At 38.0% G+C, this 114,899-nt stretch overlaps 2 protein-coding genes across 10 annotated transcripts; one reads left to right on the forward strand and one right to left on the reverse strand.

Moving 5' to 3' along the window:
• Window positions 1-13,326: 13,326 nt before the first annotated feature.
• LOC140519184 (uncharacterized) lies at window positions 13,327-81,048 on the forward strand. Of its 3 annotated transcripts, none has more exons than XM_072631992.1 (6): window positions 13,327-14,022; window positions 25,425-25,546; window positions 26,092-26,210; window positions 31,146-31,272; window positions 31,852-31,947; window positions 66,143-81,048. In XM_072631992.1, the coding sequence occupies exons 3-6, from the start codon at window positions 26,196-26,198 to the stop codon at window positions 67,606-67,608; spliced, it is 1,704 nt and encodes a 567-aa protein (XP_072488093.1). In that variant the 5' UTR covers window positions 13,327-14,022; window positions 25,425-25,546; window positions 26,092-26,195; the 3' UTR covers window positions 67,609-81,048. The 3 variants fall into 3 exon arrangements, with proteins under 3 accessions (XP_072488093.1, XP_072488094.1, XP_072488095.1); XM_072631993.1 differs by lacking the exon at window positions 13,327-14,022 and adding an exon at window positions 16,050-22,434; XM_072631994.1 differs by lacking the exons at window positions 13,327-14,022; window positions 25,425-25,546; window positions 26,092-26,210; window positions 31,146-31,272; window positions 31,852-31,947 and adding an exon at window positions 62,139-62,261.
• On the reverse strand, window positions 80,443-87,988 carry LOC140519190 (EKC/KEOPS complex subunit LAGE3-like). Of its 7 annotated transcripts, none has more exons than XM_072632005.1 (3): window positions 87,247-87,988; window positions 86,175-86,401; window positions 80,443-81,881 (listed from the first exon to the last, which is right to left on the reverse strand). In XM_072632005.1, exon 3 carries the CDS (start codon window positions 81,840-81,842, stop codon window positions 81,507-81,509), a length of 336 nt encoding a protein of 111 aa, XP_072488106.1. In that variant the 5' UTR covers window positions 81,843-81,881; window positions 86,175-86,401; window positions 87,247-87,988; the 3' UTR covers window positions 80,443-81,506. The 7 variants fall into 7 exon arrangements, with proteins under 7 accessions (XP_072488106.1, XP_072488108.1, XP_072488103.1 ...); XM_072632007.1 differs by having other exon boundaries at window positions 80,443-81,844; window positions 86,175-86,407; window positions 87,247-87,379; XM_072632002.1 differs by having other exon boundaries at window positions 86,175-86,407; window positions 87,247-87,376.
• Between the last annotated feature and the right edge of the window lie 26,911 nt (window positions 87,989-114,899).

Consider the following 114,899-nt stretch of genomic DNA (forward strand, 5'->3'; position numbering starts at 1 on the left):
TTTAGGTCTGTCTCAGAATGACAGTGACACACTTTTTTCCTTTTTTTTTTTTTTAACCCCTGATGACAATGTAGTTAATTGTTGAGAGCTGTTAAGTGGGAAAGAGATTCTAGGGCTTATTAAACGTGAGTGTCACATATAAGCTTCTGATTATTGATTATTCTTGAGTATTCCTTTCATAATGAAAGAGTCCAGAGAGGAGGAAATAGAAGGGCATGCACAAGCTAAATCTCAGAACCAGGTTTAGCCACAATCCCATTGGAAAGGAATGGGTGAGGTTTTTTTTTTTGTGGGGGGGATTAGTACTCCTTATTGATTCGCTTTAGCTTTTGGGGGGCCTTTATTGGTATTTCCTGTATTTAAAAATTAAACTCCCACAATTTAATCCAACAATTTCATTCAACAGAATGCTTAACATGTGTGACTAGGGAAACATTTTTAATCTTGCTGTGCTGTCTCATGTAAAATGATCATCACCTTATTGCATCTGATATCAGAACTAATGGTACTAAATAGTCTTCCTTTTTCCAAATTCTCAAAGAACTATTTATACCTCTGGTTTTGCTAGACAGGAGAGGGTCCAAGCCTTAGTCTCCTAAGCCAATCAAATATCAAACACAGATTCAGTGTCTTAAGGAAAAACTATCTTGACTTGCATAAGAGATGAGGGTTGGGAGCTTTAGGATATTGTTGTCCCTGCAACACCTACTGTTAGGGAAAATTTAGCATGAAACAAGACTATAAATTCAGTAAATATCATGAAGTAAAATGCATTTCTTTAAGAACCTCCCATAAATGATGATATATACCCTCAAAACTAGTTAGGAATACTTAAGTTGGCCACACTAAGAGGAGATACAGAATGGGTGGCTTCCTGAATTTGTGTTTTGGTGGAGTTGGTTTTTGGTTAGGCACACCCAGGGAAAGCTTGATTGTCCTCAGTCATCCGTGATTTCCTTAGCCCTGGCTTATGATCAGCCCCCAGAAGAAAGAGTAACCTTATGCCATACTAGGCATCTCTGGGAACTTATAATACTTACCCCCATTTTCATGATTTTCTCAGAAGGATAATCTTTCATTTCAAAGGTCTGTCCTTGGCTCTGTCTGTTCAACATACTTTTTAGTGGTTTGAATGAAAATATAGATTCATTCAATAAGCATTTATTGAGTGCCAATATATGCTAGGAACTATAATAAATACTGAGGATAGAAAAAGAAAAATGAAGCTGCTCTCTTCAAGTTTGCATTCTGTTACATTTTGCTGATAGTATATATGGAAACTCCTTAGGGGAAGGGACTCACACAGGGTGTCCTGGAACTCTTAGTGCAGTTTAAACTGTTTTAAGCTTAAACTGCACTAAGACTTGGGATATCCTGTACAGTATTTATATACCAAGCACATCCTGTGTGTTTTTAAAATGCTTGTTAATTTGGAATTCGATCACATTCATCTCATATTAAGACATTAGAGTAGGACTTTTAAAAAAATGGGTGAAATTCACATTTAGGCTATGTTGGTAATAATAATAACTGACATTTCTGTAGCACTTTTAAGATTTGCACAGTGCTTTACAAATATGCAGTATTTCATTAGAAATATGGTGTCCAGGTCTAGGGTGCATCACTTGATTTTCCTATGTCTTCACTCATCATCACCGACTTCACTCTTTCCTAACCACCTCTTCCCAATGCTGTGATATTTCTCTCTACTTGAATGTAAACTCCTTGAGCATAGGGGCTATTTCTTGTATTTGTAATTCCAGCACTTTGCACTGTGCCAGGCACGGTGCTTAATAAATACTTTCTCATTCATTCTAGTGTACTCTGCTCTTAGGCTGCATCAGGAGTGTTGTGTTCCAAACCAGGGCCCAGTTTTAGTCAAAACATTGATGAATTGGAGTTCTTCCAGAAGAGGGTAACCAGGGTGGAGAAAAGAGTAGAGATGATGCATAAGAGGACTGGCTGAAGGAACTGGCATCTTTTTTTTTTTTTTTTAATATTTTATTTTGGAACTGGAGTCTTTAGCCTAAGACCAAAGATCTTAGAGGCTGTAACCCTGAAGGGGAATTGAACTTGCTTTGATTGTCCCCAGAGGACAAGGATGGGTACAATAGGTAGAATTTCCAAGTTGACTAATTTTTTTTTGATACGAGTTCCTAATCCTTAGAGCTGTCCCAAAGAGGAAGGGCCTGTTTCATGAAGTAGTCTGGAAATCTCCAAGCGGAAATTGGCTGACCATGTTGAGTATATGAGAAGCGATTGCTTCATCAGCTCTAGGTAATCCCTGAGGTCCCTTCAGACACTTGAATTCCTCAACTCTTAATCTCAGGGATTTCTGGATTATAATTTCTAGAGCTAGAAAAGATCTTACAACCCTCTCATTTTACACTTGTGGAAACTGGGGCTCAGATTGTGATTTGCACAAAGGTCATCCAGAGAGTAAATAGCTGAGGCTAAGATTTTGAAATAGGGTTGGTTTTTTTTTTTTTTTTTTTTGTTTTTTACTCCAAAGATTACTTTTTGAGCTATGTTACCTCTTTATAGGATTGACTTTTTAAAGTTCCATTGAAATTGTGCACCTGAATCACCTTAGATCAGTATTTACAGGGAAAGACTCCTGTTTCATTTTGTTTCTCCCCATAGGAGCCTGATTTCCTCCTCATAAAGTTGCTACTGAACAAGGTAGGGACTTCATTATATTTGCATGTATTTCAGTAACTTGGGACTCTACAAAGATTGCTGTGGATCTTCAGTTATTTTTTTATACAGCCCAGTTACGTAAAGTTGGTCCTAGAACAGAACTCAGCCTATGGCATATGCACCAAAATTGACCTGGAAGATAACTTTCATTGTTGGCATCAGAGTAAAGGCAAAATTGCAACTTGAGTCTGTCCCTGTCCCACCTCCCCATTGGATGTTAAAATCTGATATGGAAAATAAGTGAGAAGTAAGTGGTTTTCAGTATTCTGGTCATCTGTTTTGTAATTGCTAATTTCATGGCTGTTGTTTGCTCAAAGGCACACCAAAGCCCTAGGACTTGGCATACTGGCATCCCCTACATTTTTCATTGTTATTGCCACTTCCTTTTCTCTGAACTGAATTCCCTACCGTCCAGAGTAGGATTTGAGAGAGAAGGTGGTCATTTTTTCCCTTTCACCTTTACCCTGTTTCTGGAAGTAGCACTCAAACCTTTTGTAATACATTTTTTAAAAAGGATTTCTTATTAGTACGCCTATGTACTGAAGATACACAGTAATAAAAGAGAGGTTTACAGAAGTCCTAGAAACAAATATCATTTTTAAAATGCCTAGGGACCTAGGTAATATTCTTATTTTTTCTTTCTAGTAAGGCTTTCTTCTAGGTCTTTTATCCATTTTCTATTTCACTTCTTGTTCTATCTACATGGACTGATATTGGGTACCTTTCTGGCCCTCAGTTTCTTTTGTAAAGTTATAAAGCTGCATTAGATAATTTTTGAAGTTTCTTCTGTCTCTAAATCTTGTGATCCTATAATCTTGTTTGGCAAAACTGTTTAGGTTACAGCCCCCTAAAATCTGTCCCTACCTCTCAGGTCTGTGTGTGGGAACTTAGTGTCCAGGACTGGCACTTCTCTCATATAGTTTCCTGTATGAAACTCTTAAGTCCCTTTGAGTTCATGACTTCCTCACCCAAGACTCACTGTCTAGGAACTTGGAGACATTCTCCTTTGCTTTTCCTTAGGTCCCAAAGAAAAAACTGATTTCCCTCTTATCAGGACTGGAGAAGATGGGAAGTTGGAGGGGTGGTGTTGAGATCCTTGCTACATCTCCTTATCCCCAGAGTAAGGGCTTTAGAGGATGTAGCATGGTGAAATGGATGGTTCCCAGAAGGCTTTCATTTATTAATAGGCACACTATTCTTTCCCATTAGATATCCTAGTAGTCACAGGATACATAGGCCTTTCTTAAGTTGCAGTTTTGGTCTCTCCTTTTATTGACATGTATATTGGTCCTGGACCTTTCCTCCTCCGCTCTGGGGATGGGGATAAAATAACATACCTAGATATCTCTGATCTATGGGCTCACATACCTAGAAGAAATGAGGAACAAGGGAAAAAGCATAAAACAATTAAATATTCCCCTTCTGTCAAGAGAAGTATCAGACTGGAATTACAGCCATCAACCACTCATCAAATATTTGTAGTCTAGGGGAGTGATAGGTTGAAGATACTTTCCCTGATCATGAATAGCTAGTAAACTTCTTCAACAAAATAAGCTGTAAAAGTAAAATAGTAAGTCAAATTGTTGTTCAGTATTTTTTCAGTCACATCTGACTATTTTTAACCCCATTTAGGTTTGGTTGTTGTTTTTTGTTTTTTTTTTTTTTGGCAAGGATATTAGAATGGTTTGCCATTTCCTTCTCCTGCCCATTTTACGGATGAGGAAACTGAGGCAAACAGGTTAAGTGACTTGCCCAGGGTAACAAAGCTAGTAAATATCTGCGGTCAGATTTGAACTCAGGAAGATGAGTCTTTTCTGATTCCAGGCTGGGCATTGTATCCACTGCCCCACCTACCTACCTGTTTGGCTGGGATTAAGATTAGATCTCCACTCCCCCCAAGGAAAGAGAATTATCTCACTAAGGGAGTCCACTTAGGAATTCTCTAGGGCTTCAGGAACTGAGAATTTAAGGACATAGTGAGAGCTAGCTCACCCCCTAACTGATGGCTCAGGGGTGATTGATCTGCATTTCAAAAGTCTGTGCTTGCCTCTCCTTCCTGCCTGTCAAACTGCTTCCCTAAAATGCCTGTCCTTTGTGCAGGCTCTTTCGTCTCAGCCATTCAGTAGTCATGCCATCTTTCTGTATACTCTGTCACTAGGCTGTCACTAAGGAAAACTGATCAGGCTTTCCAAAAAAAAAGAAGTTTGGAGTCTGCAAAGTATAGGCCAGTGAGTTTTGCATCAATTCCTAGCATGATACCAGAAACTATTATTAAAATGGGATAGCTAATGAAATCTTAAAAAGGAAGTTGTGATCAAAGAAAGCCAGGAAACAGATTATGTTGTTAGTAATGTTATTTCCTTTTTTGTTGTTGGGGGAGGGAGGGTCAGGTTTCTAAACTTGTAGATCAAAGGAATGTTGTAGATATAATTTAGCTAGATTTAAGTAAAACATTTGAGAAATTCTCATGTTATTTTTGTGGACTAAAGAATGGCACAGTTAGGTTGATTTGCCCAGATGCAGAGACTAATCATTAATGATTTGATGTCATCTTGGAAGGATGTCTCAAGTGGAGTACCTCAGGGAATGCATTTATTTTGGTTCTCTTTTGTATTTTTATCATTGATTTGGAGAAAAGTGACTAGATTGCATGCTTATCAAATTCGTAGATGACACAAAGCTGGGGGCTAACAGACCAGATGACAGAGTCCGGATCCAAAAATATTTTTGACAGGCTAGAATATTAGGCTGAATCTAATAAGATGAAATTTAATGTGGCTGAATATAAAATTTATTTTTATGCCCCCCAAAATCAACTTTATACAAAGAGGAAGCGGTACAGCTATTTGGCTTCCAGTGAGAACTCACTTTTCATTTACCCTGTTGAGAGGTCTTCCAGACCCCTTCTTGGGGTACCTGGAAGACTAGTTCCCAGAAAGGCCTACTTCCCTCAGTCCCTACCCCAAAGCTCATCCCAATCTACCTAACAATGACTTCTTCCCCTTTTCCCCTCCTGGTCGTACACTAAATCCCTATCCCCATCCCTGTCGGAACCTAGAATCCCTTCTCTAACCTGTAGACTTCATTTTCCCTTTCCCAGAGATGATAGGCTGCTCCTGGAGGCCAAACACATCATTTCATTCTAGGGTCCTCTGGGCCTTCTCAAAAGCCCTGCAGCTACACGTTTGGGACCTCCAGGCCTTTTTATCCACCTTGAAGCTGAATTCTCTCACATGTGTTACCTTACCAGAGTTTCTTGAGGACAAAGACTATGTTGTTTTTCTCTTTATGTCCCTAGTACTTAATAGAGTGCTTGATACAGCTCTTAATAAATGCTTGTTCAGTCATTCATTCAAGTGAAGTCTAGCTGGTCACTTGTCAGGCATGTTGTAGAGTAGATTCACCATTAGGTACAAGTTGTACCAAACGAAGTCTGAGGTCTTTTTTAGTTCTGTCTGAGACCCAGTGATTCTGTAAATATAAAAGCTCTCCACTAGGAGGTTAGGCATGTGAAAAATTTTTTGACTGCCATAACATAGGAACGTCATTTACTAAGGCATTGGATGAGTTGTGAAGGTATTATCTGTGTCAATGGAGAGAATACCTATACTGATAAAATCATCAGTTCTTGAAGTAAGCAGCTAGGTGGCATAGTAGATGGAGCTCTAGACCCAGAAGTAGGGGGACCTGAGTTTAAATTGAATCTCAAACACATACTAACTGTGTGACCCTGAAGAAGTCACAACCTCTATCAGCCTTAGTTTCTACAGAATATACATGAGCCCATGAGAGGCAATGAATTCATCAAGTAAGAAAAGTGTAGAGAGAAAAGAGAAGGCCCAGGAAAGAGCCTTAGGGTATGCCCAAATTAGTGTTTGTGATGTAGATGATGATGAAGCAAAGGAGACTCTAAAGGGGGATGGGAGGGGAAAAAAGAAGTTTCTAAGAATGTAAAGATTATAGGACTGGAAAAGACCCTTAATACAATGAGCTCTTTGTTTCATTCCTGATGGGTATACTTAGGAGTTTTTTGTAGATAGAGGTCTCTTTACCAGGTATATAATAAAGCAACAAATTAGATTTGTATATTGTTTCACAGAAACCTTATGTGACATGGAGTATAGGGACTATTTCCTCTGTTTGAGAGATGAAGAAAATCTGTATGGCTATTATCCCAGGAGAAAAGCACAGCATCCTAAACCAAAGAGTAGCCAGTCACTCTGAACATGGAGAGCCTCCCAGAAAGCCAATAGTGGCTGAGTCTAGCAGTAGTTTATTGAAACTCCCAAATAGAAACAAGCTGACAGCTGGGTCAGGAATTTGCATAACACAAAACAGGAGGGCAGTGACCAGACCTTCCTCTAAATCACAGCACTTTGGGAGCACTGAAAACTTGCAGGACCCCAGCCAGAGCTGTGATAGGAACAGAAGGATCAAAGAGAACAGAAGTTCAGACCAGACATCCCCCTTTCCCAGAAGCTTGCAGAACCCAGCACTACCATAAAGTCCAAAGTTAAGAAATAGCAGAATGAGCAAACAGACAAAATGAAAGGACCAAACCATAAAGAATTATGGTGATGGGGAAATTCAAGACACAAACAGAAAAGGAGAATAACAACAACAACAAAATTCTGTGAGCAAAGCCTCAAAGATAAATGCAGCTTGGATCCAAATCCAATAAGAATTCCTAGAACAGTTAAAGTAAGAGTTAAAGAAGGAGCTAAAAATCATTTTAAAAACCAAATGAAAGCAGTAAAAGGAAGAATGGGAAAGGATTCAAGACAAGCATAAAAAGGCAAATATGAGTAAGAAATCATAAACAAAGTTTAAATTCATATACAGGAAGATGACACATGCAACCCCTCAGAATTTTATCATCACCATGGGTCATAGAGAGACTAATTAGATAGAAAACTCGAGTGTGATTCTATTGTATTTGGTTGATCTTAAGAATGGAATGAGTGGGAATAGGAATGCACTAGTAGAGAGGAGGAGGGAGAAAAAGAATGGGGAAAATTAGCTCACATAAATGGGGTGTGTAAAGAGCATTTTATACAGGGGATAGTGTGGTTGAGAGTTAAATGACACTTGAACTTCACTCTTATCTGATTCAGAAGCAAAATAGACCCTTAAAGAGGGTCTTTTTAAAAGAGAAGGATAAGTATAAGAGAATAGGATGGGGGGAAATATACAATTAGCAATCATAACTGAATGAATTCACACATTAAAATGGAAATGGATAGCAAACATTAGAAACCAGAACCCAACAATATGTTGTTTGCAAGAAATATACTTGCAACAGAAAGATATACATAGTTAAAATAAAGGGCTGGAGCAGAATCTATTATGTTTCTGTTGAAGTAGGGGGAAAAAAGACAGAGGTAATAATTATGATCTCAGATAAACTAAAAGCAAAAAATAGATCTAATTAAAGGAGATAAGCAGGGAAACTACATTTTGCTAAAAGGTACCATAGACAATGACAACATCAATTCTGAAGACATCTGTACCAAATGTAATAACATTTAAATTCTTAAGAGAAAAGTTAAATGGGTTATAGGAAAACATGAAAACTATAATACAGAAGGACTTCAATTTACCCCCCTCAGATCTAAATACATAGAACAAAACAACAACAAAACCCCCTTCAATTAGAGCTCTTCAGTTCCTTCCTTGAACATTTCTCTCAACGATTGAGAGACTCAACTCTATGATTAATATCCCTGAAATCTTTTTTGAATAAAATAAGAGGGTTTCTGAATGGAAAAGATATTTCTCATGGGTGGTTTATAGGCCAATTACTTCAGGGGATGGAGAAAGCAAAGATTTAAAAATACAAGAACTATTCTTTGTTCAAAGTCTCATCTCCCACCTTAATCCATTTCCTGGAACCTTAGTCTTGTTCTTGACTTTTACACACTTTGCTAAAAGGAAAAAAAAATCTGGAAAGGGTTTTCAAACCAGAGAAATATTTATTTCTTAATATTTTCAGTTGAACTAAAAAGGAAAATGATCACTTGTACCTAGAATTTGTTCTATAGAAGGATAGGAAATCCTGGCATAATCTGAAATGCTTTCATAATCAGCTGCCTTCCCTGTCTTCTAAGAATCTGTAGATTCTTTCAAATCTCCCTTTCTATATAATATTTTTCATGATCTTCCTAGCTGCGGGTGCCCCACTCCAGATTACTTTGTATTTTCTTTGTGTATAGTTTGTATTCGCTTACATGAATACATGTTGCTTCCTCAACATACATTCCTTAAAGGAAGGGATTGTTCTGTTTTCATCCTTGTATTCTCAGAAATTGGTATGTGCCTGATACATAGTAGGAACTGAATAAATGCTTGTTTATTTATTGGGATTGACACACCCTAGATTTTGGGAGAAGGAATTTCAGAGTAAGGGTAGTTAGTATTTCCTATACTAAAATCCTTCACAGGAAATCATCCAAGGAGGGATGTGAAACTCAAGAATGTGTAACCAGGCACCATAGTGCTTATCTTCTTTAGTTATTATTTTCCTCTGGCCCCAAAATGATGATGACACAGGCAGAGAGACAGAGACAGAAACAAAGAGGAGAGAGATAGAAAGAGAAAGAGAGGGAAAGGAGAGAGACAGTAAGAGAGAGGGAGAGAGAGAGAGACATGGAGAGAGACGGGGGAGGGAGGGGGAGAGAAAGAGAGAGAGAGGGAGAAACAAAATCAGTTTTTCCCCCTTATAACATAGTCACTTCCTCCTCCTTCTCCCAAGCTAACTCTTCCTTGACACAAACAAAAGCAATCATGCAAAAACATCTGATATAGGCTATTGTTACCAATATATACAATATTTAGTTCTTACAATTTCCTCACTTCTGAGCCATGAGAGAGAAGGTATGTTTCACTTATCTCTTTTCTATCACCTTTGCTGGTTTTTTCTTTACTCGGTTACATTTCCTTTTAGTAGTGATCTTTTTATTTACAACATTCCAATTGCTGTGTATATTGTCCTCTTGGATCTTTTTTTTTCACTCTCAATCAGTTCATGCAAATTTTTTTTTCTTTTGTGTCTGAATTCCTTGGCATCATTAATAGTTAAGGTATCCTCCCTTAGGTTGAGTTGAAATGTGCCTCCTTGGATCATTGGGTTAATTAATCCTAAATTTGGGAAAATAAATTCTGATGACCTTGGCATAAGTAAGAAGATGGTTGCCCTTTCCCCCTCACTGAGAGTCTTAGAGAATACATGTTCACAGTGGACATAATAGGATTGAAGGGTACAAGATCTGTAAGATCTAAGATTGGCTACCGCTTCTTTCTTTAACTATCCTTAAAAGACAGACTGGTTGTTATTTTTTTGAAGCAATCTGGCTTGCCAGAGTTATAAGCTATTAATTGTCTAAGGCTGGATTTGAACTCTGGTCCTCCTGACTCCAGAGCCAGTGCTGCTATATCCATTGTGCCACCTTGTTGCCCCTAAGACTTCTTAATCACTGAGTATATGATAAAAGTAGCCACGACCTGGACTTCTGTGAGATAGGAGGACCCAGAATGTGACTGCTTGAGATCAGCACTGTGAATGGAGGTGATCTTACTACTGGAACAGAGTTGGAGAGGAGTGTGGAAAGAAGATCTTTAGTCCTGAGACTAGCAGGCATTGGTGATTCCCATCTGGCTTATGAGCTGCAGGAGAAAACACTTTTCCCTGTTATAATCTGTAATCTGGAGATGGGATTCTGGACACACTCCCTTCTGTTGTTCATTTTCCATGAGTTGTGGGTGCATGGTTTAGGGATTTCCTCTCCCCACCCAAACCTGAATATCTAGGAGAACAAATGGGAGTCAGTTTAGGGGATGGCTATAGGCAAATGGCTCTGTATAGGAGAGTTTGACCTTTTCCTTTCTATTGTCTACATAGAACACAGAAACATATCTGTTTGTAGATAACATATAAATATATCTCTTTACATGTTTATATATTCTCTGTGACCATTGTCCAGTTGTTTCAGTTGTGTCTGACTCTCTGTGACCCCATCTGGGGATTTTCTTGGCAAAGATACTGGAGTGGTTTGCCATTTCCTTTTTCACATTTTACAGATGAGGAGACTGAGGTAAACAGGGTTAAATGACAGCTAATAAGTATCTGAGGCTGGATTTGAACTCATGAAGATGAGCCTTTCTGATTCCAAGTCAAGTGCTATATTCACTGTGCCACCTAGTTGCTCTTTCTGTGATCACAGTATGTTTAAAATCTGAGTCCTATGTTGAAGGGAACGGGAAGAGAGTTATGACCAGAGATAATAGAGCCCAACACAAGGTGGGGACTCTAGAACTGTGCATGTGTTGTAATTTTATTTTTTGAATAGTATTTTATTTCATCCACTGGATTAATTCCAGACCCAGGCAGAAGTCTCTGAGTCTATGGCCTGGCAGTGAGATAGCAATTTAGACTTTTGCAGGTTGAGCCACCTCTGGTGGCCAATAAAGATACTGCATCCATTAATAAAATTCATTCTAAAATATTTTTTCTGCTACATCACATTCATTTCCAAAATATTGCTTTCCCGTACCTAATAATCTATCCCTCCTAAAGATTTAAAGAGAGAGAAAAAAGTTAACCAAAACTAACCACACCTATGACTGTTTTATGCAGTATCTTGTATCCATGATTAACCCCACATATTTTATAAAAGAAGGGGTGTGTTTCCTCATTTCTTTTTTAGAGCCACAGTTGGTCATTAAAATTATATGACATTCAGTTTCAGATACTTAAAATTTGATTTACATTGTGATACCCACTTTGTGTATTGTATTCACATTGTATCAATTTTTATATATGTGTGTATGCATGTATATAGATATATAGTACATATGTACACAAACATGTATGTATATGTGTGTGTGTGCACGCACATATCCCCTGAATTCATATTTACTGTTTCTTAAAGCACAGGAACAACATTCAGTTGTGTTTATGTATCACAGTTTGTATAGCCATTCTCAGTCAATGGACAATAACTTTGTTTCCTGTTGTATGCTCTTACAGAAAGTATTGATGTAAATGCTTTAGTGTTTTAGGAATCTTTCTGTCTTTGACTTCCTTGGGATTTGTGCCTAACAGTAGGATCTGCATGCCAAAAGATATGGGCATTTAGTCACTTTTTAAAAATAGCATAATTCTGAATTGCTTTTTAGAATGACTGGACCAATTCACAGTTCTACTTGATAGGGTATTAGGGTGCCCATTTCCTTATGCTATTGGCTATTTACATTTTTTTCTGACATCTTTGCCAGTTTGGTAGGCATCAGGTAAAACCTTATTTTTTATTTATATTTTTTGTTTCCGTGATTTGTTATAATAAATCCTGAGGATTTGTAATTCTTTTGAGAACTGTTCTCCTTTGACCATTTATCCACTGGGGAATAGCTCCTGTGCTTTAATATATGATAATTATGGTGATTTTGGAGAAGCCTAGCAACATTTATGAGTTGATGCAAAGTGAAGTAAATTAATATATACAATGACTGCATCAATTTAAATTTAACAAATTAGATTTAAACAACAAAAATAACAAAGCTGAAAATTGTATATAATGGCCAAGCTTAGTTCTAAGGAAGAGATAAGAAAATGAACTTCCTTCCCTTCTTTGCAAGGCTGAAGGGCTATGGGCATGAAACATTACTTATATGTTCAGGCTACATTGATATGTTGGTTAGTTTTGCTTAACTGCTTTTTTCTCTGTGTTTCATTCTTTGTTGCAAAGGATGTCTTTCCGGGTAGGGTAGGGGAGAATAAAGAGGAATGGCAAAGGAAACAAACATTTATTAAACATGTACTGTGTGCCAGGTACTGTGCTAAGTACTTTTTACAAATATCTCATTTGATTGGCATAACAAACCTAGGAGGCAGGTGCTATTGTTATCTCCATTCTACAGCTGAGAAAACTAAGGAAAATGGAGTAGTTAAATGACTCGCCCAGGTTCATACAGCGTTTGATCTCAGATTTGAACACAGGTCTTTCTTACCTCATGCCCAGCTCTCTATTCATTGAACCACCTCGTTGCTCTTGGGGAGATTACGTATTCATACATACTTGCTATATATATATATATATATATATATATATATATATATATATATATATATATACACATATATATTTACACATCCATATATACATATCTCAATGCAACTCATGCATTAAGAAATCTCTATTTCATGTTTTATTAATTTCAGCATGTTATATTTCTTTAGGTCATTCTTCATATATTTAAATTTTCAGTTTTGCTGGCAGCTAATTGTGTATAATATGCTGCATCCTGTAATAGTATGTTCCTAATGCTCTTTATTTTTTTTGTTTCTTGATGTTTCACTTTGTTGTTTATTTTGAAGTTGATATTGTTCCCTCTTTTTAACTATTCAGTTAAAATTTTAACAATTTTGTAAGTATTTTCAAAGAACTAGCTTTTAGATTTGCTTATCATTTTATAGTCCTTCCCTGTTTGGTGCTTATTTTGGGTTTTTATTTTGGTTTTCTAGATTTTGTTAACCCATTCTATTTATCTCCTTATATTTTTTGAATATGTTTTCAGAGGTATAACTTTCCTCAGGAGACTACTTTAGCTTCATCTCTGAACTTTTCCTCTTGTCTCATTTGGATGTGAACTCAGGGGGAGGGAGGAGGGGAACAATGTTATGTAGAAACAGTGTTTGGACTGAGCCCACTTGCCTCAGAGACAAATAGGGAAGAATGTAATCCTGAGGTGGTAGGGGAAAATATTTATATTTTTATTTTCACTATATTTTCAAAGTAAGTATCTTGTATAAGTATATTGACGTTCATTGGTTAAATGGAGCTGAGGAACTATTGGCTAATAGTTGAGAGAAACCACCCAGAAGGAAGTGGGAGTCAACAGAATTGGAGAATAAGCACCTGGAACCACTCAGGGGTAATCCTAGAACCCTGAGGGGGAGAAGTAAATTGCTTTGCTCTTGGGAGAGAAGCCAGAAAAGACAAGATGGAGAAGCTAAGGAATTGTTTTCATGGCCTTTTAGGCAACGGGGGAGTGGCTTAACAAATTGTGGCTTCAGAATGTAATGGAATATATTCTGTAATGTGTAAGAAATGGAGAGACGATTTCAGAGAATTCTAGGAAATATGACTTGGCAAAAGGAAATGAGCAGAATTAAGAGAACAATTTATACAAGGACCAAACGTTGTAAAGAAAAACAACTTTGAAGGACAAGTATTCTCGTCAAAGTACTGTCATATAATGACTCATGCAAACAACATCCTGACAGAGAGGAATTGGACACAAGATATAGAAAGAGACATGGCTTCTGTGAGTTTTATTTTGCTTGATTATGCTTATTTATTACAAGAGTTTTATTTCTTTCATTTTTTAAATTGAAGTGGGATAGGGAGGAAAAGTTGGCAATCATAATGCTAAAAAGAAGGCAGTTCTTTTAGCGTTTTTTTAAAATGTAAAAAGAAGTTATTGTTACATTTTTTTAAAATGCAGAGGAGAATAAAAGCAAGTTCAGAAAGAAGTACAGACAAGAGGCGTGGTTCTGAAACTAATATATAAAATTTGTTATATACTATTTTTTAAAAAAGCAAGCAATAATGAAATAGAGATTCACAGTTTAATATGGAGTCCTCTTATTTGGGTTCCTTAATGTATATAAAAATGCTATTTTCTGTTGGTAAAATTCAGAATAAAAAAGAATTAAGAAATATGAAAAAATTTAAAGGATATTTTAAGTTATACCTTATAGTTCACTGAGTTTTGGAACATCACAAGTAAGCCTTTTTTTTTTTTTTTTTACTTTAGTGATCTATAAATTCAATATATCAGAGCTTTGTGATCTAAATTCAAAAGTTCCTGGAAAATTTTCTTTTATTTTTCTGTACTGTGGTATTCAGCTTTAGAAAAAATTGTGGCAAGAGGAGGGGGGAAAAGAACAAAGTGAAAAGTGCACAGCAGAGAACAAAAGAAAACTTACAAGAAATCAAAGTTGGATAGCTCTCAGTATAATATGTATTTATCATACAGCTTTTCTTGAAAGGAAAATTTAATGCTATGTATTCTGAATGCTCTCTTATGTTCCACTATGTACATGATGTGCTTTTTTCCCTTTTCTTACTTTGTATTTAAATTTCAATATTTAAGTTTATGATATGTTTCTTTTTCTTTTCTCTATTCTGTAGATGAGTTCTGGAGTTTGGGTCCAAAATTTAAAAAAATTATCATGTTCTTTTTTGGAAAACTATAATCCTTAAATTACTCCTGTACATCCTCTCTTCAAAGCAGTTGCTTTGACCTACACAGAATTCATGTTCTTTTAATGTTGCTGTTTTTCCTCGTTACGTAGGCTCATGATTTAGGTATCATCCTCTAATCTTCACTGCCTCTCACTCCCCAAATCCAATCTGCTACCAAAGTCTGTCGATTTTATCTTCATAATGTCATTCATATCCTCCCCTTTCTTTCCTCTGACACTGCCTCTACCTTGGTGCAGGCCTTTGTGTCTGGATTATTGCAGTAAGCCTCCTTGTTGCTCTCCCTTCACCAAGACTCTCCCCACTTCAGTCCATCCTCCACTCAGCTGTCAGTGATCTTCCTAAAGCATAGGTCTGACCATATCACTAACACCCCTCCCCACTCCCTCCACACTCAATAAACTCCAGTGGCTTCCTGTATCCTCCAGGATCAAATACAAAATCCTCCCTTTGCTATTAAAAACCTTCAATTCCCTCCCCACACACATACACCTTTCCAGTCTTCCTACACTTTAACGATATCCCTCTCCTCACTCCTGTACTCGGTGATCCACTGATCTATTCCTCAAACGAGACACTCCATCTCCAGAATCCAGGCATTTTCACTGGCTATCTTTCATGACTGGAATTCTCTCCCTTCTCATCTTTACCTTTTGACTGTCTTCAAGTTCCAGCTAAACCCCAGCCTTCTACAGGAAGTCTTTCCCAATCCCCCTTAATTCTAGTGCCTTTCTGTGTACATATAGCTTGTTTGTGTGTTGTCTCCATTATACTGTGAGTTCTTAAGAGCAAAACCTGTTATTTTTCTTTGTATCTTCAGCACTTAGCACTGTGACTGGCACATAGTAGGCATTTACTAAAAGTTTATTGACTGACTCTTCTGCCAAATTTTCTCCCACTTTTATGTTTTTGTGTTCTACATCTGTTATTCTCTCTCAGAGCTTCAACTATTTTGTAATTACTCATTTGCTTTTCCATTGCATATTCAAATTTTTTCTAACTGATTTTTTTAAAAAAAGTTTTTAGTTCTACATTGAGAGCTCTGATTTCTGATCTAATTTATTCTTCTTTTAACATTTTTGTTTTTCATGTGGATCATCCATCCTGGAATTTCTTGCTGTTATTTTATGATTTCTGTGACATCCACGGGATGCTCACTAGGAAATTTTGGTTCACTTTCTTTTGTGGCATAATGTGCATTTGTAGTATTATGGCTTCTGTTTTAGTTCTTGTGTATTGTTAATTCTATTTTATAAGCTTATATGTTGGTTTGCTGGGTGAGGCTTTTGCCCAGGTATTTTCCTTTATTCTTTTGGTATTTTGGCCTTTCACTTGTATTTGTAGACACCTGTCTCTAGTTTCCCTCTTTTTTTTTTTCCATCTTCTCCTTCCAGTGCTGCTTAGACCTTCATCTAGTAGGTGTAGGACATTCTTTACCTTTGACTTGGATAGGTATTGTGGGGGCCTAGCTGCTGTTCTTGGCTAGAGTAAACTTTGGAGGACAAGGAATGTTGCCATCTGAGATCCCAGCTCCCTTTCTCTCTAGCATAGTGACTCTTTCCTCCAGCTGACTACTTCCTATCTAGCTGATTCTACCACAGTGCTGTGCTATCCATGTCTACTGCTTTACCTTCCTGTTGTTTTCTCTTTACTGGACAGAATCAATGTCTGCTTCTTCTTTTGGGGTGTAGGAGGTCAAGCTTATTCATTGCTGTCAGAGACCTGACTGGTACATCTACCACCAGACCCAGAACCCCAGTCTTTTGAAGTTGGTTGTACCTACTACGCCTAGCATATGGAGAGGTTTGAAGAGTATGGCCTCTTAAACTGGAAATATTTAAATTCTTCTATGTTATTTCACTTTGTGTAATGTTTCAGTCTTCATATTCTATGAATTCAGCTTTAATTATTCTGTATCCAATACATAATTCTTTTTTCTGAGGTTTGTTGGCTTTGAGAGATTTATGGAAAAATACTACTTCACCATCTTGCTAACAATATGATATCTTTTGGTTTTTAAAATATTTCGTGGATAACACTTTAGTGCTTGGACCATCCATCTATAATACTTTATTTTCACTACTTGACTGACTCACATATTTTTACCAATCATTTATATCCTTCATAATGTCTTTTATATTATTTCTGACATGCAAGTTATCAGTTAATATTTTGCCATTCATTTTCAGCCATTATATCTCTTTCCATTGCTCTTTGGGTCACCTGCAATTTTGATTTTTCTAAGGTAGTGATATGCCATGATTCATAGCCATATAACATCACAATGATTTGGGATTTTGTTACTGTGTATTGTCTTTTAATCAGTTCATTTGTTCATTCATTTGCTTTAAAAAGTATTAGTTAAGTGCCTATTGAGTATGAGGCACTAAGGATATAAATAAAACTTTCCCTGCCCTCAATGAGCTTATATTCTATTGGCAGGAGATGACATGCATATAGCTAAATACATATAAAATATATACAAAATAATTTCTGGGCCTCATTTTTCTCATCTATAAATAATAGGATTGGGCCACTTGAATTCTAAGGTTCCTTCCATCAGAAAATATGGTCCTATGATCCTTTGGACATATACAAAAAATGGAAGCACCACATATGAAGTTAAAGGGGGGTAGGTCATTACTGACATAGGAGTCAGGAAATCTTCTTGGAGGAAATGGTAGTTAAATTGGGCTTTAAAGGATGTATTAGAATCTACCACAAGAAGAAGTGGAAAGAGTGAATTCCAGGTACAGAAACGAACTTGAACAAAGGCAAGGATGTATGAGAGTTCACAGAGGGTTTGGGGACACAGAGTTGTCTGATTTGGCTGGACTGTAGCATACATAGAACTGAGTATCATAAGAAAAGCTTGGAAAGGTAGTATAGAACCAGGTTGTAGAGGCAGTGCCTAGCACATAATAGGCACTTCATAGAAGTTTGCTGATTGATTGAAGTACTTGAGTGACAAGTACATGAATTTAAAATTTACTCAGTAGTTGATATAGAACCACTGAAGGGTTTTGAGCAGAGGAGTGCCATGACCAGATCTTTGGGAGGTTATTTAGGCACCATGAGAAGTAGGAATGATAGGCATTGTTATCCTACTTTAAACATGAGGAAATTGAAGGTCAGAGAGGGGAATGGACAAGCTCAAAATCCCATGGATGGTAACTGACAGACTTTGGAATCAATTCCAATGTTCTTTCTTCAGGTTGCAAGATGACAATCAGTACAATTTATCAAGCATTTATATATAAAGCACTGTGCTAGGTACTGGGGTGGAGGTGGGAGCTGGGAATATAAAGCCAAAAATAAAACAATCCCTGTTCCCCAATAGCTCACATTGTAAGACAATACAATATGCACATAGATGAGTAAAATGCAAGGTAATTTGAATAGTGATTCACCTAGGCAGTTATGTCAAACTGAAATAGAAACAGATCCCTGGAGGCAGCACTTTGACTTAGAAAATCATAAAGTAACATTATGCTGTATTGTTCTTGTTGAGGTGTTTCAGTTATGTCTGACTCTTTATGACCCTATTTGGGATTTTCTTGGCAAGGGTACTGGAGTGGTTTGCAATTTCCTTCTCAAGCTTATTTTATAGATGAGGAACTGAGGTAGACAAGCTTAAGTGACTTGGCCAGGGTTACACAGCTAGTTAAGTGTCTGAAGCTGTGTTTGAACTCATAAAGATGAGTGATTCTGGTTCCAAGCCCAGTGCTCTATCCACTTCACTACCTAGTTGCCCCATGCTGTATTGTATTTTTGTTTATTTTGTTACACATTTCCCATTTGCCTTTTAATCTGGTTTGGGTTGCACTGGGAGTTTTGTAGGCCCCTGGCAAGCACAGTTTGACACTTCTGATGTAGAAGATGATGCTTGAATGAACTTTTAAGGGCACTAGGATTTCCGAAAGGCAGAGGTGAGTAGGGAGTGCATCCTCTGTATGGTGGACAGTGTGTAAAGGCACAGACTTGTAGAGACCAAAAGCAGGAGGACAAATTAGGAAGTTCTTAATTGATGACAGGTGTGTTTGAGTGGAGAGAAGATCGAAGGAGACATGGAGAAAGAGATGACAATAATTAGATTGATAAATTAAAGTACTTACTACATATCAGGCACCATGCTAAGTGCTAGGGATACAAATATAAGCAAATAAGATAGTCCCCTCTTAAAGACTTACATCCTAATGGGGAAAGATAACACAAAAGAGAGGCCATGAGGAAAGGTACCCAGGTAGGAGCAAGGTGTTTCTTGAGGAGGTGGAGAAATCTCAAGAGTAAATAAAGCCAGAGTTAAGTGAGCATAGTTTGAGTCCCTCCAGAAATGGCAATCTGAAAAAAAAGGGATTAGCCAGTCAGAATGGTAGAGTCTCAGAGTGTCCATGAGGATGGAGTAGAGGGTGAAGGGGAAGTCAAGGAGGAGTCTAGATTATGATCCTGAGTTACTGGGATGATAGAAATAGGAATTTCAATAGAAATAGAAAAGTTTAAGGGAGGGACAAATGGATTTTGATGGAAAAATCATTCTTTTCTTCTCCTCCTCCTCCTTTTTCTTCATTTCACTGGTGTAGGCAGCTGCTTGTGAGAAATTGCTATAGACTTGGAGTTGACTGCAATACCGAGAGGTTGTGTCTTGCCCAAAATCATACAGCCAGTATGTGTCAGGGGTAGGATTTAAACCCAGGTCTTCCTGACTCCAGTATTCTTTATCTGTCACACCATGCTGTTTGTATAAACCTCATTTTAATATGATATCATAATATCATATTATCATATCATAACACATATGACTCTCTGGATAACATGCCTTTAAATAATCTTCAGGTACCTGTTGCATTTCTTTGATAAATTTTGTTTTTTATTCCCATCTCTTTCCCTGTCAACAACAATCTCACCTTCTGAAGAGGTCAGAGCCAGCCTACTGTGGCAGAGATTTTCTGCAAACTACAACTGGGTCAGGATCTAAGCAAAATTCCAGTTCTTAAGCCTCTATTGGTCGGGCCTAGCCTTTGTGTGTTTTCCCAGGTCCCCCACCCTCTCCATGCCTCCACCTCTCTCTTGGACCAGTCCCTAGACTTGGTATGATCTGAATTACACAACAAAAGGGTTGTTTCTGGTACCCATTCTGGTGGAGGAAATTGGAGTTAGGGTTTATAAGGTTTCCATGGAGACAAGCTGGAGCTGTTATGTCTTTATGGAGATGTGAAGGGCAAAGGTTATGGCCTGTGACTAAGGGAGAAGATCAGATTATCTTCTCAGTCTTTCCCCCTCTCACCCAGGGTTGTCTGTGAACTTAGCCAGGGGTTTAGGCTTGTTTAGAAGCTTGGGAACTTTATTACTAGACTTGGTCAGGGAAGAGTTACTAATAATGATCAGGTCTTTGGGGAAATGAATGGCTGGAACCTCTGGGGAGGAGGAACACTCAGCTATTAATCATTGGGTTCTAGCTTTGACTGCTTCTTTCTCAATGTTCAATGTTGTGAATGTTACTTTCCCTGTCTGGGGCTCAGTTTCCACATATGTAAAATGAAGAGGTTAGATTAGATGGCTTTTATTGTATTTACACTACTACGTTAAGCTCTTCTGCATACCCTGAACTGCCAGTGTCTTTCTTTTCAAGCTACTTTGTATTTAATTACTTTATATTTATTCGCTTTAGATAGGGTGTCCCAAAAGTCTTAGTGCAGTTTAAACCTTTACTAACTTGAGAAGCATAAATGCCAAAAACTTGCAGAAATATCATTTTTAAAACTCAATTATTTAAATTATTTTTACACTTATTTAGTTTTACTAATTTGGGAAAATAAGCTAAAATTTTCAATTTTAAGAAGGTGGAAAACCCTGTCATTATACATTGCCCGTGAAACAGCTTCCAGGTGATACTGTTTTCATAACCATGGATCCATAGAAGACCTCCTCTTGCTTGGTCACTTCAGTCACTTGATTTATATCCATTAGAAATAGATCTAATACTTTTCTTGTAGGGTCACATCAAAACTTGATCTTTGGTTGTATGTACTAAAACTTGTTCTTTGAATGACCTTATGTCTAGAGTTATAAATGAAACCCTTTTAGTCACTAAGCAGCAACTGCTAAAAGTTTATTTATTACAAAATTCAAGCATCATCTAGAGCACATGACAGTGGCTATGTGGAATTTTAATAAGAAACATTACTATTTTTAAATTGTACATAGTTAACCTTTCAAATGACTTTTTACACGTTTATAGCACCGATATTTTTTAATTCAATTTTTTTTAAATTTATGGAATACAACAAGCATTTCCATAACATAGCACAATAAAAAAGATGACCACACATGAAACTGCACATTCACTATGTATAACTTGTTATTTCTTTTAAATACACAACAAAGTTATCATGTAAATTTCCTTCCTCCTCTTTTTCCTCCCTTCCCCCTCCTCAGAGATGGCTACCGTTAGACCAATTAGGTATATATGTAAAATTACCCTATACCTACTTCCATTTATCAGTTTTTTCTCTGATTACAGATAGTATCCTTTTTCATGTCCTTTATAGTTACATCGAGTATAACAGTCGAAATGACTTACTTGCTCAAAATCATTTTTAAAACAATGTTGCTGTTACTATATACAATGTTCTCTTATTTTACTCGTCATTATTTAGTGCAAGTCTTTCCATGTTTTTCTAAGATCATTGATATTTCTAAATTTTTTTAGAGGAAGACTTTTCTAATCCCTTTCAATTCCAATGTTAAAATAATGACCTACCCCTTTGTCAAATATTTCCTGTTTATCCTAGATACAGCTTATTTGTACATGTTTGTTTACTCTATGCTTCTTTGTAAGCACCTTGAGGGCAGTGACTGTCTTTGGCATCTTTTTTCTACCCAAAGCTTAGCACAGGATCTGGTACACAGCAGGCTCTTAAATGTGCATAACTTGAATGAACTTATTAAAGCTTAAAACCACACTGACTTGTGAGACACCTTACGTTTATTCTATGAATACTATATAGACACATACATGACCTTGCTCCCTGCAAAGAGGGACTGTTTCACTTGTTACATTGTATCCCAGCTCCCAGCACAGCCTGGCACACAGTAGGCATTTAATACTTGTCCACTGTGACACGCTATGTCCTGGCAGGCACTCAGTAAACGTTTATTGAACCAGTTCTGATACTGAATGCTATGCTTTAAGGCTCTTACAGCATCAGCATTCTATCGTTCTGAAGCTCCTTCCAGCTCTTACATTCTAATAGTTTAAAAAAAATCAGCCCCCTCCTCCCCTCTCCGCCCCCAGCCCCGTCTTTCCGTGACTCGGTGAAGGATTTGGCGGCTCCCCAAGGATGATTCTGGCAGGTAGCTCAAGGCTTGGATTGTGTCTGCGCAGGCGCGGTGCCTGTCTGGCTGGGATTGCGCGCGCAGCCCCGATGCGGTTTGTAGGGACTTCTCTTCGGAGGCGCCTCCTTTGTCTGTGGTGAGTTTGTCCCCGGGGACCCCAAACACCAGGTATTTAGTGGTCCGGGCATCTGACCTGCTTTTGCGCTGCTCGGTCAGTCAGCGAGCCCACAGCTGCCCACGCTGAGGGCGGGGCCAGAGCCCAGGGGTGCAAGCAAAGCAGTGCATTGAAGGGACCTTGGGGGCGCCTGACAAGCTTTCCCTTCTGCGTATGTGCCAAAGGCCAGTCCCGCCCACTCCCCGCCCCTCCTTTCTTTTCCCTTCCCCTCGGAGTGAGTTTGACTCCGCCCACCTGTCACTGGCTTAGCCCCTTTACCAAGAAGGGTGAGGATGACCGTCCTTATGGACAGGCTGGAAGGAGGGATGGGTTGGGGAAGGCGGAAGGAAAAGTGGTCTTAGAAGCTTTTTAAAAGTCCTGTGTTTTGTTCCAGCCATTCCACAGCATTCAGAACTGGAGGCCATCCAGTGTCATTTGGTAGTCCCCTTTGTTAGAGTCCTCCCTGCAGGCAAGGACTGCCTTTTTGCCTCTTTTTATATCCCCAGTGCTTAGCACAGTGCCTGGCGCATGGCAGGGGCTTCATCAGTGTTTACTGATTGATAGAAGAAATTAAAACCCAGAAAGTGATTTAAGCCAAGTCACACAGTAAATCAGTGACAGAGTGAAGATTCATTCATTCAACAAATATTTATTAAACCTTTACCGTGTTCCTGGAGACTGTGCTAGGCACTGAGGAATCCTAAGATAAAAAAGAGATACCCTGACCTGGATTTTACCTATATCTTTATATGCAAAGATGAATAAATCAAGAATAATGGAGGACAGGACACTAAACACTGGGAAGAAGCAGATCAGGAAGATTCTTTTGTAAGGTGTAATGTTTGAACTGGACATGCAGGAAGGGAGAGAGGCTGAGGTGAGGGACTAAGATCCAGTGTACCAATAATACTGAGCGCCTAGGATGCACCGGGCACTGTGCTGGGCGCTGGGGTACAAAGACAAAAGTGATTCTCTCTTTTTTCTGCTGGGAAGAAAGCCTTTGCAAAAATAAGATGACAGGAACTGAAACAGCATTTATGGTTACGGGAAACTGAAGAAGTAGATTGACTAGAAGGTAGAGTTTGTAAATATGAGCAGTGTGTAATAAACTTGGAAAGATAGGTTGTGGCCAGATTGTCAATGGCATTAAGTGCCAAACAGAGTGCTTCATGTTTTATCCTAGAGGCAAAAGAAATAGCTAGAGATTGCTGAGCTGGAAAGTGATAGTATTGGAACCACAAAGCCTGATGACTATACTATATCACAGCTTGAAATAACTGAATTCTGGCTTAGTCAACAACTAATGTGCTGCTATTATTGATGTCCTGGAGATCTGTTTTTTCTGTGCTTTTTTTCCTGGGTGACTTTAAGCTTCAGAATATAAAAGGCAGTTGTGTCACTTAAAAAAACCAAACTATTAACTTTGTAGGAAAAAACCCCACTCTTAGTTATTTGCTTTCTGGTATAATCTTAAATATGCATTTCTACGCAGTTAGAATCGATCCTACAGATATTAATATACTACAATGATTATTATTGTTGCTACCCATTATTATCAGTGGTAGCATGGAGTAGTCCTTAGAGTGACAGCCTTGGAGTCAGGAAGACTTAGGTTCAAGTCCTGCTTCTGACTCATGTTAGCTAGGTCAGCCTGGGAAAGCCATTTAAGTTCTCAGAGTAGTAGACTCTGAGTATAAACATTGACAAACTTCCAAATTAAAAAGGCTAGCTGAGAACTGACCCAACTAATGTTGTAGAAACTCATTATCACCATGTAATTAATTATTCTGTATGTAACAAATACAAAATACTACAACTTTGGAGTCACAGATTCCAGAATGGCAATAGCACTCATTTATATACCAATAGCCCTTTCAGGTAGCTAGGTATTATTGCTTTTGTTTTACAGATAAAGAAACTAAGCCCCTAAAAGGTGAAATAACTTATGCAGGTTGTAAATAGCACAATCAAAATTTAAGCTCAGGTGTTTTCATTACAAAGCCAGTATTCTTAACACTGCACTATGCTATGAGTTATCTGATGTCTGTTAACTGGAGGCATAGTCAGGACTCAAACCCAGGACTTAGATTCATAGTCTGGTGCCCTTTCCTTTATTCTATGTTGCTTATGTATGATATAATGCTTCTATTTGTCATTTTTCATAGCCATGAAATAAAATGCAGTTAACTTGGTTATTTCCATCCTATTGCTAGTTTTTTCTTTTTTTTTATCATTATAAAAATAGCTTCTCTGTGACTATTCTTGTATAAATTAATTGCTTCTAGCATAAAGACTTACACAATCCTACAATTCTTTGTAAATCATTTATCTCTTGATATATCAACATTCACTAGGAAATGTTGGTAAAGCCTCTACTTTTAGCAAAGGAAGCCAATTCCCTTAGACTGTGTACCTGTTGACTTAGGACTTAAAAATGTTTGTAGTTTGTCTCAGCTAAAGGAGTATTATTTTCCAGATAGTGACTTTATTAATTGTAATTAAGAAAAATTTCACATAATCACAGTCTCTATAACATACACAATTTCTTAGTGAGACAACACACAAACACACACATATGTTTAAATAAAATACATATCTATCTATTTAGCTAGGGAAGGGGTGTGGGGTGCGGCAGGAGAAAATTCTGTATGACATTCAGAGTCCTGTGCTCAAAATTGTACCAGATACCTTTATGAATAATAAAAATGGTCTCTGCCTTCATTGACCTTACAGTCTAGTAGGGGGATACAACATATAATGAATAGAATATGATAATGCATAAAAGAAGTTGAAACTAAATACTGTGATTGGATATGACTTCATGTGCAGTCCATTTGGCCCTAGGAACCTGTATTTGATGGAAGTAATAATAATGACAGCTGACATTTCTATAGCATTGTAAGGTTTATAAACCACTTTCCCTCAAAAAACATATGTTAGGTAATGAAAATATTGCTATCTTAACTTTGCAGATGAAGAAAATAAGGCTCTAAGAAGACGTCATACAACTAATAAGTGTCAGCATTAGGATCTGAACCAATGTCTCCTGACTCCAGATCTGGTGTGATTGCCTGTGCATCATGTTCCCTCTCAGGTATTTATTGAACAAATTATCCGACTTTTATTCTCTGTAGACCTCTTGGTCTGATAAGGGAAGTGACCTAATAGCCTAGAGAGGAGCCAGAGCCTCCTTTTGTGTGACTGGGGCTGTTATGTCACCTGTTAATTTGGGGGGTAGGGTGGTATTAGATTTTAAAGGGCCTTGAGTGTCAAGATATTAGGAGTTTGGACTTTATCCTTTAAATGGTATAGAACAGAGGAGTAACCTGATCAGATCTACATGAATAAGAATAATCTGGCAGTGGTCTGAAGAATGCATTGGATGGGGAGAGTATGAAAGTGGCGAAATCTGTTAGGAGGCTATTTCAGTAAACCAGATAGGTGGGTAGTTGTAAGGGCCTGTATGAAGGCGATCAAAATAGGAATAGACAGGATAGAATATAGAAAAGGGAATATGATGATGAAATTGACAGAATTTGGTAACTGATTAGATATGGGTGATGAGGATGAGGTTGAGTTTATGTGTCTGAGGCTATTGAGTTCTTCCTGTTGTCTCTAACTGATATCTTTGACCCACAGGGTTTCTCAGCAGAATGTTCAAGCTTACAGTCTGAGTGATTGAGACCAGCTTTTTGCTAGGGATGCAGCTTTGAATTGCAAAGTGAAGGTCCCATCTGGAGAGGATGCCCCTGAACAAGGTAAATGGGATTGCTCATGAGTTTAATGTGCAAGATGCAAAAATAGATACTAACGTCTTCTTAAAGAGAGAATAGGGAAAATAAAGGATATTTAAATCCTCAGTATGTTCCTTGTGTATTACATTGTTATTGTAGTTACTACTAATAGTGGTAGCAATAATTATAGTTAAAAAGCAAAATTACAGAGTTCAAAGGGACTTTAGAAATAATCTAATCCACCCTGTGCTGGAATAGAATTACCTCTAGAACATCCCTAATGAATGGTCATCCGTCTTGTTGAAAGACCTCCAGTGAAGGAGAGTCCATTAATTCTCAAGGCTTCCCATTCCACTTTTGGATACTTCTGGGTGTTAGGAAATTCTTCTTTACATTGACCCAAAGTTTCTCTTCTTTCGACTTCTACCCCTTCCTTCTAGTTTTCGTTTTGAGACCAAACATAACAAGTCAAATCTGTCTTCCCCATAACATCTCTTCACATATTTGAAGATAACTTTCATATCCCCAACTCTTCTCTCTTTCAGATTATAGGGTTGGGCAGCTAGGTGGTACAGTGAATAGAGCACCAGTCCAGGAGTCAAGAGGACCTGAGTTCAAATCTCACCTCAGACACTTGATACTCACTAGCTGTGTGACTTTGGGCAAGTCACTTAACCCCAATTGCCTCATCCTGGGCCTTCTCTAGTCATCCTGATGAATATCTGATCACTGGATTCAGATGGCTCTGGAGGAGAAGTGAGGCTGGTGACCTACACAGCCCTCCCTCACTCAAAACAAAGTCAAGTGCAAGTCATGTCATTATTTCTCTGATGGCATAGTCTTCTTTGGCAACGAAGGACAAACATGCGCATCTCTCAAGTCCTCATATGGCATGATGTCCAGTCTCCTTCTTCTTATGAGCATTCTTTTATGGATATTCCACCTTGTCAATATGGTCACGTTGTTAAAAGCAAAAAGTTAACTTGCAGCAGGACCAAGAATAGATTTCTAGGGAAACTTTACTAGAGATCTTCACCTAAGTTGATAGGGAGTCATTAATGACTACTCCATTTTGGTGATTCAACCAGTTCTGAATGCACCTAACTGTAGTATTGTGTAGCTCATATTGATCCATCTTGTCTTCAAGGATAGTATGAGAAATTTTGTCAAATACTTTGCTGAAATCTATGACTGTGGTATTTCCATGATCTACCAGTTTAATAACTCTGTTAAATAAGAGAGTAGTAAGGGTAGTCTGTCTTGATCTATTTTTTAAAGTCATAATACCTCTTAGTTGTTACTGCTTCCATTTAAAAATGCTCAGAAACCATCCCTTTAGTAAGAGATATATCATTTTATATATCCCTTCACTGGCTACTCTTTACTCCCTTTTCTGTATAAACTCTTTGGTGAACCAACACAACTCTGCACTAGCTTCTGTTCTGGAATACCCCCTTGTCCTAACGCTAATCATGCCTTGAGAAACCCAACTCTAGATTAAAGAAAAATTTTTTTAATGAGCCAATATCCTTCTCTTCAGTCTCCCCCTGCAACTCCAATTGAGAGCACAAGAAAAGCAGAACCCAATACAAGTATTTATAACCAGTCAAAACTGATGTCTACATTGGTCATGTCCTAAAAATATTTGTCTCATTCTACGTTCTGCATCCTTCACCTTTCTATCAGGAGATGGGTAGCATGTTTCCTCATTAGTCCTCTGGAATCCTGGTTAGTCATTTTGCTGATAAGAGTTCAGCACAGTAGTATTCCGTCACATTTATATACATAACTTGTTTATCCATTCTGTAGTTTATGAACACTCTCTCAAATTCCCATCTTTTGCCACCTCAAAAAGAGTTAGAAATATTTTCTTATCTGTAGAGTGAGTTTTACTTCAGACTATTCCTTCTCATTATCTATACTCCCTCTAATTCCCTCCCTTCATTTCTCCACTTTTCCTCCTATTTCCTTGTTAAGTGAAATATTTTTTTTCTGTACCCAGTTTTGTCTGTCTGTCTGTCTGTCTGTCTCTGTCTCTCTGTGTGTGTGTGTGTGTGTGTATTCCATCTTTTGACCAATTCAGATGGAGGTGTCAGCTGATCCTCTCCACCCCTTCCTTGTACAAATTGATTATGTGAGATAATTTTCTTTTACGTTCCCCTACCTTCCCCCATCCCTAATGTAGTCATCTTCCCCTCCCTTTCCATTATTTTCTTATAATTTTCAAGACATAATAGAACCATTCCCAGGCCTGGTCTAATTAGATTCTCTCTGTGGATTTTGAAGATGATAAGTTTAAAAGGATACACGTGTCATTTCTCCACATTTAAATGTAAACAGTTTAACCTTATTTAGTCTTTTATCATCGTTCTCAGGTTTGCCTTTTTATGTTTCTCTTCTCTCCTGTGTTTGAACCTCAGAGTTTCTCTGCAGCTCTGCTCTTTGCATCAGAAATACTTGGAAGTATTCTATTCACTAAAAGTCCACTTTCCCCTCTGTGACATCATGCTCATGATACATGTTCTGTATAAGCTCGTGGTTGTGAGCCCCTATCTTCTGCTTTCTGGAATATCATATTCTAAGTTGTTCTCTCCTCCTGCCAAATTGTGTATAATCCTGATTCTTACTGTGACTCCTTGGTACTTGAATTCTTTCTTTCTGGCGGCTTTCAGTATTTTTCTTTTACTTAGAAGCTTTGGATTTTGGCTATGATGTTCTAGAGAGTTCTAATTTTGAAGTTTTTTTTCAAGAGATGACCGGGGGATCTCAGTAGTTTTCTTTCAAGATATCTTGAAATAGGTCCTATTAATTGGATGTCTAGGCTCTTTTTTTGGTCGTGATGTTCAGGTAGTCCAGTGTTTCTTAAATTTTTTTCTCCCAAATCTGTTTTCCAGATCAGTTGTTTTTGCTATGAAATAACTTATATTTTCTTCTAATTTTTTTCACCCTTTTGACATTGTTTTAACATTGCTTGTTATCTCTGTTTAACCTGTATTGAATTTCTTGCCTTCTCAATAAGAGATATAGGGAGGGAGAGAGGGAGAGAATTTGGAACTCAACATTTTAAAAAGTGAATGTCTAAAATGGTTTTTGCACATGATTGGAAAAAATCAAAATACTAAATAAATAAAAATGAACAAATAGATTGCTTGTTGTCTAATGGAATCGTTGGCTTCTATTTAGTTCATCCTAACTTTCAGGAATGGGCCCTTATACCTCTTACATTTTTTATGACAAACTGTTAATTCCCTTTCCATTCTTTCTTCCATAGCTCTCATTTCTCTTCTAATTTTTTTCCTCAAATCCTCTCATTTCATGTATAAAAACAGTTTTTAATTCTTGCTTCATTTTTTTCTAGGTAGTCTAGTTGAATTGTGCTCAAGCTTTATTTTTCTTTGTGATTTTACTTATAGATGTTTTGGCATCATTTTCTTATTCTGTGTTTGTGTAATGTGCTTCCCAGCCACCATAATAACTCACTATAGTGGAGTTCTTTTTTGTTTGCATTTCTTCAGCCTATTTACTGACTTCGGACTTGATATTAGGACTGGGCTCTGGCACTTCTGGTAAAAGGGTCTGGGCTGAGTTATTGAGTGTTGTGTTGTTCAAGAATCTTAGGGACAGGTTGGTGATATGCAAGCTTTCAGTGCAACCAAAATTATCTGATCAAGGGCAAAGTCTAATTGGTGCTTCACTGGTTTGACCTTGGCAGATTTCTGAACCTCAGTTTGGTTTTGTGTAAGAGTAGATTGCTTCTGGACTTCCTCCCATTAACCATCTAGAAAGCTCTGTTGGCTCAAAGTGGCAGAATTATAGGTTCTGTTTTGTCTAGTCCTGCCCTGATTATTTCTCTGCATACTGGGCTATATGCTGAAAGTACTCTGAGCTTAGGGTATGAGCTACATTGCTGCTGCTGGTGTTGACTTCCTCTTCTCTTGGTACGCTGTCCAGGGATTCCTTAATGAGGAATACCACCCCTTTGTACAGATTCCATTCTCAGTCTGCCCTGGATCTCTGACTCGGAAGTAGGTAGTAGGAGACAAAATTGCTGTTTCCCATTGAAGTACCCCGTTATGAATTCAGTAGTGTCCTAGTAGGAGTTTAAGACTTCCTCTTTCCTTAGTGCACAGGCTCTTTCTGGCTATTGGAGGGCTGTGTATATAGCATGCTCCTGGCCAACCTGGTTTCCAGTGTCCAGAGAACTCTCTCTCTGTACCCCTATGCTAAGCTGGACTGTCCAGATGACTCATTGTTATTTTTCCTGACTTTTCCCATCAGGATTTGGTCTGGTACATTTTCTAGATATGTTTGGAAAACTTTGTGGAATGGAGCTCACCACATTGCCCCCTACCACCCTGCTATCTTGGGTCCATCTCCCCACAGTCCTTCCAGTTGGGAGCAGAAACCATACTGTGACTTCTCTTTGACTTGGTAGATTTGACCTGGAGTAGCTGTATTTATTATTATTTTATTCTGAATTTAACTCTCACCAGATAATATGAGCATTCTGTTTTATCAGTCTTGTTCTCAGGCAAAAGTAAAAATGGAAGAGATTAAAAGAGACAAGAAAGGAAACTATTGTATGCTTGAAGATATCAGAAATGATGAAATGATATCATTATGAACTATATATGTTCTGAATGGTATAGAAGTACTTAGAGGAAAAACCAACTGACATTACATAAAACCTAGGTAGTAAGACAGTAATTATATGAGATTTCAATGTGCCTCTCTCCAATGTAGAAAAATATAATAAAAAAACAAAAACAAGCTAAGACTCAGAATAGAATATTAGAAAAATTAGATATGATAACTTATGAGAATTATTGAAAACAATCTAAAGGAGTAAAACTAACTTTTTAGTTTTACTAAAAGAACTCATAAATAAATATGGACAGACAGAAAAAGTAATTAAATTTTACATACTGTTATTCAATAAAATTGACTTTGATATTTCAGGAGTCTTTAACATTCAAAGATGTGGCAGTGGACTTCACCCAGGAGGAGTGGGGACAACTGGATCCTGCTCAGAGGAACCTGTATAGGGAGGTGATGCTGGAGAACTACAGGAACCTGGTTTTTCTAGGTAAGAGCAGTTTCTTCCCATGACATTGAACTTTTCTATTTGTATTTCTTTGATTTCTCCATTGTTAAAAAGTGTGGATCTTCTGATTTGATTAGCTGAGTTTTGTTGCATTTTTTTTTGGTACAGAAACTAAAGATTTGTGATCAATATGCAATTAAGAATCTAGAAGTTTCTGCTCCCTGTTCATAAATGAAAGGGCTTTGTTTTATGGAACTGGGTATGATTGATTCATTGTGCTGTACATAAACACTTTACTGTACATATACATTTTTCCAGTCACCTACGTAGGTGAAGAATTCTCCCCAAAAGTCTCACTAAAAACATCTACAAATGTGGGAGGCTCCCATTCTTTTAACAAGGAGAGAGAATTATGAGCCAAATTACATTTCTGAGTTAAAATCATCTCCTCTCTTTTTCTAGCAACATGATGATGAGTACTTTTGATTGGTCCTTTTGCATTACTCTGGGGCTTCCTAATATCATTACTTTTCTTTCCTGAAGAAGAAAAGGCCAGTATTGAATTCTAAGATGATTTTATCCTTCCACAAATGACTGTTTTCCATTTCTTTTCCCTTTCAGGGTATCCCTTTTCCAAACCCAATATGATCTCCCAGTTGGAGCAAGGAGAGGAGCCATGGATCCTGGAAAGAGAAATCTCAAGGTGCACCTATGCAGGTGAGTGAGTAAAAAATAGCGCAGAGAGTCACTCAGGGGAAATGTATACTAAGAAACCCTATTCAGAGTACCCTCTTCCTCCCCCTAAATCCCTGAAGCCAGTGGAAAAGGGCTGCTATCCAAACATCTGTCCTCTCTGAATCCCATCCTTTTCTACCTCTTCAGGAACACTGATCCCATGAATATCTTTTCTTCTTTAGCATCCTCATTCTCTTCCTCTTCATTGGCTCTGTTCCTTCTCTCTTCAAATTTAGATAAATCTGCCCTATGTCTTAAGAAAACAGAACAAAAAAACTCCTGCTTTGTCCCAATGCCCTTTACCCCTCTTTAGATTTCTCATTTTTACTCATATTTCTCAAATTTATCTCCCATATCTACTGCTTCTTACTAAAATCTTTACTATATCCACCTATCCTTACTAAAATCCTAACACCCATCCACACTACTGTGTGAAATCTGTTCTGGAAGGTTAACACTCACAGTCTTTTTTTTCAGTATTAATGATTCTTAACATCAGTGCCTCATTTGCAGGAACATTCCTTACTGAAAGTACATCCTTCTTAGATTTTTTAAACCTTGTCCAGTCAAGATTTTCTCTTCTTATTGTTTTCATGTCCCAAACTATGAAGTCCCTCAGTGCTCTGTCCCCTGCTCCTTACTCTTCTCTTCCTGGAGCTTGTCAGCTGTCAAGGCTTTAACTATCCCTTCTATGATGATGGTTCACAAAGCCATGTTGCATCATCTCTGATAAGTTACCTTTATTTCAGTTTCACATTTATGTCTGCCTATAGGACTTTTCCAAGTGGATTACCTGCTGTAGTATCAGACCTGGTCCCTCCCAAACCAGCCTATTATTTCTGTCTCCAAACTAGCCCTTCTTTACAACTTGCCCATTTCTATTGGTGGGAACATTATTCTGTCTATCTAGAAACTAGCTTAATACTCAATATTCAGTCAATCAATGAGGCATTCTTTCTGTGAAATCTTTCTTGACTCCCCCAACCTTATTCTCCATTCCCACTGCTACCATCCAGGATAGATCCTCCTTTCGTTATACCTGAGTTATTTCAAATCTCTTGGTTTTCTTGATTGTAGTCACTCATCACTCCAAACCAGCTTGTCAGACAGTAATGCCTGACACATTCCTTTCCTCATTTAATTTCTTTGCTTAAGAACTCCTGTTAGAATTTTAAAGTCTTTTGCCTACCTTTTAAGCCTCACTCTCTCTAACCGAACTAACTTGCCTGTAATCCCTGGAAGGTGTCCTCTCTCTGTTTCAGTCCAGACAGTTTCTTTTATGTTCCCCACTTAGTGCACATGTTGTCCCCTTCTGTATGTCCTCCTTTCTTCATATCCTACCCATCTTTGAAAGCCCAGTCCTATGTTCCCCTGCAAAACATTTTGTGATTTCTCTGCCCTATATAAACCTCTCTCAGCTTTCTACCACTTAGAGCCTATAGATCTTATTCTGTAATTGTTTTATATTTATTCATCTTGTTTGGCCAACAAGATTTCAAAGCTCATGAGGAAAGGCATTTTGTTTTTGACCCTTAAAAATTGCCTGCATTGAAACATTGTTGGCATTGAGCCTTTCATTGATTGATTGATGTATTGCTTTTGAGTTAGTCATTATTGTTTGAGGGTCACATTTTCCTTAGCTGTAATTTTCCTGCCTCATCTTCTCTGGCTCATTGATAAGTATATGTCATTATACTAGTTCTTGAGAGAAACACCATGCAAGAAAAGTAAAAGACTTTGTCACTGCACTCTGGGACTTTAAAATTTAGTTGAAAGAAACAAGACCTAGAGAGTCTCACATTTTTGCTGGCTGTTCCCATGCCTGAAATGCTCTCCCTCTTCACATCCACTTCCTGGATTCCCTGTTTTGCCTCAAGTCTCAGCTAAAATCCCACCTTATGTAAGAAACCTTTCCTAGTCCTCCATAATGTTATGACCTTCCATCCTCCTAAGATTATATCCAGTTTATCCTATATTTAGCTTACTTGTACATAGCTGCTTGCATGTTTTCTCCCCCTATTAGTTTGTGAGTGCCTTAAGTTTAGGGACTGTTTTAGTATTATCTCTATTTTACAGATGAGGAAACTGAGGCAAGCAGAGGTTACGTGACTTGCCCAGGGTTGCACAGCTAGTAAATGTCTGAGGTCACATTTGAACTTAGGTCTTTCTGACTCCCGATCCGGTGCTCTATTTTACTTTGCCACCCAACTACCTCAACATTGAATACTGAAGCAACACAACCCCATTTATGTGTATAGAGGATCAGTCTGGAAGGAGTATGAAGGATAATTTGGAGGAGAGAAAAGATAAAGGTGGGAAGACCTGGAAGATTTTGTAATAGTCCAAGTTGTGGTCAGACAGGCCTGTGCCAGAATGGCGGCAATGGAAATAGATAAAAGAGGATGAATATGGAAGATATTCTAGAGATGGGATTTACAAGACTTGTTAACAAATTAGAAATGATAATTAAGGGAGAGCTCCATCTAGCATAGGGCTCCTGGGGATTTGCCTGATGATGATGACATGAGGGGGTGCACTTCCTCTCTGGGCTGTCACACCAGGTCGCAGAGGGCAGATATAGAACTCTGAGGTGGAAAGAACCACATTATGGAGGAAGCATGCCCCTCTGGAGGTCATTGCCTTGGAAAAGTGAAGCCTGTTATTCTACCCTTAACTCCTTATCCCAGGCCAGGCCACCAGTCCCCAAGGGTTCTGTTGCCGTTGTGCCTCTTTACCATTCAGGCCTTCTCTCACCATTAATCAGCATAACTGCACCTCACCAGGTGACCTGTGTGCTTCCTGAGCTGGGGACTTTACACCACATAGCTCAGCCCCACAGTGGAGCACACACCATTGCTCCAGGATACCCAAAGGCGAAACTTTACTTCCCTAGTGCCCTGAAGACTTACTTGGGTCTATTCTCTTTAATAATAATACCATTTTCCCCAAAGGCAGCAGGGCTGCAGGCAATAGTTATTACACTTCTCCTTAAATATTCCTAGCAAAACACCTCCGCACAGTTACTCATAAATGCAGATCTAATCCCTTTGTTCCCTTGGTTTCCCTTAGTTACATGTGTTAACATCTGTGGGGAGGTGTATATGATTCAACCAGATCTGGTCTCCAAGTTCTAAAAAGTAGAAATTTTATAAATTGTTGCTTTATCCTGTGCCTGTCTCCATGGTTGTGAAATATCTCAGATTCCCATCTGCAGGTATTGCTACCAGTTCACCAAGATTGCTTTATCTACCGGGCAAACAATTCAATTCAAACAAATATTTATTAAGCACCTATTTGTTCAAGGCATTGTGCTAAGCTGGGCATACAGAGACAAATATGACACAGTTCCTGCCCTCAAGAAGCTTTCATTTTGCAGGGCAGTGCAATATGTACACAGATAAGTAAACACAAAATAATTTTGGGGGTAGGGAAGCAATAACAACTGGGGTATCAGGAAAAGCCTTAAATCAGAGATGGCATCTGAGCTGCACTGCAGAGCAAGCTGGGATTCCAAAAAGACAAAGTAAGGAGGTGAGCCTTTGAAAGAGGGGGAATTGGAAAATGAAATAGCATGTATGGTAAGAAGTCCAGTTTTGCTAGACTGTAATGAGGCTGCAATTTATGAGGTAGAATGGTATGAAATCAGTCTGGAAACAGAGATCAGAGCCCTGCTGTGAAAGCCTCTAAATGCTGTAAGAGTTTGTATTTTATTCTTCGGGCAGCTGGGACCCACTGAAGCTTGCTGAACAGAAGTGTGACATGACCGCACCTTTGCCAGAATAATATCAACCATGGAAACTTTGGAGGATAAATAGGAAAGGGGAGAGACTAGAAACAGGGAAGTCTAGTAATGATAACAGCTGATACGCACACGCATACATGCTGCTTTTAGGTCTATGATTTTATTCTTGTTGCTGTGTCATTTCAGTCATCGGGGTTTTCTTGCAAAGGTACTGAAGTGCTTTACCTTTTCCTTCTCCAGTTCATTTTATAGATGAGGAGCTAAGGCAAAGAGGGTTGAGTGACTTGCCCAGGGGCCCACAGCTAGTAAGTATCTGAGGCCAGATTTGAACTCATGAAGATGAGTCTTCATGATTCCAAGCCCAGTGCTCTATCCCATTTTGCCACCTAGCTATAATTACGTTATCTCTTTTGATTTTTACAACCTAATTAAGAGGCTATTGCAATAGTCCAGGTTAAAAAACCATCCATGTGAGATGTCATGAAGGCATAAACTAGAGCTGTGACCATGTGAGTAGGATGAAAAGGACAGATGTGAGAGATGATGTGGTGGTAGAATCACAAGATTTGGCAACTGCATATGAGGAGTGAAGGAGAATAAGATGACTCTAAGTTAGCGATGAATCTGGGAAACTAGAAACATGGTGAAGCTTTTGACAAAATAAGAAAATGAGGAATGGGTTTGTGGGGAAAGATAATGAGTTCTCTCTTGGACATGTTGAGTTTGAGATGTGGATGGGACATCCAGCAGAGATGCCCAGCAGGTGGTTGGTGTTACAGAACTGGAGCTTAAAAGAGAGATGAGGACTAGATATGTGTATTCTGCACAGAAATAACTGTACAAGTAGGAACTTAGGATATCACCAAGAAATGGATTATAGAGAGAAAAGAGAAGAGGCTCAGGACAGAGCCATGAGGTAAACCCATGTAGAGAGTGGCATGGATGATGATCCTATAAATAGGCTACCTGAAAAGATGAGCTAAGAAGAGGGCATATAGCTTTGTTTTTGTTTTTAGCAAGTTCTCCTATTGGAAGGAACTGCTACCCAGTCTTTGTGTGTGCATGGGTGAGTGTGTGTGTGTGTGTGTGTGTGTGTGTGTGTGTGTGTGTGTGTGTGTGTGTGTGTTGGTGCTGCAAAGAATAAATATTCAAATACTTGTTAATACTTATTTTAAAATTTTGATTTGCATGGCTCTGTGATCACTAGCTTAGGGTTGCAATGCTGAGGTAAACAATGGTTGAGCCTCTAATCATTTTTGTAGACTCTTCTGATGTTTGTTGGTCAACCATGGACCCTCATCTAGATGATCTGTACTGGAAGCCAATGCAAGGGAATGATGCTGCTTACCATACTATCTTTGTACTATAACAGAGTCGATGACATATTCTAGAGATAATCTGCTATGAGAAGAACACTCATTGATATTTAGTGTCATTTTAAGTTTTAGGAAGTGCTTGCCCCACAACAAACCTGTTGAAATAGGGGGTATCAGTGTTTTATAGATGAGGAAATAAGGCTGAGAGAAAGTGACTAACTAGCCCATGGTCATTCAGCTAGTAAATGTCAGAGCCAGTATTTGAACCCAGGTATTCAGATTCTAAGTTCAGAGATCTTTCTAGTGTGCTGTGTTTATGATGATGAAAGATCAGGTGTCATTCCCCACCCAGTATTATAGTAAACTTACTGCCAATGGCTGTAGGAGCCCTCCTGGTTTTTTGGAGAAGTGCTTTTGAGGCCCTGGCACTCGTTTTATGTTGGAATTTAGCCTATAGAATTGGATGTCCAGGCCTAGTCTGGCCACCCTTTCTGCCCACAGATTGAGCTCTTGATTCTCCCTCTTTCGCTCAGAGATGTCTGGCTTACTGAGCAACATGGTGAACAAGCAGTCCCCTTCCTGGTAGTGTGGTGTTGCTAGGACCCTCTTCTGAAAGGTCACAACCAGGCACACCTTGAGGCAAATAGCAGCTGCATTTGGGCCTCTCCTCAAGTTACACACTTGAAGGTAGCACATTTGCTACCTTACTCCACCACATGTGGTGTACGTGGTGAAAAACTCACAAAAATAAGAGAGTCAGCCACGAGTGGCAAGCAGATAAGATCCAGTTGTCATTGAGATTAAATTTTAGTGGTCAGGAATATGACTGGATGGCAAGTTTTCTCCAAGTGACACCATCATGTTTCCAGGGCAAATTTAATGGGTGTTAGTTACTAGTACGTAAGGATGTTTGTAGTTCCTTCTCAACTCCATCCCCTTTTTTCTGCCCACATATTCACTTCTCCAATTCAAGCCTTTATTATCTCTCACCTGGACTTTGCAACAACTTCCTAGCTGGTCTCCTTAACTCAAGTTTCTTCCCTCTCTAATGCATCCTCCACCTAGATGTCAAAGCTATTTCTCTAAAGGGCAACCCCTGCCATGTCACTGCCTTACTCAGTAAATTCCTCTGTTTCACCGTTAACTCTGGGAGCAAATATAAACTCTGTTTGGCATTTTACACCCTTCAAAACTTGGACCTAACCTACCTTTCCAACATCGTTACACTCCATATTCCTTTAATTTACTGTTTGATTCTCTGTGCCTTCATACAGGCTTTCCCCTGTGTGGAATTCCCTTCATTCTCACCTCCACCTCTCAGAATCCCTGGTTCCGTTTAAGACTTATCCCAGACACTGTCTTTGGTATGAGTCTTTTCCTGATTCCCTGAGCTGCTAGTGGCCCCACCATTAACTTGTGTTTATCTTGTCTATATTGTGAATAAATATTTTGTTCACATGCTTGTCTCTCTCCCCAGCTAGAACGTAAGCTCCTTGAAGGCAGGACCTATTTTACTTTTGCCTTGTTATCCCTAGCATCAAGCACAGTACCTGGTTCATAGTAGGTATTTTTTATTTTTAAATTTTTATTTAAATAAGGAGAATTCTTTCATATGGAAAGAGCTAATACAATCATATATTTGAAAGGAGAAACAATAGGTACTGTAATGGAGGGAAAGGACAAGAGAGTGCCACCACTGGCCTGGTGATTCCGTGATTCTAGTTTCCCATCCAAGTTAAAATAGTTTCCAAAAAATAATACAGAAGTAATAAAGATAAAAGACTATTCATATGCTCACACAAGCTCCAAGGCATAAGGGAAAAGAAGGAAAAGTAGATGATGTATGCATGGGGCCGACCAATACTGGTTCAATCCAACAATAAGGTATTTCTTGGAGAATAGTCTCCTGGGATAAGGCTGTTGGGAAAGAGAGAAAATAAGTTAAGCTGGTATAAGTAAGGTCTAAGAGAGGCAGGTTGGTGAACACATTCGCTATAAAACCTTGGAGGACCTAAGTCTTATAACACCAGCTGACAGGCCTACAATGCCTTCCTCATACAAAAAAATCTTCTTTGCAACCACCAGTAGATAGACACCAAGCCATATTCATTCCTGTAAGCAGATGATTGGTTGGTCATTGGAAGAATGTGGGAAAAATTTAAACTTCCTCTCCCTAATCTGTGAGTGCCAGAATCACAATTTGTTGTTATCGTTGCTGTTGTTGCCGTGAAAAAGAACATAGCTTGCATAGACATTTAGCTAGAGGAGTTCAGTTGACTTAAGACACGGTCCATTTTCTAGAGAAAATAGTGATCTTTGAGACACCTGCTGTAGAGTCCAGGTTTCATATGATCCAGGAGTAGCCTAGGTCTGCTTTGCTGAGGGAAGAAAAAGACTTTAAAAAGTGCCTTACAGACCATACATTTTTGCTAAAAGTTGAAAAAAATTTGTGCACCATTACTGCTATGCAGATCAATTTCCATTATTTCTTAGTAATGAGCTCTGCAGAGAAGACAGGAAAACATAGCCTATCGACCTTCCAGGTTGTCTTGGGCTGGAAATTTGTTTCACTCTGTCATTTTGTGGGTTCTGCTGCTCCAGAATTTGTTTAAAATCATTTTCACAGGTATTTGGAGGGGTTTGGGGGAGTGATCAAGCAAATCCCTGCCTTTACTCCCCTATCTTGGCTCTGCCCCAACACAGTAGACGTTTAATAACTACTTGTCAATTTATTGATTCAGCTGACAGGAGTAATAAAAGTCCCAGCAAGCCAACTGGGGTTTTTGCAAATCTTCCTTTTCTGAAAAGTTTTGTGTCATCATTTACCACATAAAGCCACTTGAAAGGAATCTGTCCCCACTCACACACACAAAAGATAACTAAGTTTTCCATTTTACAGCAAAAATATAACAATAGATTTTCTCTTTAGGCCTAAAAATTATTCCTTACATCTGAACTCCTCATTTATTCAGTGTCCTTTAACTGCTATCAGTTTTGAGTAACCTAGAATGAACTGACTATAAAAATTTCCCATTTCCAGAAAAATCTGCAAGGGCTTGAATCTGGCTTATAGAACTTGATTTTGCATAGCATATACATTTATTGTATCCTTTTGTTGTCTTTCTGGACCTGTCACAGGCTCCAAGAAAGTCACCTGATTCTGATTAAAAATGCCCTTCTTGGTTTTGCAACAGAAACTCTAGCAAAGGGACTGGATAAGCAAGTCACAGAGCAAATGGCGTGCCTAGACTGGATGAAAGAAAATCAGGGCATTACTTAGATGTGCCATGATATATTGGATCAGTAGATTCGAACTGATCAATTTTGGGAATGATGCAGGTACATTATATTACTCAAAGAACATGACCAGGTATACATATTGCATAGTAGATCAGAAAGGCTGTCTTCCACTTATCCTCAAGCCTAATTCTAAGAAGGTAATGGGGCGATTCAAGACAAGCACCATGACACCCCTGCTATGCCTCCCTTCCTATTTGGTCCCTCTTGTATTCACTCTTCTCTCATTTCAACATTTCTTACAACAAAAGAATTTCTTGCAATGTTAGACTGCTCCTAGGCTGACTTCATATCCACCACCTTTCCATATATGCTGGCGTTCTGTTTACTTTCTTTCCTGGATAATTTATATGGGTAAGTTCACAAGTATATATTTTGTTCATAATCTATTTCTCATTTGCTAACAGCCCCCTCCTCCGTGTTCCTCCTCATCCCTAAATACATATATACTAGTTTAGAGACATGATAAGAGCTGTAAGAATATATTCTTCTTGTACAACTTATCTGAACAGAAGACAGTGCCCTATATGTGGTCTGACCAGGGGAGAGATCAGCTAGAATATCACTTCCCTTGTTCTGTAAGATCCTGTGAACATCATTTCATTCCATTTATATCTCTAGTTACTAGCACAGTGCCTGGCATATAATAGACACTTAATAAATATTGTTGGTTGAGTGATTGATTTTGAGTGTTACACATTTCTTAATGCATCTTCTTCTCACCATAGCTTTTCTGGCTGCCATATCATACTGTTGATTCATTTTGATCTGGGAGTCTATGCAAGCACCTACTTCTTTCTTTTTGTTTTCTTAATTAAATTTTATTTTAACAAAGATCAGCCTTCTCTCCCTCCTACTTCCCTCCCTTGCCTCATAGCAAGAAAAACAATATCTCTCTTACAATCATATATAGTCAAGCAAAACAAATTTTGGCATGGGCCATGTCTGTATCTCAGCATTCAGTCTTTCTCTTCACTCTTGTGTTTGAACATCAGAGTTTCTCCACATCTGTTTTTTTCATCAAGAATGCTTGAAATTCTATTTCACTAAAAGTCCATTTTCCCTCCTCTAGCATTATTCTCAGTTTTTCTGGGTAAGTTATTCTTGATAGGGAGCACATATCTTTTGCCTTCTGGAATATCATATTCCAAGTTCTCTTTTTCTTTATAATGGTAGCTACTAAATTGTGTGTGATCTTGACAGTGGTTTCTTGGTACTTGAATTCATTCTTTCTGACTGCTTACAGTATTTTTTCTTTGACTTGGAAGCTGTGGATTTTAGCTATGATGTTGCTGAAAATTTTCATTTTGTAGTTTCTTTGAGGGAGTGACCAGACGATTATTTTTGTTTCCACTTTGCCCTCTGATTCTAAGAAATCTGGGTAATTTTCTTTTAATAATTTCTTAATTAATGGGTACCCATCTTGTTTACAGTTTTTTGCTACCAAAAAAAGGTCCTGCTGTGAATATTTAGTCATATATGAACTTTGTACATGCCCATTAATGGGATCACTGGATCAAAAGGTATGAATAATATAGTAACTTTTCTTATAAAATTTCCAGATTTTTGGAGATTGCTTGGCCCAGTGTATAGAGCCACCGAACAACCGTATTTATTAGTAGTTCTGTAGTTCTGACTTTCTGTAGTTCTTCCACCTATTTCCATTATTTATGATCATTTATTGATGGGAGTGAAGTGAAGCCTTAGAGTTCTTTTGTTTTTTGGGTTTTTTTTGCATTTCCATGATTATTAGTGATTTGGAACATTTCTCCATATGTTTATTGATAGTTTTATTTCTTCTGTTGAAAACTATACATATCCTTTTCCTCAGTACTTATTTTTTAGGGAATAGCTCTTGGTCTTATGTATTTGTGACAATTTCCTATATATTCTAAATGTCATATGTTTCTCAGAGATATTTGATACAATGAATTTTTCTCACTAGACAGTTTTTCTTGTTTTATCTCCATTGATAGTTTGTATTTCTTCCTTAAAAATAAAAGTTTGATTTTTTTTTTAAAAAAAGTGCTTTTTATTGATGTCTTTTTGTCTTAATGTCATAGTCATTTCAGCCCCTCTTCTCATATTCCCCTAAATGAACCTTCCTTTGAGACAAAGAAAAACAATTAAGCAAAATCATCTAATACAGTGATTGTATCTGACAGTGTATACACTATTGTGTCCTAATAGTCCTCTGTCTCTGCCATGAGATGGGAGGTATTATTTGTCCTTTGAGGCCTTTGTTGGTTTTTCCTTCATCAGAGTTCACTTTTCTTTTTAAGAATATTTCATTTGTTCCACATAATTTCATATAAATCTTACCATGTTTCTGTGAATTCCTTATAGTCACCATTTCTTAGTGCATATTTCATTACATTCATAAACAGTTCATTTATATTAGCCATTTCTTTGATGCCCTCTTTTACAACACTCACTTTCTAGTGAGTCTTCACCCAAATAGAACTCTCGCTTACATCAAAAAAATATAGTTAAGCAAAATAAAATCAACAAAATAGTCATGTCCAAAAAGTCATTTCTCCTTCCATATTCATAGTCAGCCTTTAAAACTCTCTGCTGAACAACACAAGGATCTAAGACAATTCCAAAAGACTCATGATGGAAAATGCTGTCCACATTCAGAGAAAGAACTCTGGAGTCTGAATACAGGTGGAAGCATACTATTTGCTCTCCTTTTCTTTTTTGTTTTGTTTTGTCTTTCTCTTGGTTCCTTCCATTAGTTCTAATTCTTCTTTATGTCATGACTAATGTGAAAATATATTTAATATGAATGTAGAGCTTTAATATAAGTAGAGCTTATATCAGCTTGCATGCCATCTTGGAGAGGGTAGGGAGGAGGAGAAAATTTTAAATTCAAAATCTTAACGTATTTTGTAAAATGACTACAATAACATTAGAGAAAAGTACTTTAAAAGACTTAAGAAATCTGAAAAATACAACTGCCAATCATAACTTTAGAAGACTAACGATGAAGTATGCCTCCCATCTTTTGACCAAGAGGTAAAGGACTAGAGATATAGAATAAAGCACACATTTTTCAAGCACAGTCTCTTTCTACATATCCAATCTGTTTCCAAACCTTATCATTTTTATCTTCACAACATCTCTGCTCTATATCCTCTTCTCTCCACTCACACAGCCACCACACAGGGGCAGGATGTCATCACCCACCTCAGTTTAGACAATTACAATAGTCTTATGGTTCATTCCCTTTCTTCAAGTCTCCCCCCCTTCCAAGCTATCTTTCCCTCAGCTGCTAAAGTGATTTTGCTAAAGCGCAAATCTGACCATGTCATCACAGTACCCAATAAACTTCACTCATTCTCTATGACCTACAAGAGCAAATGTAAAATACTCTGTTTGGCATGAAAGTCCTTTATATATTTGCTACATCTTTCCTCCCTTTCCAGATTTCTTACACTTTTTGCTTACCTCCATCATCTCTATCTCCAGGATTCCTTGGCTTTTTTATTACAAAAATTGTTGGGAAAATGGATAGCAGTTCAATCAGTGAGTCAGACAACATTTATTAAGCACCTACTGTGTGTCAGTCACTGTGTTAATTCCTGGTGACACAAAGAAAGACAAAAGACATTTTGTGCCCTTGAGGAGCTCATAATCTAATGAGGTAAATCACAAAAAAAACAAAACAAAACAAAACCCAACAACAACAAATAGCTATCTACAGGTTGTTTTTATTACATATAATTTTTTATTACATATAAATCTTGCATGTAAGGAATTGTTTGCATGTTGTATCTCTCATTAGAATGTGAGCTTCTTGAATACATGGATGATATTTTTGTCTTTCTTTATATCTCAGATCTGAGATCTTAGAATAGTAAGTACTTAATAAATGCTTAACTGACTAAATGACTGCATGTACTAATACAAAATAAGGTAAGCAGAATCAAGATAAAAATTTACATGATAATCACAGTAATGTTAAAGAAAACAAAATTAAATGACATAAAAACTTAAATCAATGTAGTCATGGCTAATCACAATGTCAATGACATTTTGGTGAAGCATGCCTCTCTTCTCTCAGCAGACACACACACACGTGTGTGTATGTACATATATATATGTATATAAAATTTATTTATTTTTAGTTTTCAGCATTCACTTCCATAAGATTTTGAATTTAAAATTTTCTCCTCCTCCCTACCCTCTCCAAGATGGCATGCAAGCTGATATAAGCTCTACTTATATTAAAGCTCTACATTCATATTAAATATATTTTCACATTAGTCATGACATAAAGAAGAATTAGAACTAATGGAAGGAACCAAGAGAAAGACAAAACAAAACAAAAAAGAAAAGGAGAGCAAATAGTATGCTTCCACCTGTATTCAGACTCCAGAGTTCTTTCTCTGAATGTGGACAGCATTTTCCATCATGAGTCTTTTGGAATTGTCTTAGATCCTTGTGTTGTTCAGCAGAGAGTTTTAAAGGCTGACTATGAATATGGAAGGAGAAATGACTTTTTGGACATGACTATTTTGTTGATTTTATTTTGCTTAACTGGCTTTGCTCACTTAAATCTTCATCAGTTCATACGGATCTTCTCCGGGTTCTCAGGTTCTTCATTTTGTTTCTAGTTCTTTGCTTCACCAAAAAGTACTGGTATAGACATTTATGTATAGGAGTCCTTTTCTCTGTCTTCATTTTTTTTAACTTAATTTTTCAATGAACAAGACTAATCCCATTTGAAAAAAGGAAAACAAAAACAAAATTTTATAACAAATATACATAACCAAGCAAAACTAATTCTTGTATTCATGTACAAACACACAAATATATACACACATACATATATATCAGTCTGTACCCTGAGTTCACTTCTTTGTCAGGGGGAAGGTAGTATACTTCATCACTGATCCTCTGGTATGATGGTTGGTCATTGTATTGATCAGATTCTTAAATCTTCCACAATTATTTGTTTTTGTAATATTATTATTATATAAATTGTTCTTTTGACTTTGCTTACTCACTTAACTCCATATCAGTTCACACAGTTCTTTCCAGGTTTTTCTGAAACTGTATCTTTTATAATTTACTATATCATAATGGCATTGCATTTCATTCCTATATGATAATTTGTTCAGCCATTCTCCAATTCATTGGTACCCCTTTAGTTTCCAGTTCTTTACTAATACAGAAAAATTGTTGCAAATATTTTGTATATAGGAGTTCTTTCCTACTTACATCAATCTTTTTTTGGATAGACCTAATAGTGGTGTCACTATGTCAAAGGGAATGTACAATTTAATGACTCTTGAGGTATAGTTCCAAATTATTTTCCTGAATAACTGAATCAAATCACATCTGTAGCAACTGTGCATTAGTGTGCCTGTCCTCCAACAATTTCTCCAACAATTGTCCTTTTGCTTTTTTGTCATCTTTGCCAACCTGATTTCTTTGAAGTAGAACCTTAGAGTGGTTTTGTTTTACATCTCTTATAATCAATGATTTGAACCCTTTTTTATATGGTTGTTGATAGGTTGAAGAAAAATAGACAAAATGGCTATAAAATAATGATACCCACCTTATACTTGTTTTCCTGATACATCTATTATATAACATGAATTTATCACTGTTATTGCATTTAGTTACATGGTTGTAGTCAATATGTATGTTATTCTTTTAACTCTGCCTTCTTCATTCTGCATCAGATCATGTGTTTTCCCATATTTCTTTTAATACTTCATATCCATAATTTTCACCCTAATATTTCCTTTCATTCCAATAATATTGTTTAATCATGCCCATATGCCATAATTTGCTCAGCCATTTACCAACCAATGAATACCTAATTTGTTTCCAGTTTTTTGCTATAGATAGTATAGATAGAACTTTCTTTTTTTCTCTGTTCGAAACCTACTTGGGAAGAATGAACAAAATGGAGCCGAAAGAAAAAATACATAATTACTATAACTTTGTAAATGAACACAAGGTAACAAAGTCCAGATAAATACCATCGGATAATGTTTGTACTAACTTATGAAGCACACACCTATCCTTTCTTTTAACAAATAGAGAATTACAAAAGTGTAAAATTAGTACTTGCAATCATTCTTTTACATTTTACATTTTTTATTTAACTATTTTTAGGAATTGCATATGGTAGGTGATTCAATTTAAATTTCATGAGTGGCTTGTTTATATGAACAATTAGAAGAAAATTAGAACATTAAGATTAAAAAAAGCAGCAGTCTTTGAGATCTAATCCTCTTACTGGGACTACTTTTTTTTAAAGCCATTATTTACTGGGGTTTTTTTCTCTAAAAGTTTGAACCAACTCTCCCAGCAGTATAATATTGTATCTCTTATACCGCAGCTGACCCAGCAGTAAGGTAGTAGTAGAGAGGGAGAGAAATAAACATTTGAAAAGGTAGAGGAAAATCTTACAGAATCAGTTGGATCCATTGAAGAAGTGGGCATTATAGATGTTTATAATTAGACAAAAAAAAATTCAAATAGAAGAAAAAATAGTCAAGAATATTAAGCAACATTATGAATTAACAAAAAAGAGAAGAGGAACTTTTACTTCTAGAATTCAGGTTATACCATGCAATAGTAATTATCAAAATTTTCTGGTTCTGGATTTTTAAAAGTAGATCAGTTTAATAGGTTAGACAACGATGAGCTCCCTAGCTGCATACAGTTGTCTAGTTTTCAATAAACGTAGGATAAAACACTATGGAAAATAATAATTGTAAAAGGAATTGTTGGGAAAATGGATAGCAGTTCAGTCAGTGAGTCAGACAGCATTTATTAAGCACCTACTGTGTGCCAGTCACTGTGTTAATTCCTGGTGATACAAAGAAAGACATAAGACAGTTTATGCCCTTGAGGAGCTCACAATCTAATGGGGTAAATCACAAAAAAACAAATAACTATCTACAGATTGTTGTACAAACAAGCTATATACAGGATAAATAGGAAATCATAGAGGAAAGGCACTAGGGTTAAGAGGTATTGAAAAAGGCTTTCTTTGGAAGATGGAATTTTAGTAGACTTGAAGGAACAAAGCCAGAGTTGGAGATGAGGAGGGAGAGCATTCCAGGCATGAGGGAACAGCCAGAGAAAAGTACCTGGAGCTGAGAGATAGAGTGTCTTGTGCATGGAGTGTCAAGGAGGTCAGAGTCACTGAGTATGTGTATGTCAGGGGAAATAAGTGAAGAGTATGTGGGAAGAGAGATGAGGTTTAAAGTATAAGAAGACTAGAGAGAGGTGGGTGGGGAGACTAAGAGTTTTGAAAGGGTTTCAGTGCCAAATAGAGGATTTTATATTTGATTCTGGAGGTGATGGGAGCCACTGGAGTTTGTTGAGTATGAGGCTGACATGGTCAGACCTGAGCTTTAGGAAATCACTTTGGTGGTTTAGTGGAGGATGGATAGAAGGAGGAAAAGACATGATCCAAGAGACCAAATACAAGGCTTTTGCAAATAGTCCAGGTGAAGTAATGAGGGCCTGCATGAGGATGGTGGCAGTAAGTATCAGAGGAAAGAAGGGCATATTTGAGAGAAGTTACAGAAGTGGAATCAACAGGCTTTGGCAATAGAGTAGGGAGAGGAGGGGAGGGTAAGAGACTGTGAAGAGTCAAGGAGTAACACCCAGGTTGTGAACTCAGGGGATTGGGAGGATGGTGGTAACAGGATAACAGTAACGGAAGTTTGGAAGGGAGGAGGATTTTGGGGAAGGTTGACAAATTTTGTTCTGGATATTGCTTTTTGTTGACAAGCATTTGCTCTGATGGGGCCTTTGAAATTAGAACGTCTTTGAGTGTGGGACTAGTAATGGATTTTATTTCTTTAGTCCAAGGACTAATTTAGCCAAATTGAGAGGCACATTTCCAAATTATCTGCAAAATGATACTTTTTTTTTCAACCACAGTAAAAGTAGAAGGACTGTAGAGGCATAGAGGATTGCAGAGGTGGAGAAAGTGTCACCACAGTGAAGAAATTATGTGTCTTTAAATATGCCCTTCCTTATCCATTTTCCAGGCATGAGCCCCCTCTCACCAAGTCTCAGTGATTCAAAGAGATAAATTTTTATTCCTAGGAATCAATGAAACTTGGTGGGATTGGATTTATGATTGGGTTATGGATAATAAAATCCAGGGTTTCAGATTATGTGGAACTTTAAAATGCCTAATTGAGGACTTAGGACTTTATCCTCAGGACAAGTGGAGGGAAAAGAATAAGGATTAGAGTTTTTAAAGCCAGAAAAGACATGATGAAATTAATACTGTAGGAAGATTAAGTTGTTAGCTGTATTCAGGATGTTATAGCAGAAGGGTAGAGGTTTATTATAACAATTCAGACATAAATAACCTTTATGTACTCTGGGAATTCTTTAACTAGCTCTTAATCATATGCTAGCAGGTTAGGTTTCCAAGAGCAAGGTTGGCTTCCCTTCATGGTTCTAGGGCTACCCTCATGGGATTAAAGATATTTTTCCAGAGCAATAAGCTAAGTCTCCCATTCTTGTGTGCTCTCCAATTTCAATTGCCAGATATAATTAGTGTGTCCCTTTTATCATCAGTAACTTCCAGTGATTAGCACTGCAGTATCATTTACCAGTTAAAATCAGTTACCTTTTAGAGAGGGATGTTTACTGAGAAGATATGTTCAAATCAAGTTAACAATCTGTCTTATACATACAAGATATTTACTAAGTAAATTGAAGTTAATCTCAAAAGGAAGGCATTAGCACTGAGGAGAGATTGAGAAAGGCCTTCTGCAGAAGGTGGGATTGGAGCCATGGAAGCCAGGAGGCAGAAGTAATCAGAGAGCATTCCAGGAATAGAAGATGGCCAGTGAAAAAATACAGTCAGAAGATAAAGTGCCATGTGCAAGAAGCAGCAAGAGAGCAATGTTGTTGGATTATACAGTATACAGAGAGGAATAAAGTATAAGAATACTAGAAAGATAGGAAAGGATCATATTTGGAAGGATTTTAAAAGTCAAACATAGTATTTTATATTTGATGCTATGGTACCAAGGAGCCACTGGAGTTCATTGAATAGGTAGATAGCATGGTCCCACCTACATTTTAGAAAAATCATTTTGATAGCTGAGTGGAGAATGAGTGGAGTGGAATGGGGAGAGATTTGATTAAGGGAGACCAACTAAAAGGCTATTGCAATAGTCCAGCATGAGATGGTGAGGGCCTGCACCATGGTAGAGGCTGTGTCAAAGGTAGAACCAACAATTTTGGCTACAGATTACATATGGAAGGTGAGTGAAGGTGAAGGAGTTGAGAATGACATCCAAGTTGTGAGCTTGTGTGACTATAAGTACACTAGTACCCTTGATGACAATAGAGAAGATTGAAAGAGAGGAAGATTTTTAGAGAAACATAACGAATTTGGTTTTATAGGCATAAAAGAATTGCCTTGCTGCTATGAGTGCCCAGTTTAAGTTGTGCAACACATTTATAGTGGACCTATTCTTCACAGTTTCACTATTTTCTCCAGTTTTGTTCAACAGCATATGAAAAGAGTGAAGGCAGCAGATGGTGAAAATGCTCCAAGGATGAATCTTGGCAAGGTATGATCAGTAATGGGATGTGGGAGCAAGGGACTTAAGTGTAGAGGATAGTATAGAGTTGGACTGGTTCAACAAGAGGTCACGATAGGAAAGAGAGAACAGAAATGCACAGCATTTTCCCCAACAATAAGAGCACCTTGCCCCTTTTATGATTATGCTCCTTGGGGAGAATAGGCTCAAATTTAAAGGGACTATGAACATTCAACCCACAAATTCATTTTTTGAATTCAGCAAGGCCACTGGATAAATTACTGTCTTCCATTAAGACAAGGCACAATGTCTCTTGGTCATTCATCCCACTCCTGGACAGGGACCCACAGATTGCTCTTAAGAGCTTCACAGGAATTTCTCCAAGCTTAGCTGTTTGCAAAATCTGGCACACATTCCAGCTCCTAGACATGTGGCAGCTCTCTCTCCTGACCCTTTGAAGCTCACAGGGTTGTAGCTTAGTCTAATTTTCCTTCATCTAAAGGAACAAGAAAGAAAAAACCCAAAGACATCCAGAGAACCATACTCATATTCCAAAAGTCTCCCAAGCCTCTTCCTCACTTGAGTTAGCCAGGCAGGAAAGAGCTGAGTTGCTGTCATACATTATTACATTGTATGTAAATGCAGTTCCAGCTCTGCCAACAGTCAAAAAAGCTTGCAGTAAAGTGCACTAGAAATAGTCAGAGAACTAATGCTCTAAAGAGAAGAGGGGCCACTTCATTTTGTATCATCAGCCACTTCCAGAAGCAGGCTTACCAACCAGGTGTGATTCCATGACTCATTGGCCAGGCCCTATTACAAAAGGACAAGGGCTTAGAGTTTGATGACCACCTGCCTCTATGAATCTCTGTATATCTTTTCATATTTTCTCTTGTCCTTTTCCTCTTTCCTTAGTTAACTTCCCTAGTAATTTTTTTGTTGTTTGTTTCTTTACCATGGTAGATAAATTCTTCAGTTCCTTTGTATTCCCTTTTCCTCCACATCCTCTTTCCAGATTATAAGATTGTATTTGAGAGCTCTCAAAGTGATGTACACTTTTCAGCTGCGGTTTTTAATTTCCTTATTTAAGTCACCATTACAATATTCTCTCAATATTTGTCATCTTAATGTTTGCCATTTTGCTGTTGTGTTTCAAAATAAAGCCTTAATGCATATCCCTTTTAATGTGCCATCTGTCAGTAGAATGTAAGTTTCTTGAGGGAAGAGATAATTTTGGTTTTGCATTCATATGTCAGGCACTTCATGTAGTATGTAGTTAATAAATATTTGTTGAATTGTGCCCTTCCATGCCATCTATTGAATTATCTAACATAGACATATAATACTGGGATCCTCCATAGGGCAGCAGAGAACACATTAGAGCCATGAGAATAGACAAGTCTCTGAGAAGATGAAAGCCATAAAGGAGGCTTAAGGAACTGTTGCTTTCTTACTACACTCTCCAGATAGTGATAAGAGCTCCTTTTCTTCTTTTCTTGCCATCAGAATTCCCATTTAGCAAGTTGTTGGTGTTGGGGCAGGGGGTAGGGGGGAGTACTCAGCCCTTCCAGTAGGTAGAAGAAAGAGTAGTCTAGAGATTAATAGCATATAGAGCCCCTAGGGAAGGAGAGACTTATTCTTTCTCAATATTGTTCTTTATTTAGTTTTTGTAATCCAGAAGATATATCCTCAGTGAATGAGGACTTGCCATCACAGAATTATGCCTATGGAAGAACATAGACAAGAACTGTATGGGATCAAAAGGCATAGATGGGCTGTGATGTGTATTAGTATAGAACACAGCCACATCACTGAGATAACAGATTCATAAAAGTATTGAAGTAGAATCATAGGAGGGCAGCTGTATGGTACAGTGGTTAGAGTACTGGGCCTGGAGTCAGGAAAACATCTTCCTGAGTTCAAATCTGGCCTGTCACTTACTAGCTGCATGACCCTGGACATGTCACTTAACCCTATCACCTCCATTTCCTCATCTATAAAATGAGCTGGAGAAGCAATGGCAAACCACTCCAGTATCTTTGCCAAGAAAACCCCAAGTGAGGTCACAAAGAGTCAGACGTAACTGAAAAACAACTGAACAACAAAGAATCAGAATCTTAGATCTAAAACTCTTGCTCAATGCATTCAGTAGGCATTGATGAGAGTGGAAGCAAGATAGGAAGTTGTACAAATATGATAATGATATGGATGAGTCTGTAACCTGTAGACTACAGGAAGGCTAAGTATGGTAGCAGAAACATGAGTTTCTGAGTTGGTGGGAGTTTGAGAGAATTGGAAGAACCAAAAGTGTATGTGCCTGTGTAGTGGTGTAAATCTACAAATTACTAGCCTACACTTTCCAGTTATTTCTCAGAACCAAACTTTACAAGCAGAAACTCAGACACCTACACCCTTTTGATATCCCTTTCTCAGACCTTACGGATGTCTGGTCATACCCCCTTTCCCTTATATCATGAATTTGTCTTTTCTAGTGTCTTGGCTGCTGGTTTTGGGGAAAGGCCAGTATAGAGTATAGAATGTTCTTGTGGGTGTCAATTTGGTCTATTTGTAGTGGAATGCCCTGAGATGGCAGAATTATGGGGGTATTAAGGTGTCAGCTACTAATAAGAATTCATTTCAAATGAGTACAATAAACTCTTGTATGAGAGTCATTCTAATCTCCCATCACTATCTAGCAATAATGGAAGCAATTTGAGATATAGGACAATCATAGATCTCATGGAAGACTATAATGTACTGATTGAAATCCTGATATAATACATAAAGTTTTTGCAAAAACATAAAAAGAAGACACCTTGACAAGCTTCTTCTGTGAGACAAATATGGTCCTGACATCCAAACCTAGGAGATAATGCAGAAAAAGAAAATTATAGATCATTATCATTAATAAATATTCATACAAAAATGTTAAAATAATAACAAAGAAGCTTCAGCAACATATTTAAAATATTCACTTTGATCAGCTTTTCATTATACCAAGAGTGTGTAAATGATTCAACGTTAGAAAGATAGCAGGCATAGTTACCTTGATAAAAATAATGTAGATCATATAATTATATCAAAAGATGCATACAAGATTTGACACAATACAACACTCACTTATAATAATAACACTAAAAATATAATAAAAATACCTTTCCTTAATATGATCAAAAGTGTTCTTCTCAAAGAAGACACTTCTCAGGGTAAGGTAGAGTTGTTTGATAGACAACTATTACTTCATTTAGAATGAAAATCTAATTACAGTAATAAAACAAAAAAGAAATTAAGGAGATAAATACAGACAAAGATGAGGTAAAATCATCTTTCCTTCAAGTGGTAAGACACTTTACTTATAGAACCCTAGAGATTCAATGAAAAAATTAAAATAATAGCTTTAATAAGCTCTGTAAGCATAAATTACAGAAAGCAGTTTTCTATTATTAAAAGCTTAAAACTACACCAAGATTTTCCCAACACTATATAGAATAAATCCACAAAACACCCTTTTTGTTTATTATTATTAATAGCAAAATTGAAAAGGAAGCAATAAAGAAATTCCATTCAAAATAACTACATAATGCATGACATTTCTGATACCAGAATACACTCAGGATTTAAATAAGTAAAATTAGAAAAAATTCTTTATGGAAATAAAGGAAGACATAACAATTGGAGATAGTCATTATTCATGCTTGGACCATGACATTACAATAAAATGGCAATATTACATAAATTACTTTATAAACATAATGATGTTTTAAACTCTTAAGGGGATAGTTTATTGACCTGGACAAGATAATAAAAATTTGAGGAACAAAAGGTCTTAACCTTTTATGTCCATGTCCTTCCATGTCCATGGAAAGAATGAAAAAAAAAAGTAAGAATGAAGGAGGCCTAACATTAGCTTCTTTCTACTTCCAACCTCTGAAGGTGAAAGTTTGTATGGCAGAAGAGTCAAAAGAAAGACTTGAGTTAAATAAGAGGGAGAAGGACCTTGTAGAGCTGACTTAGAGTTATTCATCTGGTGAAGCAGGTTAGAGATTGAATTTGGAGAGGAGAAATTTAGAAGAAGTTGAGGAAAAGTTAAGAAAAGCATGAACTAAAGGAGAAGGGCTTGATAAAAAAAAAGATTCAATATAAAGAGGGAAAAGGACTAAGGAGGATTAAGGATTAAGACAGACTAAAGGAGAAAAAAATAGTTGATAGGGGAAAGGTAAGTAAGAAAAGGTAAGTTAAAACAGCATTTAGAGAAATGAAAGGTATTTGGGAGGGTGCACTGTCAGGTTTTTAGAAAGTAATTTCAAAGGCAGAGAAGTAAAAGAGATTAAATGTGTTAACAAGGGGTTTAGAAGGTGAGTACAAACACCCATAAGCAGTTTAAAAAACATTGCTCTGGATCAAGCACTGTGGAAAATATAAAAGATTTTTTACTTTCCACTTGGAACAACAACTAAAAAATTGAGGCTCTTCTCAAAGAGAAGGGGACTGGAAATCTTTAAGAAGGAAATAGTTAATGTCAGATAAATCATTTAGTAAAGATAGAGCAGGAAGAAAAAGTAACGATGGTTGGTTACTTCCTCCGCTAGCACTGGGGCAGCTATTTATCAGTTTGATAATAGTCACAAAGAATTCTATTGCTTTGGGCTTATATCTAATCCATAAGAGAAAAGCTTCCAACATTTATCAAAGTGGATGACTACTACTCACTACCAGTGATTCATGTGAGCACAAATGATACTTCCAGAAGCAACCTTGGAAGCATTACCAAAGATTACAGTCTTGGGCAATAAACTGAAGACCACAGAGGCATAAATGGTGTTTTTATCACCATTGTCCATTGAAAGCAAGGGATTCAGAAGAGGAAGGCAATTTAGGAATCAGCTAAAACAAGGAGAAAAAAAAGATCTTGGAAAGAATTTTATTCATCAAATGGAGAGAGAGGCAACACTAGCAGAAGAAATTTTGTAAAAAAACAAATGAAATCTTATAGCTGGATCAAAAAACCTCCATCTCACACCTACAAGGTGAATGAGGCATAACTAGACAGTAGTTCATCTGAGAAATATCTGAGGATTTTAGTAGACTTGAAAGCTCAATATCAGCCAACAGTATGATATGGAAGCCAAGAAAGCTAATGTGTGTGGGGCTGCATTAAGAAAGAGATACTATCTAGCACAATGGATGTGACAGTATCATTGTATTGTGCTATGATCAGACCACATCTAGAGTATTGTATTCAGTTCCAGGTGCAACATTTTCAGAAGGAAACAAAAAGGGCAACAAGAATATTAAAGGACATTGCTGTTATTCCATATGAGGATCACTTGAAGGAACTGAGTATATTTAACTTGGAGGAGAGAAGACTTGAAGAAAGGCATGATAACCCCCACCTGGAAAAGGAAATAGACTTGTTCTGGTTGGCCTTACAGAGTAAGAACTAGGATTGATGGATAGAAGTTCCAAAGAGGCAAGTTTAGACTTGATGTCAAGAGAAACTTCCTAATAATTAGAACTCTCCCCAAAGTGGAATAGGCTATGTTGGGTGAGGGGTTTAATCAGTACCCTCCCACTGCTGGTCTTCAAGCAAAGTGTACATGACAACTTTTGGTATATGTTGTAGAAAGAATTTTTGTTCCGGTGTGGGTTGTATTATATATCTTCTCAGGCCCTTTCCAATTCTGAGATTTTGTTTCTGTGATTGTAAGTACATGTGAGGAAATATAAGAACCAAAGTAAGAAAGTATGACAGAATGTATGAGAGAAAGGAGAAAAAAACAATTTTGTCACTAGAGTATACCACAGAACACTTAGATGGAAAGACGTGTGTGAAAAGTACAGGAAACATCAGAGGCATGAGATAGTAGTTATGGAAAACTTTCTTAAGAATATATTTATTTATTAAAGTTAAATTTTTGAAATTTTTTAGTTTTGAATTCTCTCCCTCCCTCCAATCTGTCTCCCACTCCCTGAAATGGAAAGTAATATGATACCAATTATACTATGAAATCATATAAAGCACATGTCCATTTTAGACATATTGCAAAAAAAAAAAGAAAAATAAGGAAAGTGAAAAATTATATTTATATCTGCACTCATCATCCATCAGTTCTTTCTATGGAGGTGGATAGCCTTTTTCATCATGAATCTTTCAGAATTCTCTTATATCAGAGTAGCTAAGTCTTTCACAGTTGATCATCATTGCAATGTCGCTGTTACTCTGTACAATATTATCTTGATTCTGCTCCCTTCACTTTGTATCAGTTCGCATAAATTTTCCCATGTTTTTTCTGAAACTATTCTCATTCATTTCTTATAGCACAATAGTATTCAGTGATGGAAAACTTGAATTATCTAGACACTTGATGGAATTCTCTACCAAAACAAAAAAAACTAAAAACTTCTTGACTTGCCTTAATGATTATTTCATCCTTCAAAAGATAGAGGGTCCAGCAAAAGGGAAATTCTGAATCTGATTTTCTGTAATAAAAAGGGATTGATTTCTGTAGTGGGATTGACTCTGACTTCTTAGAATTTATGATGGAGAAAGAAGGGCAGCACAGTTTGTTGGAAAGAGTCCTACTTCTGCTAACTTCATTCTGCATCAATTCATTCTTACCAGGTTTTTCTGAAATATACCTGCTAATCATTTCTTATAGCACAATAGTATTTCATTACATTCATATACCATAACTTAATTAGTCATTCCCCAATTAATGGGCATCCCCTTAATTTCCAATTCTTCGCCACTACAAAAAGCTGCTAGAAATATTTTTGTACATATATATCTTTTTCCTTTGATCTCTTTGAGTTACTGTCCTAATGGTGGTATTGCTATGCAAAGGGTATACCCGGTTTTATAGCCCTTTGGGCATTGTTCCAAATTGTTTTCCAGAATGATTGGACCAGTTCACAACTCTACCAACAGTGCATTAGTGTCCCTGATTTTCCACATCAGTTATTTTAATTTGCATTTCTCTGATCGGTAGTATTTTAAAGTAATTTTTATATGACTATAGATAGCCATGATTTCTTCTTCTGAAAGCTGCCTATTCATCTCCTTTGACCACTTATCAATTGGGTAATGGCTCTTATTTTTACAAATTTGATTTAGTTTATTATATATTTAAGAAAAGAGGCCTTTTCATTTCTAAAATATATATGGAACTGAGTCAAATTTACAAGAATATAAGCCATTCCCCAAATGATAAATGGTCAAAAGATATGAACAGGCAGTTTTCAGAGGAAGAAACTAAAGCTATCCATAGTTATTTTAAAAATGCTCTAAGTCACTATTGATTAGAGAGATGCAAATCAAAACAATTCTGAGGTACCACATCACATCTGTCAGGTTGGCTAACATGACAAAACAGGAAAATAATAAATGTTAGAGATATGGGACAGTTGGAACACTAATTCATTGTTGGAGCTGTGAGCTGATCCAACCATTCTGGAGAGCAGTTTGGAACTATGCCCAAAGAACTTTAAATATGCGCATACCTTTTGACCCAGCAATACTGCTTCTAGGGCTGTATCCCAAAGAGATCATAAAAATGGGAAAAGGACCCACATGCACAAAAATATTTGTAGCAGATCTTTTTTGTGGTGGCTAAGAACTGGAAATTGAGGGGATGCCCCTCCATTGGGAAATGGCTGACCAAATTGTGGTATATGAATGTAATGAAATACTATTGTGTTATAAGAAATGATGGAACCAGTGGACTTCAGAAAAACCTGGAAAGACTTATGTCAACTGATGCTGAGTGAAGTGAGCAGAGCCAGGAGAACATTATACACAGTAACAGCCACAGTGTACAAAGACTGTTTTTGATAGACTTTGTCCTCCACAGCAATGTAAGGACCTAAAACATTTCCAAAGGACTCATGATGCAAAATGCCTTCCACATCCAGAGAAAGAACTATGGAATTGGAACGCAGAATGAAACAGACTAGTTTTTCCTTTGTTATGTCTTGTTTTGTTTTTCTCATGGTTTCTCTCATTCATTTTAATTCTTCAATGCAATGTGACTAATGTAAAAATGTGTTTAATAGGAATGTACAGGACCCTTACTTGGCATGGATGGAACATTGATAACTAACAAGAGAAGGCAAAACTTCTATACTGTTATTTTGCCTTTTTCCCCTAAGGAGAGTGACCTTTGGACTGGAAAGTACAGAACAAAAATGACTAACAGAAAGTTGATATTCATTGTTGAAAAAAAGTTAGTAAGAAGGCACCTAGCTGTCCTTAATAAATTCAGGTCACCTGACCTAGATGAACTACAGTATCTCCACTACAGTGTATTATTTGTACACTGCATTATGTGTACAATCCCAAAAGAACTGGGAAATATTATTGTTAATTCACTGTCAGTGATATCTTAAAGATATTTAAAAATAGGAGAAGTGTTATCGGACTTAAAAGGCAAATGTCCTGATTTTGTTTCCAAACAAAAAAGAAAGGAAATGGAGTCTGCAAACTATAGACTGAGTGTGAAACTTCAACTCCTGGAAAAATTGTAGAATCTGTGATTAAAGGTGTGGCTAGTGCACACCTAGTGAAGAAAGTGGTGGTTGCAAAGGGCCAGCCTGGTTTTAGCACAAATGAAGTATCTCATGATGTTACTGTGGAAGAGGTAGAGAGATGTGGGCTAGCTGATAGTATCATTCATCAGAATTGGCTGGATGGCCAAACTCAGAAAGTGTTCCTTGGAATACTTGGAAGGAAGTGTTCCTTGAAGACCCCCAGGGATCTATGCTTAGCTCTGTGCTCTTTAACATTTCTCTTTATGACTTTAATAAAGGCATATAGATGACGTGCTTATCAAATTTGCAGATTACATAAAATTGAGAAAATTAACAGTATCAGGAATGAAAAAAAGATTTTGACAGGCTAGAACACTGGGCTGAATCTAGTATGATGAAATTTGAAAGTGATAAATATAAGGTCTAACATTAGATTTTTAAAAATTGGTTTTATACGTAAAGATTGGTTGAGGATTTAACAATACTTTGTCATTTAAAAAAAATCTGGATTACAGCTCTATATGAGCCAGTCTTGTGATATGACTGCCAAGAAAGATAGTGTGATTTTAGACTGCATTAAGAGACTTCTTAGAAAAAGAAGAGATGGTCCCACTGTATTTGCCCTGGTTACTCCACTTCTGGAATATTGTGTTCATTTCTGAGTGTCACAATTTCTGAAGATCATTGATAAACTGGAAAATGTCCAGACAAGGGCAACCACAATGATGAGTTCCCTTGAGTCCATATCATTAGATAATTAATTGAAATAACGGAAGATATGTTCACCCTGGACAAGAGAAGACTCTTGGACATGATAGCTGTCTTCAAATATTTGAAAGAGTACTGTTATATGGAAGAGAGAGAGAGTAAATTTGATTTGCTTGGTCCCAGAATGCATAATTAGGAACAATGAATAGAAGTGAGAAAGAGGCAAATTTAGGCTTGATGTCAGGAAGAAAACTTCCTAACAATTAGACTTATCTAAAAGTGAAACTAGGTCAGCTAGATGGTGCAGTGAATAGAACACCAGGCATGGAGTCAGGATGACTCATCTTGCTCAGTTCAAATCTAGTCTCAGACACTTTCTAGCTTTATGATCCTGGGCAAGTCACTTAACCCTGTTTGCCTCAGTTTTTTCATCTGTAAAATGATCTAAAGAAGAAAATGGCAAACCACTCCAGTGTCTTTGCCAAGAAAACCCCAAATTAGGTCACAAAGAGTCAGACACAACCAAAAAATGACTAAAAAAAAAGGGTAACTGGTTCTTTGGAAAGTAGTAGGTTCCCTCTCTTTTGAGGGGCTTCCAGCAGAGACTGGTGTGACTATTTGTTACATTATAGTGGGGATTTCAGTATGGATTAGACGAAATGGTTACTGAGATCCTTTCTAACTCTTATGTGTCAACCTATATTACCATCAAAAATATTTGGAATTTGTTTTGAACAGTAAGTCAGTGAAACAGAGTAGATAATGAGTGTGGTATTCCAGTGTTTGCTAAAACCAAGAAACTATTGGGGAAATTAAATAAAAACTATTAATTAAGAACTTTTGGGAAAACTGGAAGACTTTGGCAGAAAACAAGTTTAGACTAGCTCTTTATGCCATAATAAACTCCAAATGAATACTTGACCTGTACATAAAAATTGTTTATAAAATTAGAAAAGAACAACAGGTGGTACATTTCACAACTGTTGTTTACAAACAAAGGATAGAGAAGAGGATAAAAAATAAAATAGGTAATTTCAATTACATGAAATTTAAGTTTTTGAATTTAAAAAAATCATTGCACCTAAAATAAGAAGAAATCAGCTAATGAGTTTTTTAAAAGTCTTTGCATGAAACATTTTAAATAAAAATCTAATACCAAGATATGTGGAGAATTTATCCAAAACATATAAAACCAAAACCCATTCTTCAATAGGTAAGTGGTCAAAAGATATCAACAGATTTCAAAAACTGCAAATGGTCAACTACCATATGGAAAAATGCACAATTTTCAGCCAAGATGAACTTCCTGAATATTAGAATAGACTAAATGGAAATCAATGATTCCATGAGGTATCAAGAAATATTAGGAAAAAAATTAAAAGATTGGGAAAATAGAAGAAAACAGTAACCATTCCAGTAAAAAATAAAATAAGTAGTATGAAATAGGAAAAAAAAATAATTGTTTAATACTTTATAATTACATTGATATATTTTTGAAAAAAGGGGAAAAATTATACCTATATAGAGGATGGCTTGTTCAGTAATAGTCTGGTTTTGAGCCTTAGTTTCTTTAAATTTGTCAGTGACTGTCAAAATTGATCTTCTTTGAGTATTCATGTTCAACAGACAGTGTAGTTACTTTAAATTCCTCTACAAAATTCAAAATAATCATGAACTAGTTGCTGGTTTTACAACAATATTGCAAATGACTATCAATTTGTTCCTCAAAAGTTCTTCCAACTTCCTGCAAGACAAAAAATTTTAACGTCTACCTAACAATTTTGGTTATAGTCTGATGTAATAATATTTTATGTAAATAATTGTCCTGTAACTAATAAATGAATTTTAACAAAGCAAAATATCTGTAGAAGGTACAATTTAGTCAACTATTAAATCATGCCACTGATATAATATTTTATTTTCTTCATTTATTCTTTAGTTTCAAAACAAAAAGATAGCAACTTAAAAAACATATGCTTTTAAAGATATTAAATTTTAATATATTTAATAAAAATAAAAAATTTAAAGATATTAAATTCAGTAAAATATTTCATGTATAAACAAATTTGTGCTTACCAAACAAAAATCTTACAAACCTTGCAAGTTACACTTTCACTATTTGAATTTTAAACACAAATTAAAAACTCCAAGTAATCACAGAGAATGACAGAATTGAAGTTGCTCCAGTTGTTTCTTTGTCTTTACTAATTCTATGCTAGTATTGTTTATTTTAAAAAACACTTTTTTTTTAATGTAGGAAAATATAGTGCCACAGGAGCTGGAGACACAAATTGCCCTCAAAGTGAACTCAAACAATTCTAAACCATTAAGGAACTTTTAAAGAGAATCCAGAAAACTTTTTTAGTCATTTAAGAGGGAAAATGGTGCCTATCTGATGAAACATAAATATTCAAAATAAGTCACAGAATGCCAATATGGTGTTGAAATAGAAAAAAACTACATAAGACCAGAACGTGCCCTTAGAAATGGGCATATTCTACTCCATGGAGGTTTTATTTTAATCCATGGTAGTTTCTTTTCTAAAGAAAATAAATCCTTTTAGAAATCTAAGCTTTGAATCATTTACAAGCTTATTCTTGAAATAAATGCTTGTATCTGAATCAGTGTGTGTCAAGGGCCAACGATAGAACTGAAGTTTTCTTAATTAACATCTATGTAGGATACAATATTTATTAAAGGATAAGTAATAAAAATCTGCTAATGTGAAGCTTATATATGTTTCTTAAAATTCAAGCAACTGACCATAGCATTGTTTACAATTTAGACAAACAAAAGATTTTTTTCAGGGATGAGTATTTTATCACTAAAATTGCTTAGAATTGTCAGTTCATGGTTCTAATAAAAAGTAGACCAACTTTTAGTTGATTTTATTGTTGTTTTTACATTCTCTACAGATGATGCACCCTCTTATTGCTTGTACCTGGGGCAAACCATTCCTACCCACCTACCCTTGGTATGGCAGAGGTCCCACAGAAGATCCAGTAATGTTATAGCCAAAACCCAGAGCTCCTACATCAAATAAAAAATACTTGAGTAACCCTAAAGAAAGAGTTCAGATACCAAGGAACCACATTCAGGATCACATAAGACCTGGCAGCTTTTACTGTAAATAAGAAGACATCTTAGAATACTATATTCCAAAAGGTAAAAAGATTTGGCCTATACCCAAGAGTAACTTACCCTATAAAGCTGAGTATAATACTATAGGAGAAAAATAGACCATTAATCAAATAAATGACTTTCAAGCACTTTCTTTTGATAAAAATATCAGAGCTAAGTAGGAACTTTGAAATGAAAACATGAATAAATAAAAATGCAAATGTATTTGTACAATTGGAAATAGCATATAATGGTGAAAGGCTAACATTCTAATGGGAAGAGAAAAAGCAAATGTCACCTCAGAACCTTAAGGTCTTCCAAAGGTATTGAGGGAGTTAAGTAAAAAAGATGTGAGGCTGGATTGGTTCTTTTCTGAAGGTTTTTGAAGGGAAAAGAGAAAGTATCACGAATGGGATACACTAGTGTGGAAGGGAAGAAGGGAGTGAAGCTATTTCTTATAATTGAAGTGTATGAAAAGAATAGTATACAAGCATGGAGGAAGGGCGAGGGGGGAATAGGCAGCAGATGAAGAAGGAATGTGGAGGCCTGCCACTCCTCTACCCCTCCCCCCGACATGCATGTGCCTGTGCTTACAAAAAGAGTCTGATGGAGCAGTATATCAAATCCAATGAGGACACAGGAGGGGATAGGAAAGATAGGAGTAAAGAAGGAGGATAATACCAGGAGGAAACAGTCTTAATCAAAGTGAACTTCCTAATCCTAAAGTGGAGATTACAACAAAACAGCAAAGAACTGGAAATTAAGGGAGTGCCCATCAATTGGGAAATGGTTGAATAAATTATGGTTTATGAATATACTGGGTTAATCTTGCATTGTAAGAAATGATGATACAATTCCAGAGAATCCTAGAGAATATAAATTGATACATAATGAAGTGAGCAGCACCAGTAGAACTACTGAAACAATGACAGTGTTCAAAGCAACAACCAATCACTTTTCCAGGGGACTTTCGAAGCATAGTACCCCTCTCCTGTCAGAGAGGTGTTGGACTGAAAGTACAGAAAAAGACATACTTTTTTTTTTTTGCACATGGCCACTGTGGGGATTTGTTTTGCTTGGTAATGTTTATTTGTAACAAGAGGGTTTGTTTTTTTTCTGTTTTTCATGGCAAGAGGGCTAGAGGGAGAGAGAAGGAATGTCAATGGTGATATTTCCTAAAAAAAAAAAAAAAAAAAAAAGGAAAAAAAGGAAGAAAAAAGGAAAAAGAGAAGGGCCTTTGAAACATTTTTTAAATGTAGAGGCGTACAGAAGAAATTTAGAATACAGATAAACAGAACAGTTTTGAGAGTTAGCAGATTGAATTTATTATGTATATATTTTTAAAAGTAAGTAATACAGAATAGAGACTTATAGTTTAGCATATAATTCCCTTTGTGTTTTACTTTATATGAAAATATAAATTTCTATACAAAGTGCAAACATGGTAATGCTCAATTTTGGGTGGTTGTTAAGTTCATTTTTTTAATTTAAAAGAGAAATGCAAATTAATACAACTTTGAGGTTTTCCTTCATACCCATCAAATTGGAAAATCTGATAAAAACAATCGTCAACATCTAAAGGATTATGGGAACTAGACATACTACAAACACTTGGTAAATTTGTGAGTTTGGTCTTACTATTCTGGAAAACAATTTGGAATTACATAGTTAAAGTTAAGAAACTATTCATACCCTTTGATGTATCATATATCAATGAGGTCAGTAGTAGAAAGAAAGAGCCCATTATGTACCCAAATATTCACAGAAGTACTTTTTGTAGTAGCAAAAAACTGAAAGCAAACTGGGTGCCCACCAACTGATGAATGACTAAAGAAACTATAAATATACACATGAAGAAATAAGAGAAAAATAGGAAGATTTACAAACTTATACAGAGGAAATTAATCAAAATCAATTGTACATATATGCCAATAACAATATAAATGAAAATAAGAATTGAAGACATAATTAAGATTGAACATAATGACCAGTCTATGTTTTAAAGGACTGATGATACAATATACTGCCCTCCTCTTGGAAAGAATGTGTTGAACTATGAGTACAGATTATTGAATATTTGTAAAGTTAAATTTGCTGAGTTGGTTTTGAGGGGTTTTTTTGTTTGTTTAACTTTCTTTATTATAAGAGAAGAATCTGTAGGATAGGTTGTTGGAAAGTGATAGTGGTGTGAATACCAAAAAACAGAATGTTAGATTTTCAGAATCTAGCATTCTTCATATCTTACAGTTTTATTAATAAAGCAAGTGAGATTATTCTGAACAGAATTATTCTGCATGACTCTTTACTGGCTCTATGAATTCACTTCATTTTCTAAGTTTTTACAAATCATGTATTTAATAACCTGTTCTAAAATTGTTCTGTGAGAAACTCTGAGGCTACAACTTCAAGTATCCTCCTTAATTCCATTTAGAAAAGCAGAATATCTTCCTATTTCAAGTTTTCTTCACCTCTCTCATTCTGCATGATTTCCCAAAGATTATGTGTAGAGGTTCTTAGTTACCTCTACAAGTTCTTTTTGTATTTTGACTTATTACTTGTTTGGTTTTATATATGTACTTTATTTAAATTGGCTTTGTGTTCTATTGTCTACTGTCTTTCATTTCATCTTAATGACTTTTGAGAGGCAATATTCTAGTGGAAATAGTGCTGGACTAAGAGTCAGAAACCCTGGGTTCTAGTACTTGCTCAGCAACCTATAAGTCATGTGAGATTGGCTAAGTCATTTGCTCTCTTAAGACTCAGTTTTTATTATTAAAATGATGGTATTACCTGCCCTATGTACTTCTTAGACTATTTGTATTAAAGGTGGATGAATGTGAAAGCTCTTTGTAAACTGTGTATTGCTATGACCATGTAAGGAATTATACTGTAATACTCCAGAAGATCCATTACCTGGTGGCCAACCTTTTGATGATGAACCTCTGCAAATGTAGCTATGTTGCTGATAGAGAACAGACACATTAAAAGTTATCCCCATAACTGAAGACTTTCCAGCTGGGTAGGACCTACCACAGTTTGTGTCCTAGTGGCAGGCATCTTCTTCAAGAACATAAGCTAGCCACCTGGCTAAATGAGGCATTGGACATCTCGCATAAAAGAGTCAAGAAAGCGAGGGGAAAAGGAGGGAGGTGAGAGGGAATAAGTAAGCCTTACTCTCATAGGATTTGGCTTAAGGAGGGAATAACACACATTCAATTGGGTATGGAAATCTATTTTACCCTGCAGGAAGGCAGGAGGGAAGGGAATAGGAGAGGGAAGATAATAGAATAGAGGCAGATTGGGGGAAGGGGTAATCAGAAACAAACACTATTGTGGAAGGACAGGTCAAGGGAGAGAATGGAATAAATGGAGGACAGGACAGGATAGAGGGAAATATGGTTAGTCTTTTGCAACATGACTGTTATGGAAGTGTTTTGCATGGCTACACATGTATAACCTATATTGAATTGCTTGCTTTCTCACTGAGGGTGGGTGGAGAGGGAGGAAGGGAGAGAATGTGGAACTCAAAGCTTTAAAAATGAATGTTAAAATTTGGTTTTGCATGCAACTGGGAAATAAGTTGTACAGGCAATGGGGTATATAAATCTTTCATGCCCTACAGAAAAATAGAGGGGAAGGGGATGGGAGAAGGAGAAGTGATAGAAGGGAGAGCAGATTAGGGAAAGGGGTGATTGGGGTGCATGTTGTCATGGGGTGGGGGAGGGGAGAGATGGGGATAAAATCTGGAATTCAAAATCTTGTGGAAGTAAATGTTGAAAACTGAAAATAAATAAATTATACTAAAAAAAAGGAAAAAAATAAATTAGGCATTTGGAGTAGGATTTCCCAGGGCAAAGATTGTTTTCCTTGATGTTTTATTTTCCCAGCACAGAAAAGAGGATAAATTTGCATTTTTTTTCTTTCAGACTGGGAAACTAGGCCTGAAAAAGTGAAGTCAACTACAAAGAAGGTCATTTCTACAGAATTATCCCAGAAAAAATGTAAAAGGGATGGTTGCCAGGACTTCAAGTTGGGAAAAACTCAGGAATATGAAGTCATGTTAGAGAAACAACAGGGCAACCAGGAGAGACCTTCCAGGCAAATGGCAACTCATATGAAAACTAACAAGGTGACCAACCATGAAAGTAATAAATTTGTGAGAAAATTCAGACTGGGATCAGTATTTGCTTTACAACAAAGAATTCCTATAGAAAAGAATCTCCATAAATTTGATAAGCATGGGAAAAGTTTCAAACAAAACTCAAACCTGATTAAATGTAATAGGATCTCCTCAGGAAAGAAATTTTATAATTACAGTGAATGTGGAAACTCATTCAGGTACCACTTAGACTTTATTCAATATCATATTGGGAAAAAATCCTATAAATGCAATGAATGTTCAAAAGTTTTCACTAAAGAATCATCTCTCAGCAGGCACTGGAGAATTCACATTGGAGAGAAAACCTATGAATGTAATGAATGTGGGAAAAATTTCAGTGAGAGGTCATGCTTAAATAAACACCAGAGAATCCATACAGGCGAGAAACCCTACAAATGTAATGAATGTGGAAAAGCCTTCACTGGCAGGTCATCCCTTAGTAGACATCAAAGAATCCACACTGGGGAAAAACCCTATGAATGTAATGAGTGTGGGAAAGCCTTCATTCAGAGTATACACCTTACTCGACATCACAGAATTCATACAGGAGAGAAACCCTATAAATGTAATAAGTGTGGTAAACCATTTAGATGGAATACACAACTTATTCTACATCAGAGGATCCATACAGGAGAGAAACCCTATGAATGTAATGAATGTGGAAAAGCCTTTAGCCGCAGCACACACCTTAATCAACATCAGCTAATTCATACTGGAAAGAAACCCTACGAATGTATTGTATGTGGGAAGGCCTTTAATGACAGGTCATCTGTCACTAAGCATCAGCGAATTCATACTGGAGAGAAACCCTATGAATGCAGTGTATGTGGGAAAGCCTTTCCTCACAGGTCCTCCCTTACTGAACATCACAGAGTTCATACTAGAGAGAAACCCTATGCATGTGATGCATGTGGAAAAGCTTTCAGCCGTAACACATACCTTACTCAACATCAGAGAATTCATACAGGAGAGAAACCCTTTGAATGTAATGAATGTGGGAAAGCCTTTGGCCGGAGCACAAACCTTGCTCAGCATAAGAGAATTCATACTGGATTAAAACCCCATGAATGTAATGCATGTGGGAAAGCTTTCATTGATAGGTCATCCCTTTCTAAACATCAGAGAGTTCATACTGGGGAGAAACCCTACGAATGCAATGAATGTAGGAAATCTTTTAGCCACATATCTTCCCTTACTAAACACCAGAGAATTCATAATGGAGAGAAATTTTAATTCTTGTGGAAAATTCCTTATAAATTCAACCCATACTCAACATTAAAGAATTCTTCCTAGAGAAGATTGAGGTAGTGTGGTGCAGTAAAAGAGTTGGATTTAGAATCAGATGACCTGGCTCAAATCCTAGCTCTTTCAGCTTACCTCTGTAACCTAGGCAAAAATCATTTAAACTTTCTGCGTCTCAATTCCCTCATCTCTAAAGTAAGAAAGCTGAGCAAAATGAACTCTAATATTATTTCCAGTTCCAAACCTATGTTCTTTCAAACAGAATTCATCCTTTATCCATGAAAGGAATCATATTGGTGAGCAGTAATATATATACCAAGAATGTAGGAAAACTTCATGCAAAATATATTAAATTATTCAACATCACAGTCAGTAGTAGAGAGTAACCATATGGATGTGACATGTAAGAAAGTCTTCAGATGTACTTCAGCTCACATCAAACATAAGACATTTTAATGGATCTATGATCTCATTAACGTGGATACTCTCTCCAATGATGCTCATTCTGAGCAGTTTTTGTCTTCTCATAAATCTTCCACAGGGTAGTCTACCCAACATGTTAGAAGTCTTCCTGTGATTCTTTTGAATCCTATGCATGCCTACAGATGAAGCATGTAGCCTGTCAATCAGTTACCACTCATCTTCACCACATGAACAGCCTAACTTCTTCTCTGATTATATAGCACTTTGGTGACATCCTGTATGCCACTTCTCTGTGTATTTATTGGTTGGGAAGTGTGTTACACAGCTCACTCAGGTCCGCCACTTGAATTCTTTGTAGACTGTGGTATTTCATGATTCATAGCCCTATGGCATCATTGAAATAATATTATTTTTTAAAAAGATGGACCTTTGTTTCAGGAAGAAGCTTGGAGTCATTAAAAAGACTACACAGTTTCTCAAATTCAATACAGCCTTGAGATTGCTGCCCTCCTATTCAATTCCTAGCTCTTTGTTAATGTGAAGTCTTTCTAAGATAAATATATTGATAAACCAACTTTATAGATTATCCATCTAACTATGTATCATACTCTGGACAATATTTATTATTATTATTAAGCCACTTTCCCCCACTCTGATGTGAATAGCTAGGCAAACTAATATTAATTGGAATTCATATTAGAGAGTAACTATATGAATGTGTCACATAGGAAAGTCTTTAAATTCAGGTCAACCCACATAGAAAATCAGAGACTTTATTTTGATTCTCTGATGGATCTGTACCTTTATTGATAAGAGTATTTCCTCAGTGGAGTGGATCACAAATCATCCATGCTCCCTCATTCTGAGCAAATCTTGTCCACATATCTTCCATAAATCTTCCTCAGGTGTTCCAGGGTTTAATACAGTTCACACAATGTCAGCCACAAACAGAAACATCTGGAGAACCACATAGTATTAATAAGAAATCTTCCATTTGGATTCTTTGCTAAACATCCTCCATGATGGTAGCAAATGACTTTGGCAAGTACACCTCTTCTTTTACACCTCACTAAACATTAATCTTGAGAGGGTTGTTGATTGAAGTTAATCTCATATTTTTTTTCAAAGGATCTTGTATTATTCCAATATGTTTGGGAGTAACCTTAAGAACATAATGAGTTAAGAGAAAATTTCTTTGACACTGATCCCATAGATATTGGCTTTCCCCATGTGTTGCCTTTTAGTAGAGGATTTCAACTTAGCCTTCTTTCCCGCTCACCCTCTCCACCATTTTATTAGCCATTTGATACAGTTAAATATGCAGTGGAACTAATGTATCCAAATGAGAAAATTCATTTTAAGAATAGGTCTGCTCTTTGCTACCTTGCCTTGTATGTAACTTTAGTTTGATTATAAGGAAAGAAAATTTCGTCTTTCCATTCACCCTGAGTTGAACATAATCTTAGAACCTCAGCAGCTTATTTTTTTTTAAAATTTCTATGTATTCTCTATTCTCTGCCAAGTTCTCATTAAAATAATGTAGGAAACCATTCCCTGACTTTTGTTCCTGCCACCTAATTTACTGGTTTTTCTCACCCTGTGAGCTTCTTACTGGTACAGGAACTGTTGCAGATGGCAGGCATTTAATAGATGCTGATTGAATTGCGTGAGTAACTACAAGGTATATTGAGGAGGGAGAAAGCATCAACATGACAATTTCATAAAATTCAAACTGACAAAATTGGGAGAATATCCAGTAAGCCTATATAGTCAGAACTATTTATGTTTTACAATTCTGTTCCATTGATGTATTTTTCTATTTCTTAAATCTAGAAAGATAGTTTTGATTATTGCTGTTTTAGAAGTGCAATATAGTAATATATGCTTCATTAACCTTTTTTTCAAGGTTCCTCTTGATAACCCTCTTTCTTTTTGTGCTTTCATGTAAATTTTTTACTGTTTTTACCTCTTTCTAAAAAGTGACTAATTTATATTTAGTATTAGCAGTATTGTTAGTATATTAGTGAGGGAATACCCTCTTCAATTGCAGATCTGTGACAACCATCTATAATTTGCAGTCCTAGCAACTTACCTGGGATTCAGGGAAGGTAAGTGACTTTCCCATGATCACAGAGCTAGGAAAATATCAGAGGTGGGTTTTTATTCCAGTTCTTTCTGATTCCAAGTGCAGCACTCTATCCATTATGCCATACTACCTTTCTTGATAGTGTGTTACATATTATATATTAGAAATAGTGACATTTTTGCTATACTATATCATTCTAACCATTTCAGAGGTCATCTCTCCAGTTATTATTTTTCTTTCTTTATTTCTGTCATACAGCTTGGAAATTCTCTTTATATAGGTCTTGTGTCTTAGTAGTTTAATGCCCAATAGTTGATTTTTTATTATTATGAAGAGCATTTTCCTTCCTGTAATTTTTCTTTCATTTTCTTAGTGATATATAAAAATGCAGATGATTTTTGTTGGTTTATCTTTTATCCCCCTACTTAATAAAGTCATGTATATCTTAATACTTTCTGAGACTAATTAATTAGTCCCAATTCTTATTAACTTTTAAAATCAGATGAGATCAGGTACATTTCATTTTCTTGGATTTACTAAATATATAACCATATTATTTGGAAATAAAGATAGCTTATTCATTACAAAGATATTTCTTTAATTTGTTTTCATGTTTTATTGCTATAACTTGCATTTTTAAAACTATGATGAATATAATGTTGAAATTGAACAAACCTGTTTTGAGTGGAAATGTTTATAATGTTTCTCTATTGCATATAATGTGGCTTTAAATAAATGCTATATAAAATCATATTTTGATACTCCAATGGATCCATGATCTCATCATTCCACAAGCATAATTTAAGTAAGTACCTACAATGTGCAAAGTACTGAGGAGATACAAAGTTTAGGTAAGACAGTAATAGGTTTCCATGGACATTCCAGTGTAATAAAGGGTTGACACATATAAATAAGTATAAAATATAACATTACATGATGAATACTTTTTAAAATTGCAAATAAAGTTCTATGTGAGGTCTGAGATGTCAGTAGTTGGGGAATATAAAAAAAATCCAAGGAAACCTTTGAGTTGAGTTTTAGAGGATGAGTGGGAGTTCAGCAGGTAAACAGAACAATGACATTGAAGGCGTAGAAACACAGTGAACAAAGGCAGGGAAGTAGGATGTATTTGTGACATTCTGAAGACAGAATATCTCAGTTTTACTAGAACATAGAGAAGGCTGGAAAAATAGAGTCATTAAGAGTCAAATAGGATTATAAAGTGGTATTGAAGGTCCAGTTGCAGTTAATTTAAATTAGTAGTGGATAAAGTAAAATCTGGGGCAGCTAGGTGGCACAGCAGATAGAGTATGGGGACTGCAGTTAGGAAGACTCATCTTCTTGAGTTAAAATATGACCTCAGGCACTAGCTGTGTGACTGTGGGCAAATCACTTAACCCCATTTACCTCAGTTTCTTCACCTGTAAAATAAACTGGAGAAGGAAATGGCAAAACACTACAGTATCTTTGCCAAGAAAACATTAAATGTTAAACATGAGTGAAAAATGACTGAACCACAAGAGCATCAATAAAATCCATTTCATGTCTTTTACCCTGATGGTCAGCAGGCAGGAAATTGAGCACTGGATTTAATGAGGGACTAGATATCTTAGACAAGAAAAGGCAGAATATTGCAGAGACAAGAGATTATAAAGAAGTAAAGGCTGGGTAATGTAAGAGAAGCCAGAGATCTTTCCTATGAGAAAGGGATCCTTTATTCTCCTTCTGATAAGTTGTCTAACCTCCTTACAGTCTGTTGGCTTAGAGTTCTAGAATCTGCCACTAATTTAGTAACATCTAACTGGCTTACTGGGGTGCAGCCTGCACTGGACTGACTGGGTTCCACTCTCATCCTAGTGCAACAGACCTTTTCTGCTGACCTTCTAAGTTGACTTGGGCTAGAAAATTGTTTCACCTCATCCTTCTGTGGGGTTCTGCAGTTCCAGAATTTATTTTGAAGCTTTATTTTAAATTTGCCCAGAGAATTTTGGGGGATTGCTCAGCTGAGTCCTTGCTTTTTCTCTTCCCTCTTGGCTCTCCATTTCTAATTTTTAAGGAATTATTTTCTTCAGTGAGTTTTTGTACTTCTTCCGTTTGTCCAATTCTGTTTTTTAAGATGTTATTTTCGTCAATATTTTTTGTGCTTCTTTTACCAAACTTTTAGTTTTCTTTTCATAATTTTATTGCATCACTCTGATTTCTTTTCCCAAGTTTTCCTCTGCAACACTTATTTCTTTCTTTAACTCTTTCAGGAATTCTTGTTGGGTTTGTGTCCAATTAGCATTTTTCTTTCTGGCTTTTATTGTACCTGTTTTCAGGTTATTATCTTCTTCTGAGTTTAGTTTTGGTCTTCCTGTAGTAGCTTTTCACAGTAGTTCCCTTTTTGTTGTTTGCTCATTTTTACAGCCTTTTTCTTGACTTTGAACTTAAAGTTGAACTCTACTCACGTAGGGGTGGGGAGGCATTTTCCCAAGCTTTAGACTTTTTCATGCAGCTATTTTCTGAGCTAGTCTAAAAGCTCTTGATGTTTTCAAGGTGGTGTGATCCAAGGAGAGGTGTGGTCACTGCTTTCCTGGTCTGGTCTGCACTCTTGTCTTTACCTAAGAAGGGTCCTTAGCACTAGCATTCCTCTCTGCCTTGGAATTGTGACCCAGAACTGTTTATGGACAATAGAGTTGCCAATCAGCCCAAGCTGTATCTGGTGCCAGCAATGGGTCCCCTATAATCTCTTTCTGAGCAGTTGTTTGACCCCCTTACTATCTCTAGGCTGAGACCTCTTGAAGCTACTGCTGTTGCAGTGGCTGTTATTACTGCTGGTACATGTGTGCACTCTGGAAAGGCCTCCACCCCCAAATCAGAGAACTCTCCTGCAGACCTAAGTTTTCTTAAGCCAGAAAAATGTCTTAATTCTTTAGTTGGCAAAATTTGATTTGAGGTGTTATTTTAAAGTTTAAGGGAAATGTTATTAGAGAGTTCAGCTGGATTGCTGCCTCTAATCTACCATCTTGACTCTGCCCCTATGCTTTAGAAACTTACTGGCTATATGATCCTAGGCAAATCACTTATCCTTTCTCATCCTTGGTTTTTTCATCTGTAAAATGGAGATAATAATAGAATATTCCTCCCAAGGTTGTTATGAGGATTATAAGTAACAAAACATGCTTTGCAAACCTCAAACTGCTAAGTAAATGTTATGGACAATAGGTGATGTTATGTTGTTTCCATTTTATACTTGGTTTCCTTCATTCTGAGGGTGAAAAGGAAACAGATACTCAGAACAGGAGCATGACATTGATGGGCCTTCTTGCTATTGAAGAGGAGATCTACCTTCCAGAGGACTTTATGAATCCCACGGAAGTCCACTTAAATAGCATCCTGAGACAAGGGCAAGTGTACAGTCAAGTTAACTCCCACCTGACTGTAAGGCTCCAGAGAGAGCAGGAAAAATGCTGAAGAAGCAGGCCTGTAACTTTGTCCTCAATGTATGACCATCCTCCTTTCCCTTCCACCTTGTCTAAGGCTTCTAGGGGCATATCCTGATGGAGCTGGGAGTGGAGTGAAGACCCATTTCTGCAGAGCTGACCCTGGAGCTGAGCTTATTCTAAGTATAGGCAGGGCACCCAGCCCCTTGAGCTCTGAATTGCAGCCATTGGCCATTTGTATTCCACTAGCTACCTAGTGTTGCCCTTCCGTTGCCTTGCACCACCTTCACTATGGAATCTTGTACAACTGGTTGGCTTTATTTGGGTGCACTCAGAGGTTCACAAATCCCTTAGAATATATCCCATACAAAGAAAGTTACTTTGGCTTGGTCATACAGGTTATTCACAACCACTTTGTTGTATTATGCATGTTTCATTTATATCTTAATAATGTTTTGAACCTATGATGAGCAGGGTCTTCCAAAGAGCAAGACCATCTGAGGCATGTGACCAGGGGCAGGGGCCCCATCTGGAAGAAATTAGGCTTACATCAAAGCCTTATACTGTATTCCATAATATATGCTAAATGGATAGATACCATAAAAATTAGAAGAAAAGTAGATCATTATAGTTCTTAGAGCTCTGAATAAGAGATATATTCTTAACAAAACAAGGGATAGAGGCAATTACAAAAGATAAAATAGATAACTTTGATTACATGAAATTGAAAAGCTCTTGTACAAACAAAATTAATGTGCCTAGTATAAGAAAGTCAGTGGTCAAATGGGGGAAACATTGAGTCAAATTTCTCTGATAAGGATTTAACATCCAAAATATATGAATAATTAACATATGTGCAGACATAGATAAAAAAGATGGGAATACTTGATGCTGATGAAATTGTGGGAAGACAGATGTGCAAATGCATTGTTGGTTAAGTTGGGAATCAGTATAACCATTTTGGAAAGCAAATTGAAATTATGCAAATAAAGTAACCAGAATATCCAAATACTTTGATCCTATACTTATTCCTTGAGGAGGCCATTGATAAGAAGAAAGTCCTCGTATAACTGAAATGTTTTTATCCGTACTTTTTATGATAACAGAGAACTCAAAACAAAGTAGATACTCATAGCCTGGAAAATGTCTAAATAAACTGTGGTGTATGAAATGTAATAGAATATTACTAAGCTAAAAGAAATGACGAATGTAATGAATATAGAGAATCATGTAAAGATCTACATGAACTGATGCAGAGTGAAGTAAGCAGAGCCATGTTAATGAAGAGAACCCAAAAATAAAGTGAATATGGCAAAATTATAAAGAACAAGCATGGCTAAAAAGAAAAGTATGAGATAACAATCCACATCATCTCTTTGCAGAGGTGGGAGATCTACAAGTGTTCATATTTACGTATTTTGGGAATTTTTGATGTCTTGAACAGTTCTGATTTTTTCTTTTTCTTTTCTGTCTTTAAAAATATCATTTGTCAAGTGAGATGGGGAGGAATAGTGAGAGAAATTGTGGTGATGTAACAAAAAAAATTCTTTGTTATAAGGAATAGGTCTTTGCAAAGGGAAGAGAGTACAGGGAGAAATCTAGGAAATATAAAAAAGATCAATAAAATTTATTTTTAAATAAGTTTTTATTGATATTTTCTGTTTCCTTCATCACCACAGTATCTATGTAACCCTCCATCTTCCTTTCTCCCTCACCATCCCATATGACAAATAGTATTTTTAAGAGAAAAAAAGTTCAGCATATCTGATTGTTACATTGAAAAAGTCTGAAAGCATGTGTGATGTATAACACCTATGGACCTCCCACATCTGCAAAGGAGTAGATTGGGGGTCTCTTCTCATATCTCCACATTTGAGTCCTTACTTGATCTTTATAATTTTGTTTAAATTACATTGATTTTCGGTGTGTTGCTATTTTTTTCCATTTACATTGTTACTGTGTATATTGTGTTCTAGGCTCTGCTTACTTTATTTCGTATCATTTCACGTAGATCTTTCCTATATTCTCTATATTCATCATACTCATCATTTCTTATTGTTGTTGTTTGTTTTTGGTCATGTCTGATTGTGATGCTATTTGGGGTTTTCTTGGCAAAGATAATGGAGTGTTTTGCCATTTTCTTCTCCAGCTCATTTTACAGATGAGGAACTGGGGCAAATAGGGTTAACTGACTTGCCCAGAGTCACACAGCTAGTAAGTGGCCAGATTTGAAACGAAGTCTTTTTGACCCTAGGCCCAGTGCTGTATCCACTGTGACACCTAGCTACTTGCTCATCATTTCTTAGAACACATTAATATTTCACTATATTCATGTACCACAATTTGTTTAGTCATTCCCCAATAACAGGAATCTACTTTGTTTCCAATTCTTAGCTATCACAAAAAATGTTGCTATAAATATTTTAGAGTATATGGGGACTTTTTCTTTTTCTTATTGATGGCTTCCTTGGAGTATAAACACAGTAATGGAGTCTCTGGTTCAAAGGATATTGGGCATTTTAGTCACTTTGTTTTCAAACTTCTGAATTTTTTTCCAAAGTGGCATAACTATGTCACAGTTTCATCAACAATGTATTAATGTGCCTATCTTCCCACAACCCCTCCAACACTGAGTGTTCCCTTTGTCATTTTTGTTCATTTGCAGGGTGTGAGGTGAAACCTCAGAGTTGTTTCGATTTACGTTTTTCTTATGAGTCATTTGGAACATTTTTTCATGTGGTTGTGAATACTTTGCAGTTCTTTTCAGAATTGATTATTCATGTCTTTTGACATTATCTATTGGTGGATAGCTATTAGTTATATATAGAGATTAATTAGTTATGTATTTTGAATACTAAACATTTATCAGAAAAATTTGATACAAAGATTTATTTTCCCATTCCACTTCTTCCCTTCTTGTCCTAGATGCACTAATGTTGTCTCTACAGAATCAAAGTTATCTGTTTACTCTTTTGTAATTGCCTTTTTGTCTTTTTTGGTTAAGAATACATATTAATCATAGCTATAAGAGGTATGTTATCTGTTTCTCTTCTAAATTTTTAATAGTGTGATCTTTAATATTAAGGTTACATTCATTTAAAATGTATTGTGGTATGTGCTATAAGGTGTTGGTCTAAGTCTAATTTCTGTCAGACTGCTTTTCAGTTTTCCAGAGTTTTATCAACTAGGGAGTTTTTCTCTAGGTAATTTATGTTTCCATTTTATCAAATACTGGGTTGTTGAGTCTTATTGTTCTGAATCTCCCTTGTCTAGTCTGTTCCATCAATCTATTTCTTTATTCTTTAACAAATACCAGGTAGTTTTGATGACTGCTGCTTCATAATTTAGTTTTTGAGGTCTGGAAAAACTATTCTGCTTTTGTCCTTGCTTCTTTTCCTCATTTCCCTTGATATTTTAGATCTTTTGTTTTTCCAAATGAATTTTGCTATTATTTTATCAAGTTCTGTAGAGTATCCTGTTGGTAATTTGATTATTAAAGCACTATAATGTAACTTAATTTGGGGAGTAGTCATTTTTACTTTATTGGCATGACCTAGCTATGAGCACTGAATATTCCTGCATATATTTAGGTTGTTCTTTATTTCTTTAAGGAGCACTTTGTAATTAAACCCATACAAGTCTTTTGTGTGGTTTGGAAGGTTTTTCCTCAGAAATTTTGTGTGTTGTGTATTTATTTGGAATGGCATTTCCATTCCTATTATTTCTTTTGTGTTTATACAGAAATGCAACTTTGCTGAAGTTATTTCCTCAATTAGTATCTTTATGGATTCCCTGGAGTATATCAAGTAAACCATCATATCATGAACAAATAGGAATGGTTTTATCTCCTCTTTACCTATCTTTATTTCTTCAATTACTTTCTCGTGTTATTGCTATTGCTAGCATTTTCAGAATTATGTTAAATAATAGTAGACATCCTTGCTTCACTTGCATATTTATTAGAAAAGGTTCTAGTATATTCCAATTGCATGTGACAATCATTGAGCTACTACTAGGTAGCCTATATGACTTAGATGACTCTCTAGCTATATATGGAAGGATTGTCCTTAAGTTTTAACTAGTTCCCTTATAAAGAATTTAATTTCATATAAAAAGGACACCTAAATCAATCATCGTTTGTTGAGTACCTACTCTGTGCCAGGCACTGTGCTAAGCACTAGGGATACAAAAATAGGCAAAAGACAATCCTTTCTCTCAAGGAGCTTACATCTAATAAGTCCTCTAGAAAACTAACAGATCAAGTCATGTGGCACATCCAAGTGAGAAGTCCTATGGCTATGGGCTGGAAGTCTTAATTTAAATATGAATTCACCAGGTCTTCCCCCTGGTACAACTATGCCAAGCACACAGAGATCCAGACTTGCATTCCCCTTCTCCCCCCACTCCAAGTCCTTGCTTGCTATATTATATGGAGTCCTCATCTGTAAAAGAATCTTGAAGTCAAAAAGGCAGCAGAGACATATTAGATACACAGGAAGGTTGAGTCTGAGGAGAGAACCTTGAAACTTGAGTACCATCATCATGATCCCCCATATGCTAAAGGGCAGCTAAGTGGTTTAGTGGATAGAGTACCGTACCTGCAGTCAGAAAGACCCAAGTTCAAATCTGACTTCAGACACATACTGTCTGACCCTGGGCAAATCACTTAACTTCTGTATATCTCAGTTTCCTCAACTATAAAATGAAGATAATAATAGTATCTACTTTGCAGGGTTGTTGTAAAGATCAAGTGAGATAATATTTGTAAAGTGCTTAGCACACTGGCACTTATTAGAGGCCATATAAATGCTTATTCCTTCCCTTTCCCCAGGCTATACCACCCACTGCCATGTAAATAGCTATTTTTCATAAAGGGAACTGCTAGCAATAGGTAAAAGTTTTCAATTGTATTCATACAAAATACTGATATAGGAAATGGCCATAAAAATCAGGGAAAAAAATTTTTTTGGTGATTCACAAGTCTGAACTTGAGTTCATAAGACATCTTAATATTCAAAGTACAAGGGGAAGTACAGTAAATCAGCCCTTTCTGCAGAACTATACAACCCAGGTCTAGGGGTGACAAATGTATGATAGACATCGGTGGATCATATAGGAAGGATTTGAAACAGTAAATGGACTGGCTGACTTAACACGTGGGATCCAAAAGAATTATAAATGGTAAAGATTGGAAGGTCAAAAGCTCAGCAAGACAAGTCAATGGTCTGGATATTTGGACAAATCTTTCTATCTTACCTGGCTGCACTACTCTGGGTCTTCTCTGACTTCACCATGCCCTAGAAAGCTCATTATTGGAGAAACTTCATCTCCCTGCAAGATCCCATAACTCTCAGTATTCTACCTCATCTCTATCCTGTCCCTCTGACTGGATCATGGGGCCATAAACTCTAAAACCTCTATTTAAAGACAGAGCTTAGCTCCGATATCTCATTTTTTCACTTGACTGCACTGTTCAGTCATTTCCAACTCTTCATGACCCCATTTGGGGTTTTCTTTGCAAAGATCCTGGAGTGGTTTGGCATTTCCTTTTTCAGCTCATTTTACAGATGAGGAAACTAAGGCAAATAGGGTTAAGTGACTTAAGTGCCCAGGGTCACACAACTAGTAAGACTGAGGTCAGATTTGAACTTAAGATGTTTTCTTGACTCCAAGCTCAGCACTCTAATCACTATGCCACCTAGCTGCCCACCTCGCATGCTGTAGACACTTAATGTTTACTAACTATTGATTGACAAAGAAAGAGCTAGAGAAACAAGTCTGGGGATTAGTGGATCTGTGTTCACACCATAACCTTCAAGAATATATTTGAATGTAAAATAAAAAGGGGACAGTCAATGCAAAATTCTGTGTTCTTATTTTAAGACAAGCCAGAGGGGTAGCTAAGTGAAAGAGGAAAGAACCAGCCCTGGCGTCAGGAGACTTGGGGTAGGAGAAAGATCTCTTGGAATAACAGTGCCACCTCTCTCTTCTGCCCAACATCCCTCTCCCACCATTGGATTTGCCCCCAAAGCCATCATCCAGAGGAACAAGCCCTGTGGAGAAGGGGTCTGCCATACCCACCAACTGCCAACCACAGGGCATCCATGAAAGCCTAGGGGAAGCAGCAAAGCACCCTGATGGAAAAGACACAAGGCCAAAAGGTCAGGCCTCGGCAAACTACCTCCACCACCTTCCCTCTGACCTTAATGGAGAAAGCCCAGGATGCTGAGCCCAAGAACTGCAGGATGAACAGCACCATCACCACCAACCCTGCTCCCACAGCTGCCACCCTGCAAATCATCATTGTGGAGATATAATTTGGTAACATAACTGCTCCTGTAGGTGCTGCAGCCCCCACCTTCTTAGCAGCTGCAGTTTTCAAATATCTAAAAATTTCTCATCACCAAAGTCCTTGGTTATCAGATATTTTTTTCCAGAGGAAATATTAAAGATGCATTACCAACTATCCACTTTGCTGCTGCAGCCTAAGACCACAAGGCCTTTCCAAATGACTGGAACCTCCTGTGTCATCTCCTATTGGATTGTGAGCTTCTTGAGAGCTGAATCTTGCTTTTCTATTCAACCCTCACCTCCACACTGAGCACAGTGCATCTGTACAGAAGTGCTTACTAAATATTTTTTCATTCATTTACAGTTTGCCATTTGCTTTCCTTACAAAAGCAGCAGGAAGTAAAATAGTGTCATCCCAATTTTCAGATGGAGAGAGGTTTTGAGAAGTGATTTATCCCCAGATGTGCCTCACTTGGCCAACTGTTCCTAAAAGAGACAAGTGAATAAGTGACACCCTCTTTTCTCAGACAGGAACTTTCAGGTCTTGAGGTACTAGAAGCCAGGGCACACATTGGGCATCAACCTCAATGAATAAAGAGACAATTCTGTTTGAAAGGGAAAATTTAATGAGGAATTTGAAACAATATGGACTTTGAGGGAATCATTCAGTACAACCACGAAAAGCTATTAAAACAATAAATTCAAAAGATAACTTTGAACCATAACCTTCAAGATACTGACCACTCCTGCAAAAAGAATTCCCTTCCCTCTCCTGTGCCCAGCTGAACCTCTTACCCTTAAACCAAGGAGAGGGAGGGGAGGAGGGGACTGGGAAAGAGACCGAGCGAGCTGATGCATAGCATTCCTACATACTCCTCTGTGCACCAGGGAGGGAGGAGGAAGAGAGGAAGGACCCCACTGCTATTGGCCACTGTTCTCACAAGAAAAAGGCTCAGTATTCCCTTCTGCTGATCAGGAAAGGAAGAGTCCAAAGAGGCTGAGGGGAAATCCTACGCATCCTTAAGTCCTTCATCTTGGTCAAGCAGCCATTCAACAAGCATTTATTAGGTGCTCACTACGTTTCAGGCACTATGCTAAGGGCTAGGGATACAAGAACCAAAGTGAAACAGTTCCTGCCCCAAGGAGGAACAACATGCACACATAGAAATATCTATAATCTTCCTTCCTTCTTACTAGATCATCTCCAGCCTATTCACCAACTGTTCCTGAGGGGTAAAAGAAACCCCTATGCCCCCAGAAAAACAACATAAATAAAACTCCATATACTCTGCAATTCAAATTCTAAGCCAAATTTGATGTCCTTAGTGGGAGAAATCAGAGGGCTGTCTGCTCCTTACTAAGGGATCAGTCAGTTTGGGGTTTGTATGAGATTTATTTTTCAGCAACAAGTTCATACTGGAGTGGACAAACTGGAACCAGGATCCCTCCTGTTCCAACTTCCACCTTCTTGAAGAGAAAGTTGGGTGAGGTTGTGGGGGAGGGGAGTAAGCAGGGTAGGAAGCTGGAGAGGGATCTTGGTTTCTGATTTCCTATATTTTCTAAGCTCAGTCTTTTTGGTAGCTCTTCTTCATTGGCGGAAAGGGATAAGAGCTGTGGGGGTAGTTGGGCCAGCTCCTACAGGACAGGAATGGGTCAGGGGATGTGTCTCAGTGGGGCTCTGGGGGCCCAAAACGCTCCATGGTCTGCAGCACCAGAGTCAGATAGTCCAGGAAGGAGGTGATAGAGACTCGGAAGAATCGTGCTTCTTCTGCTCTCCAGTGGAGAATCAATTTGTTCCCGATGACAGTTAATTCCCGCTGGACACCATTTCTGCGAGGCTCAGGATCCGGGTCCAAAGAGCGGCATGCAATCTCTGCTTCCACAGGGGATGGGAAAGGAACTGACAGAGAGAAGTCATAGAAGCCACGGTCATGGTTGTCTACTGCGGTATTGCTGTCTCCTCCTGGACCTGGATGATGTGGTCTTTGGATGGCTGCCTCCATGCCTGAGAAGTCAATTTTACGTCAAAAAAAAGTCCAACCCTGTTAACGACAGAAAGTAACTTCCTCAATCAAGTAAAATGACCCAAAGTAGACTGGTCAGACCAGGACTTTTTCCCCATACTCTCTCTTCCCTACAGAAAGGAAGGAGGACATGTACTTAGAAAGAGAATGACTAATGAATCCAGGAATGTGGCATCCACAATCAAAGCGATTCTACCAACTGCTGTGCTTATTCTAATTTGACCAAGTGACTGAGGTTAATTCAAAAGTACTAAGGTACCTTAGATTTCTGAATTTATAAAAGGTTCTATCTTCCTTTGTCAACCTAAGAATAAAAAAGTGGCCCCAACTACTGAGGGTTATCCCAATCAAATTAGAATCTGCACAGAGATGATTGCATGGGTTGTGGCTAGGTGTGTGACTTCATTTCCCAGAATGAGACAAGGTCTGGGACCCCAGAGGTGGCTCACATCTGTATGGGTCCATTGACGGTTTGTGTGCTATCAAGAAACCTTGTATTTAGCTTAGAGGCAAATGTGGTTGTGGCTATTCCTTGAAACAGTGGACTAATGAACCTGGAATCAAAAGAAGAATATCAAGGAATAATGAATAAAAGCTGACATATATCCAGTGCTTTAAGGACTGGAAAGTACTTTATATACACTATCTCATTTCAGCCTCACAATAGCTTTATGAGGGGGTTGCTATCATTATCACCCCCATTTTATAGTTGAGGAAATTAAGACTCAGGGAGGTGTAGTGCCTTAATCATAGTCACACAGACACAAAGGATCAGGGGCATGACTGGAGCTTCACTCTTGCTGCTGCCAAGGCCAGTGTCTAGCCAATGTACTGTGTTGCCTCAGGGTCCACCTTCATGAGCTGCCTCATTTAGGCTGGGGACCTTCTTAGGTCCAGGAGTGTATCCACTGCCTGGGAATCCCGGAATAAAGCACTCTGACCCATGGTTTCCTGTTGCCAAACAACTTCTTCAACCATCTCCTTGGCTGGATGGATCAGTGAATTAGCAGAAACTATGACAGAAGTTGAGCTGGTTTCTGGGGTGTTGGACTAGATGGTCTTCCCAGCTCCAGATTCATGTCTCCCCTCACTCTTTTCTTCTCCAGGATAAACACGTCAATTCCTTCAGCCCAGCCTCACCCTGAATCATAGCTAGGCCTTTTCACTATCCTTGTAACCCTGTTTTGGATTCTCCAGAGATTAGTAATGTCTCTTTTGAAATGTGACGCCTAGAACTGAGCACAGTATTGCAGACACCATGACCAAGGCTGAATACAACAGGACCTTCTTTGTCTGGAATGAAGTCTAAGGTTTTATTAGTTTTATTGGCTGACATACCACACTGTTGAATTATATAGAGCTTGAAGTCTACAAAAACCTCAAGATCTTTTCTAAACTCCTTTCTATTTTATTGTCCTCCTTGATCTTGTACTTGTGAAGGTTATTTTTTTGAGCCCACATGTGACTTCAGCTTTATCCCTCTTCAATTCATATTTATCACCCAATCAAGACTGGTAGCTATTAATCTACCCGCCTACCTCCAGGTCACTCACACTTCCTTCATGAATTCAGTGCCTTGCTCATGCTCTCTCCTCCCCAAATCCTGCCCTTATCACACTAGGCGATAATGTCAACATACAAACCGGTATTTCCTCAAACACCCTAACTTCTCAGTTCCTCAACTTATTCATTTCCCAAAACCTACTCCTCCACCTCGCCTTAACTACACAGAAAGGTAGTTTTACACTTGATTTTGCCATCACCCACAAATGTTCCACCATTTCCATGTACTCTGAAATCTCTTATTATTCCATCTTTCTCTCTGTTCTACAACTTTTAAGCCTGGGCTTCACCCTCACTGTGACCTCCAATCCTTTCCTACTTCAGTTCTTTCCTAGGCATCACCCCTGTATTGACTCCTGACTCTTCCCTCCCCATCTTGACCACTTGGGGCAGTTCTAGGGGAGAGGCCCTTGCACCTTATCCTATCATAGACCCTGCCCTGCCAAGCTCCAGACTTGGATCAGTCTCACCATCTGCTGCTTTCACTCCTATTCAGGTGCAGCTGAACCAAAGAAACTGTTTCCTTCCTTTCTGCCACCACGATGGCCCAGGACCTCATTACCTCATGCCTTAACCTTCTGGCTGGTTTCTCTGCCTCAAGTCTCTTCCTTCTTTAGTCTATCTTCCACTCAGCTGTCAAAGTGATCTTCCTAAAAGCCCAAATCTGATCATATCACACATACCCTCACTCTACTTGAGATTCCTTGACAACCTTACACTTCACTCCTCCACACCTACTTTGTGATTCAGGGACATGGCCCTCTGACCTCTCTGTTGTTGTTTACTTGTGACTGAAAAGAGTTCTTCAATTCTTTGTGAGCCCATTTGGGTTTTCTTGGCAGAGATATTGGAGTGATTTGTTATTTCCTTCTCCAACTCATTTTACAGATGAGACAAACTGAGTTAAGTGACTTGCCCAGGATCATACAGCTAGTAAGTGACTGAAGCCAGATTTGGACTCAGGAAGATGAGTCTTCCCAACTCCAGGCCCCAGACTCTATCCACTGTACCACCTAGCTGCCTCTTGCTACTGCTCAACAATACACTCCATATCTCATAACCATGTGTTTAATCATACCTGGAATTCTCTTTTCTCTATCTCTCAGCTTCCTTCAAGTATCAGCTAAAATCCCACCAGCTCCAGGGAGCCTTTCCTGGTCCTCCTTAATAGTGCCTTTTCTTTGAGATTATCTCCAACTTAATTTGCATATATCTTGTTAGTATATAGTTTTTTTGCACACTTGTCTCTCAATTAGGCTGTGGGCTCCTTAAGTACAGGGATTCCTTTCGCCTTTCTTTGTATCCCCAGAACTTTTCATGCTGCCTGACACACAACAGGTATTAGATAAATGCTTGCTGACTTGTCTGGATGTTTATGCCCAGCATCAACTTCCCAATAATCTAGCTCCAGTGTCAACTTCTACAGTCTGACCCCATCTCACAGGTCCAATCTCATCTCCAGCTATCCCCCAACAAGTCCAACTTAGCTCCAGCCAAGCCTGCACCTCATCCCTGGTTCCCTTGAACCCAACACACTCCTTCCTCCTATTCTCCAGAAGTTTGGCTAGCTTCCACAATCTCTGTTTTAATTATCCAAACCTCTATCCATTATTCAGGGTAAGTAAGGTCCTCCTTGACAACCCAGTGGTCTCTAACCTTGCACCTATGAAGTCAAAGGACTTCCCGTCAAGACCATCCATTTTAAATAAATGTGAGTGTAAAGGACACAGAGGGAGGTAAGGAGGCAAGGGATGAGAATACCCTATGGAGCATCTACAAGGACAGGATCAGTTTCCAGAGGAGTTCAATTTGGATAAAGGTATCTAGATGGAACTTCACTGTGTAGAGAAGCCAAATGTCCAAATTCAAATCTGCTTCTAGTCTTGGCTACATAACTGACTACTGTAAGACTCTAAGCAACTACTTAATCCCTTAGAAACAAGTTCTTTTTTTGCAAAATGAAGATAAAAATGCCTGCCTATCTGTCCAAGTGACTTTTGTGAAGACACAATAAGAATAAAGACATGAAAGTACTTTGAGGTAAGTTCATGCACTCAGATATTTCAGGTGAAGAATGTCAGGGGCCTTTAGGGAGAAAGGCTTGGAAAAGGGATGGGGTAACTAGGCTGTCAACCAATGGGAGAAGGTCATCTCTGATTAATGGAGCAGGGATTCTTAATCTTTTTTATGTAAAATACTTTTTTGGATCCCCTTCTCAGAATAATATTTTTAAATGCTTAAAACACAAGAGGAATACAATGGAAATCAATTATGTCAAAATATAATTACCAAGATACATTTAAAAACAAGTTCACAAGGTTAAGAACCTCTCTATTCTAAAGGATATCTTACAGCACAGGGAGAACTGCATCAAGGATGTGGAAAATCAGAAGCCCAAACTGACAGTCTCATTCATTTAGTAAATCTATTGATACCCTTATGACAAGGAAAACTCCTTTCCTTATTATTACCTACTGAGGGGCACTTTCCCTAAAGTAGAGATGATGTATGACTTAGGAGACTTTGGGTAAGACCTGGATTTGATTATATGCCTCCTATACATAAGCAACTTTGTGACCTCACTGAAACTCTCTGGGCTTCAATTTCCACATTCATAAAATGGGGATGATACCTAGAGTGTGAACTTCACAGTGTGGTTAGGAGAATCAAACAATGTATGTAAGGCATGTTGTCCCTCTAAAGGGACGATATTTTCCCTCCTCCCCAAATACCTCAGTAACTTCTCACCTCTCTCCCCAAGCAGGTGAGGCTGATCCTCCAGGTTCACTCTCCTCACAGGTTGGATGACTTCCCTGATCTTCCCCAGGTAAGAAGGGTGGGACAACTTTAGCCCCAAGATGTGTCACTTCTTGGGATTCTCTGGAAAACTCTTAAATCAAGGCTGTGTCTCCTTCTAGGTTGGATTCAGGCTTTTTCCACCACCTTCATCTCTGCTGCTCCACTGAAGCCAAAACCTGTGGCTAAGAGGCAGAGTCACTTTAGTCAGGTCTTTCTCCCTGGGGCTACGATATGCCTTCCCAGCAAGGAACTCTCCCTCTTATATCCCGGCTTAAGGCAAGTTTGGAGGCAGCTAGGTGGCTCTGACGCAGCGCTGGTTGGAAGGCCTGAGTTCAAATCCAGCCTCACTTACTTTCTGTGTGACCCTAGGCAAGTGACTTAATCTGTTTGCCTTTACCATCCGGGGGAGGAAATGGAAAACCATTCCAGAATCTTTGCCAAGAAAACCCCAAGGGAGAGCTGGATGAGGCTGAAGGACTGAACCACAGCAGCAGCAGCAACATAAACAACAACGGGGCAATTACATCAGTCTGGAGCAAAGGCCCTAAAGAAAGATCCAGAGACACACACACACACACGCGCACGTTCACAAGCCATGCTGGAACACCATGATGCCAGAGCATGGGCGCTTAACAGCCGGGCTCCGCAGCGGGAGAGGGGGTGGGGGAGGGGCTCCGCAGCGGAGGGAGGGGGAGGGGCTCCGCCAAGGCAGCCTCCCCCAAGCCTCGGCTCCCGCTCCGCGAGGGACTCACGCCGACCTCACCGCAATTCTCACGATGTGGACATTAGCCCACAAACACACACAGAACGTGATCACACAACTATCAAAAGACACAACTCGGGGCACTAGCTTACAAACTCACACCCGCCTCGACAGAACATGACCACGCACGGGAAGACATGCAACCGCACACGACAGGGCCGTTCGGACTCACAAGAAGCGCAGGCGCATACGCACACGCATACGCTCTCACAAGCTCCCCATCTCTCCCACAATACAGCTCACACCCTCTTAGCATACCGTCGGGGCGGGGACCCCGCCGCGTGTCCACCAGAGCCTCCCGAGGACCAACTCACTCCTCACGTGACCCCTGCAAACCGGAGGTCAGAGCTCCCAAGAAACCGGCTGAGCCGCGGAGGCCGCTGGGAAACCGCCTTTGGGGACAGGTCGGGTTACAGCTCAGAGGATTCTGGGAATCGTAGTTCTTCGAGTCGCTCTGCTCAAGCGTAGTTTCCGTGACGACCTCGGTCCCTTTCCCTATTCCTTTATTGGTGGTCTCTGCATCTGTGAAATTTCCTGGCCGTGACTGATGAGGATAATAATAACAAATCATTTATATAACTCTTTAAAGTGTGAAAAGCTCTTTTGATCCAGAGAAGAAGCATCTAACACATTCTCTGTCCTAGACACCCATTGTTAAAATTTCTCCCCTCCCTTGCTCATAAGTGATTTTGTATTCCAGATCCATGTTTCTATCAATTGCTTGGTAAGTAGGTCCAGAATTGGAGGAGTGAGTTACTTTCTCAGCTCTTAGTTTTCTCGGGATGGCGATGGATTTAAATCACTTAAACTTCCTTAGGAAATAACAATCATCGCACGTGTATAACCTATAAAAAATCGCCTATTTTCTTAGGAAGAAGAGAGGAGAGGAGAGAGAAGGGATGGGAGGGAGAGAATCTGGAACTCAAAATTTTAAAAAAAATGAATGTTAAAAATTGTTTTTATATGTAATTGGGAAAAAATAAAATTATTCAAGAATAAAAAAAAATAACAAGCAACTAAGTAGATATCCGTTCTTTTATCCATTCTCAATTTTTCATTCTCAATGGTTAATTTAAATAGGTCAGGTTGGAATTGTATTAATCATCCACCACAGCTATTTTTACCCTTCTATTTGGGTATTAATTTTGATTTTAATTCTAACAATACAGTTTATTCAGATTTGACCCCCACATTAACCATTTCTTTCTGTTAGACTATGATAAATTTCATTTTTGTGATGATATTCAGTGTTTATGCTGTTTAGCACAATCTAACTCTATTCTCAAAGAGAATATTCATGAGATACGAATGATAGATGGGCTAGTAGATAGTGCACTACCCTTGGGATCAGGAAGACCTCAGGTCATGTTCTACCTCAAACACTTACTAGCTATGTGACTCTTGGCAAATCACTAACTTCTCTCAGAGTCATTTTCCCATCTGTAAGATGGAGATAATAGTGCCTATCTCCAGGTTTTTGTTAGGAGCAAGTGAGATAATATATATAAATGCCTTTTGCAACTCTTAAAATGCTATATAAATATTAACAGCTATTATTAGCTATTATATAGGAATGAGATTTCAGTATGATCTAAAAGTGCTTGGATTTTCTTGTTTCTGACTCTTCAATTATGTTTTCCAAAATATTTTGTCATTCTTTTTTATTATTTCCACCTTTGTATGGAAGTCATTGTTATTGAAGTTTATGTTAATTTAATTTGAAGAGTCTTATTGAGTCCTTTGTAGAATTTTCTTGCCACCTCGTACTCTACCACAAATGGTACACGAGCTGCAATTACTTTTATAGTCAACTTCTTCTAAATGTTTATGTAATACAAGATGAACAAGTGGCTCATGAAATTATACTCTTATTCAGAGACAGCTGGGTAGCTCAGTGGAAAGAGTGCTGAACCTGAAATCAGGAGGACCTGAATTCAAATACAGCCTTAGACACTTACTAGCTGTGTGACCCTGGGAAAGTCACATAATTTTTGTTGACCTCAGTTTCCTCAATTGTAAAATGGGAATAATGACGACACCTACTTTGCATGGGGGCAGCTAGGAGGATAGAGTGGACAGAGTGCCAAGCTTGGAGTCTGAAAGACTCTTTCCTGAGTTGAAATTTGACCACAGACACAACCTGCTATGTGAACCTGGGCAAATCACTTATTCCTTTTTACCTCAGTTTCCTCATCTGTAAGATGACCTGGAGAAGGAAATAGCAAACCACTATAGGATTTCCCAAGAAAAACCCTAAATGGGGTCTTGAAAAGTCAGACACAAATGAAAAACAACTGAACAACGAATGAGATAACATTTATAAAGTATTTAGCTAACATAGTACCTGGAATGTAGTGCATGCTATATAAGTGCTTGTTACCCTCCTTTTATTATCTTTGGGCCTATGATAATACAAGAAACTTTAACCTGGCCAACTCCTTTACTGACCTCTTCAAGAAAAATCTATACATCATGCTTTTAGCTCCTGTCTTGTAGTTTCATTTATAGCCAGAATAAAAAAAAAAAGTTCTACCTGAACTTTGAATGACAAATACCATTCGGTTCCTACTGTAGCATGTTTATACATTCATGGGACAACCACCTCACATTTATAGGACCAACAGTAAAACTAGTGCTTGTAATTTCAAAACTCTAATATTCTTAATTCTAAAAACTGGATAATTATTAGCCACTTTGTCTGCTTTTCTCTTACTATCACTGAAGACTGCACAAGATCAAGATCCACTTTGTATTTTCCTTTATTTCGTGGGTTCTGATAGCCAAAGAACTATTGGATGCTAAGTTTCTATCAATGCTGCCTAATATTGCATTTTTTTTCCCACCAGCCATTTAGTAGTGCTGGCTCAACTGGAGTGTCTAGGTCTTATTCACATGAATTATTGTCTAGCCACATCTTTTCTATTTGTACTGCTGATTTTTTTAAAAGCACATATGCACAATTTTACGTTTATCCCTGTGAAATTCTACTGTATTAGATTTGGTTCAAATTCTGGTAAAATTCTTGTTGTTATCCAGTTGTATCTGACTCTTGATGATCCCTTTTGGGGTTTTCTTGGCAAAAATACTGGAGTGGTTTGCCATTTTCTCCTCCAGTTTATTTTATAGATGAGGAAACTGAGGCAAATGGGGTTAAGCTGTGAAAGACCTAAAATGCCAACCTAAGGCATTTGTGGGACATCAAGAGCCATTGGAGGTAGGTAACATAATAAAAGTAATTTTTCAGTAAGAATAGGCATCAATATGTTAGAAAAAGTGGAAGATGAAGGGATAGAGACCACTTAGGAGACATTTCAGCTTTTTTTCAGAATCTGTCTTCTACCAGGGGACCTCGTCTAGAAAGAGTCTGGAACTGCATATCTTCTTTCAAAATCAAAACCAGAAGCAGGAGCTGTTCTCTCCCAATTTCCCATGATCTTTGCACTTCAAGAAGGCACAGAGCATTGAGTAATCCTTCCACCATGAGGAGAATCTTATGACTAGGCTTGAGTCCTAGATTACAACATTAACTTAAGTATGAAGGGACGGTCTTGAATTGGCAGCAGAACGTGGCTATGGCACTGTCCGAAAGTCTACGTTGGGAGAGGAATGGAACACCAGGGCCACTTAGTAAAGCAAAAGCTAGTAAGGCAAAATTGGGGCAAGTAGTCACTTATAAGGAAGTCCTCTCAGGGAAGAGAGTTCACAAAGGCAATGAATTTGATATGAAGTCAAGACCAAGCTCTGACCTTATGAAACATCACAGTTCTAATACGAGAGAGAAACCATAATTGTAGAATGTGATAGATACCTCTATGTTTACACTTTCTCAGCTCAACATGGCTTCTTTTAGTTAACTTTTCTTAAAGTTCCATGCAACTTTTACTTATCAAATCAGAAGCAGGGTTTTTGTCTGTTTGTTTCCAGCCTCAATGAACTGATTGATAAAAGTCACCATGAGAGTTGTCTGTTATTCTGAATATTTATGGCCTATTGCTGCCTTTCTAATTCACTCAGTGGATTCATTTGAACTTGAAAAAAAGGATCGTCTGGCTGGCTGGACTTTTACAGTTAATTTAACATATCACTATTCAGTCACATTTCAGTAATCAAGTTTGTTATAGACTATCCCTTAAACACAGTTTACTCATCACCAAAGAACTCATATTGAAGAGAAAATCATTTATTACAATGAATTGTTGGAAAATCTTCAAAAATACCCAGAGAATTGATATGGGAGAAAAATCTTTAAATTTAAGCAATGTAAGTAGATTTTTAGGGTAAGATCACATCTTATGGAAAATGTTATCCACATCCAGAGAAAGAAATGTGGAATCTGAATGTAGATCAAAGCATACTGTTTTCTCTTTCTATTGTTGTTTTGTTTTTTCTTTCTCATGGTTTTTCCCTTTTGTTCTTATTCTTTTTTCACAACATGACTAATGTGGAAATATGTTTAGACATAATAAATATGTTTAATAATACATGTATAGCCTATATCACATTGCATGCTGTCTTGGAGAGGGAGGAAGAGAGAAAGGGGGAAATTTTAGAACTCAAAATCTTGTAAAAATGAGAGTTGAAAATTAAAAATAATTTTTTTAAAAAAAGATCACATCTTATGCAACATAAAATTCCTTGTACTAGAGAAAAACACTTCAATTGTAATTCGTGAATATAAAAAGCTTTCAGGCATAGATCAACCTTTGGAAGGAAAATTTAATGCTGGATGATTCATATTGGAAAAAAATCCTAATACCTAGTTAATGAACATTGGGAAGACTTTAAATGGAATATACTATTTACTCAACATCAAATAATTCATACTGGAGAGAAAATTTGTTTTAAAAACTAATTTGGATAATGTTGTAGTCAGGCATGAGGTTGTACAAGCAAATCAAGTCCAAGGTTCTCAGTCAGCACAAGGACCCAGAGGTTCACAGCTTTTTGGCTTTTATACAATTTTTACATAGCACAAGAGGGGAAGCAGAATTCACCAGTTAACCTGTGATTAGATCAGGACATGTGCTGCTGTCTCTTAAGTGGGATGTTTTACAGTGTTGAGAGGTGAAAACTTACAGTCACAAAATGGGATCACTTTGGCCTAACAAATCTCTACCTGGAGAGTTGGACATCTGGTTTTTGCCATCTTTTTTTTTGCATCTTCCCTTCCATTCACTGGTTTCCTAGCTTCAGAGAGTAGCTTGAATTTAAAAACTCAGTCTTCTTGGTATTTCTTTTCACTCTTGTAAACAGTCACTTAGATTATCATCCTCACTTCACCATATGTATTTAGGCAGGAATCCTTTGTATACTGTTAGGCTGTGAGGAGCAAATGAGCTATAATATTTGTAAAGCTTTTAGCCCCAGTGCTGGGCTCATAGTATGTGCTCTATAAATGCTAGCCATAATGAGTGCTATGCTTCTGACATGTATTGTAACATGGTGAAAGAGTTAATTTGTAAAGGGACACCTTTCCCCAACATTCAGGTGACAAGAGAATGCTTTATGATTCTAGTAACTTTGGGTCTTCTTCTTCCTGGGGTCCTTGGCAGTAAGTCCAATAGCATGACACCAGCTACCTCCTCCCCAGACCCATGGCAGAAACAATAACATTGCTTTTCTTGTGACTGAAGATGCATGTCTTGTGACTACATGACCCAGGATAGGTCTGTGAGAGATATGTCCCATCTCAGGGGCTCCCTGAGATTCTGCAAACTACAAGGCTCACCATCTTGAACAGGGAAAACTCAAAAGAGTAGCAGTAGCAGATGTAGCAACTTCAGGGAGAACCTGACCTTATTATGAAATTTCCTTCTTAGCCACTATGGTTAAATGAGAAGAAGTGAGGCTACACATAGCAAAGAGATGTGAAATAACCATCAATTCTATAAAAAGTCCACCTACACAAACATTTGGAACCCACCACGATGACCTTGCTTGCATGGTGGATTTGACAGCATCCTCTGGGCTCCATCGAATTCTGAACTCCTGACCTCTAGCAAGTACTTCCATCAGCACTTAAATGGATGTTTGCTCCTGACTTCTTTGACTCTTTTCTTTGGATCCAAAGAGAAACAAGGCAAGAGCCAAGTCTGGCCTCTAAGACTGCCAGGACAGGGATCAGTTGACATCTCCTTCCTGCAAGAGACACAGAGGGTACTTCATCTATACCAGGGTTTTAAACCAGGGTTCTATAAATAGATTTTGGTGGGGAGCATGAATTTGTTTTTTTAAGTTGTTTCAAATGACAATTTCAATATAATTGGTATCCTCTATCACACTAAGAATTTTGTATACTTTATTTTTTGTGTGTTTTTTTAATATATAATTTATTTATTTTTCGGTTCTTAACATTCACTTCCACAAGAATTTGAATTCAATATTTTCTCCCCATCTCTCCCCAACCACACTCCATGCACCCCTTCCTCTAGTCTGTCCTCCCTTCTATTACCCACCCTTCTTCCCTCCCCCTTCCCTTCTATTTTCCTGTTGGGCAAAATAGATTTCTATACTCCATTACCTGTATAGCTTAATTTCCAGTTGCATGCTAAAACAGTTTTTAGCATTCATTCTTAAAGCTTTGAGTTCCATATTCTCTCCCTCTCTCCCTCCCCACCCACCCTCATTGAAATAATAAGGAATTCAATATAGGTCATACATGTGTAACAATGCAAAGCACTTCCATAATATTTATGTTGCAAAAGACCAAACACATTTTCCTCTATCCTATCCTGCCCTTCATTTATTCCATTCTCTTCCTTGACCTGTCCTCCCACAATAGTATTTGCTTCTGATTATCCCTTTCTCCAATTTGCTCTCCCTTCTATTATTTTCCCTCTCCTATCCCCTTACCCCTTGTCTTCCTGCAGGGTAAAATAGATTTCCATATCCAATTGAATGTGTGTTATTCTCTCCTTAAGCCAAATCCCATTAGAGTAAGGCTCAATTGTTTCCTTTCATCTCCCACCTTTTCCCCTCCATTGTAGAAGCTCTTTCTTCCCTCTTGTATGTGAGATGAATTGCTACATTCTACCTCTCTCTTTCTCTTACTCCTAGCACATTCCATTCAACAGTAAATTTTATTTTTTTTAGGTATTCTCCATTCACATTTAACTCACCCTGTGCCCTCTGTCTATATATATATATATATATATACACACACACATACATACACACATGTACATATACATACCTACACATATATAATATACACATACATACATACCCATACACACCTACATATATATATATATTCCCTCTAACTACCCTAGTACTGAAAAAGGTCTCATGAGTTATAAATAACATCTTTCCATGTAGGAAGGTAAACAATTGAACTGTAATGAGTTCCTTAAGGCTTCTCTTTCCTGTTTATCTTTTCATGTTTCTCTTGATTCTTGTATTTGAAAGTCAGATTTTCTATTCAACTCTGGTCTTTTCAACAAGAATGCTTGGAAGTCCTCTATTTCATTGAAATTCCATTTTTTCCCCCTGAAGTATTATACTCACTTTTGTTGGGTAGGTGATTCTTGGTTTTAATCCTATCTCCTTTGACCTCTGGAATATATATATATATATATATATATATATATATATATATATATATATATATATGTATAGAGATAGATAGATATAGATATAGATAGATAGATAGATGGATAGATAGATAGATAGATAGATAGATAGATAGATAGATAGATAGATAGACAGATAGATAGATAGGTATAGATAAAGATACACACACATCCATCCCTAGTCATCTGACAGGTCTGCCATATGCCACCTCCCCCTATATCTCACATCAGTTCTCTTCTCACTACTCATACAGCTATGAGTTGAATTCAGGCCTTTGGCTGGGCTACTGCAGTAGCCTCCAAATTGGACTCTAGGACTTTTCTCCTCTAGTCTATATTTCCCACAGCTGCTGAATTGATATTGCTAAAGTACAAAACCTGAAGGGTTTTATGTCCTCCCCCATTGCCTCTAGGACAAGATCCAAACTTCTTTGTTTGGCATTTAGAGCTCTTCACCATCTGGATCCAACCTCTCTTTGTTGACATTTCATACTACTTCCTATGTATGGACTCACTGTTCAGACATACTGGATTCTCCCCTGTTTCCTGTCTGTACCATTCCATCTCCTGTCTCTGCAAGTCACCCAGTGTATCCCCAACTGTGTCTTCCCTTCTCACCCTTTTTGAGGAATCCCTCATTCCTTTCATTCTGCATGAGGTCTTTCCTGATCCCTCTAGTAACCAGTACTCTCCTCCTGCTGAAACTGCTTTGTATTTACTTTGTATTGTCTTCTTTGACATAACACATTTAAATTCAGGAGGTTACCTCTTGGCAGATAGTAATGGACTAGGAATGCAGAATGAGATATATATTTTCAAGCATAATCTATGTATTCATTGGTTTTGCTTGGCTATACTTATTAGGAAAGACCTTTACCTGAAGGCAGAGGAGAAACTGTGGGTAGCAATAATGAGGCAAAAGAAAAAAAGAAGAAGGTGTCAATGAAACATTAAAAAACACACAGACAAGAGCAGAAGGAAATTCAGAAGGATAATATGTTAAATTTAATATATATTTAAAATCAAACTCTACAACAGAAGTGCATGGCTTCATGTACAAATCCCTTTTCTGTGCTTCTTTTTATACTGAATGTTCATATTTGTTGATGTTGCAAAAATAAATAAATAAGAAAGAAATTTTTAAAAAGAAGTGATTAAAAAATGTAGAGAGTAAAAATTTTAATGTGTTTTTTCAGCAGAGTAGAAGGAGTTGAAATGAACATGATTCTGAAGTTGGAATGTTGGTCAGGGCTTTCTTCTTTGGTGATTTTTCTACTAGATCTCCTCAGATGATGATGAAAGATCCAGGAAGAAGAGGTTGAGATTATGAGTATCTGGAAGCAATAGACTAGGCCTATTCCATCCTCCCTTTGCAATAAAGAAATTCTCAGCCAGTTTCATTCCATTCCAATCCTTTCCAGGGTTTTCTTTTTCTTGACTCTTTCTAGAAGGACCAGACACTCATCCTCCCTTTACACTTTTCTCCAGTGAGAGCTAGTTATTCCACTGGCCCCATTCCTTCCCTGTGATTTGCCAAGGTTTGTTAGGTTGAGAGAGCATGCCCATAGTCCATGAGTTAGACTGGATGACCTTGGAGATTTGTTCTGAGATTCTATCTCCTTCAACATTAATACAATTGGTTTTCCCTACTGGTCTCACCTGAATGTTTCTTACTCTTGTATAATGTTCATATTATGAATGACACAGTTGATTTGAATGTCCAGTTTCTGATATTAGTCCCAAATATGAAAATTACTAGTCATGGCTCCAGTGACTTATTTTGTGCATGTGTCATTCCCCCCCAAGAAGACCAGAAACTATTCAAGGTAAAGAACTGTACTTTATACTTCTGTTTTGGTTTGTTCATAGACTTTAATGCAGTTCTGAGCACTTCAAAGTTCTGAATGATCTGTCAAATGAGTGTGTGGACATCTGGCAGAAAGTAGAGCGCCTTCTTGGAGGGGACCAAACAAATTCATTTATGCATTCAACCAACAAGTATGTTATGTGCTAGATACAGTGCTAGGCACTAGGGATATAAAGACAGAAGACCTAATAAACAGTTGCTGCTTTCAAAGAGCTGTAGAGGACACTCTGCTGGAGCTGGGGACTATGCCATGATTCCTTCATATATCAGAATAGCATAGCCTCCTGGGAATGAACAACAGAGGCAAAATCCCAGGGTGGGGGAGGGTTAATATTTTGTTGGACAGAGAAGCTCCAGGAGAAAAGAAGGCGATGTTCTATACTCAGAAATCTATATTTCAGGAGAGAGAACTTAACTTAGATCTGGCTTTTATGCTCCAAGAATCCATTCCTTCCTCTTCTTTGGTGCTCTCCTCTTGAGGAAGGGCAGAATCCTGAACAGATAAAACTGGGGGGAACAGAACCATGAAGGAAACCATTCTGCCTTGTAGAGTCCAGAATCATCAGGCTCAACTGCATCATATTCTAGTTGGATATCATCACCATGTTCTTAGGGATGGTGATGATATCCAACAGGTGTCCAAAGCTAGTTTAGAAGCAGTCCTACCCTTTTTCAGGGATGAGAAAAAGGCCCAAGGATAAGGTTTCCTGTATTTGATACTCTGTCCCTGTGGTCCTAGCAAGTCCCAGGAGAGAGAACTATATCCAACCTGAAATTCAGGACACATCTACTTGAATTTGCAGTTGTTTTCATGTATAATATGGGATAAGAAATATAATCTTTCTCAGGTGCATTTATTTAATGAAAAAAAAATTATGGGGGGGCGGAGCCAAGATGGCGAAGTAGAAAGATGCACATACACATAGCTCCGAACACACAAACCACAGAACGGCTAGAGGGGACCAAGCCAGGGCGAATTCTGCACCCAGAGACCACGGAGTATTAGAGCGAGGGAGATTTCTGCTCCGGAGAGACCTGCGGACCTCTCGCGGGGGGTTCTTCACGCCGCGGACTGGGCGCCGGGATGGGGCGGAGTGCGGCCTGCGGCCGCGACACTGAGGGGAAGAGATCCGAGAGGGCTACGGGGACGGGATCTCCAGTGGCCACGTGGGTCCCCCCACCCACAGAGGGACCTGCAAACCTCTCACAAAAGGTCCGTCGCGCTGCAGACGCGGAGCCCAGCCAGGACCTGTGGTGGCGGCGGCCGCGGATCCGAGAGGCACAGATCTGAGAGGGCTCCGGAGGCGGGATCTTCAGCGGTGACACGGGCCCCCCCACCAACAGGTGACTGATGGGGGTGGGTGAGAGAATCTCTTTGGCGGGTTGAGAGGGGAGTGGGGTGCCCCCATGGCTCGGGCCCCCCGGGAGGTGGGGGCTGAGAGGCGGCTGCGGACGGGGGCTCCCCAAACGGGCAGGAGCCTGGATCCATTGTGGAAGGTCTATGCATAAACCCCCAGAGGGAACTGTGCCTGAGAGGCGGCCCTGCCCCTGACCACCTGAACTTAATTCTCACACTGAATAGCAGCCCTGCCCCCGCCAAAAATCCTAAGGCGGGAAGCAGCATTTGAATCTCAGTCCCCAAACGCTGGCTGGGAGGACCAGGAGGCGAGGTGGGTGTGAGGAGAACATTCAGAGGTCAGGCCACTGGTTGGAGAAAATGCCAAGAAAAGGGAAAAGAAATAAAACTATTGAAGGGCACTTTATTGGAGAAAAGACACTTCCTCCCTTCCTTTCTGATGAGGAGGAACAATGCTTGCCATCAGGCAAAGACACAGAAATCGAGGATTCTGCGTCCCAGCCCACCCAATGGGCTCAGGCCATGGAAGAGCTCAAGAGGAATTTTGAAAATCAAGTTAGAGAGGTGGAGGAAAGACTAGAAAGGGAAATGAGAGGGATGAGGGAGAAGCATGAAAAGCAGATCAGCTCCCTGCTAAAGGAGAACCAAAAAAATCTTGAAGAAATTGGCACCTTGAGAACTAGCCTAACTCAGCTGGCAAGGGAGGTGCAAGGGGCCAATGAGGAGAAGAATGCTTTCAAAAGCAGAATTAACCAAATGGAAAAGGAGATTCAAAAGCTCACTGAAGAAAATAGATCTTTCAAAACTGGAATGGTACGGATGGATGCTAAGGACTTTTCGAGAAAGACAGATATCTCAGAACATACCGCGCAGATTCGAAAAATGGAAGATAATGTGAAATATCTTATTGGAAAAACAACTGACCTGGAAAACAGAATCAGGAGAGACAATGTAAAAATTCTGGGACTACCTGAAAACCATGATCAAAAGAAGAGCCTAGACATCATCTTCCATGAAATTATCAAGGAAAACTGCCCTGAGATTCTAGAACCAGAGGGCAAAATAAATATTCAAAGAATCCGCAGAACACCGCATTAAAGAGATCCAAAAAGAGAAACTCCTAGGAGCATTGTGGCCAAATTCCAGAATTCCCAGGTGAAAGAGAAAATATTGCAAGCAGCTAGAAAGAAACAATTCAAGTATTGTGGAAATACAATCAGGATAGCACAAGATCTGGCACCCTCTACATTGAGGGATAGAAGGGAATAGAATAGGATATTCCAGAAGTCAAAGGAACTAGGACTGAAGCCAAGAATCACCTACCCAGCAAAACTGAGTATAATACTTCAGGAGAAAAAATGGTCTTTCAATGAAATAGAAGACTTTCAAATTTTCCTGATGAAAAGACCAGAGCTGGAAAGAAAATTTGACTTTCTAACACAAGAATGAAGAGAACCATGAAAAGGTGAACAGCAAAGAGAAATCATAAGGGACTTACTAAAGTTGAACTGTTTACATTCCTACATGGAAAGACAATATTTATAACTCTTGAAACATTTCAGTATCTGGGTACTGGGTGGGAGTACACACACACACACATGCACACATGCACACATACATAGAGACAGAGTGCACAGAGTGAATTGAAGAGGATGGGATCATATATTAAAAAAAATGAAATCAAGCAGTGAGAGAGAAATATTGGGAGGAGAAAGGGAGAAGTTATATGGGGCAAATTATCTCTCATAAAAGAGGCAAACAAAAGACTTATTAGTGGTGGGATAAAGAGGGGAGGCAAGAGAAAAACATGAGGTCTACTGTCATCACATTCCACTAAAGGAAAGAATATAATGCACACTCATTTTGATAGGAAAACATATCTCATAATACAGGAGAGTGGGGGACAGGGGCACAAGCAGGGTGGGGGAGATGATGGAGGGGAGGGCATGGGGAAGAGAATGCAATACGAGGTCGACACTCATGGGGAGGAAAAGGACCATAAGAAAATAGAAGTAAAGGGGGACAGGATAGGATGGAGGGAAATATAGTTAGTCCTATACAACACAACTAGTATGGAAATCATTTGCAAAACTAAACAGATATGGCCTATGTTGAATTGCCTGTCTTTCAAGGGGAAGGGGTGGAGAGGGAGGGAGCTAAGGAGGTTGGAACTCAAAGTGTTAGGACCAAATGTAATGTTCTTACCACTGGGTAACAAGAAATACAGGTTAAGGGGTCAAGAAAGCTATCTGGTCCTACAGGACAAAAGAGAAGACGGAGACAAGGGCAGGGAGGGAGGATAGAGGAGAGAGCAGATAGGTCACAGGGGCAATTAGAAAGCTCGGGTTTGGGGGGGGGAGGGGAGAAAAGGGGAGAAAAGAAAAAAAGAAAAAAAATTATTATTTCCTCTCCAAGCAAGCTGCTGTTGTCCCCAGAGAAAACAGCTTTATAAGATGTTCAGTAACCATTCAATTCATAGCCACGCTCCTGTACAAAGGCTTCTACATTCATTATCTCTACTTCCTTACCTCATATTCTCTTTGACCCACCATTTGACTTACACTTATCCCCCCAAAGTTTCCAATAATCTTTACATTGCTAAATCCAGTGGCTTTTTCTCATTCCCCATTTTTCTTGATCACAGAAGCATTTGACACTGTCTACCACCCTCTTATCTTGGGTATTCTATTCTGCTTTGATCTTTTTGACACTGTTTTCTCCTGGTTCAATCAGTTCCATTCAAAACCTATCTATTCAGTCAACAGGAATTTATTAATCACCTTCTATGTACCAATCACTATTCTGTATGGTGGAAATAAAAAGACAAAATTGAAACAGTCCTTGCTTTCGAGAAGCTGACTTTCTCTCATGGGGACACAACATGTATACATATAAATATATGTGAAATAAGAAAGTATAAAATAAATACCTAAAGGAAAAAAGTTGGAGGAGGGGAGGCACTCATTATCAGCTAAGCAGATCAGGAAAAACCTCAGGTAGGAGTTGGCACTTGACTTGAACTCTGAAGTAAACTAAGGGTTTGAAGAGGAAGAGATGGAGAGGAAGCCCATTCCAGGCATCAGGGACAGTGTATACAGAAATAGAGAAGAGATGGAGTTTCCTGTGTGAGGAAAAAGGCCAGTTTGACTGAATCACAGAGTAGGTGAAGGGAAGTAAAACAGAATAAGTCTGGAAAGGTGGGCTTGATGCAAGATGTAAAAGGCTTTAAAGGCCACATGTTTTGTTGTTCAGTTGTTTCAGTCTTGTCCAACTCTTCATGACCCCATTTGGGGTTTTCTTGGCAAAAATACTGGAGTGATTTGCCATTTCCTTCCCCAGATCATTTTATTGATGAGGAAACTGAGGCAAACAGGGTTAAGTGACTTGCCCAGGGTCACACAGCTAGTAATTGTCCAAGGCCACATTTGAACTCAGATTTTCCTGACTCTAAGCCCAATTCTCTTATCCTCTTTATTTCCCCTCCTCATATTAAAGAGACTATATCCACTATACCACCTGGCTACCTCAAAGAAAGGGAGAGAACCTCCAGGATGCTAGTCTTAGAGGGGATGGTAGGGTCAAATGAGGATTTTATGAGGACAGAAGAGACTCCAGAGGGTTTATAGGTAATAAGGAATGAGTCAATACATAGAGATCGAAAATTAGAAGGTGGGAAAGATTGTCAGGGGTAAACTTCCAGAGGAGATGGGATTAAGGTTCAAGAACAGGAGCTGACCTGGGCAAAGAGAAAGTCTCTGTCTTCATCAGTGACTAGAGAAAGGAAGATCCTGGGGGGATGAGATATCAAGGGTTTTGAGACATCTTGGAGTAGATAGAGAACACAGCAAATGTCCTCTATTTTCTCAGTAAAATGGCATGTGAAGTGTTCTGCTGAGATTATGGAAACTTGAGAAGAGAAGGTTTGGAATAGCCATTATGGGAAATGAGATACCAAATCAATTAATGAAGTGAATTACCACTTCAGTGTCTTTGGGAAGAAAACTCAGATGAGATGGTGAAGAGCTGGACATGACTAAAACAACTAAAAATATATTTATTTATTAAGTATCTATAAAATTAAAGGTGCTAAAAAAAGGCTAGGAATAGGGATTGGACCTGCAATTTCATTGGTATAAAGAACTCCCCAAGTAAGGAAATTCCCTCTACCAATGGAAGGAGACACATCTCTGCAATTCATAGTCTTAGAGAGTCACCTAAAGCTGAGGTGTCAAAAGAGTAGGCCTTATGCAGCCCACAAGACTTCCAAGTGTAGTCAGAACCAGATTAAAATGTAGCGCCTATTCAATTTTCATGTGTTGATATATTAATAAAAATATATATATAAATGTTTGTAGTTTGGATGCAGTTTAAGGGGTTCAGGGACCCCCCAAAGATGGAAGTGCTGGAGAGGACTGTCTGGAATGAATTCATGGACTCAAGCATTCTTTAAATCAAGTTGGCAAAGGTTTATTGCAACACCAATATGGTAGGCAGAGCTCCTTAAGGAACTTGCAACTTAGTAGGAATGATGCTAAAGCTTATATAGGAAAAGTAGTGAATTATCTGGCAGATATGCTAATTAGGTGATAACTTAGAATCTTGGTCACTGGCATCATTAACTACTGAAAACCAGGGGAAGCGGTTTCTCAGAGGTGTGTTTTTGGTCTATTACATCAGTAGCAAGATAGCTTTGAGAGTTGATGTCTATAGCTTGAACCTCTGGATTGAATAAGATAACTTTGGGAATCAATACATTCCTATGTATTTGGGAATCAAAACAATTCTATGGTTACAAGATAGTCCTGTTTTTACAAGAGAATTTCTTCAGAGATCAACTTGTTCTTGTGATGGGGAAAGACAGTTTGTTTTACTGGAGCCCACTCATGAGTAATTGTAGGGAAAGGTAGTTTGTCTTACTGGGTCCCACTCATGAGTCATTGCTAGGCATTACGTCCTTGACCTGGGGAGAAAACTGTTAGGGATAGTGTTTTGAAGTTAGGGAGAAAAGTGATATTGGAATTCAGATCCAAGCACAAGCTTCCCATCAGTTATCTTAAGTCAATATGTAATTCACAAGCTTCCTTACGTGTGGATCAATGGCCACTATTTCTGTTTGAGTTTGACACCACAGACCTAAAGTACTGAGATTTTAAGTGACCTGCTCAGGGTTCCAAAGCTGCTAAGTGTTAGAAGTAGAAACTGAAGCCGGGTCTTTCTGCTTTTGAGACTGATTCTGTGTTCACTTTGCCAACCTGACTCTTGGGCACTAGCTGTTGATGCACCCCCTTGAAAGGAAGTGTTGAATTGCCCAGCAGTGAGAAGCCCATTCTACTCCCTCCCAATTTTCCCTCTTATAGAGTCCACAGAGAGTCACTGGATTAGTTTCAACTCTTTGCTTTATCCTTTTGCTTACATTGTCTTTCCTGGTGTTATCATAGGGCAGAGAATACTAGTAAATGAATGTTCTCTATACTAAGTGTTTTAGAACAGATTTGAAGACATTCATCCAATTCCCCAAATACTATTCTCCGTAATGACATGCTATAGTATTCCATCATTTTTTGCTAATATTCTGAGTTTCTCATTGGGCAATCAGCCTCAACTTCTTCTTTAGTAAACATAAGGATTAAGGAAACTGTAATCCAGCCCACTGTTCAGCTACAACTGAAAATTTTCATTATCCCAATAAAACACTTCAGCTCATTATCTCTAAAAGGCTTTCTTTAAATAATTTCTATCTTTAACAGTAATAGGATTAAATATAAGGAGAGTTTTAATCTACCAATTTAGATTTTTTCTGGAAAAAGAAGAAGAATCCACAGTTACTTCTACACCAAGACTGGGTTTTAGAGAATTTTAGTGGAGGGCTAATATTTCCAAAATTAGTGAACAATTTAGTGTAATATTAGCCATAATACTCTGTAGAATCAAATAAAATAATAATAAAATGTGTATTTAGAAAAACATTACCTAAAAAGGCCAAAATTCAATGTTGGTGTAGCTCTGAGGAAATAGACTCTCTATTGCATAGCTAATGGAATTGGAAACTAATACAATCTTTTTACTAAGTAATTTGTGATACAGAACACTCTTATTGTATATTATATAAAAACAGGATTACATCCTGATCTAATAGATCCACTGTGAGGGATATATCCTAAGAATATTGTTAAAAAGGGGAAAAAACTTCATACAAAAATGATCATAGCTGTTTCTCTTGTCATAATGAAGACCTGAAATTAACGTATAATCTAACAACAGAAAATGGTGAACATATTGGAGTATGTCAGTGTATCAAAATTATTGTATCATTAACATAAAAATATGAAGATTACAAAGAAATATGGAAAGTTAAGCAAAGTGATACAAAGCCAAGAAACTAGAATGAGTATAACTATACTTTTTAAGTATGGAAATAGTAAAGAGAGCAGGGAAGGATACAGTAAGTAAGTTGTTATTATTTTGTTAAAGTTTATCATATTTTCTTTTAAAATATTGAGTATTACACAGTTTTGTTTGTAGTTGCTGAGATATGATTAAATTTATAATTTTTTAAAAATTTGCAATCAGAATGCAAGGCATTTTGGGGTAGGGAGAGGGGAGAGATGGGGAGAAAATTTGGAACTCAAAATTTTGTGGAAATGAACGTTGAAAACTTAAAATAAATTTTAAAAAATATTTAAAAATTTAAATTACTCAATTCTGCAACTTTGACAAGGATCAGAATGTCCCAAGACACTAGGTGTAGTGGTAGTTATAGGACTAGGTGTAGTGAAGCTGTGAACTAATTAAGAGAGCCCCAAACAAGCCAGATAAGGTGTAGGGTAAGGGATTGGATTAGTGCAACAAAACAGTGTTTCAGTTAGCTACAAATGTTCATTTTTCATCTGAACCCTTTTCTCATACATCTCACCATTCTTAAATACTTGATTTAAATTCTCCATGATCATCCTGCTTCCTTCCTGTTTTTTGGATATGGCAACTTCACCTATGTCCTGATAGCTAGAGAGGCAGCATGGAGGAGCTTATAGAGTACTGGACTTAGAGTCAGGAAGACATAGGTTCAAATCTAGTCTTGGGACTTACTTATGAGTTGTGTTCCCCTGGGCAAGTCAATTAACATCTACTTACCTTCATTTCCTCATTAGTAAAATTACTGGGCTGGACTATGCTCTGAATCCATGATTCTGTGGCTCTGGGCAGGATGAGCAAGAATTTCTGCAGTATCAGTTATCCCAGGGCCTGCTTCTTTCTGTCAGACACTAAGACCAGAAATCTAAGGAGGCCTAGGTAGCTGTCTTTTCAAATATTTGAAGGGATGTCACATGGAAGAAGAATTAGATTTATTTTGCTCAGCCCCAGAAGGTAGAACTAGATCAATAAGTAGAAGTTTTAAAAAGACAAATATGGGCTCAATATATTTTAAGAATTATAGCTACATGAAGGAGAGTGAACTATCTTGGTAGAGCTGAAATGACAATCTGGAAAAAGGCCTTAGGTCATGCATATTTTGTCGTCAGATGGATACCTGTTCCCCAGAGGCATCTTTCTTTAACTTCATCACTTTTGTCTTATTGAGAAACTGGGGCCTTGGGGAAAAATACATAAAATTCTCCTTCTAGTATCCCAGGATGAATGGTTATAGACTCTATTCACAGCCATTGTGGGCAGAAACAGGACAGAATAAGGAGGAGGGTTCATGAGGATATGGATTTCAAATCTTTGCTTCTGTTTCCTACATCTGTTAATGCTTCCCATTTGTCCTGTATGAATGGGAGAAAAGCTCTGTAGATTGTAATAAAGAGGAAAATAAAAACTTAATACCCAATAGTATTGCTAAAAGGGGAAGGGTAGTTAAAAGGGGGAACCACCAATACACCTAGTAGTCAGTGTGGAGAACAAATACAGGGACCAGGTTATCAAAATGGGGTGAGGAAGGCAAGACAATGAGACAGATGGCAGAGATGGCATAGAAGCATTGAAAGAATTGCTTATGTTTGCCTATCCCATATCTCAGCATTGAACATCTTTTAGAGTTTTCACTTATTTTGCTTTTATGTCCTATTTTTCCATGTGCCTGTCCAAAGACTAGTAGGTGATTTACTCCAATGCATCTCCCCCTCCCTCTCCAATAATCCCCTTTTCTATAATATTCTTGAAATGGGTTATCTAGATTTTGCTGAAAGAATTCAAGTGAAAGGGAAATAACCACCTCCCAAGACAGACCACTCTATTTGTATGTAAGTCATAATTCTTAGACATTTTTCTTTATATCAAGTCTATATTTGTCTTTTTCAAACTTCCACTCATTTTTCTAGTTCTACCTTCTGGGGTCAAGCAGAATAAATCTAATTCTTCTATGTGACAACCCTTCAAATATTTGCAAACACCCTCCTTTAGTCTTCTCTTCTCCAGGCTAAATATCTCCTGCTCCTTCACTCGATCCCCACTGGTCATGAACTTGAGGCCCTTTTCGATCATGGTTACGTTCCTCTGGGCCATTCTTCAGTTTACAAATGTCTGTCTTAAAATGTGGTGCCCAGAACTGACTACAGTATGCTAGCTATGGTCTAGTCAAGGCAGAGTCCACAGCAGGACTCTCACTAGGACTATTCCTGGACACTCTCGGCTGCTTCTAGTGTGACCTACAATCCTATTAGCTTTTTTAGCTCTCATATTGCACAGCTGATTCAATGAGTTTGTGGTGCACTAAAAGCCACATAGCCCCATCTTGTAACTGTGAAGTTAATTCTTTTTAATCCAAATAACTGTCTTTCCATTTGTCCCTATGAAATGTCATCTTCTCTGATTTGGTCCAACATTCTAGCCAGCCAAGAGTTTTCGGATGACATACAATCATTAATGACTAACTCTTTGGATCTGGTCATTCAACTTTTCCAAATCTACCCAATTGTACTGCCTAGCCCAAATCTTTCCTTCCTTTCCACTAGCATAGCATGAGAGGGTTCATTAAATACTTTGTTAAAATCTAGGTTAACTATAGCTACAACAATCCCTTGATTTACCAGTTTAGTAACTCTGTAAAAAAAAAGAACTAAGATTATGACCTTTTCTCAATGAAGCCATTTTGGCTCTTTGTGGCAATTTCTTCCTTTTCTTTATACTATTTATTTTATACCATTCCTAAACATAAACAGAAATATAATATACAATGTTCTATGATAAATGCTTAAAGGAGTTATAAAATAAAACGACATGTTAAAATTGAGAGGAAGAGTCTACTAACCAAAGAGATCAGGGAGAACTTCATTGAGGAGGCATTTTTACTTTAAAGGTGGATTGGATTTCAACAAGTTCAGAAGGAGGAGGTTCTATACATAGGGATCTCTATAAGTAAAGATATAGAAGCTGCAGAATGCATATTTGAGGATGAAGAGTGGTCAGTATAGTTTTGCTGGGGCATGGGCTACATGGAGAAGAATCATACAAGATAAGGCTGGAAAGGTTAGCCATCCCCTTGCAGAAGACTTTGAAACCTAAGCAAAGGAATCTGGCCTTTATTTAAGATGCAATATGGAGCTTCTGAAGTTTTTTCAGTGGAGAAATAACTTGTTTCAGAAAGATTATTTTTTGTGTAATAGCATAAAAGATTAATTGAATAGAGATGAGAAGACTGATTGGTCTTGTAACACCACAGAAGTGGTAGGAAGAGCTTGAAGGAAGATGAGGATGGTGGGAATAGAGAGGAACAGATGGATTTTAAATATGCTACATAGGTGGGAAAGGTAGAAGTGAGGAAGGACAGGCATGGGGACAGCCTGACATAATTTCCTGAGGCAGTTGGGTGTCATAGTGGATAGAGCACCGGAATCAAATTCTGCTTCAGATGTTTATTAGTTCTGTGACCCCACACAAGTTACTTAACCTCTCTGTACCTCAGTTTCTTCATCTATAAAGGGGAAAAGTTGGATGTGATCTCAAAGGTCTCTTTTAGCTCTAAATTTATGATCCTGTGATAGGATTTGAAAACTGATTGGATATGGAAAGAATGAAAATCAGACAACCACAAAGCCACAAACACAGGCAATTGGGGGAATATTGGTTGGAGAAAATAGTGAATAACCTTGGTTTGGAGCATGCTGAACTTTAGGAGACAGTAAGATTTCCAGGAGGGGGTAGCCTCTAGGGGTGTGGATCCCGAGCTTCTTTCAGTTGTCATTCCCCTTCACCTTTCTGAAGCAATTGTCATTATTATCAACCTCCTCTTCCCTTTTGAAAAACCATCCCCTTCTGGTTTCCTCATAGATTTTCAACTACTACTTCTGTTTCCTTCATTGGTTCTGCATCTTCTTTTTAATCCCTTAAGATGGATGCTCTCCAAGGTTCAGCTCTCTGCCTTCTTTTTCTCTCTCTATATATTCCTTTCGCTTGGCAAAAATCTTCTATTGCTTTAGTTTCAAATAACCATCACCGTGCAGATGTCTTCCAAATCTATGCCTCCAGTCCTGATCTCACCAACCAACTTAGATTTTAAAAAGAAATATAAAAAATATGGAAGCAGGGCCAGGTAACAGAAGATGAAAATATGTGTGGCATAGGCTTGTAAAAATTGTGTCAGGATTGCTGAAGTTCAGAATGAGTGGAAGCTGGCAATATAGGTGTCATCCTTAGCTCCTCTCTTTCTCACTCCACTCCCGTCCCCCAATCTAATTTTCAAATCTTTTGCCAAGTTCTGTTAATTTTATCTTTGCAACATTTCTCATATATGCTCTCCTCTAACACAGCCACCACCCTGGTGCAGGGCTCTTATCACCTCATGTCTAGATTATTTCAATAGCCTTCTGGTTGGTTTTCCTGCCTTGAATCTCTCCCCATTACAGTCTATCTTCCACTCAGTTACTAAAGTGATCTTTTTAAAACACAGATCTAACCATGTCACTGTAGGATTATTAAATAAACTCCAATGGCTTCCCATTACCACCAGGGTCAAATATACAATCCCTTGTTTGGCTTTTAAAGCCCTTTCTAACCTAGCCCCTTCTTACCTTTCCTGTCTTCTTATGCTTTACTCCTCTTCACATACTTTAGGGTTCAGTGTCTCTGGCCTCCTCTTTGTTGTGCCTTATACATGAGACCCCATTTTCCAACTCTGCATTTTCCCTGACTGTCTCCCATGCCTGAAATGCTTTCTCTCCTAACATCCAACTTTAGTCATAACTAAAACCTTACCTTTGGCAAGAAGACTTTCCAGCCTCCCTTAATGCTATTGCCTTCCCTCTGAGCTAACCTCCAATTTACCCTCTATATATTGCATGTGCATGTTGTTTGCATATTGTCACCCCCATTAGAATGTGAGCTCCTTGACAGCAGGGATTCCTTTTTGCCATTATTTGTAACCCCAGCGCTTAGCATCATGCCTGGCACAAAGTGAGTGCTACGTAAATGCTTGCTAACTGACAACAAAGAGTTATTTTTAAAAAGTTATATTTGAGGAGAGGGAAGCAGAATCAAAGAAGGGATAAGAACTTTGCTTGGGGGTGGATAGAACAATGGTAATTGATCAGAGAAAGAAGGCAGATCTGCTCAATTTTTATGTTGTTTGTTTTCTCCACAAAGAAGAATAACCTTTACCTTGGGGATAACAGAAGAAAAATGACTAAATAGGAAGTTGATATCCAAGATAAGTAAGGAGAAATAGAATGAACACATAGCTAAACTTCATGAATTCAAGTCACCATGTTCAGGTGAATGTCATCTTTGGGTCCAGAGAGAATTGGCAGAGGTAATCACAGAGCCATTGTCAGTGATATGGGAGATCATGAGATTCAAGAGACAACAAGATTGGAGAAAGGAACATGTTATTCTAATTTTCAAAAAAAGGAAGAGAATGAAAACTGAAAAATATAGATCAGTGAGCTTGACTTCAATTCTTGAGAAAATTCTGAAAAGGTTCAAGAAAGACATATTTGATTGAATATCCAGAAGGGAAAGCAGTGATTTAAAAGCCAGCATTGATGAGTTCAGAGTTGGGAGAGCTGGTGCATGTGTGAAAGAATTTAATTAGACCTTCTCTTTTTGTCAGTGGTAGTTTGTTATTTTATGTGAAAAAGCATCACAGGCCTCCTTAGCAAGAAAGCTAAATGAGACTGATATTTGGGGGAGTTATTCTTATATAGAGATGATCAGGATGATGAAACAATTTTTGGCTTTCTTAATGGGGGTTGAGGGTTAGATACAGGATAAGAACAAACAAGATGAGGAAGATGGTTGCTTACAAGATAAGGAAAAATTATCATGACAGGATAAGAAAGATGAGTGACAGGATAGGGAACACAGGATAAGGGGGACAAAAATAATTCTTTTGGTCCAAGTTGTATGGTATTTCAAGATGAGGGGGAAAGGGCATTAAGACACCCTTAAATTAACAGGATCTCAAGTTACAGGATGGGCTACAGAATGAGCCTCAAACCCCCCTCCAGGGGCCTGGGAAAGTAACCCTTAATATTACCCCTTACGGCACAATTTGTATCTACATCAGCATGACTTCATCAAGAGCATGCCGAACGAACTTCATGTCTTTTATTGACAGGATTTCCAGACTCCTAGATGAAGGGAATGCTTAGTTTTCTTAGGGTATAGCAACTCTTGATAAAGTATCTCATTATCTCATAATATTCTTTTGGAGAAGATGAAGAGATATGATTTAGATGATAGTATAACCAGATGGATTCATAATTGCTTAGACGGTTGGAATCAAAGAAAAGGCCTTCAACAGATTGGTATTAGAATAACAGGGTTATTCTCTGATACAGAATTACAGAGGGATTTTTCTCTGATACAGAGATATTCATAGGAACTTCTGAAATAAAGATATAGAGTTCTGATGTATAAAGACACCTACCTACACAATGTTCTCTGATCCACAGGGTTTTTTTTTCTAACATTATCTACTTAGAGGGCTTTTCATTGAGTCATCCAAGGAGACTTATCTATGCACAGGGCTCTATTCTGACACAAAGACATATGCTGGGGGTCTTCTGAGGTACACATAGACACATATGCAAGGATCTCCTGAGAAAAACCTCCCACCCCCACCCCTATCCCACTGGTGTTTCTCTAGCACTGAGAGGCCTGGAGAGACCAACATCTAGTTCCCCATCCTAACTTCAGAACATAAGGCATTGAGCTTCTGGGCTCAAGAGGAGTCAGCTCCTCCACTCAGGCTTGAATATGTCCATCAAGAACCAGAAACCTCAGTTTAATTGCTTTCACCTACAGAAAGACTAGGAAAGGGAAGCCTAGACCCCCAAATCGATAGTTATGCATACCCTCGCAAATGCGACTCTTCCGCGTTTTTCCGAATGTGTGTGTGTGTGTGTGTGTGTGTGTGTGTGTGTGTGTGTGTGTGTGTGTGTAAGTATGTAACTTCTTACATAGTTCCCTTCTGACCCTCTCAACCAGACTTCCCTTGAATTCCTCGGGTTCGTTTTCTTCCCACCCACTCATCCTCTCAGTCACTGGAGGGGAGCCCAGATCAAGGGTAGGGAAGAGTCATGGGTGGGGTGAGAGGCAGAATGGGAACTACAAGATCCTATGGATCTTGAAGTTACGCAGGAATTCGGGGCTGGAGAGTGAGGGGAACCTAATACAACCAGAGGAGCTTCCCTGGAAGGGGTAGTGATGGAAGCGCATGCGGAGCGGGGCAGGGGGCTAAGGAGAAGCTACTGGGAGCTGGGGGTGGGTGCGAAGAGGAAATCACAAGAGAAGGGATGAGGATCTTGGGGTGCATATGGAAGGAGGTGAGAAAGGCAGGGAGAAGGAACTCGGAGCAGCTAGGGAGTGATGGGGGGGAAGAGGTGCAGAGATGGGTGTGATGTGATGGGCGCAGTGCCACTGAAGAAAGGATCACGAAGGGGAGAGCAGAGAAGGATGCGGGACAGGGGAGTGAGGCAGGGACTCGCGGAAGGAAGACAGCGAGGGGGCGTGTGGAACGTGGGGCATGCAGAAAGCGGGGCAGTGGGACACAGAGGGATGTGCGGAGCAAGCTGAGGACCCCCGAGTCCCGGGCCTCACTTAACATCAAACCTAGCAGATGCACAAAAGGAGAAAAAAGTTCTTGGACGATTTATAATAGCTCCTGCGCAGTCTGCGCCTCGAACTTCGGGTCTTTCTGGCTGACCTGTTTCCTCCCTCCTAGACCTTTCTGCTCCCTGCAGGTTCTCCCTGACCCAGTTCCTAGAGGAGTAGAGAGCCCACTGAGGCTGCACGCAGCCTGGCTCCAGGAACTAAGCGCCCATGGAAGCAATAGGGGAAATTCATTTTAGGGGTTTTGTCAAACACTGCTCAATCGAAAATAATTTATCAATAATATTGTTATCAATCAATAATATTATCAATAATAATGTCCTACATTTATTTATATAGTGCGTATAGGTTACAAACCACTTTCCCCACAATGTCCCTTAGAGGTAGGTAATGAAACATTAAAAAAAAAATGAAACATTTTATCCCCATTTAACAGATGAGGAAGCCAAGACTCAGGAAGATTAATTTCACTTAAAAAATCAAAGAACCACAAAGTTAGGAGGGACCTCAGGGGTCAGGTGATAACTCATACTGAAAGAAAAATCCATCCTCTCTCTGCAACATCCTCATCAAGTACTTGAGCAGGTGTGTGGAGAGGCTTACTTTTTATTACCCTTTATTTTAATTGGTTCTTGGACTCCAGGTTTGCATGTTCATCGTATCTATTATTTTCTGTGTAACCTACCATGGTGAACACGGGTGATAGTAACCAGAGTTGGATTTGAAAGATAAGCACTCGGAAAAGTGGTGACAGAAAATAAAATTAAAAACTCTTTCAAGGCCCTGGAATTGGAATAAGTATGCTTTAAATCCCTTTGTAAAATAAAATTTGGGTTTTTATCAAATTATCAAACTTTTATTTTTTCTCTTTCCAACTAAAAATAAAAACAAAACCATTTTGATAAATATTCATAGTCAACCAAAACAAATTTCCATATTGGCCATATCCAAAAATGTATAACTTACAGGTGAGTAGCTTTCTCAATCATCACTCTTTCTTTTTCTATGCAATGGGGTTAAATGGCTTGCCCTGGATCAAGTGTCTTAGACAGGATTTGAACTCAGATTCTCTTGCCTCCAGAGCTGGTGCTCTATCCACAGGACCACCTTGTTGCCCCTTTCATTATCACTCTTAAGCTGTGGGGAGCCCTGTATGACTTCTCCGTGAAAATCCTCTAATTGACTGATGGATTGGAAGACTCAAAGACTTGCAAATAATTACTTCCTGCTCCCACAATCCCTCTGATTTTAGAGATGCAATCCAAAACCCAGCATGCTCATCTCTTTCTAGTTCAGCACTCCCCCCTTATGTTCCTTTTCATCTCTTCCCTTCCCTTCCACTGTACACTCTAGAACCCTTTTCTATTATTAACAAACTCCCTTCCATCCTTTCGTACCTTTCTATCTTGTAGTATTAATAGTGTTGCCCAAAAAAGGTCACTCTAGTTAAGTCAGGATGTGACTCTCTCAAACTTTCTACTTCCCTCCTCTCTCTAGTGGATGGAGAAATACTCAAAAGTTCTTGATGGAAAACAAAGATAATGAGATTGGCCTGAGAGGGTATTAGCCAATGGCAAAAGTCTAGCCACATGGCTAGGGTGCTAGTTGGCACAATGGACAGTGTTAGACCTGAAGTCAGGAAGATCTGAATTCAAACCCAACCTCAAGCACTTATTAGATTCATGACCCTGGCTGAGAAAGTCACTTAAACCTATTTACCTTAGCTTCCTCAATTGTAAAATGGTGATAACAATAGAATCTACCCTTCATAGTTGTTGTGAGGATCAAATAAGGTATTTGTCAAGTTCTTAGCACAATGCCTAGCACAATGTAGGTGCTTAATAAAGGCTTGTTTCCTTCCTTTCCAGTAGAGGTAAAAAAAAAAAAATACAAATTGTAAATCTGATTTATAAAATGTTTCGAACCCACAAGAAATCTATTGATTGTCAAGCTGGGATGGTCACCTCTCAACCAGATGAAATTCAGCCCAATCTAATATTCACAGATTTCCCTTCCTTCTCACACACTGTATAACAAAGGGGAAAAAAAGAAAAAAAAAATATCACTACATTAGTATGCTGTTAAAATTTAACTTGATCTATTAAAGCTTTAAAAAATAAACAGTAGGCAAACTGTTTAAATAGCAAAGAAACATTTAGTAATCAGCCTTGCTGTCAGTTGCTTGGGTAATAAAACAAAAGGATGAAGTGAAATAGATTCACTGTTGTTTCAGTCATTCTCTGCTGGATAATAGAATAATAATAAGCCAAGCTCTAAGTCAGAGAAAGGAAAAGGCTTCAGTCATTGCAAGGTTTAAAGTCAGTGTCCCAGGAAGAGCTGTCTGTCACTGACCATTCCTCTCCTTTTCCAGAAAACTTTTTCAAACTCCTCCTATACCAGAAATTCCTTCCTACTGTCCTGATCCCACCAAGAGGATCTTCTCTTTTCTAGCTTGAAAGAAATACAACTCCCTGGGTCTTCAGTAATTTAGGCCTCCTGTGAGGCAGCCCAGCCTTGCCAGAATGTCTGTTGAAATAGAAACATGACTTTTTCGTGGAAACTGTCTCATCCTTTGTCACTCTCTCAAAGGCTACCTGCTGCTTCTCTTTGCCCAACAAACTAGACCAGGAGGAGGAATCAGGATTCTCTTTGCTCTCTACTACCACCTCCAATTTCTCCATCTGCCCCTCTCAGCAATCTCTCTTCCTCTGAGGTCCATTCCATCTGTGTGTATCACTCTATCCAAATCCTTATTGCTGCCATCTACTACACTCCAGATCTCACTCCCTCCTTTCTCAAGGAGTTCAGTTCATGTCTCCTAGTATTCCTCTTTATTCTAAACCCTATTCTCACCTCATTTTTGGTATGACTTCAGTATTCATGTTGATGTCCCTTCAGACATGCTTTCCTTCCAGTCTACTTCCCTCCTCAATTCCCATGATCATCCAAAGTTAGTCACCACATCTTAGATCTCATTATCATCCAAAAACTGATCCCTGTACTGGCGTTGATACATTATGAATTGTTGTGGGGAATTAATCATACTCCTGGATTAGGTCAAAACTTTGAT

Source organism: Notamacropus eugenii, chromosome 1, assembly GCF_028372415.1.
Source record: "Notamacropus eugenii isolate mMacEug1 chromosome 1, mMacEug1.pri_v2, whole genome shotgun sequence".
Lineage (NCBI taxonomy): Eukaryota > Metazoa > Chordata > Mammalia > Diprotodontia > Macropodidae > Notamacropus > Notamacropus eugenii.

What these genes read in the sequence shown, in the direction of transcription:
- LOC140519184 (XM_072631992.1), top strand. An exon ending in CAGGAACCTGGTTTTTCTAG is followed by an intron (nt 31,273 to 31,851) that starts GTAAGAGCAGTT and finishes TTTCCCTTTCAG; the next exon opens with GGTATCCCTTTTCCAAACCC. An exon ending in CTCAAGGTGCACCTATGCAG is followed by an intron (nt 31,948 to 66,142) that starts GTGAGTGAGTAA and finishes TTTTTCTTTCAG; the next exon opens with ACTGGGAAACTAGGCCTGAA.
- LOC140519190 (XM_072632005.1), bottom strand. Translation starts at nt 81,842, where the DNA reads ATGGAGGCAGCCATCCAAAGACCACATCATCCAGGTCCAGGAGGAGAC.